Source organism: Tyto alba, unplaced genomic scaffold (genome assembly GCF_018691265.1).
Source record: "Tyto alba isolate M040663 unplaced genomic scaffold, T.alba_DEE_v4.0 Super-Scaffold_26, whole genome shotgun sequence".
NCBI classification, from domain to species: domain Eukaryota; kingdom Metazoa; phylum Chordata; class Aves; order Strigiformes; family Tytonidae; genus Tyto; species Tyto alba.
The window spans coordinates 8715309-8859487 of record NW_024881300.1 but is presented as its reverse complement, the minus strand read 5'-3'; the positions used below and the strand labels follow the sequence as shown (position 1 = coordinate 8859487).

The 144179-nt window shown below is 37.1% G+C and overlaps 2 protein-coding genes across 8 annotated transcripts; one reads left to right on the top strand and one right to left on the bottom strand.

The window, feature by feature from the left end:
* Positions 1–51361: 51361 nt before the first annotated feature.
* LONP2 (lon peptidase 2, peroxisomal) lies at positions 51362–98060 on the top strand. Its single transcript, XM_032997982.2, has 15 exons — positions 51362–51637; positions 52586–52820; positions 53694–53825; positions 55144–55266; positions 56194–56357; positions 57069–57163; positions 59201–59459; positions 67517–67658; positions 73642–73792; positions 74325–74451; positions 75512–75645; positions 85403–85545; positions 92899–93106; positions 94429–94619; positions 96427–98060. Exons 1-15 carry the CDS (start codon positions 51405–51407, stop codon positions 96646–96648), a joined length of 2559 nt encoding a protein of 852 aa, XP_032853873.2. The 5' UTR covers positions 51362–51404; the 3' UTR covers positions 96649–98060.
* A 2416-nt stretch (positions 98061–100476) lies between these two features.
* On the bottom strand, positions 100477–121553 carry SIAH1 (siah E3 ubiquitin protein ligase 1). 7 transcript variants are annotated; one of them, XM_042797451.1, is made up of 2 exons: positions 121461–121553; positions 100477–102853 (listed from the first exon to the last, which is right to left on the bottom strand). In XM_042797451.1, exon 2 carries the CDS (start codon positions 102849–102851, stop codon positions 102003–102005), a length of 849 nt encoding a protein of 282 aa, XP_042653385.1. In that variant the 5' UTR covers positions 102852–102853; positions 121461–121553; the 3' UTR covers positions 100477–102002. The 7 variants fall into 7 exon arrangements, with proteins under 7 accessions (XP_042653385.1, XP_032853891.1, XP_032853916.1 ...); XM_032998000.2 differs by lacking the exon at positions 121461–121553 and adding an exon at positions 121074–121325; XM_032998025.2 differs by lacking the exon at positions 121461–121553 and adding an exon at positions 120350–120374.
* Positions 121554–144179: the final 22626 nt, after the last annotated feature.

Genomic DNA, 144179 nt, shown 5'->3' with positions numbered 1-144179 from the left:
TCCCATGAAGACAATCCCTAAAATATAAAACATTTAAAATTAACAGGTCTGCCTGTTGTTAAGAATCTACAGGAGTTTTGTCCTAGGTCAGAGTAGAATTCAGGCTAGACTTTGGAGAACATCAACCCATCCTAATTTAACTGGAGACCTAACCATGATGCATTATGTTAATCAAAACGTGTGTGTGTACCTGGTGTTTGAAAGCAGATGCTAGTTGCTCTGTCTGACCTTCAGGCTTTCCAGGTACAAATTTGAACTATGCAGCCATGCTTAAGATAATGCTGGTCCTAAGTTTTATGGGAAGCCTTGCTGATCTGGGGCTTAGCACTTGACTGAACTGGAAACACCATTTCTAGGTCATGCGGCATCTGGGTGAAAGTGCTGCATTCTGTTCTCTGATCTACTCTCACTGTAGTGTAGGCTTGAATATTGTTAGAATGGGGTCCTTCTATTATTGTCTTACAACTCATTAGTTTTCTTGTGAATTATAAACAGTTACCAGTTTTGTTTTCAGCACAGCCATGTTGGACCTACTGACAGTCATTTGGGTTTTGTCCTCCTCCTATTTATGTGCCTTGTATCTGAAACAGTTCACTATTACAAAGACAAAACATGTTTTTAAGTACCATACAAAATTTTATTTGCTTTCAATTCTGTTCCAATCATATGTGATTGACTTGACTTTCATGGAGCTTTTGTTCTCTGAACATGAACAGAAGCATATGCATTCAGTGGGGTTTTGTTTTGTTTTGTTTTGTTTTTTTTTAATTGCAACTTGTTCATTGCATTTATAGTGACTGAAAAACTGGCAGAATATTGTCCTGTATTTCCAGTGTTTTACAGAAATTTCTGGTTGGTTCTTAAAATGGCACAACTCATTTTCAAAAATCTTAGCCCCAAAATATACCTGCAATCTAAATTGAAGGATATTATTGTGTACTCTATACGGTAAAATCAAATGCGGTTGGTGTTGCATAAATTTCCATTATTGGCTGCATTAAAAATATTGCCAATAGCTGATAAAACATTCGCTAGTTTTCTATCTTTTTGTTGCTTGTGAAATGTACATTTTCCTCTCAGACTAGTATGCTTTATTGCAAAGAAGTTTATGCACACTCAGAGTTTTTATTTGATCTCAGCTACTCTTACAGAAAAATCACAGCTTTTGAGACTTCAGCATTTTGTGTGTTCATTGGTTATTCAGTTGCACTCTGTCCAGCTTGAGAACAGCTTGAAAAGCTACAAAAGGATTTCACTAGGTAGTAGGATTTCACTAGGTATTAAAATTTCACTTTGTATTTTACTACCTCACATATATTTCTTGGTGTCTTACTTATGATCTTTAGTATCACACTAAATATTATTATTGCACTTAAAAAAATATTAGATATGACCTGCCATGTCATATTAAATCAAATATTCTTGTTTGGTTTACTTAATGGTTTCAGTTGGACCTTTAAAGGTAATCTAGTTCCAAGCCCCCCTGCTGTGGGCAAGGACATGTTCAGTCCCATCATGAAGGAAAGAAAAATATCAGAGCTTCTAATAAAAGCCATTGTTAAGAATGTATAAAAATGAAAGAAATGTACATGTGAAATAGTGTTTACTAAATTCACAATTTTTTCTGATGCATCCTTCTTCACTTCCATAAAGGCGAATAATAGTAGCTTTTAAAGGGAGAAATCTCAAGAGCTAGTAAAGATCTTTAGAAGATAAAACAGTAAAATCTCCCTCTTTAAAAGGTACATGAATATACCATGCAATTCTAGAAACTGGAGTTATTAAGGTCTAAAAGGATTAAATTATCCTCAATTTACATTGCTCAGAATGTAGAAAATGTTCTCCTTTCTACTGTAAAAGAATCATATAGATTATTTTATTTTTTTCTTTTTACCTTTTTTTTTTTGACTGCCTATATTAAGACATATGCACAATATTTTTTCTTTATCTATGATAAGGGATGTGTGTATTATATATTTGGGACAAAATATTATTAATATTGTGGGCAGCAGTGGTGTTAACACACTGGGCTACCACACAGGAGTTGTGGATCTTGTGAGAAGGGGTAGATAAACTGAAACAAGATGAAGGAAAGATAAGTACTAAACAAACTGATGGGGAATGGGTGGAGGTAAAGAGAATAAATGGTAGATGCTGACAAACACCAGGAGATGCAAAGAATGGGTAGAAAAATAAAAAATAAAGAGCAGTATAGGCAAAAATACAAGTAATGAAACAAATTTTGAGTTGAGATCTTTATATCATCATTAAATTGATATTTGATGTCAAACATTTCATTAAAAGGTTAAGAAACCTTATACAATTTCTTTGCTGCTGTTAAATTGAAAGCTTTAGGAAAAAGAACTCTGTAATGGTACTTCTGAATGTTAGATCACTCTTGTTCTTTAAAGCAGAACATTATTTCCATAAGTAACATGTGTTTTCCAATTCTGACCTTGCTACCTTAATTCCTACAAAAAACTTAGAAATGTCAGTTTTACATGATTGGAAGTTGGGAATGACTCTTTTTATTGATACAATCAGTAAAGCTTGTGTCGCGTATTTTCCAGAAGTGTTTGCTTCAGTGACTATTTCAATTGAGTGAATATATTTTTCTTAATTTAAGAAGGGCAACTGATTTCATTTAACAGAAGAATAGCTACGCTAAGTATTTCAGACCTTCCTCGAAAAGAAAGCCTTAGTTCTTTCTTTCAGTTAATAATGTGGTAGCTGAAATCTGAACTGATACTACTGTCACAGTAAAATTTTTTATTAAATTACTGTTTCAGTTAAGAAAATAATTTAGCTACAAGTTTGACACTAATGCTGTAATGCTGTGCATCCTTTGGATAGATTCGATTTATTGTTGTAAGAATAAATGAAAATGGATGTGATCTAGTAATATTCAGTAGAATTCCACGGCCTTTTTTCACATGCCAGCTGATAAGGTGAAAATAAGCATCTTCCCAGAAAAAATAAGTTGCAGTATTCCACTAAGCAAACCATTTATTTAAAATCATAATGATTCAGAGCATTTAGAAAAGTATCAAAACATTCCTTAATAGATGTACATGATGCAAAAGAATATTCAGATGGTTTATAACTAATGCTGGGTTAGCATGTTGGTGCATGTCGTGAATTTACACTGCATTTTTAAATAGTGTGTGTATTCTGTTCACCGTATGTACAGTTCAAACCAGTAACTGTTTTCTAAACAAAATCTATGTGCCCTTAGATTTGCTAGCATAAAACTGTTTTAGTTTCTGTATCATAGTGATAATTACAAATATTTCAGATTTTCTTCCCTCTCCCCTTTTTTCAAAGAAACACAGTGACTAAATTGTTGCAGTTACTTTTGCCAGAAATGCAGTTACAGAATTGAGTTGGGAAATGTTCCAGGAGTCTAGTTCAGTTTCTACTTTGATTCTGTGGGCCTGAGTTTGTCAAGTGAATGATTCCATTGACCTGGTTTTTATTTACTTTTCATAATTTACTTGTGTTTGGGAAAACAAGCAAACAAACAAACTACAAATTGAAAATTTCCAAGTGACATATATGAAGAATAGATCTCATGTCCTTTTAGGAAGGATACCATCCCATCTAACATGCTTATGTTTCCAAACCCCGTTTTTGTTTAAAGTTTAGCTTTTGGATGTGTTCAGTGAAGGACTCCTGAAGTACTTGCATGTACCTTTCTTGCAGTAAAAGTCAGTATGACTTGAGAGTGTGGAAGGAATAGCAGGGTAAGTTTGTCCCTCCACTGCCGGTGGGTGTTAAATCTAAATTATGGCATATTGCCACTGCTTATTAAGAGGCAGATGGTAAGCTCTGGTCCTGCTCAGATACAGCAGACTATTGAAAATTCAATTTAGCTGCCACTCAGTCTCCAGCAACAGAGGTAGTTTTGAAATAGTTGGATATGATGCTAAAGAAGTTAACCTCTTTATCAATGATTTTTAAATAATTCCATTGAAAAATAAAAAAATTTAGATCATGAACAAATTCTTCACTTGTTAACACTCTTGTCTTCTGTTTAGTGAGCTATTTTAAGAAGTTATCTGAAAACTATTTTTTTCCTACTTTTTGTTTTGAAATGGTTTTGATGCTTAAGCTAACTTTTTATAATTCATCTTAAGCATTTCAGAAATATGATTGAACACAATATTGTGACTCCAGCTACTGTTCCTATTATCTTCTTCAACTTTTCTAAAAAGGTATTTTTTGAAAAAGTCCATTTCCTGGAACTGCATTTTGAATCAAATTATGTTGGCCTCCAGTTTATACTGTCTTTGTAGTGGATATGTAGAAATAATTGTTAACGGTTTCATTGCTTTCATGCATCTCCTTGTCAAGAACACAGGAAAAAACTGTTTCTGGACCTGTGGCTGTCACTGTAGGATCCTATTTTGATTGTGATTCATTCTCTCCCTTCTTTTTTTCTTCATGTGGGAAATATATCTTATTTTTAGAGTACATCTGTTATTCTTCTTTTTGAACACAGAACTGAAGAAATAATTATGTATCTGGCAGTGTGGTAAAATATACATATGCAGATATAGCAAAAATTTACTGCAGATGAACACAAAATCCAGTCAGGCGTTTGTTTTGCAAACAAACTTGGATTCAATTTTATCCTTTACAGCTTTCAGATTCACACAAATAGTATTTTGTGTCTTGTCCCCCATGCCCCCCCCCAATAGAAATATATTTAAAAGTGAAGACTAGTGGGAAAGGGCCATGTTTTCCTTGTAAACTGTGTAGATGCCTAGAATCCTTTCTCCACCAAATTGCTGTCCTTGTCCTTGATCTGACCAGCTCTTTGCATTTTTCAAATTGTCCAGCCTTTTTCTATGGCTTTAGTAGACTGTACAGTTTTCAGAGCATGGGCCATTTAGTTTCCTGTGCCTTGTATGCTTGTGTTGCTAGATAAGGAGTATACTGCTATGACTAGCTACCTTTTTGGAGGACAAGACAGGGATAGAGTAGGAAGACAGAAATTTCTGGCACAGGATCTAGCAGATAAGGTGATGGAAATGAAAGAAGTACAGTCTACCCAAGGCTCTCTATTTTCAGAGCCATAAAAGCCCCCCCCATACTACAAGTCATTTAAATACAAAGATCTCAATCTCAGCTTTTTATTTCACTCTCTAGATTGTCTGTGTACATGTAAAAAGGTTGGTTGAAATAGTGTGGTTGGTGTGGGTTTTTAAATTTATTCTATCCTATGTAGTGGCTCTGGATGGGAAAGGATACTGCATCAATGGTGGAGTGATTAGTGTGCCCTGGTCGGTAGCTCTGTGATTCTGCCCATTACTCAAGACGATGCTTCAGTGATACAAAATAGAATATGAATTCTTAATTATTATTTCTCTTGCTGGCACTATTTTTAGTGCAGTGATTAAGTTATTCATGAAGAACCTTGAATCCCAGTAGACAACGGATTTTCTTCAGGTTGTGCTGTTTATGAATGGAAGGCAATAATGTTGTGTGTGTTTGTTTTAAAGGTGCCTAGATATTTTACGGAAATATATAAAAGACTGGTAAATTCTCAATAACCAAGCTGGTTAATTATTGCCTCATGTCTTTCTGTTAGACATAGGTTGTTTCTGCCTGCTTGCCTCTAACATTTAATGGCTTTATGGAAATTTTGTGCACGCACTTGAAGGCAAAATCTGGACCTGTTATGTTTTCCTCATTCCTTCAGTGCATTTCATGAATGTTGCCAATGAATGGTTCTGTTCTGGGAGTATGCTGCTATTTCTACCTCTTGGGTTTGTGTTCCCAAAAGACTAAGCAAGCTGTTAAAGTAGTGTATGAAATATGTAAATAGCAGCCTGATGTCAATTAAAGCCAGTAAGTATTTATGATATATTCTAGGAAACTATCTCTGCTAGGTAGTTGCTTTTATGGTTAAGTCTAATTTGGGACCTGAATTGAAGAGAGAGCTAAGCTACTCTTTTTGTCCTAAAAATTCTGGATTCTAGTACTACATACCAGTGCAGCTACTAAAGGATGCAGATTTTGAGTAGTGGATAGTGAATTCATCTGGCTGTTGCAGGTGTCAGAAATCTCTATAGCTGCAAGTTAGTCCAGCTACACTTTCAGGCAGCTTGTAGGGGGATAGTTAATTGTACATTTGTACTTAATGTGGAACTCTTTGTACTAGGTTGGGACAGTTTGTATAAATAATCCTGGAAAAACATGCTTTTCTTTTTCCTTTGTTGTGTTGCTGTGCTTGTTGTCATTGTAAGTCCAACAGGAAGCCCATACAATACAGTATTCTTGTTCAATGAAGTGTTTTGAATAATTTTTCATTGATACTATATATGTAAGCTATAAAGTAACATCAGGAAAAATAGAAATACAAATATTTTTCCCTTTAGTTCTGTCCCTCAAAGAGAAGCAGAAAAAAGCATTCAACAATGTTGATATGATCTTTCAGCGTATGTCCATATCTGGTGGTCAAAAGGTTAATGTGTTTGAGGGAAAAATAATCAGTGTGGATGATTCAGTTGTAGTTGTTTTAAAACAGTGCACTTCAAAGGCAAAGCTTTGTGCCCTTAACAGAACTTTCCACAGAGTAGAAAAATTAATTTGATGGTATGTGTTCTAGCTGAAGCTTACAACATTTCAAAAGTTAATAATTTCTGTTTTAAAAGGTGCCTTTTTCTTCATTCTTCCACACACTAAACTTTTAACTGAAATGGTCAGATTTCTATAGACTATTTACACACACATAAATATTTTTGCCTGCAAATTTCGTAGGCAGGTTTACAAATGGGAATTCTGTTCCTGCTTTACCCATTGCAGCATCTGAAAAAGCCTGGGAAAATGAACATGTATACAAGTAAATGTTGTACTTAGCAACACAGACTGATTCTTATTACATTTGTCATGCTTTAAAAAAAAATCTTGAGGAAGAAGAGATATCCTACTTGTCATAGTTTGCCATCCTAGAAATGTAAAGTTGGAGGAGATCTTACATGGTCTTTTGCTTCGAGTCAGTTTGTGTGTGCCCATACTACCTCTGACAGATGTTTAATCAAGGTATCTTTAACAATCCAACAGTGAAAAGGAAGGAGGAAGCTTTGAACAAATCAGTCAATTTGACCAGTGCCTTAATTTATCCATCTGCAGTATCTGTCTGCCTTTATGTATTTAATAAATTATTAGAGTGAATGCAGTAATGCTTGAAAAGAGGCATTGTTGTACAGGGTCCTAGCCACTGGTCTCACATTCAACTTTACAGAGGAAAGTATTTTGTAACAACTAGGTCATAGTGCTACATTTCTCTTTCAAATCATAGGAAGCTACAGTAAACCGTGCTGTTTCTAACCAATATGAATCTTGGGCACCTTTTGTTCCTTCTGTCATCATTCATTCTTTTACCACTCCAGACAGTTGTAAAGCATTTATGGCTTCTTCCAACTCAACAGCCGTACTGTAACCTGTCTCAAATATTGACACTGTTTCCCTATTTGTTTTTGGATACACTTCAAAATTATACTTCTTGTGATTGGAACTCTGTTGTTTTATTCTAGTTCAATTTACAGATTCCCTCACTTTCTTTCTGTAATTCTCTCTGAGCTTTCTCTCCTATTCTATCATTACACCCTCTTTGTGCCTATCATTTCCCAACTGTACTGTAAAAGTGAAGGTAAGCCTTTATACACTTCTGTATCACAAGTCTTCACATTTTTTATTATCTCATCTGAAAACTTAATGCTGTAGGATCATGACTTGATGCAAGGAAGTTCTTAGAATTTGTTCTTTATTTCAGAGCATGCTTCTGTCTGATACTTTGGACATATTATTTTTTACCTTGCCCAGAAGGATATAGAACGGATCATGATGTCTCATTACTTTGTGATGACTGCTTTAAAAATGAAGCACTATGTAGTTCAGGTTATCACAAACGATTCTACTATACATTCTACCACTAAGCAGAGCTTTGCCTTCCAGATAATCACTTAAGCAGACTTCTGTGTAATATGGCTTGGCATACAGACTAAGGACAAGAGATTCAGAAGCAAATTGTAAAGCTCAAGATCTAGCTTTACTATACCTAGTATCGAAGTACCTGATTCTTAAATAGAATTCTCCAGCAGTATTTTAATAAAATATTTTCAACATTAGGTAGAATTTTAAAAATGGATTGTTTAGTTATATCCAAAAATGTAATGAGCTATGTGTTAAGTTAATGAGTTTTGTTTGGTTAGAGTTTTGTTTTGGTGAGGAAAGTCTGGAGGGATTTGTATTTTCTTGGTGTGATTAAAAACAGTAACCAAGCAATTCCATTGTCAACAATGATGTGAGACATCACTTGAAACTAACCTCAGGCTGTTACTTATTGGATCTTTTCAATAGAAAATGGGAGATTAGGGGAAACGGCTCCTTTAAATTGCTTGCCTTTTTACCTTTTCCAAATGATCCTATTGCTACTGCCTCCAGCTAGGCAGCTCCCTGAGATGTGCACATACTTTATGGAGGTCAAAATAGTTTAAAAGGAAGAAGTAATTTTAACAAGAGAGTTGGCTCTGAGTATGTAATTTAACTTGAACTAAAACCAGCATTCTGAAGTACAGAAGAATTGTCCCTTCTGATCTGAAATGAACAGCATTAGGGTTGACAGAACATTTTGAGTTGTCCCGTTGCATCATTAATTCACTTGGAATACACTGTGCTTCACTGACATAACAGTGATCATAATAAATTAATCTAGTAATAATCTGCAGGGCATAGAGGTTCTCATATCCACACCCTCTGCACCTCACCACCCCAAATGTAGGCTAAGTATTTGTGGAAGTACTAGCTGCTAAACAAAGCTCAATGGCTGACAATCTTCATTTTATATATTCTTTTACCTAAGGGTACTAAACATGAGTTCATGTTCTGTTTGTGTGCTTGTCTTCTATGCAAGAAAGAAGTGTAAAACACCTTTCTTCCTCTTTGCCTGACCTTTTCTTTTGCCAGTGGAGCATAAGAAAACTACCTTTTTTATGTTTCATGGAGTGTTACAGACACAATGTGACTGAAGGACTAATACTACGTTTAATGGATATAAAATGAATGCCTGAAGCCCTAAATGTTTCCTAGTTCTTATAATTTTCACAATTTAGATTATCTGATCAAAGGAGCAGAGTAAAAAAGTTCTGAAATTGTAGGATTTGTGGATCTCAGGTCTACAAACATTAATTTGTTATATTATTAATTAGGAAGTCTTTATAATAGTATGTAACTTTAATTTGAAAATCTGAGCCAACTGAGTTGGATGAAATGACTTCTCACATGTCTATGAATGGTGTCACTGTTTAAAAAAAAAAAGAAAAAAGTCTTCTCCCGTGTCTCTGCTACCTGCTCTCTTCCATACTTTTTTGTGTGCTCATTACGGGCTTGAAGGCAAATGTCGGAAGAGTTGGATAGATGAGGTGAAAATCTTGAGTTACATGTTGCAGTCAGCAGTTGCAGATCACTTCCAGTGATGTTTCTAGGCTTTCTTATTTGTTGATGAGCCTTTGAAGAGTGTCCAGTTAGTTTCCAAATCAGCTCATTGTTGCTCCATTTTCTTCATCATGTTCTTGCACTCAAAAGCAGCAACAACAACCAAAAAAACCCCAATGAATAACAGCTAAAATCAAAATAAAACTTATTTTTTTAAAAAAAGCTCATAAACCTCAGGTAATAGTACATGGTGACTGGGAAATACAGTAAAACTGATAAGGCCAGTCATGACAAAAGCTCCATTTTGTAGATGTGATTTTTGTTATTTTATAGAAGGGGATCCTGGAAGCAGCAAATGGTTCTTTCAGAGATTTGGAGTAGAATGAACTGCTTCAAATAAGACAGATATAGGTGCTTGAGGGTAGAGTGCGAGAGATGTAAGACAGCCACCCTTCTCAAGTTCTAGTGTATTTGAAACAAACGAACAAAAGCCCCAAAGAGGTGATGAGATTAAATCTCAAACCCCACATTTTTCTGTATTTTGGTGAAGCATCCAGGAGAAGATTGAGGCTTTTTCCCAATAGGGCTTTGACAGGATCATTTTATTTTATTACCGTGCTCTCAAATGCACTTAATACTGTATGGATATGAGAGCAGGACAGATCCCTCTGAGGAGTCCCTCGCAGAGCAGAATGTAGAGGCTAGGAAAGGAAGCATTTCAAGGAGTCCCAAACAGCTCTTTCCAGTTTTCCTCTCCAAATGGGGTAGAGCTGCCAGTTCAACATAATGAACAAGGATAAATAAAGTAATAAAACTGTCTGAATCCACAGCCGTATGGTTCTTATTCCCATAGGCTCAGCAACATCAATCAAAAGTGAATTAGAGAGACGTGTTATACTTCTGTTGCATATCAGATAGCTGTTCAAGCATAAATTCATTTTAGAAGCTTGAAACGAGGCAAAATCTTGGTAACAGCGTATCTGAAAACTGTTTGCCGTGTCCTGGATTAAATGAGTGTAATGTGAGAAATGTGCCACAGTTCTTCCTCTTGCAGTGAAAGCCAGTGAGGGATGAGGGGTGCTTCAGGGGTGATTGAAAGACAAGTATCAATAGTCAAATTATTTGAGAAGTTATTCACGGTCCTCTAGCTTCAGCATTCAGTATGACATTCTCATGCATCTCTGGTGGACAAAGCTCTCTTAGTAGTGATTTATTTAGCTGACCATGAGGTAATTTTCCTTCTGGAAGGTTGTGCAGACACTGCACAGGTGTGTACACTTCTGCTTCTAGTTTACTCAAGACTGATGGTAGTCTGGATTCAGGTGAGGGATTGAAGCAGCTGCCTTGGATATCATGAAATGCTCTAAAATGCTTTTGCCTAGTAAGGGTTTGGTTCTTCTTGGGAGAGAAGCACACAGAATTAAATTGATTCAAATCTTGTTTGGAATGTTACTTGAGGTCTGGCTTCCAGAAGGAAACGCTCCAGGTAATTTATATGATGAAAAAAACATTTACAGCTTTCTAGTATTTAATCACGACTTGTTAATCTAAAACTGTATGTATGCTACTGGGTTACTGGTGTACTAAATCCCATAGAACCTCTTATGTGGATTCAGCATAACAGCAAGGTTGCAATTTATACTGATACAGTGAAACAGATCGGTGAAAGCTCACTTTTATTAATGCATAAATGTATGAGCATTAGGGGCTTCTGCTAGCACAGATATGCATTGCAGGAAAATATCTAACTGGCACAGTACAGGTTTTTGATGGCTTTGATATGATTTGGTGATGGTGTTGCTTAGAGGCTCTAGCCAGGTTTCGTGGATGCTAACTCCAAAGCATTCAGTTCACATGTTTCAGCTTACCATATAGGTGTACAGTTACTGTAACTATCAATTCTGGTAGAATATAGCTCCCAGGCATAGCATTATTATTTGTTTGTCCACCTTTATAAAATGAAATGTTGTTCTCCATTTTGGAAGATATTACGCATTTCAAGTGATTAAATGAAATACCTTTGATTCTTTTCTGCACTGTGCTCCCCTTATTTCCATGAAGTAGCAAGGATGGAACTGAATGCAGTTTCCATACAAAAAGAATTACACTGTGTCCTCATTTAATACTCTTCCTGTTGATGTTATTTCTACTTACTCCTGATGCTTGACTGGTTAAAATCTGACATTTTCTTCTCCTGAGCCCAAGATACAGTCTTAAAATAAACTGGTGACATGTATGAGCTCTTCTGGAGCTAACAAACTGTAATATATTTTTAGACAGAGTAGCAGTGGACAGAGTTATTTTATCTACAACTCTGTTATCCTAAAATATTACAGTGGGGTTATATTGGGATAATATAAAAAAATATCTGGATTTTAATTCCCATGAAAATGCAAGATCAGGCAATAACCAGTGAAAAAACGCTCAAATAATACATGGCAAATAGAATTTGGTTGCTAATCTGTAAGATGATTTTTGGGCAGTTACTTCACCTCTGTTTTTTCTTTCATTTCTTACTCTTTATCTGTTTGGTTTATCCTGTAGTTCTTTGGTCAAGAACAGTCCCCTTTTTAATGTCAAACACTGCCATACTGTGTCACCTCAGTTAAGAACTAGGTGCTTCCATTTTGTACAAATTATAGTAGATTTAGAGGAGCTAGCACAGACCAGAGGTGATTCTGGGTTGTGATCTGGATTCAGAGTGCTATTTACCAAACAGTAATAGGAATTTTCTCATTTTATGGTGTATTTTGTTTTGTTTTTCCACACACTAAATGTATACATAGTAAGATGCAGTTTGAGCCCAGAGGAACATTTACTCTAAATGCAGAGACTGAAATTTGACTTCCAATCTTAGTTCATATACCTGATATGTCTATTCTGATACATATGATCTAGCTATTTATATATATATATATATATACACACATTATTATATGGGCCTATGTGCATATATATATGTGTATATAGAGATGCACGTAGGTCCATATTTGTGTCTCAGATTTAAATTATGGCCACTAATGTAAAACTTTAATGGTAGAATTTAGTTTTGTATATGAACAGGAGAAGTCTCCCAAATCTAGAGAAACGCAGAGGTATGGTGTTATTGGTGCTTATAAACAAAGCAGAAATAGTGAATTTTGGTTCCAGGACAGAGTCCCATTTTTATTTTATGTGGTTTACATTACAAAAATATATTTGGTTTTTGTTTTTGTAGAGATAAATGCTTTCTCTGAGGTGATTATTATGACAGGTGATTTTGTTCTCAGTGCCAAACATGGAGCTTAATTTTTGAGATAGGAGTGCTGATAACTGCATATGGAATAAAAATCCCTTATCTAGCTTTTTATTGTACAGTTTGGATTGGACAAGTGTGTCAAGACTCTTTTTCAGAAGAAAGAATTCATTGTTATTTGACCATATCAGGAAGACAGCAGGAGACCCTTGTCTGCTCCTTTTTTAGTTGTATGGTGGTTTTATCTCAGAACAAAATGTTGCATTACCTATGCTCTTTGTCAGTTATTAAATCTGTCATTTTTCTGTACATTCCTTAAGCAAGCCTTCTGATTAAGCAAGGAAACAATTCTTTTTATGTCTACTGAATTCTAACAGTGAAGATTTTGTGATGAGGAGGTGAAAAAGCTAGAAGGACATTACAGGACTTCTGTTGAATTTACATAAAAATTGAAACTGGCAAGAGATAAGACTTTAGACTACTTTTTACATAAATTTATATAATCTCTGAAAATGTTGATCAGAAAATTTTTTTTTGCTTAAAAACTCAGCACATACAAAATTGCTAAGTCCTGTAAAATGTGGGAATTCAATATAAAGATACAGATTTTCAGGATAGTTTTACGTGTTGCAATGCAAACAAGCAAGTATTAGATCACAGTCAGGTTTCATGTCATCATTCTTAGCCTCATGAGAGATCGGTTACAACCCAGACTAAAAGAAACCAGTGGAGACAATCTTCATGCTAAACCTGGGTTAAAGTTTTAAAAGAAGCTGTTTTACAAAGGAAATAGCAGAGTAGATAGTGAATATTGGAACTACACATTCATGTCATGAAATGGTCACCAAGTTTTCTTTTTCATGGTTCTGAACATTCTGTTTCCACTACTGAAAGCAGCACCCAGTGGCTGAGGAACACCTAGCCCTGGAAACGGAGCAAGGTCCTGGTAGTTGTCGAGCAGGAGGAGAGACTGCCTGATCATACATGGAATAATTCCATAGCCATGACTGGAAGATTACTGTGGCTCCGTTAAATGCTATAGTAATTTATATAATATTTTTTCTGCTGAAGTAGCTTAAATGTTTTTGATTGCAAACACCAAAATAAGTCTCACAGAATCTTCGGCTCAGAATCTCTAAACATGTTGGGATATACCTGATGCAGTTGACTCTGTGTAAAAAAAAAAAAAAAAAAAAGTGATGTTTAATTAATAAATATTATTTCATGTTTGTATGCTGCCTTTGACCTTGGTAAAAAATATACAAAAGCTAATTTTATAACTTGAAACCAGTATTCACTTTGGTCCTAGAACACCTTCCTTCTCTCAGTTAAGATGACATTAAAATACAAGTGTTTATCTGTTTATCTAGGTATTATGTTTGTTAAAGAGAAACATTTTGTAAACTGTTGGGCATCATTTCTGCACTGGGATGCCGACACTACGTATCTCCCACAAAGTCAGGATGATTTAGTTATAGTGGGGGAAGAGTCAGAAAATGTCATTCATATCCTATTCCTTTATTTGCTGCTTTGATCTGATGGAACGTTTATCTGCTTGAGGTTGTAGAGTCCTACAGATTTTAGTGTAACAAATTACAAGTGTACAAAGCAAGACCATTTAATTTGTTTTTATCTTGGAAGCTTCTGGCACTTTAGCAAGATAGAGGGCTAACAATAGATTTTTTTCAAAAGAACTTGGACAAATCATATTCTGCACTCTTAAAAACCTGGCATTGACTGTCACAGTGGTAGTTTTAAATGTATAAAGTTAGAACTGAGGGTTTCTCCTCTCCTAATTTATTCCAGTTGTATATACACATAGATGTCAGTGATTTTGAAAATCTGGCCATGTATGAAAAACTAGAATCAAGACAGGATTTTGTGGCTGCATGAGTTTCCTTTTTGAAATGATTTGTTAATGAAGTGTAGTCTACTGTAATGACTATGAATAGGGAGAAAATGAGCATATCTATATTTACTTCCTTCTTTAACCCAACTGTGATTTGTTAAAGGCTCTTTGACATTGGGTCTTTGATTCTGAAGGTTTACCCAATTACAATTTTGTGTAGTGTAAAGCAGTAAGAATTTACAATTCTTTTCAAGGGAAATTAACGTTTTGAGTAGTGGAACAGTAGCTCTTGATCTACATTTAATTAACACTGACATTGTTCACATTTATTGAGATAGAGCGAAACACAGAGATGTGTAATTTTTATGCCAATTAGTCTGGTCAAGTAAGGCTAGCTAATGAAACACTATTTAACTCATAAAGGAATTGCATGTTTGTTTATTAAAAAAAAAAAAAAAAGTTTCACACTCTTCCAGCCCCTTGCATCATTACAATACTCATTACAAACATGGGAAGGTGGTAAATAGTGGCGAAGTTTTACATATCTGGAATCTTGGGGGAAACAGGGTTAAGGCAACAAACCTGCTTTCTAGATTAATGGGAGCAAGACTTCTTAATGGCTAGTGGCTAGCCAGCCTTGTATTACTGTTGGTTCTAGCTGAGGAGAGGTCTGGTAATCTCTGTAAAAGCCTGGGAATATGGAAGAGGTGTAGTTGTCAATTTTGATTGTAAACAGAGGAAAACTAAAAAACAGTGTCTGCTTGTTAAAACAGTGGGAGAGGTTTGGATGTTCAGAGTAGCTGTGTTTAGTGTTTTGTCATGAGATATTGCTTCAAATTTAACTTTGAGAATCTCTGCCCAGAGGACTTGCTTAGAAAAACTGAAATGTGGAGAATGATCATCCATGGGAAAGCAAAGGACTCAGTATTCTGGATGTTTGGAGCTGAGGTTAAGTAAATCTGGTCTGTGCTATTTGTCAGACTCTAGATGTGCAGAAACTAAGGAGGAGACCTGGTCTAATCACTATTACATAAACTGGAAATCATTCTCTTTGTGTGAGTGGGACTCAAACCTATAAATGCCAGATCCTGCCAGTAATATTTTTACATGTTATCTGTGTGCAGTCAGGTCATATCAGTCTGTATATATGCAGTAGGTTTCTAGCATTTATATTCGCCTTCTTGAGGGGTTGATTTGTAATTGAAGAATGTTCATTTTGTTGAAGTTGGACTTTTCTTCCATAGCTGCTAATGGATTGATAAAAAAAGTTACATTATTAATATGAGTAGAAAACCAAAAATAAAACTACAGTGTTAAACAGAAATGCATTAAAACAGTATTGATGGCTTTTGAGATTTAAAAGATACATTGTACATCTAAAACGGCTTCCTCCATGGCCTCATTCTAGTTCAGAGGCAAAATTAGAAAAGGATATAACTTAACTTAAAAAAAAAAAAAAATCTCTATTCCTTGCGCACCATCCTCTGTTTCAACAGTATCTGTACCAGACTAGAAATGGTGCTGCCTTAATGAACATATGAGTAATCTGCTGTTTCGTGGAGATAGTTACACTGTGCACTGTGTGCCAGCCAACCCCATAGGGGTATTGCTCTGTTTTGGACTCAAGTACTAAATGTCAGGAGAAGTTTTCAGATTGTCAGTGGAGAGGGCCTCCCTGATCTGAAGCAGGCTGTTCCAGCTATGTCTGCTGAGGCTCAAAACTTGAAAAGGGCCTGAGTATCCCTGAGGGAGGATAAGCAAAAGTCAGAAGAAAAAAAATGTAATAATGGTTCTGTTTGCATGGCGTTTACAGGCTGCACAGCTGCATGAAGGGAATATGGTTGGAGGCTTTGCTGGGCTGTGTGTCAATTTGATTAACAAATGTCCTGTAAATAAATGAGAAACCCTAGAGAGCCTTTGCTAAACCTGGTCCTCCTGTGAGCTCTCCTGCTAGCTGCTCAGAGCATGGTTGTTACTGTCTGTGCAGCTGGTGGGGACTTGGCTGGTAATCCATGTATCCCTGCCATAAAGGAAACATGGCAAATTTGGCATCTGGAAGCATTAAGTGGATTTGGAGCAATCAGCGGTGAATTTCAGTTTGATTAAACAATTTCTATATTTAAGCAGCTCATGCTGTATAATTTTGATCCAACATAATTCATGCAGTTTAAGAAAAAAACTATACATGAGGTTAGGACCAGTACTGCAACACTGCACACCTTTCAGTGTGATGAAACTGTGTAATTATATGCAACAATGACTGGGAATTTGATTTGAACCTTCAGATATTTACAGTGGTCAAATTTCTTACTCAACTAGATTCACTTCAATTACTTTTTGAGTTTTGAGGTGGTGGTCTTGCCATGAAAAGTAGCTGCCATGCCTCTCCATTCTAAACATCTGCTTGTAGGTTTCCTGGAAGTTTTAACATCTAGAGTGTGGGGGTTTTTTTTGTTTTTGTTTTTTTTTTTTTTTTTGTTTTTGTTTTTGTTTTTTTGTTTTTTTTTTTTTGTTGTTGTTTTGTTTTTTTTTTTTTAAAAAAAAAAAAAAGAAAAAACCCAAAAACTTACCATCTTTATACTGGTTGTGCTCCTGTGCTCCACTGCACATTTGTTTTGATTTTATAATTAGTTGTATCATGTGTCTCTAGCTAGGTTGTACCACATAAAAATGAATGGAGGAAAGCACATTTTAGTTGTAGTACACTCACACTAGTGAAGATACTCATTCAGTATTATTGTTATAACCTTAAGGAATAATTATATGCCGTAAACAAGATTAGTACTTTTTTTCAGAAAATAAACCAGTTGAAACCCCAAAATACATACGGTATCTTTCATAAAAGTTCTTTCAAGTGCATGCCAGATCTGATCATCTGTACAGTTGCTGAACGGTTCTAAATTGTTGCTGAAAGAGGAAGAGATAGTGTTTTAAAAAGGCAAAATGCAAGACAGTGGAGCCAGATTACTACCATTTATCTTTAAATATTTGTTGGAGTGGTCAAATAAACATGCATTTTAACTTTTATAATACAGTATTTTCATTAACATCTTTCTACTTCAAATTTTTCTGTACTCCAGTACTTACAGAACCCAATGGTGAGGAAAAAGTCCTGTTTTCCCAGTGTCTACATAGTAACTTTCTGGGAATTGTTACTCTTCTGAAGAAAAAGCTATATTTTTATAAAGTATACTATCTTCTTATAAGCATTCCGACATGATTTATCATTGCCTCACTTCTAAGAGTGGCTGCATTTGTCTTTCCATTTAATTATTTTTCCTAAAAAGGTGGCATATTATGAAGGTAGATTAAGAAAGGTCATAATGGTAACTGTCAACAAATTGAGCAAGGTATTCTAAGATTACATAGCAGTATGAAAGATGACATGATTGTCTTGTGGAAATGAAGCAGGTACTGAGAGTAGGTGGAGAAGACTTTAAGGGTTAAAAAAAGTAATGGAGACCAGGCATTCGTTATTTCATTATGTATTCAGATGCAATTACTTGATGTTCTGAGGGGAGGTTCAAGAACAGTTGTGCACACCCACTGGAAAGAATGGCTGGAGATTATGCGGGAGTAACATTTTGGATAGGCTAGTACACTAGAAGAGTGAGCTGCTAGAGAAGATTTAAGAACTCAGTTTGAAATAACAGCTATTTAACCCAATTTTTTTGTAGTACATGGTAATACATTTCCTTCCAAAGATAGAATTTTTTAAAATGGTTCACTCATCCATAATTAAAAAATAATTTTACTATAAAAAGGTGGATTTTCACAACTCAAAGAGTTTAGAAATGTCCATGAAAATGCACAAGTTCTTAAACATTTTTTATTAACTGAAGATAATAAACTAGATTTAACCTGTGATGATGTTCCACTGTAAATGGACAAAGAAATACCAATGTGCTAGGATAATCTTTTCACTACTTATTTAATAGGCAACATTCTTTATGGTTTGAGAGTAATTAAAGATGAAGCTTCTAGACTGCCCTCCCTCTGGATATATTTACATGGTGTAATGAAATGTTGCATATCGATAGCAAAGTTGGATCTAATTGTGTGAACTGAGATATTAAGAGTAATGCTGCCATATTTACATACTGTTTCATATACATTGATCCCTGTTTCTCAGCCTCATTTATTAATGTGTATAGAGTATACTAGACTTAACACATTGCTTTTATTTTTTTTTCTTTTTTCCTTTAAGGTAATTAATTTTGAATTGTCTTAGGATGTCATTTTATAGCCCCGCAATATGTAGTGTGGATCCTTACACTGTTAAAAGAAATATAATTTACAGATGAATCTACTTAGAAATGTAGAACTGTGAGAAATATGCCATTGGGTGGCATAAGAAAAAGCATACCCAACAAAAAAGAAGGTGTGTATCTTATCAAAACATGTTCTTCGGGCAATACCAATAGTTTCTTGAACATTATATTTAGTATTTAGGCCTGTGAGAACCATAGAACCGTTCTATCTGTATTTCATTTGACAATTGTTAAATATAGTTTCTCCTTGACTTGGCCAGCTCTTGGGAGATTTCAGTGACTCAGTGTTTTGGGGTCTCGGGTTTATGTCTTAGAAATTGGGGGGAAAGTATATTATTTAATGCATGCACAGTGTCTTTAATAATACTATCATTTTTCAACAGAATTTAAAATACCTGTATAAACTGTACTCTTAATGCCATGTTTACGGGTAGGTGTTACCAAGGCATACTCCATTATATCTTCAAGTGAAGTAAATTTTGAGTCTGTCTTAGTTCCTGTTCTCACACACATCTGGAAAAGCCCACTCAGCTATAATTTAACAAAAAAAAAAAATCTGATATAATTATTAGAAAATCACCTTTTATTCATTTTTATCTGTAATAGCTCTGTTGAGGAAAGAAAATTGACTAATCAAAGTAAAAAGCTTCTTAAGAATGAAGCAATATAAAAGCTCATCAACAAAAGAATTCAGTGATAGACCCCAAGGCAATTTCCAAGCTATTAGAACTGCCTGTGGAGATTGCCAAGCAGCAGTAGCTAGAAAAATATCTTTCACAGTTTGATGTGAAGTCCTGTGTTTTCCTGGCCTCTCTTACTTTAAGGAGGCATTGTGTAGTTATTAAAAGGCAATAAACAGTATATTTAGTGTGAAATTTTTAACAACATATATGTATGTTGTAACAGCACTATCAATCAAGCAGTAATGCTACTATAGTGTGTTCATTTCTCTGCGCTAATATTCAGTAAATGTTTGAGTTTTAAACATAAATGAAAGTAAGACTAAGGTGAAAAAAGGCTAAGATGGAAAAGAATGCTTATTGTGTATCAGGGTTTTATTATGATTTGAAATACTTGCAGACTGAAAAATTATTTTAAAGAAAACCCAAACAAACAAACAAAAAACTGGAAAACCCCAACTAAAGCACTTAAGCTGAGATTGTACAGAGATGATGATTGAGACAAAAATAACATGCTTCTATTTATTATGCAGGATGCAATTCTAATTCCTTTTATGCAATGAAACAAAGTGAGATGCATTTTTTCTCATGCATTCAAAGAATGACTTAATGTTTACATATTCTAAACACACATGTTTAGAACAGTTACCTTTTTTTTTTTTTTAACAGTACACAAAGTAATCATATTTGGGGCATACTGTCCTAAATGTAATACAGATTCAAAAAGAGAACAGTCTCTGCTTTGCCCTTAGTGAAATATTTCCAATTTAATTTTAAGATATTACAAGCGAGTTTAATAAGCTATAGAAGGGCATTAATGTGAATGAAAAAGATATTTAGTAACAATGGCATATAGATTAGCTACATGTATAACCTCGTGTTGTACAAGAGCTCTTTGCAAAGTACAGACTTCCACCTCTCTTCTTCTTGTTGCTGTACTGTGGCATGCCCGCAAAATGCTGTCTGAATATAGGTAGGGTAGAATGTGGCCCAAGAGAATTCATGTCTTCAGCTGTGTGGTGTAAACAAGGGCTAGAATAAGAAAATTACATGTTAACAACATAGTTAACCTGTGAATAACCTGTTTTACCTGGGTCATGTAAGGTAATGTCAAATATTTTGATGGAGCACTTGTGGAAGGAGAGCTCAGAACATCAAATAATGCCGCAATTGAAATCACAAAGCTCACAAGGATATCTGTCCTAACTGCAAACCAGAGTAACACATCGTTGTGTGACAGCATAAATGTGGCATTTTCGTTAGTTAACTTTTTAAGCCTGAAATGAAAGCAATAAGGAACATTCCGTTTTATATACAATTTTTTAACATAATTGGAAGTTTCATGTCAACTGTTCAGGTGCTGATTTTTAAACATAAGCTTCATGGATGTTTTCACTCAAAATACTGTGCAAGCAGCATTTACTGAAGCAGGCGTGTTGATTACGAACTTATGAAGAATCAGTTTAGGTTGCCACATTTTTTAAGGGAAGTACTAAATTCTGAAGATAATCTGGCAGGTCAGGTATTCTTACTACTATGCCACCATATGATGGAGATACTTGGATCGGTATATACTGCTTGGGGAATATATTTTCTAAAAGATGCTCTGTGTTTCCAGATAAACCCTATCAGTTTGAGAAGCATTCTTCTTGGACATACTTGATCTTAAATTCATATGAGAAATTACTAATATTTAATAAGGTAATAAACCCATTGTTTACTAAGTCTGGTAGATTGATAGGTAAACTTTACTTCAGCACACATACTGAAAGGTAAATTCTATGCAGGCATGGTAATTGAAGCTGAACTCTGTTCAAATGTAGAAAAGAGAATTGTGTATGTAACTTATTTCTCTCTCTGTATGCAGATTAGACAAGAGGTTAGCCAAGGAACTCTGGAGATAAGTTTGAGAACTACCTTGTCTTGCTGAAATTGTGATAGGCATCTATACATTTCACTTATATAAGTGCATGTGATATCATCACTATACATGGATAGGATCTACAGTCCTCAAAGGGACAAAGTATGTACAAAATTGAGATTTTACAAGTATAGATGGACTACAACTAAATATAATCATGCCCTTTCATTGCTCCTGAGAATCAGACCTCACTGTGGATGTGAACTATCCTATTTAACATTCGTTCAGACAATGAGAGCACCCCTGTTCTGCACAGCATACCTTGACTATATTGATATCTCACTGTTTAGAATCCTATTAGATTGGTGTGTTTTAATTAGCCTAATGGATCACTGATTACTAGTTTAAACAAGTACCATGCAATGCATTCTCTACTCCCTTACGTGCTGGGTTCTAGACAAACCTTACTCTCTTTGAGACAGCTTTCCTGAGGATACATACAGCAATATCTGTTGCTTTAAGAACCCACTAATGACAGTCATTGAACCTTATCTCTTTAAAAGGGTTCTAGACATTGCTTAAAACTCAGAGGTAGGAGTATGTGCTATGTTTAAAAATTGGCACACTGAGATTGGATTTAATGGTGTTTGTTAAATTCTTTTGAGGGTCTGTGGTGGAAACTGGTAGCATTCCTGTGGCTGCTCATTTTCTAAATACAAAAAGCTCCGGGATCTTTGCTGCTTGTGCAGTGTAGTGACTTTGATGGAAACATTCTTTTATCACCTTGTTGAGGTTTCATCAAAGCGGGAATATCAGCCTATGGTGTCCACAACCAGCTGAATTTTAAGGCAGCATTACCTATCTAAATTAGAGCAAAAATGAAACAAAGAATGTTCAATTGTATTTGTCTTACTGGTTGACAGAGTCATCTTTTCTGCCATAAGCATGGATTACACTGAGACCTTGCACAGAGGAGGCTATATGAGACAACAGTGGTGACCTGCTGATTTTCATTCTTTTTAGTTCTTGGATAGTTCACAGAAAAAACCTGCAACACAATAGAAACACAAGGTATTAATTCTATGTGGCAGTAAAACCCCTGGCTGTAAGCCACAGCTGATAATTTGGTAATGATACTGCCTCATGCAGGTGATTGGAACTCAAACTTTGCACTGTGTTTACAGTGACGGTTCTCTTGATTAGTGCTGTATACTTTTGCATGAATGTCCCAAGAATGCAGAACTCTATATAGAGTTCCACCTTCTGCTTTGCTTTTTCTTATCAGTTGAGTTCTGCTTTCAATTTATAGAAAATTGAGACTATGGCCTTATGTCTTACTTTTAAAATTTTTTGCACCCTCAGAAACCTGCAAGAAAGTAGACCCTATATTTCCTGAGCAGAGTGACATTAATATTATCTTGGTTTGCCATAGTAATAGAAAGGTAGGACAGCCTTTTTCCTCACAATTTCAACAAATACCCATTTTAGGAGTCTAGCTTAAGACACCTTTAAAAGCCTGTTTGAGGGAGCAGCTACCAGTACTTGATTTGATTCCCTTCAGGTTATCTCAGGTCACTAGTCAGTTGAAAATTCTGTCCACACTTGCTATTTCTGTACCTACTTTCTCCTCAGGTCCTCCCTGAAGTTTTTAGCATAGAAAAATATTACTAATATATTTTTTGTCCTCAGAATCTCCTGTCATGTTTCAGTACTCACAATTCATTGGAAACAAAATAATGCAAGATCCTCGCCATCGTAAAGCCTCTCTTACGTTACTTTAAGACCTTTCATTACTGAGGTATTATGAATATCGAAGTATGACAAAACATATGAGAAAAACAATGTAAATGCTTTAACTGATACTGTCAGAAGGGGAGAGAAGCTTGAAGAATAGCAACACATCTAATCAAGCTTATGCCCTTCAAAAAAACCCCTGGGTTCTTTGGAATAGTGCTTGAATGTGAGAAAGTATTTTTGAATTTTTTAAATTCCTGCATTACTGGATGCTCTCTATCATGTGCTATAGCAGTGAATTTCCAGTCTTCAATTTGCCACCCCTGCTAACCTGGCCTATTTCTGGATCTTTGTTGCTAGCTGTAGGACTCTGGGTGAACAGGCAGTAGTCGTTGACATGTACCTCTGTAATCATGCTCAGCACAGATGAAGAGGCTTGGCTACATACAGAAAAAAGTTTAGCCAAAGCCTGAATGCAGCCCTTTGTACAAAAAGCAGAGAATAATTGACAGCTTGCCATGCTGGATGTGCTTGCTGTTTAAGATACTTGGTTCTGCAGTTCTCAGCTTCTGATAAACCTTTACAAAAGAAGCTGCAGAATTTAAATTAAGAATAAAATACAAAAGCACGCATCATAAATTTCTGTAGGCCAAACAAAAAGGGTAATTCAAATCACTTAAAGTATCTTGAAGGAATAGTACATCAACTTACTTAAAAAGAAAAAACAAAACAATAGCTATGATAGCAACTGCAATTAGCAGAAAAGGAAAAACAAGAGCTATTTTGACTAGAATAAAAAAGACTTGAAACTGCTGCAAAAAATTCTCAGCGTGAAATGGAAGGCTCATATCCAATTCATCCATATTATTAGAAAAAAAAGTTCATTAGCCTGCCAGTGGGAGTTGTATCAAAGAAACTCGTTGGACTCTGTAAGATCTGTGGATAAAGGGAAAGAGCAGAAACAGATGGCAGTCTTTGTCTTTCACTGTAGTTAGAGTTTATGTAGTAATGCATACAATAGCTTTAATCTTGGCTAAGATTAAAATTATAGGAGTAGCAAACAGTTTTATTAAAACTTTTACAACATCATCATTTATAAAGCAGCTTTTGAAAGTAATGCTTTTGAAAGTAAAATAAATTTCTTAAAGTCTTTCTGTTGTTTTCATAAGTAAAGCAAAAACCAAAATAAATTAACGAGAGCCAGGATATCAAGCATTTGATGATTTCATAGCAAAACCTCCTACCTCCACTCTGACCTGTATACAAATAATAGCAACTTAATTTAAAGCAGATTAGAGGTGCTGCTAAAGATTTAGATTACACAGAATGATAGTTTTTACTTAGAGACCTTGTCAGAGGGTTTTAGATGCTTTATGAAGATTAACTGATTACAAAGTTTTTATAGGTAGTACTTTTTGTAATATAATAGAAAACCTCATGCAAAAGACTGAGATTCCCATAATCTGCTTCAGGTACCTGTACTGTAGATGTCTGCATCCAAGCTTGTTATCGAAGTTCTCTTTACAATCACTGGAAATAAGTGCACAATTCTAGAGGACTGTTCATCTGACATGTTTCAGGCATTTTATCTCAGGACAGGGTGAATCTCACTTAAGTTGCTTGTTTTCTCCTTCGATCATTAAGGAAGTCTAGATAAACGTTAAGTAAGTATTCTCTACTAACTGTAAAGAGCAATGTAGTTGCTTTACCTTATAAAATAAATTGTCAAGTAACATAGAATGAGCCTTTAACATTGCCTTTGTAAAAAGTAAACCCTTTAATGATGCTTAGTATGATCATAGCACCATATTGATTCTATAGACAGATAAAAGTATGTTCTAGGGTTATTTGAGACACTTTCCAGCACAACAGTTTTTGAGTTCTTATCCAAAATGTAGTTCTGTACAGAAACAGAACCACTGATCTTCACTGATACAATGATAGCTAGGAGTGAACAGAGACAGGACAGCTGAAATAGAAGACACCTCTTCTACACATCTTTATCCTTTTTTTCCCCCTCCACCTTCTTTTTTATTTTTTGTTAATTGGAAAATCTGTCTGAGGAAGACTGATGTATAAAGCAATTTTAGGATATCTCATGCATAGTATATCCTTCTACTTTAAGTAGCAAATGCCTTAGTCCTATAGGCTTTATACATGGCACTCTAGTTTCACACAGATACCACATTTTTATTGTATTGAGGTATGAAACATTTGTAATAATTTTACTGATCTATTAGTTAAGTAATCTCTATAAATTTTTACAGTGTTTAGTTTCACCATCTATAAACTGCATTTTGACCCAAATCAAGCTCGCTTCTTTTAATACCTCATTTTCCATTTGATATAACTGTCAACTTTCCTTTGTTTATGCTTTCAAACTTTTGTTTTAGGATCCTGGATAGCTTGGAAATTTGTAGCATTTCCTCTACTAAAAGTGAAGTTTTTTCACAGGCAGTATAAAGTTAAGTTACAGAAGATAATTGTTGAGGTTTTTAAAGTTATGTCTGTTCTCCATGTTATTTGTAACCAGATTCAAATGGCTGTGTTGTATTTATTGTTGCTAAATCTCTTCCTCTAGAAGTAATATATTTAAAGTTCCATGTGCCCCCTATGCATATGTCAAGTTATATAAAGTCATAGGATGGTTTGGGTTGGAAAGGACCTTTAAAGTTCATCTAGTCCCAACCCCCCTGCCACAGGCAGGGACACCCCCCATTAGACCAGGTTGCTCCAATCCCCTTCCAACCTGGCCTTGAACCCTTCCAGGGAGGGGGCAGCCACAGCTTCTCTGGGCAACCTGTGTTAGTGCCTCACCACCCTCACAGTGAAGAATTTCTTCCTTATATTTAGTCTGAATCTACCCTCTTTTAGCTTAAAACCATTACCCCTTGTCCTATCACAACAGGCCCTAACAAAAAATCTGTCCCCACATGTCTTGTAAGTGCCCTTTAAGTAGTGCAAGGCCACTGTAAGGTCTCCCCGGAGCCTTCTCTTCTCCAGGCTGAACACCCCCAACTCTCTCAGCCTGGTCTCACAGGGGAGCTGCTCCAGCCCCTCATCATCTTTGTGGCCTCCTCTGGACCCACTCGAGAAAGTCCATGTCCTTGTGTTGGGGGCCCCAGAGCTGGACACAGCACTGCAGGGGGTTCTCATGAGAGTGGAGTAGAGGGGGAGAATCCCCTCCCTCGACCTGCTGGCCACACTTCTCTTGATGCAGCCCAGGATACAATATAAATACATTGAGTTAAGAATTTTGCATAGATAAAGCTGTAGGTGTTTTCTAAATCCCACGCTTGTTCAATTAAAAATATTTACAGTTGAGGTAAAAGTCATAATTCTTATTTGGATTCTTTGGAAAAAGGGGTGAAAACGTTGCAAAGTGCATGAAATATTTCTTAAAACTAGTGTTTTGTAATTCTAATTTTGGTTTGATCAATGTAGTGACTATAGTAACAACACTGGTTATTATGAAAGTAGGTTGATGAGGACAATAGAAAAGGGATGTGCAATTACTGAGATGGAGATAAGATGAATAAAATGTTAATCCACAGTAGGATTTGAGCAGAGCAACAGGGTTGCTTGTCCTAATTGTCTAATAGCCAATATATTATAAATATCCTAAATTGGTGCTTTATTACTCATATACTTCAGACATATCTACAACTATTCCTCTAAGAATCAGAAGTTAAGTAGAATATTATTGATATACTTGTGTACATACCTCTGAGTCTTGCTCTACCTGGGAACTCAGCCACCAGTTACTGAAGGCTGAAGAGTCCATTGTCAAGATACAAAAGCAGTACTGTGAAACATAAAGTGAAACCTAGAAATGGAACATAAGACAACATCGAGGAAGTAGAAGTAATTTGGCACATGACATTTATTTAATGTGCTGGGTAGCTCCTCAAAAAAGACATTACTACTTAAACTTTACTTGGTTTTCATTCTTAATACATGGAGAGCTTCTGTTTACAAAAATGGGAATGGAGAGTATAATTGTTATTTATTTAGTGACAGTAATGTAAATTCTGCCCAAATAAAATTTGAATAAGAACATCAAAGCTTAGTTCATATACAGGTGAATATCTAGCTTGATATTTATCAGAAGCACGCCAAAGGGGCAGATTCATATTAAACAAAATTATTCTGGTGTGTATACATCTCATGCATGATCTGTGAGTGATTTTGCATTAAATTAATGACTGAGAGATGTTCTATGTGTTTATAAAGATGAATGACTGGACACTGTATAAAGGATCTGAACCTTTTGAAAAGAACCAGCATTCGGTCAGCAATGCACACTGGGCACAAATCCAGCAAGGCTTCTAAGAATTTGTAATACATGTATAAAAATTTCAGTCTCAGTCCTTTTTTAGGGAGTGATCAACAGAAAAAAAATGTATTAATAAAGGTATAAAAGAAAAACCAAAGAAATCTAATAATTCTAGATTGCAATTGCCAATAAACCTAATCCTTTCTTTAAAAAGCCTGGAAATGTCTCCACCATATGTAAGCTCAGCTGCTGATTTCTTATGACAATGCTCTTATTAAAGACTAAGATGTTCCAGATTGTTCTAAGTGTTAGCTTCACTCTGGCTATATACTGTTTCAGTTTCTTTAGATTTCTTTCAATGATTTTTATCTACTAAAACATATCTTTTTAAGAGGAAAATAAATAAACATTCTGCATTTTTAGCTTATAAATATTTTGAAAATTTATTAAGCTTTATTTTTTTAAAAAATACATTATTTAATGTAGCCCTTTTGTCACATTTCAGTAAAGTTAAAGCAGGGATATTTAGCTGAAACAAAGAATAGCTCAGTTTGATACTGTGCACCTTGGCTTTGAATGAAGGGGGAACTCTTGTTTCTCCCCTTTTTGAACAATGCAGTTATAGGAGCTGCGACACAAATTTCTTTGTAGGACTGGATGTGGTAATTTTTGTGCTAGTGTCAGCCAATATTAAGCATGTTTTAGCACAATAACCAGACCAAATAACTTTTGTGTTAGTTATTTCATAAGAATATTTTGTCAGATATACTTATCCATATGTAGAATCCTTGCTTTTGCTAAATGCTGCTGTATGGCAAGTGCTCCTTCCAGTTTTGTAGCAGCTATTGTAGCAGCTAACAAATTGTGATAAATTATATGTACTTACTAAGAATGATGAGTAGCATTTAGGTCTGCATACAAAAGTGTATTGATATTCAATTTTTTCCTTCTCATCCTTGACAAAACAAAATGTCAATAAAAAGAAATGAAAACCCCAAATTTTGTTCCATGAAAAAGTAGCTATAAACCCATTCAGTTCTCCCCCCCGGCCTTTTTTTCCTGAATTGAACTAGGAGGGCAGAATTTTTTTATAGATTAAAAAGTGATTTGTCATCTGTGAAATGAACCTTCAAGCTAAAAAGAAAATTACTATGGGGTGATGTAATAGAGATCTGCAAATATGAGAGTGAAATTAAGAGGATGGGTAGGAATTAAGTGGTCAGTGTCTAATATGATAACCAGATTGGTCAAGATGAAGCAAACTAAGCCAAGGGTGATGGTTCTTCATACCATATGCAGTAAATCTGTAGAAATTACTCTGGATCTTTTACATGCTTTCAGAGGTAGACTGGAGAAGCTCATGAGGAGGAAATCTATTGAGGATTACTAAATATCCAGAAAATACAATTAGTTTAGGAATTATGTAACATGGCATTTAAATAGTTAAACTCAATCCCACTGTCTGTGTCACTAATGGAAATATTAAGATAATATTGGTCCCAGATAAAGATTTGTAGGATTTTTTTGCCATGGGAGAAGTGAAGTAGATTAAATCGAAGTCTGGTTCTACCTGTTCATTGAGTCTGTAGGCATTTCAGTCCAGGACTGTGTAGGGGGCAATGGAGGAATCCGGTCATGCTAGTATACAGTTCAAAAGAAAACAGCCCTCAGTGAAGACAGTTAGCTTAAGCCTTTGCTTAAATTGTTCTGAAATAAGAATCGCAGTTAACTGTTTAACCACAATGTACACCTGAAGAAATTAGTATATGAACTTCAATGGGGAGGGGTATAAATTTGTAAAACTTCTGTTCAAATATATATTCTGACAGCTACCTCTCTAGCCAAGGAAAAGGAAAAAGACCTTTCTCAGAACAGCTCAGGTCAGTGAATAACTGATCTATTATAAACTGGCATAGAGATATCTCCACTTCAGAAGTTTGGAAGTGGGTCATACTCATTCCAAGACTTCTGAAAGAGGTGGATGAAATCTTAAGGGGAACAAAGTGTCTATGTAATAGAGTGCTCTGATCGCACCACTTTTTTGACTGATGACATTAGTATTTGTTCTGATTATTAGGAACAACTATATAATTTGAAATGCATGCCTCTGGATTAGTTGAATTAGCTTAATCAGTTATAGTGTAATTTTCTACAGTAAAAATTTTCATCTGCATTTTGAATCCCTAAATGCAGATCAGGGATTAGTCACTTTAAACAAAAAAATATGACTAACCTAAAACCATTTGAGAATGTTTGTTCTTACATTCAGAAAAAAGACAAAATTCAGTAGTAGATTCAGATTTGGAAATAACTGACTTAAACATTCAGTAACAGATGCTTAGCAGTTATTATATAGTACAGCTTCATTCAATTCAGTTCACCCCTGCTGAGACACTGGCCTTTGTTAATGGACTATAAATGACTCACAGACAGTAACCACACTGAAATGGCAGAAGAGAATACCATCGTTCTCCTGAGTCTGCTAACGAGAGTTTCTTGTTACACACTCAGTGAACCTCTCCACATTTAATTGTTTTACCATCCTGATTTCTTAATCTGATAGGATATAATGCAACTTTATTGACAAGAGTGTAAGAAAAATATTAAAAGATGGCAAAACTTGCAGCTTTTTCTATGCAGTATTACCTCCAAAAGGCATAGACACTGAGTAGTGTATTTGAGGCTCTTGGAGGCAAACACACCAATACAAGGAAAATATATCACAAAGATGATGTGCAGTTAGGAGAATACCTGCAAACACACAAATGGCATGTTGAACCCTAAGGCCTACCACCGTAGCTGGATGCCTGCCCAGCTAGAGTCAGTTATGTCTGAAACACACTTTGGTGCAACTGAACATGTGCTGCGATGAAGAATTTTTGAGAAACTTAAGTTGTGTAAAAAAAATCCTTGGATACAAAATGAGTGACGATATTTAAAGCCTTTTCTTCTAGGTAACACTTCTCAGGGTTAATTGTATTAATAAACTTGCCATAGTAAGATTGCTCCTACAATACGGTTTTGGGATTTCTTCACTTAAAAAACTACAAGCATTTTAAAATCTAGTTTTTCTCTTTTATTCTTTCTCCCTTTTCCTTAAACTGCAGTATAATTGCTTACATTATAGTATGAATTGTAATACTTCAGTCGTATCTTCATGAGGAACAATTTCCATAACTGACTCCAGGCTGCATACATTGACTGCATAATTGTATCTGAAAGTAAGAGTTCAGCATTTCTTATTTTTCGTAGTCTGAGTAAAATCTCATTCATTTTTATTAATTGTGGCATCTGTGCTCTGAAACAGTGCTTTGAACCGTACAGATATATGACTAAAATTCGGTCCTTCATCTAGCTCTCATGTTTTCTCTCTGTAAAATTGCAGATGTTTCATGCTGAGACACCTGTGTTATTCTCTTTAGTTCTTATACGATTTATTTCTTTTATGAGAAGACATAAATTGTTGCACTTTCTACCTTGCATTTCAGACAGGAAGCACTGGATGTATTTGAAATTTTGAACACTTACAAACCAACAAGTTATGAACTTGACATAAGATTTTATTGAGGATGTACAATGCACAGGACTTTCTCCTGTAATAGGCCAGTTTGCTTTAACAGTCAGGGTACAAGTTTAACAGGTTGCTTATCTGCCTCTTCCACTGTATTTTTACAGACACTGTTAACTCTGCTAGTTATCTTAAGTCAATATGGGTATGGTAGCATATTCTACAAATTCCCCTTTATTTTGCTGCCTATGTCATGCTCAATTTTTATTACAAAATCAATCCCTCTCCACTACTTTATGTTTTTAACTTTTTGAATACATGTATATGAATATTCTGTTCTCTCTGTATATACTAGTTCTGCTTTATGAATGAATAACTTAAAAAATTAGAAATGTTAATACCATTCATTCCTGCATATTCCCCATTATATATAATTTTTTATCATCCCGCTGAGTATTTGGCACTCCATCCTATTTCAGTGTAAGTCTTCACATTTAGAAGTGAATACAGATTAATACAGACTGATCTTCTGACCAAAATTTTGAGGCATCGTATCTACTCATTAAAAACCATACATTCAATACTTGCTGTCTTCCTATAATTTATGAGAAGTCAGTTCCAACGGACTGAGTTGCTCCTTATCTATCAACATTTCAGGATTGATGCTTATTAGGGAAATTGGAGTGAGCGTAGAAAACTGCAGGAAAAGTTATTTGGAGAGTAAGGAAATAATTTATGAGAAAATATTAAGTGAGTTAAATATGCATGCCCCGGTTAAAGAAATGTAATTTGTAAAGGTCTACAGATATAAACAGCAAAGAGAGTGTGAGTAGAATTATTGTGGGACTGTCAGTCATCTGACTAGAATAAGGAAATGAAGCAGGCTTTTTTCAAATGTAATCTGAAAATCAGAGGAAAATTAATGATATAAAAAATTAAATCTTTGGGCCAGCACAGGTAACCTTTAGCATTCCCTGAGATAAGGTTCATGAAATGCAAATAAGTTTCTGAAGAATCATGGCAGTTTGAGACTGTTATCACATTTCATTATCTATCATGGTTTTTAAGACACAGTTTTGATTTTAAAATAGTTGGAATTATGAGTATAATTAGGTTTAAGTGCTTCAAATATTTGAATTGGATGTGACTCAAGTACTAGATAACATATGTTAGGAAAATCATGCATGGGGAAGGCATTAGCATGAGTTTGGGGTGGTTTGTTTTTTGTTTTGTTTTGTTTTTTTATCTTTCTTTTTACTCTAGGAGTAAAATTGTAAACTCTTCCAGTGATTTAGGAAGCTAAATTCAGAGGAATGGAACTGTGAAGAGAAATCTGTAGTACCTGAATCTCCAGATCTATTAGTACTGTTTTTTTCAGATAATTTCTGGTATTATGTTCTCTTTGCCTCTCATTAGGAGAGAGAACTCAGAAGAGGAACATACAAAGATCCTTCCAGATAAAATGTTTTAGAACCTTCAATAATATATATTGTTTCTGTGAACTCCTGATATTGGAAAGAAAACCACAGTTACAATTGTGTTTACTACTTTGAAATTGCAATTTTCTATACCTTAGGTGATTGTTGCAAGAGCTATTTCCCAATAGTACATTGTAGTCAATTTAATGCATGTTTAAATGTCGCTCTTTATTTGCATATGCTTATTAGTTACTGAAATTGCTGCTTGTTGAAATTCAGTTGTGGATTTGACCATCTTCATCTGTAATCAAGCTGTAAAAATCTTGTTAAAACATTTCCTTAATACTAAAATATCTGACAAAAATTTAACATAAGCACAGATAATTGAACATGAGTGTTATAAAGCAAAAATGTTACAAACCATGTGCCACACTTTTAAAAGTGATATTTGTTATCTGGTTTTATATTTATTTTTTCAGACACATGTGCTTCCATGTTCCCCACTGAGCATTCATTTATTCCTGTGACTTCTAATACATTTTATTTCTTACTAGAGTATTCTGTTGCTCACTAAAAACATTAGTCAAGGTTCCTTTGTTATACTCATTGCTGTATGCTAGCAAATGAACATGGGGAAAAAAGCTTTAAAAAAAAAAAAAAAAGCTTGTTTAACAAAAGAGCTCCTTGTTAATAGCTGATTGATTAGTAATATATATAAGATACATTAGATATAGAGAGATATATGCTCTTCAAACATACAGAAAAAGTAGAACTTCTGAAATATTAACTGATTCTTCGAACATTAAGTTCTTCTATGCATCCCAGAAATTTCTTAGTATTTTACCCTGCATCTTAGTTTTAACTGAAGGGACTGTCTAGATAATTGGTGTAACTGGCTACAACAGCTTTTACGACCCAGATGGCATTGTGTTGCCCAGAACCTCATCGACATCATCTTTGTTGTCATCCTAAGAAGGGCTGACATGGGATTAATTGGTTTGACAGATATGTGGGCATTTAATAAATAGCCTGGCAAATAATTGTATTCAAATCATATGATACAACCTGTCTTTTAATACTGTGCAGTTTTGAGTCATAGAATAGGATTCCTTTAGTTTAGCCGGTGCAGTCATGTATCAAGTGGAAGCTTTAGAAATGCTGCAAAGCACATGCAAATGCTTAGGTGAGCAAAAGAATGTTAGATTAACAAAACCTGTTAGTGCCTCCTTTCTTAGTAAAAAATAAAGAAGATGTATTAATATTAAAAACCAGAGAAGATCTGTTCTACTGCAACCTTTATAAACTATTAATAAATCAAATGTGTTCTTTAAATTAAAAAAGTGTAAGTGTTGGAGTATAGCTTAATATATCTTAAGAAATTTTTTTTGCTCCTACATAAAACTTTTGCAGTGATGTGAAGCTGAAGAATTATTTTCCTCTGACCATTGTACTTGAGATCTGGCCCACATCTTTTCTTCAAATTACCCACTCCAAAGTGGATACAAAGAAGTGGATGTAAGCGGAAATCTGTTGGTTTACTCTTTACAGAATTGTCCCTAGTTGCAGTAGCTGAGTATTAAACATTGTTTACTTTAGTATGAAAAAGCCCTTTATTTCTCGGAAAGACATTTTTGTTTAGATTCTTTCAGACATTGTGGGGAGGAATAGATCCATGAAAGGACTGGGAAGGAGAGCAATCACTGAACTCTGGGAAATGCAGGTACTGAAATTTTGTTCCTGGCAGAGGAGACATGCCATGGCTTTGCCTTTTCTTCCTCATTAATCAGTGACACTGGCTGATGGTATCAAGCTTCTACGTCATGTTTGATGCACACATTCTCTTTACAACACCAGGCAGTTATCCCTATGAACGATGCATATATTTTTATGTGGTGCTTTTGCCTGGTTGTAAATTGGTGCTAAGTACAATCATTCTTCTAAAACCAGTAATGTCCAGTCATTAGGAGCAAATTTGTTATTCTTACTTGGTGAAATAGTTGTAGACAAAAAGCATTAATTTTCAAGTAGAAGTACTAGAGGCAAGTTTAAAGAAGGGTTCCTGTGGCACCATAAACAACTAGTTGAACAGGAGTTATTCCTGATTTCACTATTACTATGCATACAGAGTGTCAAAACAGAGATGATGCAGAGACAAAGATACTCTCAGCATCTGCTTTCCACCATTCAATGTAAACTTAAGGAAACACTGAGGTTAAGTGAGTTAGAGATTGAACAGTAGGGCCTTTGCATCCATTTAAATACACTGCGGTTTTTTGTTTCTATTTAGTTATAGTGACATGATGCAATGTGAAGCAGGCAACCTGAGTGATGCACTGTTTCTTTGTGGAGCACAAGTATTTTGTGTTCATATAGTTGAGGAAATTGGAGTCTAAATAATCTTCTGTAGTCTTTGTACTGTGGTTTCTGTTCATGCATGAGAGGAAAATAGGCATATGGATAAGAGAAACTTCTGTAGAACAAATGATTTTGTATTTGGTGGTTTGAAGTTATGTTAATTGATCAGATTCTAAGAGCATGAAAATACAGAATATTAACTCTTTTTTTGTGAGGTTCACAGTTTCTTATAACAGTTCTGCAAATATATCTGTGGAAAAAATTAAGGCAAATGTTTAAAAAAACGAACAGACACTGGAGGACATATTGGGACAGCATTTCCCATTGTGCTGTTACTTACCCATCGCAGGTGTGATATATTCATCTCCTCTGTTGTTTGTCTCATCGTGGCATAAACAAACCCTGTATTTTGTAGCTGAGGATAACATTCTTCTACTTACAAAAAAGGATTGATAATATATTAATATTCATTCCTAGATCATATAGTTTACCTTTCCAAAAACAGACTGTATTTTAAATGTTTAAAATATTTTCATTTTAAGTATTTATGTGGTAATAAAGTATAAGAAGAATATTAGTAAAATCGTTCATAAATATGAAGTAGAACTTACAGGTATTAAAGCAGCAAATATCATGCTAGCTAAATGTGCTATGATATCCACCAAAAGTCTTCTTCTTGGGAATTTCCATACTATTTTGCCCAAGGAAGTCATTTTCAGGCTTAACACTTGCAAGCTGTATTTTATTGTTGAAATATGTAAATAAATAAGTAAATATCTCTGATTTAAAATGTGAAATATTTGATGGAATTTTTCCAGTCTCCCAAATCTGTAAGACACTTGTGTAGGAAACTTCTTAAGTAATAAAATTAATCTTCTTGCACTGTCAGTTGGTTTATTTGAAGACATGGTTAGAAGTAACATACAGAGCATATTTCCACAGAGTAACACCTCCTGAAACAAATTTATTATGCAAGATGATTCCTCTAGGAAATTATTAAAATGAAGCATTAGTTGAGAATTTGTTTCATGAGGACAGAAGTCTTAGTTTTTGAGCTAAATGTAAACCACAGGGGAATAGGATTAAATCACTGGTTTTTTGAACCCCTGGAGTGAAGTCACAGAGTGCTAATGTTAAGTTAAAATGAATATCAGCTTCAGGCACTAGAAACTGAAGTTTCATGGGGTTGTTAATACCAAATCTAAAACTCACTCATTTGTTTTCACAGAGCTTTGGACTTGATACTGTAAAATTCTGAGTGTTCTGACCCCATCCCATGGTGCTATGAACATGAATTTAAAGTTATAATTACAGTATTGTTAAGTATTGATGGCAGTCATGAGCAGGACATTTGGATCAGATTCAATTTTCACAAAAACGATTTGCAGCTTCTGCTGGTTTTTGGTTAGGACCATACTCTAATTTGACTGGAGAGGCATGCACACTGAAGAATTTTGAGATTAATTTTTCAGAGGCTTTTTCATTTTATGGGGAGAGACTAGATCTTCTTGCATAATGTTTAAGGAGGGATGCAGCAAACTATTTTATTTTTGATTTTATGTTTGTTTTTCTGTACTGCCCTTTTCTTTTATATGTTAAATATGTTATGTTCCTCCCACTTTATTATTTTCTGAGAATCATGTACTAAATTAAACAATGGGAACAGCAGAAAACTTTCTTCAGCTAAGAGGTATGTCTATATCCTTTCATCATTAAGGATGAAAGCCAAGAATATGTAGCAAATGAGAACAGCCTTGCCTCATCTGTTGGATTACAGCCAACCCATGGGAAAACAGAAGATATTGTTATGTATTCACCAAGTTCATTTTATGGTTGTCTGTCTGACCTTACAAATGTTACCTGTAGAAAATTGTGTTCTGAAGTGTATAAAGATCTTTTGACACTTCTAGACAGAGATTACTGTGTGTTTTTTAGGAGCATGAAAGGCAACCTGAATGCACCACTTAGTAATTAATGATAAGGTAAGGTCGCATTCATGGGCTAAGAACGAAGCCCTTCTTCCCAGTGAATGCTATCTGCTGTTTCTGAGCCAAAGCAGACTTCCCTTCTTGAAGAAAACTGGCATTTGCTACATGTAACCAGTATCCTCCTCATACTGCTACTGGGCATGCATGTGTTCACATCACCTTTCAACAATGCTGAAATGTCGTATTCTGAGTTTAACTTGGGTCAGATTGGGGCTAAAAATTATCTTGACATGTATTGACCCAGTTAAAAAACCTAACTAAAGTAAAACATTATTTCATAATAATGTAGCTAGTGAAATTTCAACTGCCTTGTATGTTTATGCATTTATTATTTTTAGTTACAAACAGATGTGACTTACTTTGCTTTGATTGTGGATAGAAATCATTGTTTTAAAACTTGATTTGTATTTCTGAAGAACAAAGCTTTTGTTTGCTTGTCCATCTGCCTCAGGTGGTGCTGAACTAGTCATTATGCCAATATTCCATTTCCAGAGTTTTTTATCCCTGTTCTGATTTTTGTTTGGAGCAAAAATTTGAGAAGCTTATAATTAGTTTCAAAAATTTTTAAGTAACTATTTAAACCTGGTGGCAAACTCCCTGGGATTTTTCCAGTCATGACAGAATGCTATTGTTGGCAATAAACATGAAAAGTGTTCCAACTGAATATATGCATATGTGCATATATACATTACATCTGTGTATCTTTGCGTGTATGGGGGCATTAGAAATCACATTAATGGGAACATTTTTAAAGGGCCAAAAAATAAGGCCAGCTTCAGAGCAGCATTTTATTGATTGATATTCAGTAACAGTACACATTGCCAAAGGTTAGTTCTTAATCACTGTTGACCATTATCAACATACGTTCAAAGTATTACTCCTTTACAATCTTGTAAAGCAGCTGAGTTCAGAGAAGGCCAGGGACCTGGTACTGTGTGGTTAGCACTGATAGCTACAGTCCTTGGTGGTCTTAGTCACAGAAATCACAGAAATCACAGTGATTTGAGTTGAGAGCTCTTCAACAAGGAAAGCTGGAACTGAAGGAGGCTTTTTTTTTTTTTTTTCCCCTGCAGCCTTTCCTCTGTCCTTAGTGTTTTATGCTTCTCACGCCATCCTGTCATAGTTCTTTTTATTTTGGGTTCCTGGAATTTTGGCTTTTGCCAGGCATGTTTCTTGCTTATTCGGCAGGATTACTCTGGTTTTATGAGACACTTTCTGCTTTTTCTGCAGGATAATTTTGGTTTCCCTGGACATCTTTCCTGTCTGCTCTATGTGCTTTGTCTTTCATGCAGATTTTACTGCTTACAGATGGTTTTCTCTACCCCATTAGAGTAGCTGTACCACAAATCTCTGTATGCCCTTCTGCAGTAGGTATACATGTACATACAAATATACATATATATGCTTAGCTATGTTACAGAAATGCTTTTTGCTTGGTTTTGTTACTCATATTGTTAAAATGTTACTAAATCCTTATCTACGCTCAGTGGTTAGGCTGTTTTAGTGTTCTTAGGTGTAGGTTTAAGACAAATATTAATTATGCCTTAGTTAGTCTGCTTCTGCTCTAAGAATGCATCAGGCCTCTGCCTTGTCTACAGAAGTCTCTCCTTGATAGCTTTTGTTTTCTCCCTACTTAGAATATGCCGTTATGACAGCATCACAGTGATAAAAAATTAGAAAAGTGTGTAAAGAAGTATAAAGTGTGAGCTTTCCCTTTGCATTTTGATCTTCAGTATAATTACTTTTTTTTTTTTTAACTCAGTTGTAATATACTTCTCATTACCATCACAGTTTTTCTTAAAAACGTGCCACTTATGATGTCCAACTGAGGATAGAGGAACATCATCTCAGTGTCTGAAGTGTGTAGACATTAATTGGAATTGGTGGGATTTTTTCCCCACTAGTGCTTCAGAATTATGTCCCCAGTCTTTTCATTGGGGTTACATTATCTCATTTATTTATGTGGATTTCTTCGTGTGATTTTTTTTCTGCTCAAGAGTCTTCAAACTGTAAGTAGAGTCAGATGGTGCCAAAGCTGTATTTTAACAGCTAAAGCATGTATGCATATAGGTATGTGGGTGTGTACATATGTGTATATATATATGCACACAGAGTTCATATTTTTATAATATATCTACATGTACACACATATATTTACAAACACTGCAGAATTTCTGTTGTTTCCTACTTGGTTCCTAGTGTTTCTCTGTCACTATGATTCTGTTGTATCAAGTGCCATATCTTTTTCCTCTACAGAGTTTTAGATCATCTGCATATTTGATCAAGGCACAATACAGCTCTTTCCAGTCTTCATAAATATTAATTATGTTAATTAAATATTAAATCAGATAGTAAATTGTAATTAAAATTAAAATATTAAATATTTATTGAAAGAGATCTAGTGTTGGTGACTCTCATAACAGATATCCAGAAATTATCTCCTAGTTAATGTTGTGCCATTTATAATTGTTATGATAATGGTCCAGAAGCCAATTATGTATTTCAGACTGTTATGTTCAAGTCACATCATTCTTTCTCCTTAAAATAGATTTGTTGGGCTATATTGAAACCACTGATAAAATTTTAGCAGTAAATTTCCCATTTGGGGATGATGAATATAGTACAAGACCTGAGAAGTATTCTGATCAAAGTTGACATTTGCTCCTCAGTTGAAAAGCTGCTGGTCTTGTAACTTGATCTTTGAGTAGTTTAGAACATAGTGAAGGAATGCTCTACTTTAAACCAAATCACTGCTGGGTAAGAGGCAGGGCGGGAATGGCTATGTCTTTACACCTTTTCCTTATGATGCTTTCTACTCTTGGAATTCTCATGATGGAAAAGCCAATTTGTGCTGAGCATTTGTCATCTTATTTGACTAGTGGGTATTATGGTTTTAGCATATCTGGCTTACAACTCTAACCTGTGTTCAGTGTTGTAAAAAGGACTGCTAGTCTTTCTCTGTTTTCTACTGAAAAAATCCAGTAAGTGTATCACCTGGTCTTGTATGTTCAGTTACACTGCTAGTATCTTGACAGTTCTGTTATCTTACTGAATCATCATTAAAGCTAAACTTGTAGTGTCTATTAAAATGAATTTAAAATACAACTTCATAAGTTAAAAAAATTTAAAATAGTGATATGCTACAGCTAGGTTCGTTGCATTTTGCTGCATGTTCTCTTTAATGGTATTTTCTGTATCTTTTCTATGAAAGGTTGATTACTGGGGGAATTTAAGCTGTAAACCAGCTGGGGCAGAAGAAATTCCTGTTTCCAAGCTGTTTCCAAGTTCCAGCCTCCCACCCTGTCATAACTGTCAGTCTCTTTTGTCTGTGGGGATCTCTCCTTCATCATTTCAGTAAGGGAAAATAGCTGCTAACTGGGAGGAGAGCATTCCATACTCCAAAGATTTTAATGTTCCTCACCTTGATTTTGTACTATAGTAAGTTTGCATTAGGAAGACTAAGCTCCAATAGGAATAGAGTTGCAATCAGATCAAGGGAGATGATCCTTCTTTCCCCTCTACTTGTCACTGGTGAGAGCACATCTGGAGTTCGGTGTCCTAGTTCTGGGCTCACCAGTAGAAGACAGACAGACATTCTGGATTAAGTCTAGCAAATGGACACAAAGATTATTAAGGGTTTGGAGCATCTGACATGAGGAGAGGTGCTGACATTGTTGAACATGGAGAAGTCTTGGTTGTTATCAATATGTATAAATACTTTATGGGAGGATAAAAAGATGGAGCCAGACTCTTCATGGTGATATCATGTGAAAGGAGCAGACGCAGTAGGCAAAACTGAAATAACAGAGATTCTTTTTAATCAGAAGGATAAAAGAAAAAAAAAAAAATTACTGTGAGGTTGCCCAAACAGTGGAACAGGTTGCATAGAGAAGTTGCAGATTCTTCGTCCTTGGAGGTATTCAAAAGCCAAATGGACATTGCAACCTCCTCTAGCTGACCCTACTCTGAGCTGGAGGTTTGGACTAGATGGTCTCCAGGAATCCCTTCCAACCTCAACTGTTCTGTGATTATATGTTTCATACCACGTATATCACAGGACTTGGTATATTTAGTGCAAAATTGACACTAATTTAGTAGAACATGTGAATGATGATAGCATGGAAAAAATCAGGTTATTACTGCCTATATTTTTTGCTTTTTCCTCTGTTTATGCTTCTTAATTTGGTTTGAACTGTTTGTAATTTTCACATATTTAACCAATTTTCAAATATTCAAGAAACCTACCTTAGGTTATTTTCACCAAAACAGCATTTCAAAGAAAAGTACAAAGAACTTGCATAGTTCTAGGAAGCATTAGAAGTACAGTGTCTGATACCAAATTCTGCCTTTTTTTTTTTTTTTTCTCCAAGGTTAAAGTGATAAACTGTACCTGAAACCTAGAAATCCAGCACATCTGAAACAATTTATTTTTCATGGGACAGACTAGATGTCACAGGCAAATTTGAACAAAGCACTTGATACAACAGGCTGAATACTGAATATGCAATAAATAAATGTGAGCTCTTTTTTAGTGAACCATGTCTAAGACTTTCAAATATCAAAAGATATTTAAATATCCTATCCTGAATAAGGCATATCTTAAAAGAAATAGGGCAATTCTGCTTTTTTTCTGTGTTAATCTTCGTAGGACCTAGTTTTATTAGCTTTTATTTGTGGCCACATTTTTGTTCCCATATGAAAATTCTATTCCATTTGAAATTGTGGAAGCTGGTAGAATAATAATCAGCCTAGCACAGTTACCTATTTGAAATAGCTGATCTAACAAAAAATGAGATTTAAAAGAATCAGAATATGTAAGTTTCTGTTAATTTTTAAATGGTGCTTTTGTAATTTATCTGCTGTCATCATGTTTTGTCAGCTAATTTTCTATAGCCTAATATTTCCTGAAAAGCTAGCTTATTGTTTCTTCCCTTCTTTTTTAATGTAGCAATTAAGAATTAAAAATAATTATCCCTTTAAATTATGTCAAGATATTTGCTTCTCAACAATTGTACTGTAAATGGTTTTAAAACTACTAGAGAATTATATCTGAAAAAAAGGTGGTGAAATACTCATACTGCAAATAATACATGCGCCACCTACTGTTGAACATTTTGATTTATATTAAAACTATAGTAAACTATATTGTGTAGGCTCAACCTGTATTAATCTAGTATAGGTATTATTTATAAATATATATGTTGAAACAGATGAGACTAAAGGAGAATACTCCCTACATTTGGAGCAGAGCAGTCAGGCTTTCCATATGTTTCTACATGGAAACTACTTTTAAAAAAATTAAATATAAATTGCACATGTTTTATGAAAAAACAAGATAGGTAGTAAAAAGAGATCTTAATTAATGTCCAAATTAAAAGAAAAATAAGCAGAAGTCTGTTATTACGCTTTTTGCTTAGCAACAGACTCTTGGCTATCAGTAGCCGAATAGTTTGCACATAACTGCAGACCAAGCAAAGCGCTCAGTGAGACTGTTCTCCTCACTGGGCTACCTCTTAGAGCTACGCTCACAGATTACTCCAGAATGTGGAAGTGCACAGCAATTTAATCTTCCCTAGATTTAATTAATGGGTAAGGACAAAAGCACTGCTGTCATTAATACTTGCATGCCAGAATCAAACCTAATGGGCTTTTTCTAATGCAATTGACAGGGAAATATAGTCCTCCCTTCTTAAATAAACATTGGAAAAAAAACAGGTTCTTTCTTCTCCTGTTCTACATTTCTATAATTTAGGAGAAAATAGTTTATGTGAAAAAGAACCTATATTACATGTTTTTACTATTTCAACTTTAATGTTTTCCAGAGATAACTAGATACATCAGTATTGTTTGCCTCTCTGGTAAAACAGGGCATAAAAGCAAAGGAATGCAAGGAGATTGAAGTGGAGTAAAATTTCAACAATTACGCAGATATGTGTGGGAAATCAAGCTTGCTTTTGCTTCTATTAATTTGCAGTCCATTTTGGCACTGGTTCAAGATTGTGTTTTTTCTTTCCAGTCTGAAGAATTAATCCCAAAATGAGTGACTGAATTATAGATAGAAGTAATTTTGGTAACATGATTTGCTGTCTTGGATGTTATCAGAGAAGCTACTAGCTGAATGGAAGACTCTTTTCTCAGCACCGTTCTGGTAAGCGTACTGTACCCTTCATGTTTAATCGGGAAGCTGAATGGTGCAATGTGTGTCCAATTTGAAATTGATGCATATCACAGTGACTTGGTTAATCTCATATTTGTAAATCACAGAAAATTCTCAGCTACTTAATGCATGATTTATAATGTCTAATGGTACTCCCTCTCTTTTCTACATGTCCTTATTTACAGCAGTTTTTTGCAAGACTCCCAGGAATTTTTGAACACTGATAAGCATTTTTATTTTTTATAATAGACTCTGAAAAAAAGTTTGTACACACAGAAGTTTTACAAAGAGGCAATAGGTAAAAACAAATGTACCTATATCTGCCATGTTTTATATATTCTCTAACATAATATTCTATCAGAGGGCCAACTGGATAAAAATGTAAACGTGTAGGTGCTGTTGTGCTTGACTGATACAATCATTTCTATGAAAAACAAGGTGGATTTAATTTATATATGTTAGAGAAATCAGCAAAAAGTAGCAGTGTTGTTGCTTGTACACGTGATGTGTTTCTGCTATGGAGATTTCAGAATTTCAGACGACGAGGTCAGTGGCTACCTGACCTGAATTTAGACAACCATATTAGAGGGGAAATTGGTTCTAGTGTATAATTTTCTGAACCATCCTCAGGGAGCATGCAGTTATTATTACTTAGTGTCATTAAATCAATGCAGCTGGAACAATATTTGTAATATTTGGCAGTTTAAAAATATTTTTAAACATGAAATTATGGATAACATTTTGGCTAATGACTCCATTCAGTTTGTATCATGATCAAAACCAGTAATGAAGAGCTGCATGTTTATGTAGCACAGATTCTGCCAAATGGCAGTGTGCAGATACAATAACAAAGAATGACCAGTGTGAAAAGGATTATTTTGTTAATTCAGAGATAGGTAACTGCTTCTGTTCAACTTTATTTTTGAAGGGTTTTGCCTCTGTAAAATTCAATAATGTAGATAAAACTTGGCTGAATAACTGAAAGCAGAGTAGGTCATGCTTCATGTAGGGAATCATTATCCTGAAGATTTGAAAAGGATCAGGTAGGAAAACATTCTTGAGTTGATTGACCTACAGTGTGCAGTTAACATGCTATCAAACTGTTGAAAACAGAGAAGAATGACTAAATCCAGACCAGGCAGTCTGTTCAGAGTTCTTGTCTGAATGGATATGATAGAAAGTATATTAGGTTGCAAAATGAAGAAAAGCAAATGCAGATGGAGAAAGAGCAAAAATACAATGTGAGCCAAAGAGAAGTAAATGATCAAGGCAAAATACAAGGAAGGTCTGAACAAGTCTTAAATAAGGACTGCTAAACTTCTTCCTTGGAAGTTGTAGGTGTTCAGCAGTACCTCTGCAACCAAATGATTAGGGTAAAAGAAAATCTAGGCAATAAATGTGAGTGGAGTAATACTTGAAAAAAATACTGCAAGAGAGGCTTAAGGAGTAATAGTTACTAAAGTTTAAAAAGATTTTATACTGAAATAAGGATGCAAATCAAGAAAATACTACACTAGTAGTTTATTACAGTGAATTTCATGTAAACACCAAGTTAACATTGCTTTAGTATTGATGTGATATCACACTGAATTAAGTTAATGAAATGGACTATGTACAAATAGTAGCAATCAAAAATGTTTTTGTTATGTGACTTGATTTTTAAAATGTGCTTAGATTGTGAACTTGGGAGCATTAGTAAAACAATAACAGGCAAGTGTAACATGTAAAGTCAAGGCTGCCTTACTCTGTACTGCTACCATGAAGACCCAAACCAAGTTGTCCATCAGTAGCATAGAGCATTATTTCCCTGCTTCCTATGAACAATTAAATATCCCTTGGTTCATATATAATCCCAAATTTTTAGAACAGTGCTTTGTGATTGTAACTATTGAGTAATAGTAATGTTACAATTAAGAGGGCTGTGATCTCATTTTTTATGATGTTCTTTAAAAGGAACATGATTGCAAGGTTTATAGAATCTCTAGGAACCTACCCCACAGCCAGTGGGGCCTGCTTTAGATTTATCATCAAATGAGACTAGAGAAATTGTGCATTAATAGTTTCTTTTTATTCTAGCATCTATCTTTAATCACAGTCTTTTTACTCACTTTCTGGTATCATCAAAATTAGAAGTTTCACTTTTTTTTTTTTTTATTAAAAATATATTTTTTTGGGGGGTTAATCTTAAATCAGTTAAAAGGGAACAGTTCCATTCTCATTATAGACATATCAAAATAAAATACTTAGGCCTCAGAACTGCTGCATACCCCTACTCTGAGTCGGTGGAATAATCAGGTGCTCAGAAAACCGCAGCAGAATTTGACAGTCTGTAAGAAGTGCAACACAAGATACTTCTGTTTCTTATTGTTTTTTCTCCTTTAATCATGTCTTTTCATTCTTGACTTAGTATTTACTATCTCTCTGCTTATTTCTCCTGATGATCATTTCCGCTATTGTCTGCCACGTTCCATTCTTTTTTCCTTTTTTTTTTTTTGGTGTGGATTATACTGTCCTATTGCTCTCCAGCAGCCTAGTCAACTGCCGCTTTCAACCTGCAGGGAACTTGCAATGGTGTTCCCTTCTTTCCTGTTAAAGGAGCACTATCCCAATTACTGGAAGCCAAAGCCATAGAGAACTGGGTATTTATGCTGAAAAAGCCAATTAGCTATGACACAGCCAAATATCCTCTTTTGTGGTATGACACATCAAATTGGGAAGATACAGTTCCTCAATCTATACTGAACTCCAGAGACAACACATGCAAAAAATACAGAAAGACAACTTTGTTAGTAGCATTCTAAATCAACAGCATGAGATTGATTCATTGCATCTTATAAGAGAAGGTAGCAAACTACCCTGAGATCATGTCTTTTAGCTGCTGTCCTGTGAGCCAGGGAGATGCTCAGGTCTTCTTCCATAGCACAGTCCTAAGTAGTTGCTAAGAAAGCAAGTTTTGCTAAGGCAAAACTCCCAAAAGTTTTGCTTTTGCTAAGGCAAAAGTCCTATTCATCCCAAAATGTAACTGCAATTTTGCCTATGTAATCATTTTGAAAACAGGCCTGAGGACTGTGTTCCACAGACTGTGTGGACTTTCTTTAAGGTCAAACCCCAGAATTACTCCAGAACATTAACATACCATTTTTAGGTTACAGTCAGCAAATTTGCTTTGAACTATGGAAAAGAAAATGGTCCCTCCATTAAAGGGAACATAAAAATGTGATTCAACAGCTCCTTCAAACTGTTGCTTTGTTAAAACATGGACTACGAATATGATTGAGTTTGACTCAGGAGAGTATTTACTTCAATAAGCTGTGGCAGTAACTCCATCATTTTCCATGTTTCTCTTCTTTGGTGGCTATATTGGTTTCAGGAGAAAATTTACTCTTCTTAGTTACAAGCCCAATTTTTTCCCCTTTATGAGGTTAAAAAAAAGGGCAAAGCTTGCAAAAACATAGCAAAGATATATGAGCCTCAAATCTGGCCCATTCAGCTCTTTCATTCAGTTATATTGTACTAAGGAAACATATTTTTATCTCTTACTAGCAGTTCCCATAAAAAGGCTGATTTGGCAGTATGTAGATTAAAGAGAGAAAAAAGCTCACATATTCCAGGTAGTATGACATTGTATGCAGCAAAACTAAGTTTGAGTGAGTTTCTCTTTCAATTCCTTACAGCTGTATCCTCATCTGAGCATTAATCAGCACAGCTCTCCTGATGGTATTTATTTAATTTCCCATGGATATTTCCTGTCGTTCAGAAGTTCCTCTGAATCATTATTTTTGTGGTATGCATCTGGTGTGAAAATCCTGTCTGGCTAGGCAAGACAGGCAAGAACTCTCTGTGCCCCATGCTATTCTAGATGCATTTTAGAAATGCCATGAAAGTATCCTTCACACAGCTTTAGAAATTTCTGACAGGTCTTGCACTCTTAGTCAGCCATGTGCTGCCAGTAATTCTGGGCGTGTGTTCCATGTGCTGTGCTTACATAACCCACTGGTAGCTTTTTAATCAAGCTGGATGTGAAAAAAACAGATATTCTTTTGTGTGAAGAAAAAATGATTGAGGATATGTAACACAAAGCCTACATTAAAAACCAGATTTAAGAATTTCTACTGCAACCTTACAGTGAGTGGAAAAAGTAGACATTAAACTAAATGAACTTTAAAATGTAGTTCAGTTATATTATTGCATCCTTTGAATAGCTTTACATAAGCTTTCTGCCTAGTCATGTTATTTTAAAGATTTTTTTGAGGTATTCATGATGAACACCGAGATGGTAGGAAGGAAGAGTACATTTCAGCACTTGGGGAAGAGGAAATATTATTGAGGAAAATAATCTAAGGAACAGACAATTTATGTAGTCCTTCTTGTGCCCAGGGGGTTGACCATGCCTCCATATAATCTCTCACCTCAGAAGACTAGAAAATATGTTTTATCATTGCACATATTGCAAAATCCTGACAGTAAGTCCTACACCAGTCTTGCATATTCTTTATTGAATGTCTCATATTAACTGATGTATAGAAATATACCTTGAATCAATTCAAAGCATCTTTTCATAGCATCTGTAAGCATAAGTGCTTCATTGGATTTGGAGCCAGATGATGTGTTTGTTAAGAGAGTCTCTTCTTAAATTTTTCACACAGCAGAGAGAAAATTTGAAAAGAAAATGGGCAAACTTGTTTTTCTCTTTCATTTACAGACATAGCAGTTGAGACTGGAGAGAAATAGTCCCCAATGAACACCTTTGCATCAAACAATCTGTAAGTATAAAATAGAACCAGTATGAAAAAGAGAAAGTCTGATGACAGATTGAGTTTCTTGTTTTATAAAATAGCTGCAGGAGGTGGAGCGAGGGCTTGAGAACTCTGGGGAGTGCCAGTGAGGGGGCAGAAGACAAGTGTCTGTACATTTTACTTAGATGAGAACTGAGTTTAGAGAGGCAAATGAAACATTAGAGGCTAGGAGTTTGTATTGCATGGAAACTTCAGAGAATGTTCTTGGTCTAGAACAGTGTTTTTCATATTCAAAACGTCCCACTCTGTAGGCGCTATGAAGCTGTACCATTTCACAACTGTTTTGCAGATGAGTTCAAATGGGTGCTGGGATTAACCTCTATAGAACTTTTTATAGGTTTGAAACTTCTGTTTCAACCCCCCTGAGAAAGAAATGTATCTTCAGTATATGTAGACTGGCAGTTGTAAATATGATTTAAACCTTTTTTATTAAGTTTAAAAAAGACAGAATCACTTCGGTCTGCCCTCAGATCATGAGCCCCCTGGACAGGCTAATTCCACATAAATAAAGCCTTCATTTTTTTGTAGCCAGAGTCAAAACATTTGTATTAGGGGAACTTCAAGGTCATAAAACTATGATCTGGAATAGAAAGACTGAAAAAAAAAAATAGTAATCATTGACATTTAGGAGGTAAACAAAATAAATCTATCCCATTGGGATTAATGAGATCTAGTTAAGGACCTAGCAATTCTAAAGCCTGTAGCACATATCAAAGGTGCACATTCTTAGTTAAACTAATCAAAATACAAAATGTTTCAAAATTTCTGTGCACCTGTAAGACTAATATTTGCTTCAATTGTGCACCTTCAGGTTCCTTAGATGGTCTTGAACCTGATATTCTCCTTCAGTGGGTGGTTCTCCTTCCTCCCAGTCCCCACCTTAGCATTCTGTGACTTGAGCAGTGTGGCTGGAGCCCTTGCTGGTGAAGACTGAGGCAGAAAAGTCATTGAGTACTTCAGCCTTCTCCATATCCCGGGTGACCGATTCTCCCTTTTCCTTCCAGAAAGGTCTCACATTTTCCCTAGTCTTCCATTTATCACTGATGTATCTGTAAAAGCTTTTTCTGCTGCCCTTGATGTCCATGGTCAGATTTAATTCTATCACAGTTTTGGCCTTTCTAAGCTGATCCCTGGCCACCCAGACAGTTTCTCTGTATTCCTTGCAGGCTACCCATCCTTGCTTCCACGCTTTGTAGGCTTCCTTTTTATGTTTGAGCTTGTCCAGGAGCATCTTGTTCATCCATGCAGCCTCCTGGTGTTACCTGACTTCCTCTCTGTTGGGATGCATTGTTCCTGAGCTTGGAGGAGGTGACCCTTAAATATTAACCAGTGGTCTTGAGCCTCTCTTCCCTCCAGGACTCTATCCCTTGCTACTCTTCCAAGCAGATCCCTGAAGAGGCCAAAGTCAAAGTGATATCATAAGAAAGGAATGTTAAATGGAGACTCAAAGAGGGTATTACCCCCTTTATATGACATTTGCAAGACTAGTGCTGGTATACTAGTTATAGACTACCCACATTTTTAGGAGGGTGATATTTTATTTAAAAAATTAGAAATACGGCTAATAGAGAAGCTAAAAGTTAAGCCATGACTTGATCATGGAGTGTTGGTCATGTTCACAGAGATTCTTATCATAGTTGTCAACCCTCTAATCCATTAGATACAACAGAAGCCAGTCTCTGGAAATGGAGATTACAAGCAAGGTGCAAATTTTAACAATTTAATCAGCTATCAAGAAACATATGTGTAAAGGTGGTAGATTCTCTGTTGCAGTCGGACTTTAAATCGAGACTGAATGCTTTTAAGAGATACAGTGTAACTCAGATATTATGGACTTGGTGTAGAAGTTGCTGGTGAGAGTCAGAGGAGGTCAGACCATGTAGCTGTTGTCCCTTCTGATCTTAAATCCTCTGAGTTGGAGACACAAAATTCTCTTAATACTTAATGCTAGACTGTTTCTCTGTATATCAATCAACGTTCAGATAGTTCAGAAACAAGTTCTGAAAGTCTGTTGCTCAAGTATGATCTGGTTGTATATAAGCAAAAAATAATTTAGGGGATCAAGTACTATCTAGACATCGTAATCAGGATGCGACCCTATTGTATTTGACACTTGGTGCATGCAGTAATATATAGCCCTGGGTATTAAGAGCTGTTCAGTAGAAATTGAATTTTAAAGCAATCATTGAGATTTTTGGTGCAACTCCAGAATGAATTAGGAAACTATTTTTAATGACCACAGGGATTAGTCATCGCTGAGGGAGGGAAAAAATGGTAGCCTGGAGAATAAACATGATGAGATCGTTAGATTCTCTTCAATGAAAAGACTCAGATTGAGAAAGTTAATCAATAAATGTGATGAGCAAATGTTTAACCTTTAGGTTTGGTTTGTGTTCACATTCCAAACTAATATAGCTAGAGAAGCTTAAACATTTGTGAGTGTTGAACATATGTTTACAGGGTAATTATATTTAACATCAGGAAGTTCACAAAATCCTTTCCATATTCCTGCGTTATGTGCCTTTCTGTATTAATGCTTTCTAAATGTCATGTTGAATGCTATATTCAATTCCAGCTTCTTTCTAATGTACTTGAGGTGGATGCTTTAAAAGATATTTTTCTCAGCTGTAATAACTTCTTGCATTTAAATATATTGTTACTATTTCCATATATCCTATTACCTTGCATTTTCTAGTAGGCTAACGGATTAAGGTATCCTTGAACTGCATGATTGAGCAAGTTTTATTTACTGTAGCTATACTTATGCATTTGAAATTGTTGCTGTGAAATTTCCCCTCTGTACAGGATTACCTTTGTTCAAAACATATTGTGCAAGTCAGTGATTAACCAAGGGCTGGCTAATGTAGTTCATTACATTACGCAATTTTGATATTGCACCTCTCTTCACCGGTGGAGGGAAGAGGGAAGTGTCTAAAACCCACTTGTTCACCTGAACTCTCCATGAGGCCTGAGTGCTCAGAGCCCTTTCAGCCTGGGCAGGCTTTTGCAGGACTGGGCAAAGGGTCATGACTGATCCTAGTGAGCCATGACCTTGGCTGATACCTCCAAGTGTGCTGAAAACAACTGTATTGCAGTAACACTCCCACAGCATTCGCAAGGCCCCAGAGCCTGTCTCGGCAGGCAGCCTGTGGGGTTTGGGCTGGGGAGCGGGGGCACCGCGGGGTGTTTTGCCCTGGGGAAGGCGCGGACTTTGGCCCCCCGCCCCGCAGAGGAGATGCTGTACCCTCAGTCCTCCGGTTCCGCGCTGCCTGCAGCGCTTCAGAGAGCACCTGCGCTAACCTGCGCTGGAAGGAGCAGGGCCATGAGCGCCGAGGCAGGAGAGAGAGTTTTTGGAAAAATAAACAAAATCTTAGTAACCATCTCATTTAACAACCGGTAACTTTGTGACATGAACCCTCTCCTACGTCAGGCCCCGAGGCGCTTTTCTTTCCCCAGTTGCAGCTCGCGCAGGCCCCGGCTGCAGAGCCAGCCTGACACCTGGCGGCTGAGGCCGCCGGGGCGGCGCTTGGGGGAACTGCGCGGCGGGATTTGGCCTGTAAAAGACAAAAAAAAAAAACAAAACCAAAAACAAAACAACCCGGGAAGATTAAAAATAAGCCAGACGTGACTTCTTCATTGCCCGAGGCTCGGGAGCCGGTGAGGCCGCCCGCAGGGCGGGGCGGAGGTGTGCCACCCTCGGGCAGGGCAGGGCAGGGCGGCGCACGGCGGCAGCGCGGCCTGGCCCTTCCGGGCGCCCGTAGCGGGGCGGAGCCGCGCGCCGAGGCCGCCCCGTCGCGCCGGTGGGAGGGGGGGCGGGCGAGCGGAGCGGGCGGCCATGGCGGCGGGCAGCGCCATTCAGATCCCCAGCCGCCTCCCGCTGCTGCTCACCCACGAGGGCGTCCTGTTGCCCGGCTCGACCATGCGGACGAGCGTGGACTCGCCGCGCAACATGCAGCTGGTGCGCAGCCGGCTCCTGAAGGGCACCTCGCTGAGGAGCACCATCATCGGCGTCATCCCCAACACCAGCGACCCCACCTCCGACTGCGACGACCTGCCCTCCCTGCACAGGTGCCGCCCGGCCCGGCTCTCCCCCGCGACCTCGGGCGCCGCGCCCTGGCGCGCTGCTCCGAGCTGCCGCCGCCCCGAGCCGAGCTCGCCATCTTGTCACGGCCGCGAGTGGGGCCCGGCCGCGGGGACGGGTGTTTGGGGCACCGCCGCCCCGTGGGAAGCGCTTCTCCCTTCGGAGGGACTTTTCACGCTGCACCGGACGAGCGGCCATTGCGGGGGGGGAACATGGTGTGGGGGACTGTCCGACTGACGGCTAGAAAAAAGTTTGAAAAAGGAGACCAAGGTGGGAGAAGAAAATACGGCCAACGAACGGGAGCGTCAAGGCTGTGGCAGTTGTTAAGGATAACCTTTTTCACCTGTTAAGTAGCATGGCTAGTGACCTAGTTCATATAAAATGAAAGCGAATTGTGATTCTGTGGGATAAAGCACGAGTAAAACTAACGCGCTGTAACCCTTACTCTCAAAACTTTATCACATCAGTGGCCTTAGTAAGATTTTGCAAGGAAATATCTTCTGTTTGAAATCTGCTTAAGCGGGTGCATGTGATCTAAAATGTTTGTTCAGAATGAGCCTGACAGTTTCACAGAAGAATTGTAAATTGCAAACACTCAATTTCCCATTGCTTATACTTTAAGCAGGAATGTCAGCGTTCCTGTTGGCAGCAAGATCCATTAAATTGTTTATGAAAAAATTACATATGTTTCTAAATCGGGTGACTGTATTACATCATCTTAGTTTGTTTTTCAGTTAAATCAGTCATTTTCAAGTTTTAGGGTTTTGTTTTGTAATCTGTGCTACAAAGAAAATTGTACAATTTGATTGCCTTTCATGATAAGGAGCTATGACCCAGAAGGTTCTTGCAACCTGTAGCTTGATTGCTTCATGATAAGGGGCACACAGTGTTCTGTGGAAGGTGACAAATAATATGCAGATTTGATCTCTTTTTAGGATTGGCACTGCTGCCTTGGCAGTTCAGGTGGTTGGCAGCAACTGGCCCAAGCCGCATTACACACTGCTGGTTACAGGCCTCTGCCGCTTCCAGATTCTGCAGTTGCTGAAAGAGAAACCGTATCCTGTGGCTGAAGTTGAACAGTTAGATCGACTCGAGCAGTTTACTAATCAGCACAAGTCTGAGGAGGAACTTGGAGAGTTGTCAGAACAATTCTACAAGTATGCAGTGCAGGTATATTGTTTTAATCCTGTGTATTATATATCAGTGTATTTATCTGTATATTTGGGGGTTTTTGTTTGTTTCCTATCTGCCCTTCTCTTCCTGTGGTTCTTATATTTTTCAGTGACTAGTAGAGTTTCAGTACTTCTGCTACAAAATAAATGTTTTTGTTAGAGCTTAAGGTTTCTGTGTTGAGTTGTAGGGTATTTATACAGTTTATTGTAGGATGAGTCTAACTGCGTATGTTAGTGCTGTGAAAAGTTGGTATTATTTTGCATGTAGCAATAATATAAATATGCTCTAGTAAAATCAATAGTTTTGGTTATTTTTCTTACAGAATTATATATGTATAAAAATATATACAATAGCTTCCTTTTTTGTGAGGTGGTTGTTTTTGTTTGTGGGTGTTGTGTTTGGTGTTTTTGGTTTTAGTTGTTTTTTTTTTTTTTTTGTTGTTTGTTTTTTTTTTTAATTATTAAAGGGATAAAGCCTCTCTAGAGCCTTGATTATAAACAGATGTCCCCAGGTATCATGAATTTGAGCTTAAAGGATGTGTAGAAAAAGTCATTGTAGCGTTAAGATAACTGGGAAAGTTTTTAATCAGGGTTTGTGGGGGAAATAAGATATATAGGCATTGAAAAAAGTAGTGATAATAGTGATATTTTTGAACTTCCTTGAAGAAGCACAGAGCCTAAAGTCTTGCTTGCCCTATGCTGATTTAGTGCCTCTCCTGTGAACTGTTTTATATTTATTTCAGTAGCTTTTTGGCAAAGTACCTTGACATCTTTCATACTGAAAGATGCAATCTTTTTTAGGTCAGATACTCAAATAATTTAAAAAGAAACATAACAGCCATGAGTGTTGTTCATTGTGTGTTCCTTACAGTTGGTTGAGATGCTGGATATGTCCGTTCCTGCAGTCGCAAAGCTGAGACGTCTTTTGGACAATCTGCCTAGAGAAGCTTTGCCAGATATACTGACTTCTATAATCCGTACATCCAACCAAGAGAAGCTTCAGGTATTGTGTTCTTAGACTTTTTTAAGGGGAGTTAGGTGTTTGCTATTTTTTTTATGGTTAATCACTTTTAGATAATTTTGAAATTGGTTATGTTTGAGACTGTACAGTGATAGTATTGTGCCAAAAGGTATTTGTGTTACAACTGATCATGAATACTTCTAAAAAGTTTTTATACTGTTGTTTAAAGTGTTTATATATCTGTATGTCAAAACTCACCTAATAGGTAAATTAATGTAGTTAGCACTGGAAACCATAACAAATACAACACAGACTACCCCTTCCCATGGTAAAGATGATAAGTCTTTCTTCAAATTGTGTTGAAATCTTGCTTACCTATTACAATTGACAGATCACGATACATCTCTTAGTAACAACAGCTTCGGAATCATTTTATGTAATCTTTTTTAAAAATTCCCGAAGTGTGGTGTTTTTAAAATACTGAGATACTGGTTAAATTTGCATCATATGTCAAAATAGCTTTATGCAGAAGTTATGCTTATGGCTTGATGCTTGCTGGTCTGATTTCTGTATTTGCTTGCTGTGTTTGGGAGTTTTGTTGTTCCTTATCTTTTGTCACTGCCAGTGCTGCAGGTTCAACCTTGAATTGAAAATATGTTAGGTTCTTTCAAAGCAACACAAATAGAAATTAATACAGTAATTTGAAGTAAAGGTGTGTACTGTGGTTGAATATCCTGCTGAAGGATGGTACATTAGTCATTGAATTTACCATTTTGGTGGGGTTTTTTTGTTCAAAGTTCTAAAGAAAAGAGCTGCCAGTGGAGACTGTGGAAATACAGAAGAGCCAAATTCTACCCATTGCCACGTATCAACTTCATTAAATATGAAAATGGAATAGCGTATAAGATTTTAAAAAGACAAACCAAATAAACAAAAAACCCCAAACCAAAACATAAAAAAACCTTAAGGCATAAGGTGATTTTTTTCTGGGTTAACCAAGGAGATCATGCTGTAACGTTCTTAGAGGGCTAGGTCTTCCTCGAGGCCCAATAATTGAAAAATAGAATGCTGATGTTTGTCACAGAAAATACGACTGAAATATTCAGACGCATTAAAAACAGACAGGATAAAAGACTTTTTTTTTCTATTTTGGAGTGCTTTGTAGTTTTGGCATCCAGACCCTTGAGGCTAGGTTTTGTGTGCTGTAGTCTTATTGCATTTCTTGCTACATTTTTCTCCTAAACCATCTATTCTGTAACTCTGATCAAATGACAGTAGCATCACCCTCTGTGTCCTTCTCCCCCAAACTGATGATCCATCAGTATGAATTTGCTGGCTACTTATAACTCCTTGTTCTTAGATTTTAGATGCTGTTAGGCTGGAAGAACGGTTCAAGATGACTATACCATTGCTTGTTAGACAGATTGAAGGCCTGAAGCTGCTTCAGAAAACAAGAAAGCCCAAACAGGATGATGATAAAAGGGTATGGACCTTTATATGTTGGGATATTTAACTATCCTAAATAAGTATAAAGATGCACTTTTAAACAAGGTAATGAATGTGCATGATTTTAATCTGTGCAAAGTTTTAATCTATAGCCGTAACGCTTCTTGATCAGTCTGGAGCTGCAGAGAACTGGCAACTTTAGCTGTTTAGATACCTAAAAGAGAAAATATTATTTTAAAACTGCCTAGATTTTTTTTATGTTTTGTTTTTCTGTTGTTTTTTAGTTTTTGTTTTTGTTTTTTTTTTTTTTTTAATTATTATTAATCTGAGCACTTTCTGACGTTAAATTAATGCTCAGGTTCCTTTAAAGAGTCATTTGATGACCATTTTACTTGCGTGGTGTGCACATACTGAATTTTGGCCTGTGCAGTGAAAGCTGCACCTTTTACTAATTGCATTGCAGATGAATGATAGCTTTTGAAATACAGATAAAGAATACGTGTTGTAAAATGTAGCTTGCTAAACTAGGGCAGCTCAGACTTTTGTTGCATCTATCTGTACTTACGTGGTTTAGTAAACAGGAAGTAATTGAGAAATTTAAAAAGTTAAGAGAGAACTCAGCTTACCTGTTTTGTAAAGATCATGCTTATTCTGCTTAATATGATGGGCAATGCCCCAAAAAATCACAAGTAACTCTTTTCAGTTTGTTTTTATCTTCTGTTGTCCACTAGTTTAGGATAGATGATAAATGCTCTTATGAAATACATACAGTAAAATAAGAACTGTACCAGTAACACTTTGTGAAGTTATTTATTGGATTAAAATTTTCTGAATTTATCTATGAAGGATGTTCTCCCAGGACCTGGCATGTTTTTGTTGTGGTTTCCATTCAAAGCCAAAGTACATAACTTATTTAAAAAACCTCTACCTGAAAGCTATTGTCTTTCTGTTTTCTATTTCATAGGTTGTAGCTATTCGTCCTAATAGAAGAATCAGTCACATTCCAAGCACTACAGAAGATGAGGAGGAGGAAGAAGATCATGATGACGTGGTCATGCTGGAAAAAAAGATTAGAACATCCAGTATGTCAGAACAAGCTCTTAAAGTTTGTCTTAAGGAAATAAAGAGGTAGGAGACTTTCAAATGGTGGTTTCCTCTCTTATTTTATTTTTAAAAACAAATCTTGCATTAACCTTTTCTTATTTGTTGATATGCTTATGTTGGTTGTGTTTTGGAAATAATTTTTAAAAATTTAGTAGAGTGATGCTTTTTGCTTGTAAGTTTCATTATTTCCTCTTTTTGGAATATCAGAGGTGATGACAAAAAAATACAAAGTCTTCTAGACAGCAGTTTAGACATTAATACAGCATTAAACTCTAAGCTCTGAGCCTTTATGTTGTGAAGAGATTAAAAAAAAACCCCACAAGACTAGATAACACCGCAGTTGTTAATAATTAATGACTAAACTGACCCAGTTATTGAGTCTTTTTTCCTCTGTTTTTCTTTGGTGAGAGGATAACTGTGCTATCCACGGTGATATGATGGTTAACAACCTCTTTTTCAGTGAGGATGCATATATAGTGGTACATGCATTGTGTATGTATAGGGAACTGACTCTTTGTTCTTTTCTGTTTGTATCCTAGGTAACCTATTATTACACAATGCCAATCTTCTAGCTGATGGAGTAGTAACTTGCTTTTTTTATATTATGGTTATCAGAAAGTAAGAGGGTATGCTGATGTCCTTGAGTTTGTTAGATATCTATCTTGTGGTGCAGGGGAGTCTTACTTCACAGCTAATTCCTTGTTAGCCTTGTGAATTCTATGCATATGTTTCCAGATTAAAGAAGATGCCTCAGTCAATGCCAGAATATGCATTGACAAGAAATTACTTGGAACTGATGGTAGAATTGCCATGGAACAAGAGTACAAAAGGTAAACCCTTCTATTATTTTTGACTGTCTCTTGCACAGACATTTTAGGACAAGTAACCATCGTGTAAACAGTACATACTTAGTTCTGTCTTGCAAATGTTTGTCTCATTGTCTGACCATAAAAATGTCATTAATATGTTACTGAAGTCTTATGGCTTAAAGTAAGATCTATATCCTGAATAGCTTGTGTAGCTCAGCTATACATCTAAGAATATGAATTTAAAAAGTATTAGGAATATCTACACAGAAGAATGAAGGTGTTATTACTTAAAATCTGTGCTAGCAAATATATAAAATAATGAAGAAAAGAACAACTAATTGCTTTTTATATATCAGACAAAAAAGATTTTGTACATTTCTGTAGCATTGATCTTCCTGAAGAAGGTTCTGGTATGTCTTAAGTTAATCAAGTTTGGTAAGAAACAAAAGGATGAAAAAGCACAAATGTAGTTAACTTTATTAATTGCAACTTTAGGTGCAATAGAAAAACTGAGTATCATGTTAGCTTTGTGCCATAGTTTTCAAAAGTTGTGAGTAGAGTGATACTATTAGCATGGGAACAGAATGAGAAAATGGAGAGGAAAGAGTAGAAAACCAAACATGACTTTTCCTACTGACCAACACAAGTAGATTAAGTGGGCAAAAGGACTTTCCAGAAGGTACATTGCTGGAGAGAAGGATTTAACTTCCTTCTAGCAGCTACTGAAGAATGAGGCTTTTGAATGGCATTTACAACAATCTGATTTTAAAAGGAAATTTAACATACCACACCAGCAGAAACATCTGTCTATCTTTTGCCTTCTTGGTATGTGTGGTGATGAATTTTGGCTCTTTTGAAATACAGCCTTGACTATTTACAAATCTTCTTTTAAATATTTTCTTTAATCATTACATTGTAAAAGATCTGCCTACAGATCTTTTCAGATCTCTATGGTCTCATTCAAAGAATCCCAAAATGAGTAAAGTATTTGACACTCATGTCCTAGCAGAATGTTTTTTTGGTGAAAGTTGCACTTTACTCCTGTAAAATTATGCTATGTCATATGTAGTTTGAAGTTTTTATTTTAATCAGAGTTGCAAAGTTTGTATTCACGTTCATGTGAGTGATGCTTTGGACTCCATAGCTACAGTGAATAAAAATATACGTGAATATAAAAACAGAAAATCCAATAGAAAATTATGATCATTAGTGAATTTTTTGTTCAGTAGTTCATTATAAAAATGTACACAGTTGCTGATGATAATTTAATTACAATTGTCTCTATGTGAAATATGCACACTTACCAGTATGAGGGATCTGCTTCTGGAATGCACTGAGTTTGAAAGGTGAGTGTGTGCAGGGTTGATAGACTTCAGTGCTTCCTGCCTGCTCTCTTTACGTTGTAGAGCAAAGGAGAAGACAGCTGCTTTGTGCCAGAAATTCCTGCTCTGTGTAAAGCATTAGATAATGTCCATTGGTGAGGCCAAACCATTTATTTTAAATTATGGCAACTGCAAGAAACTATTTTTTCCAGTCCTAGTATCACATGTATATTTTTTACAGTGCTAAATCACTTAAAGTGCTGGATAGCAAGTAAAGCCTGCCGTTCAAACCAGTAAGATCTTGCTCTGTTCATGATATAGACTCTTCTCTCAGGTAGATAATGAAGACATAGAAATTAATTTGTCTTTTAAGAAGACCTTACAGGATCAGACTTATTTCTGTGAGAAAGCAAATGCTGAAAAATTTGCTTATCATTGAATCGCTGTTGTAGAATAGACACGAAGTTTATTTGAACTGGATTTCAATCTGTGACACAATGAAAATGTGGGGGTTCTTAAATTTCATTATCAGTTCTATGATCTGCCTAGTTTATGTCTAATTTCCTTGTTACAGGAGAATTATAATACCTTTGTTTTAGGAAAACATTGAAATATGTGTGTCGGGGGTTGCATCGATGAACATGTCTGTGTGTGTTTCTATTGTGTTGTAGAATGAATTGTGTCCGTTTTTAAAGGTAAATGTGCTAATGTATTTTCTGTTGTCAATGATTGACAGATCGCCTTGAAATTCGTGCAGCTCGAATTCTTTTGGATAATGATCATTATGCTATGGAGAAGTTGAAGAAGAGAGTTTTGGAGTACTTAGCTGTCCGACAGCTTAAAAACAACCTCAAGGGACCCATTCTTTGTTTTGTGGGGCCCCCAGGAGTTGGAAAAACTAGTGTTGGAAGATCAATTGCAAAGACTTTGGGTCGAGAATTCCACAGAATTGCTTTAGGAGGAGTCTGCGATCAGTCTGATATTCGAGGCCACAGGTAACTACTTTTTCCTTTCCTAATTGCAATTTTTTCTTTTGTTTATTACAGAATGTATTGATTATTTTCATTGTTTAGCCAATACTGAGAAATTTTGCTTATTTCAAACAATGAAATTTCAATCAATTTAATTGATTTTTTTTTTCTTGGTATACAATGGTATTATTTGGAGAAAATTTTAATGAGAAGGGATGTTTAGTGTTGAGATACCGCCTTTATTCTCCCTTCTGCTGGTGACCTTTATTGTCATAGGGGAGAATGGAATTTCATCTTCTGTCATTTTGGCACTTTGAAGGAAAATTCAGTAGAAAGTCTAATGCAAACTCTTAAATGTTGGCTCTGATTTTTCTACTTTCTAAGAGGGATGTGAAGATTTAGTTATACAAAGTAGCCTATGAATAGCAATGCATTACTTTGTAACCATGCTTGTTGCTAAAACAGGAGGAGAAACTGAGAGTGATACTTAAAAGTTGCTAGAGGATAGCCATTGACTTATTTAGTATCTCAAACTTGTTACTGTGCTATTTTCCCATTTCAAAAGGATGTTTATACGAGGACACCTAAACTGGAAGATTTCAAAGGAGATTTTTTTGGGTGACGTTCCTTAGGACTTTTTTTTTTTTTTTGATCTTGCATCTCTTTATGTATCAGCTTCTTAGTTTTTTAAATCATTTGTTTAAATTAGTCCATTCCCCATTCCTTGCAACTGGAAGCATAATGAATGGATAATGTAGATAAGTAACCACTAAACATAATTGCAGAATTTTGGATTCAATTTAAACATATTTTATTCTTATTGCATGCAGTGTAGGAAATTTGGAATAATTAATCTGTTAGTGTCCTGAAGATCTGTAAAACCATGTGGGTTTTTTTAAAGTTATGTTATTGAAGAAAATTTCTCCTTATAACAGTAAGTTTTTGTTTTGTTTTTGTTTTTTTGTTGGTTTGGTTTGGTTTTTTGTTTTGTTTTGTTTTTTTGGGGGGGGTGTGTGTGGGGTTTTTTTGTTTGTTTGTTTGGGCTTTTTTATTGTTAATTAAAGCTATCAGTTATTTCTTTGATGTCAGGTAGCACTTAATTTTGCCCAGTGGCTATGCTGCTACTTTCAATCATCAGAATACACCATCATTTTTTTCTTCAATTCCAGGTTATTCTGTAATTTCTTTTTGTTTCCAAGGCATAAAAAGGACCTTGGTATTTTTATCATTTCCCTATGTCATTTTAATGAAAGCTTAAAAGAAATGCCCTAATAAAAGTTCATTTTGTGGCATCAGTCTTCAGACTTCTGACTTTATAAGCTAGTTGCATGTGTGAATACATTAGAGTGATAGAAGCTCACAGTCCCAGCTGGAAGGAATGTGGGAGACTCACTGGGAAATTTTGTGCTGAACATATGCATAAACTTCTAGAAGTCTGGAATATAATGTATTTCCAGGAATCTAGAGCATAATATACTACTGATCACTTTTTAGACCAGAACATGAAAAAGTGACAAAATGGTGATTTTGTACTTGATGACAACTTGAAAATTCAGAGTTGTTTCATAAACCGTTAGTTCAGCACCCTTGATAAAATGAGCAACATGCATTTATTCCTGTGCACATTCTTCTGTGGCAGATTTGCAGGAGTTTTGTTTTTCAGGGTGTTTGACACTTAGAGTTTGTAGCTTGAAAGAATCATCTGTAAGGTTTTTCTTAGTGTAGGTTTGGTCAACATACTGAGCCACTGAGGGTTTGTAGATACATTTGTTTTAATACATTGGTTTTCACTGCATAACAGCACTCTGTGCATGTGTGTGTGATTTGTAAAGCTTTGTAACAGCTGTCCTGTTTACCCATTTACTTACACACTAATGAAAAAAGAAGTGAAACTCTATTGTTCTCCTTCACTGTGTATTATTCCTGTCGTTGTAACTGTATTGTTAGTCACTGTTTAATAAGTTAGAATTCCAATAAATCAGTTTATTTATGGTATGGATCCCCAAAACAATTTAAAGTATGATTCAACAACATGTTGCTATTCGAACTGAAACCACTAGAGGCTGTTGAATACTAAGCGTTATAGCACTAAAGTAACTTCCAGGGCAGAGCAGGACCAAAGCCTTTGTAACAGGGAAACGAGGTCATTGAAACTGGCCTTATGCATAAAAGTAAACCTCTCCTTAACTATTACTCTGTTGCCAGTAATTCCTTGCTGTTTTCCTTTTACTTTGGTTTTGTTTTGTTTGGCTCCTATCTTGTGCTTTAGACCTAATAAAGACAGCTAGTGTTATGCGGTTACAAGGCTTTTAAAAACTTTTAAATTCAAGTGTTTGTGGCGCTCACTGTAGTATTTTTGAAGACATTATCAAATTATTAATTCCTGTTAGAAACTAGCCATTATAAATTTCATATTAAAAATTTGCTTGAAAATAGCTGATGGGAAGTATTTGATAAAAGTTTATTTTTCACCAGCAAAGGAAAATACTATCTAGAGTTAGCAAGAGTATCATATGGTTACTCTCCAACAAACAAGTGTATAGTTTAAAAACAAACTTTAGAGCAGTTAGTAGGAGTCCCTTGTAACTGACTCCTTTTGCAAGTTTTATTTAGGTAAAATTAAAACCAACTGTTGCATATAGTTTTGTAAGTTCTGCTTCATTTTTTTTCCTGCTTTTCTGCTTCTCAGAAAATTATTTATTCAAATTAAAACTACAGATTTTCTGTAGACCTCTCTCTGTAACGTCCTTTTGCATTAATAAATCCTTCAAGTTATTCCCAGTCAAGTGAATTCATATTGTGCATGTGGTGGCAGTCATAGAGAGGAATTACAGACATAGTTTAAAAGTGGAGGAGACATAAGCTGCTGTTCTCCGAGTTTTACTTTTAAGTAGGCTGATTTTCTAATATTACATGGTAGGAGTCATTCTTTTTCTCCTAAAAGCCCCTTATTAGGCTTTAAGTTTTAAGTTAAGGATCCCATTAACATTGCAAAAGAATGATACCACATGTACCTACTAATGTACTAAACATTTTTTAAAATGTACTAAACGTACTAGAACATTTAAAAAGGAACTGTGGTTCGGTTTCCCTTGCAAGCAAATACTGCCGGAAATAGCATTCACTCTGGCTGCTTACACTGTTGTACGTGACAGATGCAGACTGATAGATTCAGCAAGCAAAATAAAATATATTAGACAGCAGCAGGGTGGAGAGTGGTGTGTCAGTAGGTGTGCTGTTCCCTGTGATGTGTAACTAGGGCAGTCGGAAACGCCCAGTTTTTGCCATTTCAGTGTGGCTTATGTGCCTGCAGCTGGTGTTTGTGAATCCTTTTTTGATTGGGTGAGGAGTAACAACTACTGTTCTGCATTCCCAAAGTGAAATCATCATCTTGGTACAAAACCAGAACTGCTTTATCAGACATCCTCCAGCTGTTGTTTGCATTTACCACTCATCTATACCATATGTTTGCTGGTTTACATTTATTGTTAACTTGTATTTAAAAAAAAAAAATGAAAAAAACCTCCCAAACCACCCCAAAGCATGACTTTGAACTTTTTTTCCAAGCTCACTGAATTTAAGATCTTCTCAGTACTGATATTTTGTTTTATACAGGAATTACATGATCATCTCTGTGGCATGTATGTGTGATTTTCTATTTTTAAAAAGGAGATATGTAATTGCACCGTTTATTTATAGTGGTGCTGGTGGGATCACTGTGAAGCCCTTTTTTCTCTCTCACCTCTGTGTGAAGCACTATTTCTTATATTACTATTGCTCTTCAGTTTCTAGAAGTTTGGATGGTTTACTTCTGGCTTAGGCCTGTGCTGAAGACTTGTTCTGGTGCATCTGTGTGAGAAAAGGTGTGATTCCTCACCAGTACTGCTATGCTAGCAGATGTTCACAGCACAGGCCTTGTTGCACTAGGAAAAAACAGTTTCACCTGTGAGAGGAATAGCTTTGTTATACAGGTGCAAAGCACAGATACATTTGTAAAGCACTTGACTAGACACAACTTTTGTTCTTGGAAAAAAAATAAGCTGTGACCTTGTGCAGCTAAATTCAGAATTAGATTCTTTGGTGGCATTAACTTTGTTATCTTTTATTACCTCTGCATTTTGAAATCCACTGTAGTTAAAAACAATTTAAAACTTTTTGTCTTTAGAACAGTATTAAGATAGTGAGTCATGTTTTTATCAATAATACTAGTACTGCTTTAAAGGTTCTGATTCATACACATCCCCAGTTTGCACTGGGAGAGCTGACAAGGGCAGATTCCCCAGCTTTCTTGCATTTTCTAGGATACATAGCTCTTAATGATATATCGTACAACTCTAGCGTTTTTTTTTTTAAAGGTAGCTTTTAACTGATTTAAAAATTTAGTAAGAAAATTACTAAATTACAGGCCTTCTGTGGCATGAGCTCTTAAGGCTTTTTTTTTTTTTTTTTTTTTTGTTACTATACAAGTGAGATAACCAGGAAACTTGATCTGTACTTCATGTTTTGAATGGAAAGCAGCTGACTCTCTTTCTAGGTTTAATGCATGAAGAGAAACAGTACATCAAAAAATGAGCAAAGCCACATTATATCATCCAAAATGTTAATGTAGAATATTGGTTTTCCTCCTTTCAACCCTAGCTGAAATAATGAAAATAAAGAATGACATCACATTCAGTGGCTACTGTTCACAAGTTACAAGGCAAATGTTAATGTTCAAATAGAGAAATAGCTATATCTGCTTGTAATTTTAATATATAAATATAATAGCGGTTTATATGTAAATATCTGCAGGATCTGTCTCACTGAGGACTCTTGTGTTGAGATGTGTTCCATAATAACCATTTAGAAATGAAAACAGGCTACCTATGTTTGTATTTTCAAGGTAAAATACTACATTACTGTTCTTTGTTATCCTACACATAATGTTTGCATTAACATTCTTTACTTGCCTTGGAGACCTTGAGTCTTTGATTAAGAGTATAGTAAAATAGGTATTGGTCCCTCTCTAATAAATGAAGATGTATCACAGATTTAGATTGTTACACATGGGAAGAGTGATTTGATACCTAGGTGTTTGTTATCCTAAAATTTATAGTCTGATTTTCTATTTCATGATACGTGATCACATTATGTAAATAAATTCAAGCATGCCTTTATTTGAAATGTAGTGCATCAATTAAACATTTACATTGGAGTAAGTTGTTTGGATTTACCATGTCTAGAAGTGATTGAAAATACAAATGAGAAGGCATTATGAGAGAGGAAGTGAGAATAGTCAGTTGTTGGGTAGTGAAAGGAAGAGCAGAATGTTTCTAGCCACTGTGCACTTTTCTCATCTGTTAACCCTAATTTTGTGGGGACTGAATATTTTGCAGAACTGCTGCCTATTTCTAACCAATAGTTCCTTTAATTTTGACCTTTGACTTGAAGAACTCTTGGGCTGTATAGGGAACCATTTCATCCTTTTTGTAACATTGGATCCATTTCAGTTGGACTGTGGTTTCTATTTAAGTTTTTTATATGGTAGCTCATGACCCAAGGCTTTGGACAGGGTGCATAAATAAAAAAAAAAAAAATGAAATTAATGATTTTCTGTCACTGTCAGAATGTTTTTCTTATTGCTTGCTTTAGAAGCCCCTTCTTTTTTATACTCTTAAAATTGTATTTCTCCAAGGTATTGATCTCACTTGACTTGTCATAAGTTGTCTTGAGTATATTTGCTTTTTTCTGCTCTTTCTTCACCACAGATTGCGATACATTGTGCTTCAGCCTACCTACTGTATGGTTTATTTTCAAATGTTAAGAAACTTGATTGTGCACAACAGTCAAGTCTTACTGAAAGATACTGTGTCTGTGAGAATCTTCCACAACTCTAAATATACCATTAAATACCCAAATCTACTTGAATCTAAAATGACCATGACTTGAAGTCTATTTTCAGGGTTGAGTGGGGGAAAAGTATTTAAATCTATTAATAACAACAGCTTTTTTATATGCCAAGAAAGAAAAATCAATTCCTGTTTTGTTTTGTTTTTTTAAAGTGCTTCTATTTGGAAAAACTCCAAAAAAGTTTTTAAAAGTGCTATGTGTGTTCATGGGTATAAACAAACAGATTTATTATTCAGGAAACCCTTTGGTACCTAACACTTATTATCCTTTGACCTATGCTGTTGTAATTGGATGGTGCAGGGAGAGAAAGAGCAATTATTCACAGTGCTTTCCCTTGACTAGAGAAACCCAGTTTATCTTCATTTAGTTTATAAACCAAAGCTGTTTCTTAAAACTAGATGAAACATGGATATCTCAGTTATAGAACTTAAAAGGATCAGCTAAAACTTCATGTATATAAAACACAAACATGCATTTAAAAAGTGTGATGTCTTTAAGCATGTACTTGAGAATAATGTACCAAGCAAGAAAAAAGAATGTTTAATGTTTACCTAATTATGTTATCCTATTACTGGCATAAATAGAATATTAAAAAGTCAGGCTGCATTGTCTCTGAAGCATATAAAATTATTTACTAGTGCAGTAAGTAGCTTTTGTTAAAAAACAAAACAACAACAAACCCTCCACCAGCAAATAACTAACCAAACAAAATCCAAACCCACAAACAAACAAAAAAAATAACGACAAAAAACCCCAAAGAAACTCCCAGATTGCTACAATGATTAATTTGGTTGCACTGCTAAATGATTCACTTCTGTGAACTTCAGTTCTGCTTCAGTCTTGTAATTTTCTGATTGCATTTTATAGAATCCTGTCATTCTTTTGGCAAGGTTGGCTGTGTGCAGATGGAGAATGAAGTGGCATGCTAGTGTAATAGTTCCCCCATGCAGATTCTTGATCTGTAATAAATGTTATAGAGTGCAATCCTCAGTGGAGAGAACCTACTCCCTTGCTGCGGATTAAGACTCTGCACAAAAGCAGTGAGGTGATAAACCATTGCGTACTGGCTCCTGCAGCCTTTAGCAGCTGTCTCATGAAGGTGGTAATAGGCAAACTGAAATTCTGCTGCATTTCAGGCTATTTAGAACATCTTAAAAACTTTTATTTTTACTCAGATCTAGAATTAAATATAGTAACTGCAATTTGTACCCAGTGGTATTACATATGTACAAAATATTACATGGAACATTGTGTGGTTTGAGTTGTTGTTTTTTTTTTACATTTAAAGTGTTCTCTATTATCTTTTGAAATTACTCCCATGGTATTTTTGGTTTTGTCTTTCTAAATGTCATCCTGTTCATTTTGGACTGTATTAAAACAGATCATATGGCAAAACAGGCCTGTTCTGCATATCTGCTTTGTTAGGGTCATGAGATAGGTACTATAATTCAGCACTTCAGGTATCTCTCTCTTGTTGAGTGACCAGCATTTCATACGCATAATTATTGTATTTTGTTTAGTTATGGCACAAGCAGAAAAGGCTGTGATAAATGCAGCAAACAAGGGATATGTATTCACGTAAAATGTAGTTGCTCTGTGCATTGTGAAAAAAACTTTTACTACCTTTACTGAATAAATTCAGACCTGTAACTTTTTTGTTCCACTGCACTGTTCTGTTTTTTTATTTCATGTTGAAATGACACAGTAAATACTGTTAATTTTCACGAGTATTAATTAAAGCATGCTGTATATAGAGGGAACATTGACAGTTCAGCATATTTGGAGTTTTGTCCTAATTTGTAACATGCTGTGTGAACTCTGTTGTGATGAAAAAACCCAGTATCACTATTAAAATGTTAGTATTAATGAGGTTCCCAAATCTGCATGTCCTTGTACTGAACCATGTCAAATGCCTGCAAGCCATAAAGTATGGATATACTTCAATATATGCGTTTATCTTTCCAGACCAACTAGTGCACTATGGAACTGGAATTTTTATCTACCGATGCAATCACTTATATTGGTCTGAATGCATATTTCGTATTTTTATCAATTAGTTCCAAAAAGTTTTTCAAAAAAGCAAGAATTGTTACAATGCTGCTTATATTTTCCTTTGAGTTATATTTTTGATGTTGCTACCGCTGTTACATGTGTTTGGCCCCTCTTTCTTCACATACATGTATTTCTCACAGGCGCACCTATGTTGGCAGTATGCCTGGCAGAATTATCAATGGACTGAAGACTGTTGGGGTTAACAATCCAGTGTTCCTGTTAGATGAGGTTGATAAACTGGGGAAGAGCTTGCAGGGGGATCCTGCAGCAGCCTTGCTTGAGGTAAGAGATGTTGTTTCATTTGTAATTAAAATACTGGACTCAGAGAGGAATATTCACTTGACAAAAGATAGCATGACAGTGTCTGAATTTTTATTCAAATACCAGCTACTATGCTTTGACATTGTTGGATTTCTGTCAATTACTTGTGCACAATGCAGATACTGTTATATAATATGCTAAATAAGGTATCTTTCATCTCGGTGATCTGTACTTAAACACAAGGGTGTATTTTGTGTGAAGTGTTTTGTATATTTAAGGACTGTTCAAGCCTTAAACATTATTTATTTAGGGAACTTCAAGACATAATTTTTTTTAATGACCAAATGCTGTTAGCTCTAAGAGCAGGCAGATGGTAGCTGGATTTTTTCAAGTTTTCTCTTTTTTTCTTGGAACAATTTCAATATATTTTTGAAGTTTTTGATGGTACAGACTTATATTGGAGCTAAGCATTTTGCCTAGCATGTAATATGGACTAGTTACATGTTCTTTTAGCAGTGTTTCTTTAATTAGTGTTGTAATTAACTTTCTCAACTGAAGCGTTTCTTTTAAGTCAGGATCACCACACCTTGACTGATTATGATGTGGTGAGTGCTTGATTTCCATGAGAGTCAGCTATTAAGTGTGTTTTTTCTGAAATTCTGGTAAGATATAAATGAATCCAGTTTCGTTATTACCTGCATTGTTTGAGTTAACTCAAACAATGAGCTTAGGAGTGTTAAAGTTGACCCACAAGTAAAATCTAGGAGATACAAGTAAGGACTTTGGTGAATGAGATACTGTTGGAATATTTTGTAAATCCATCAACTGTTGAGATGTTATTAATTAGGTTAGTTGTTGGGATTTCAGGAGGCTAAAACTTCAGTGATTATGGAGAAGATGAATTGAGACCTATGCTTTGAAGACTGCAAGTATCAGAGGAGTCTGTAGCAGAGAGCAGTAATGAGTTGCCAGAACCTTATTTCTGCCATCTTTCTCCCTGGACATGATATCCCAGCACAATTTCTTCTTCCACTGACTTGCATGTTCATTGGTTTTGTTCTAGCAGTTTGCTGGAGAGAAAAAGGAGTGTCTCCTCAGGTATGGGGAAGAGGCAAGGAGTGTTGCCCTTCCCCCAACATCTTAGTGCAGAAGGCTGTGTACGTCTTCCTCTGCTAGCAGTGATGATGAGGAAAGGAAGGAATGAGGAAGGTAATGGCACAGCAAGGCTGGGTTAGGCTGAAACACTTGAGGCTGTCCAGAGCAGATGTAGCATTAGTACACTTAATGGTTTTGGTATTGTGCACATTTAGAATTTACTTATACTACTGTATTTTCACACTGTGCCTCTCTTTTATGTTCTCTCTGGCTGTAAGGGCTACCGTCCTATCACTGTTTCATCTGAACTGCTTCTGTGATTGTTCTTTACCTGTTTCAGTCAAAAGGAGTTGGGTTAGTAAAAGATACTTATCCAAATTTTTTGAGCTAGCATGGCTCACTTTCACTGAAATGATTTAGGGCATAATCCTATAAGTGTCATGTGGTAACTTCTGTAGCTGGGCGATTGTAGGTGGGAATGAAAGTGGTTCTGGTAATATTTGCCTACAGAGTCATTCCAATGACTCTTTTTGACTGACAGTGCTTAATACAGTGATTTAAATATGAAAAATGCTGCTTAAATTAAGGTGTCATGAGCTCATCTGTATGCTGTATGACTTTCTGCAAATGAAATATCAATTGACATTCTACAAATGTCATTATTTTCTTCCTGCTAGATAGTGTAAAATTACTGTTTTGACAAGGCCAACTAGTTCTTTGAAAATCAGGGTATGAGCAGGCTATGGTTTGAGAGCTCTGTTTTGATCTTTGCATGTTAACATGAACTAGTAACAATTTAAATGTGCTAGAAAATACCATGGCTTCACTTTTTAGAAGCTAAAAATGACAGTTATGGTCCTTTACCTGTGTTTTTCTCAGGTGTGTAGTATGCATTTCTAGGATGCATGAAAAGCCTCTAAGCACAAGGAAAACAAGCAGGAGAGAGTAACAAATATTCAAATACATTTTCTTTGTACTGTTAACCTGTGGGATTTTATTTACTCTTTGCTGTTAATGGTAATGAGATCTGTTTCTGAGTTTGCTTATAGTTCTTCGGTCATTTCTCCTTTAGATCTTGAACTAAACTGGCCTAAATGTAGTCAATGCATGGATAAAAAATAGCTCAAAATCAAATTTTGTTAGCTAGCTGATGGTTGTTTGCTAGGCAGTCAAAATCAGTAATGAAGTAATGGTTTGGCATTTCTTGGAAAGAGAATAACTTTTTCTGGAAGTGTTCCAATCATTAATCCAGTTCTGTGCATTAATATTGTTAATTTTATTCAACCTTTGCTGTTTCTTTTAATTTATTTTTAATTTCCTGTCTTGCAATAGAGAATTAGCATTTCTGTTCTTCTGACATGTCAAGTGTGTGAGGGCAACTTAATTAATTTTTTTAAATTATTTGTATTTGAATTTTTGATACTTTGTTGCTGCTTTGGGATGTTTCTGGTTTCCGTATTTTAAGCTCACATTCTCAGTGATAATCAGTTTGGCTCCTGGCATGGATTATTTCAGTTGAGGCTCCTCAGGTTAGCTTCCAACTGCCTGCTTGGGCTGCAGTCTTTATGTAAGTCATTGCTAATTGACCATTAGTTGCATCTGGAGAAGTAATTGCTCTATTAACCATGTCTGGGCTGCTCCCATGTGAGATGTGTATATCCCTCTACTGCTGTCTAAACATCCTGAAGCAGGTGCTTTACCACTTCTAATGGAGAACTCATGCCTGGACATAACAGCTTAATTTTCATCTGCTTTTTGTGGTTTACACTGTTGGAAAGTCCATCTGGAATGAGCAAAGGTGGCTATTATGTAGGAGAACAAACGATAGTAAGTGGTCACCTAACCGGCACGTTTTTTTCAGACTGCTGCTTCTTGTTTGATAAGTGCCATCATTAAGCATAAATGGCACATCCTTTTTTCCTTAATGTGTAGGTGTGTTAAATTCTCACTGACTGTCTACAATGGGATATATTCAAGAAGAAAATTGCTGTACCCTGTAACCTTGGAAGCAAAGCTTGATGTTTTGTAATTGCCGGATATGTGTTCAGTTCTAGTGCTTCTGCAGAGTTGTTGCTTAAGCAAAACAGAATGTCTTCCCATTTCCAGTTACTGTTCATCAACAAGGGAATGTTTTAGTCTAAATTTAGATGACCTCTGTTTAAAACAGAAGAAAACAGAAATGGATCCAAGTGCCTGATAGTGAGTATTTGTATGCAGGGAAATTAGACCAGGAGCATAGCCAGGCAATTAAATGTTCATGGAACTTATTCTGGATTTTGTGGTCATAAAAAGCTGGTACAGAGAAACCTTTGTGTGCCTGTGAGCTGTCGGCCATAAATTAACCAAGATGTTTTGTTCACTGAATGTTCTTTTTGTACTTAATATTTCTGTGTTAGTTCAATATCTTTGAAAACTTTTGAACTTGAACTTTAGCATAGATACCTAGCTGAAGAACAGTTCTATTTGCTTTGGAAAATCTATTTCAAATACATAGGAGTGATATTGTTTCATGTCTTGTTCTAAGAAATAGTTACCATGACAAAGAATTATTAGTCCAGAGAAACTCTATCCCTTGTAGAAAATCTCAGATGTTTCACATCTTTAAATACAGTCTTGAGGGGTTTTGACTACAGTTTTGTTCACCTTTATTGTTATTGTTTGTACATGAGCACAGCATCAATATTTTGTATATATTTGTAGATAATATAATCACCAGCTTAGCCCTTAGCAGGATTCATAAGGATTTCTAGTTGCAGACTGGAAGGAGAGATAGAACACAGATGAAAGGTAAAAAAAACGACTTGGTCTGTCAGAATACGTTGTATTTCAACATCTTTGGAAGTAGTTGCAAATGCTTCAGCTAATAGACTGGAATTTTGTGGAAATACTGTATTATCAGTGTAAAAAAAAAAAAAAAAAGGTAAATTGAATTAGAATTTGCTGTTTAGTTTTGAAAACTTTTCAAGAATAGAATTTGAATGAGAAACTAGTATTTGGTATAGAACTACTTTCTTTGAAGACAGTTTGTAGATGCTGTGCTTGGATACACTGCCTACTGTTGTGTCTCCCTACCTTTTAAGGCTAGATTGTAAGACTATTTGAGGTAAGATGTCTATAACTGACCAAATTATGCATCAGTGTACTTAGCTAGTCAGGATACTTCCAAGGCCTTTGCCTTTATCAGTAAAGAAAGGGAGTAGATGATAGCAGCTGCCTGCTGAAGGGCGTAAGAAAAGAACCTTTTGAATAGCTTATAGCCAATGAACAATAGCATTCACTGAGTTCCAACCTTAGTTTTAGAATTTAGGCATATGCTTCAGTATGTTTTAAGATTTCACTATTAAGGGGAACATATAACTTGTCTTTTATTACAGTTGCAATACATTTGCAAATATTAGTCTTAAATCTGTCCAGTACTTCAAGATGAAAGCAGAAATTGTTCTGTTTTTAAAAATGTTCTGCTGTGTTTCTGGCATTCTGTAAAAAAAAAAAAAGTATTTTACTGCTTTGTTGTTATCATAAAGAATCTCTGTTGTAAAGATTTTTAACTTTTCAGACTGAACAGAAATTAGGAGTAATGAAAATTCAGAATAATTTCTTTCATAAACAGCTAAGTAGTGCTCAAATTCAGATTTTTAGAATTACCAGCACTGTTCTTGGCTGTAATTCAAATTGCTAAGACAAGGGGTGCATTCATTTGGGTATAGGCAGATAAATTATTTTGACAGCAGTGTGCTGTTTCTCAGGAGATGCATAGGTCCCATTATTTGTAACATGAGAATTATTCATGTCGGTGTAGCATTGATAATTCATCATTTGGGAAGGAAAAGTGTGGCAGTACTTTAAAGGGAGCTGAAATGAAGGTGGTTTATACGTGGTGATATAGAAGCTAAGTGTAGATTGCTATGTACAATGAACTTCCAGTTTTCAGTATTGTTAAAAAAATTACAAGACAGCACCTTAGTATACTTGTGATGCACATACATAGAATATTTATCACCTAATTCAGAAAAACATCTTCTTCAAGTAATAGCTTAAATATATGCAAGTGTTGCATTAGCACACATAAGTAATACTAAGAGCAATAGGAAGGCAACACTCTTAAACCATAGTTGTACTTGAGTGGTAAAATTTTTAGGTTGGTCAGACTGTGTGTTGTTATTCTTCAGTGCTTGTTTAATTTTGTCTCCATTTTTTTGTCAAAAATTTGGGGGGAAAAAAAAAAAAAAAACAAAACAAACCAAAAATGTAGAGATTGTCTTAAGAAAGGCAGAGCTCATGTAAGAGTCAAGACTTGCATGGGATGTCATGGGCAATGAGAAGAGTTTCTGCTACTGTATTAGCAGTAAAAGCGTGGACAAATCTGTATGAGTGGGGCAAGTGATTTAGTGACAGCAGGTAAGGCCGAGATAATCTAATCTTCCCTTTGGTCCTCACACTGAGGTCTCTCAGGTTGGTGTGCTTAGAGTAAGAAGTTACCAATGGCAGATGAGGATTGGAGTCAAGGATTACCTGAGAGAACTCTACTTATGCAAGTCCATGGGACCACATGGGCTGCTTTTGCAAGGGTGCTGAGAATCCTTGAAAGGCAACTCTCCACCATCTGTGAAAGGTCATGGAGATAGATTACAGGAGGTGCTTGATGATTGGAGAAATGCTGCAGCCATCTCTCGAAAAGGGTTAAAAAAAAAAACTAATGGGGAAACAACTTTTTTTTTTTTTTTTGCATGTGGTGTGGAATGTACTTATAGAGTAATCAGAGCAATGCGGGATACTGAGGGTCAGGCATCAATAATATATTTTATGAATGAAGAGTCAGATTTGACAGATCCATATGGAATGTAATAAAAATGTGCATATTTTATTTACTTCTAATTGAAAAACTGCTTTTGTGTTCATTCTTGTTAAGGTGTTGGATCCAGAACAAAATCACAGTTTCACCGATCACTACTTAAATGTAGCCTTTGATCTGTCCCAAGTCCTTTTTATAGCTACAGCCAACACTACAGCTACTATCCCACCGGCTCTGCTGGACAGAATGGAAATTATTCAAGTTCCAGGTAACACTACAGTGTTTTCATTAAAGTGGTTATTGCAAGTCCTTAAACAATGTTGGGGTGTTTTTCCTGAAATGAAAAGCAGTTTCTTAAGGTAAGCCTGCCAGGAATCTAGACTGAATGGCCAGAATCATTAAAAGAGACTAGTTGAGATGTCTGCATTATGGCCTCTGTCACGAGAATGAAATTTACCTTTGCACTTAGGAAAATTCAGTTCCAGGTATAAGGAGATACATTGATACATTCTGTAACAATATTTTCACTGATTGATGTGCTTGTATTGTAACTGGCTGTTGGCTGATGCATCTGTTTAAGATTCCAATGAAGAAAGGGGATCTCTGAAACACTAAAATTCTATTGTTCTTGTTCATGTGAGGTTATGAATAACCACAAAGTATCATACCAACAGACTTTTAAATTATAGCTGGGTTGGTTTGTTAAATTCAGTCAGGTACAATTATAAGTAGTAAGAAAGTTGATTATATTGTAGTGTATAAGCAAAAAGATTAGGAAACATATGCTTTTTCTTTTGAAGGATACACACAAGAAGAAAAAATTGAAATTGCACATAGACACTTGATTCCTAAACAGCTTGAACAACATGGCCTGACTCCACAGCAAATACAGATTCCACAAGTAACCACTTTGGACATAATTACCAGGTAAATTTGCTATTCATTGCTTTAAGTTTAAATTACTTATTTTTCTGGTAACTAGTAGATAATTTATAAAGTGATAACACAAAACATTTCTTAAGATCTGTTATCCTGAATAACTTCAGAAGTTTAACAATTGGTAAGTTATGGAATTGCTCTTTCCTGAGCTCTGTCTTCTAAAAGGAAGGAATCGTCCTTCCTTCTCTAGATAATTCCTTGCTCTGACTCTGAGTGTGGCTCACAATCAGTTGTGTTGATGCAATTGGCAAGGCACTGTGAATGAACAGAAACACTTGAAGCTAGTATTGCTGCAGTGTTCAGTGTGTGAAGCCATGGTCCTGGAAGGAGGCAACCTTTATTTTAAGGAATGAAGTTTTGTTTCTGTCATTTACATAGAAAAAGTGGAAATTACCAATTTGTTTCTTGTGACTTGATGGGCCACATACATCTAAAAATTGGAATTAGGTTAAATTTTTTTTTAATAGTTTTTATTAATTATAAATATTTTTTGTTGGATGTGAGAGCAAAGATATTGATAAGAACATCTTTTGGACTTGAAACTAGCTCATTTCCCATGGAAAAAGTGTATCAATATTCAATGAATTTGAAGTGTTTGATGACCAGGGCCAGCATTTTGACATTTAGTGAATGTACTTTAATTCATAGACTAAAAGAAAATATTCTTTTACAGTCAGTTCCTCAACTTCCAGTGAACTATATTTTGAATTTTAAAATAGCTCTTCTCTTTAATTTTTATGCATCTGAGAAGAGCTCAGTGCTATTGGAGCATTGTTTAGTATTCCATTAAAGTTTGACACCAGGTGTTGGTCATGTCTTCTTCTCACTCAATAGTTTGTCCGTCTTTCCAATTTTATCAGCAAACCACAATTATTTTGATAAAAGCACGTGACATTTTTTTCCTATTTATTAGAGTAGCCCAAGGTCTCGCTGCCTTTCCTGTCTCATTTTATTTGGATGCATTGTTTTAAAAGAAAGTGTGTTTGCATTCAAAGGAAATCTCTCTTACAAAGAATATGTACCAATAAAGCAATTGTCTCTATGGTAGGTACACTAGAGAAGCAGGAGTCCGCTCTCTGGATCGGAAGCTGGGAGCTATTTGCCGAGCAGTGGCAGTGAAAGTGGCCGAAGGACAGCACAAGGAAACAAAGCCAGATCGTGCTGAAGTGGGTGAAGGAGAAGGTATGTGTCTTTTGCATGTTTTATTAAAAAGGAAACTCCTAATGTAGCCACTAGGAATCTGATTTATCAACATTTTTCCTTTTTTATGCTTCTTTAAGGGCTCTTTTTTAAAAGCTTTGCAAATAGAGTGGCATTCTTATTATGCATGGTTCAAGTAGTGCTGAATTATGGCTTGGGACATAGAGTAATTTCAGCCTGCCAGGTTGGTAATTGAGAAATACAATGGATCTGTTTCATATCTCAGGTATGCAATTATGATTTGTGTATGGTTTTATATCTTCCTAGGCTTTTTTACACAAATCTTTTTTTCCTTTAATAAAAGACTAAGAATGGCTTTAGTTAATGTATTTAACGAGGTTCTTTAACTGTGCTGTGTGTGTTCTACCAGCTCGGAGCTCGACTCGGTTATTTTGTTGTACTCTAAAACGAATGTCTGCTTGAAGAGCTTCGAAAATAGAAAGGTTTAGGGGTTCTTTTTATGTGCCATTTAAGGCTGCACTTATTCTAAGTTTCTTGGAGCTTTGGTAACTTGTCAACTTCAGTGTGTTCTTGTTTCCCATGTATAGAGATAATATTGATTTATCATTCCCAGTCATCCAACAGACAGAATGAAAGCTAAACATAAAATTTGCAAACAGCAAAAATACTCAGGTAACCGCTTCACCAGTAAAGGTGGATGGACTTCTTTCTAGTCTTGAAATAGCCCATAATCCAGTTCATATGCAGCATGCAACCGGTCACTGCTCCGTTTTTCATCCCCAAATGAATGTTTTCTTAAATAAAAAGGAGCATCCATACTGTGCTTGGTGAAACGTACCATGCAGAGCACAGACGGTTGTGCTTTTATTCCAGCCAGTTGCTGATGGATGATCTCGCTGTACACAACAGGTTTCAGTTGAAGGCCTCAGAGTCCTCACTGCAGCACTAGATGTCTGCAGGAGCCCTCAGGTCAAGGTAGATGAGAAATGTGAAAGGACATAATCCGAACCTGCAGTTGAACTTCTAAAATGTGGATAATCCTTAGTCTCAATAAAATCTAGCAAGCAGCGTGTTGGGTGATTTGTTTGTTTGTTTTTTAAAGACTGCAGTGAGTCCAGTTGATGCTTTCTGACAAGAAATACTGCCAGTCTGTCAGAACCAACTGTGTGCCAGAGGACACAGGAAAGCAAAAACTGCAGAATGGTTGCTTACTTTTGCTCCAGAACACTCACAAACTTAAAATACTAAACAGACCCCTGTTGATTTGATGTTGTGGAAGATTCCACAACTTAGCCAATGTGGAGAAACCTTGAAGATTTAACATCTGTACAACTATAATAGTTATGGACTGGTTCAGAGCAGGACAAATAAGGGGACTCATTATCTGTTCTTTTAAAACAAGGCTGCTTACAAGTCTGAATGGTGCCCCCTCCTTTCAGACTAAATCCTGGGGGAGAAAATAAAACTGATATTTATACAAACAGTGGTATTAATTAGAAGAGTATATGAAGAAGGGTTTTACCCATACTAAAAACTTCTGTAATTTGTCTCTGGAAATCTGTTTATTGATGGTCTTTCCGCTTTACCTTGCCTTTTCTCTCTAACTCAGTATTTACCTTATGAAAATTAAATCTTCTTTTACCTTGTTAAGTTTTCAGAGATCATCATAATGTGTGTAGAAACTGTAATATCAGAAGACTGAATTTGTTCTACAAATCGGTCTTTGCTTAAGTTGGTTCAGCCTAGTTTTGTCTGAATGCTTGGCTTAAAGAAAGTGAACTGTCACAGTAGGAATGGCTGTGCATGCGTGAATGACTGTGCAGTTTAAATTGTCCCATCTACATTAAAACAAAGAGCTTTTAAGAAATATTTATTAATGCCTTCCATTTGTACTACATGTATTTTGTCTACCTTCTCTCCCCTGTGCTGGATTTTTCTGAAGTCAAACACTGAGTTTGTTGATACTTCTGATACCTGAACTTGCTTTTGAACCAGAACGCTGAGATGTTGGGCTGTGATGGCCAGCCTTACTAGTATCCAGCCATATCAGGCGTCTTTGCTATTGTCACTTTACTGATAGTAATTTTGACAAGTCGTATTTCTGAAGTATTACTTTGCACTGAAGAATTGATGTGTCTAAAACGTGCTTAAAAGGTCTAATGCAGTTGCTGAATAAAAAAAAAGTGTCATTCTGCTCTTTGAGCCTTCTGATAAAATAAATGAAAAGCAGGTTCAGAGCACAACTCCTGATACTGTAAGAAGAAACATTTTACTGTTAAAGCAAAGAACAAAAAGGAACTGTATTAGACATCTCCATTCAGTGAGAGAGGTATTTACAATGTTAAAATTAGTGCTGTACTTGCAACATAGGTATTTACACTGTTAAAATTATACACTATTAAAATTAGTACTGGACTTGCAACTTACCAAATCTAAGTGAAAACAGCAAACTAAGTGCTTCAAAAGAGGGCAAAATGCTAGCATTTTTGGTTGACACAGAATTTGGAGTAAGCCCAGGAGAAATGAGCTGTGAAGAGTTGCCTTTGTACTTCTGGAACTGAAACTGTCCATAGGAAAAAGCTTTATTAATAAAAGGGAGTCCAAGGGACAGGTGACTCTATAGTTAAACTTTGGTATTACAGAGACATGTATAGAATGGTGCAGTCTGCAAAACATGGTTTATTTTGTACTAATAATGCGCTTATACCCTGCTGTATTTTTAGCAGAATATGTTGCTTGCTGGGAGTGTATGAGAGTAGGACACATTTTAAAAATATTTTTGTTTAGTTTTCATTCAGTCTGTTGAAAACAACCAAGTATTTAAAACAAAATTTGGAAATATCCCCAAGAGCTTGCAAGTTGATGCAAATAATGGGATTTATAGCCTAAATCTATTTATTTGGATTTTTTTTTTCCTGTTAATTAGTGGACATTTGTGCATATGTGCATATTATGCATAGCGATGATGAATTTTTATTTCATATAATGAATGACTCTGGAAGAATAGTTAATCAAGTTGTCTCTTAATAGTTTAATTTAGAATTATTTCTTGACTTTTTTTTTAACTTTATCTGTATCAAAAGACTGTTAATTCATTTTTGCTTTACACATTTGTCAGTTACCAATGTGGGATTGAGACTCTACAGTTAGTGCATCCATATGTCGTGAGTTGTGAATATGAGAGAGCAAGCTACAGGCCTGCCTTGTAGTTTCTAACTTGCTAAAGCATAATTTGTAGCATATCAGAGTAGTAACATGGTGCCTATTGTGTTTATTCAGCTGAGTGCCTTCTGGCTTACAGGTTTGTAATAAAAGCTGAAACACATTAATTGGTAGAACCACAAAATTTCCACCATTATATTGATTAAATCAGATTATTAACTCAAAGTGGAGTGTCTGTTTTCAAGGCTTTGTAAACATCAGGCTTTTGACATTGTTTGATAATAAGCTCTAAAAATGGAGGATACCTGCCATAGCAGAACTGATGCTAGGGGATATGCTGTCAAGCTGTGTTTAGCACTTTCCAGAAATGCATGACTGAAATACACTGGCAGCTTTGTATTGCCTTCCTTGCTCCTTTGACTCCTGAGCTTTATGAAGTTGGCAAGTGGAGGAGTGTTAGTTTGCGTCAGTCGTTGACTTTGTACTGTGAACTTCAGCAAAAGCAAATGGAGTCATTTTTCAGGCCTCTCCAGGGAGTCATCCTTGTGTACAGTAACGCTATCTGATATTTCACTGAAATGCTATCTAAGATTTATGAGACACTCATCTAGTCTTTGACACTAGAAGAAACTCTAGGAGTCACAAAAATATGTGAAACTCTCCTTCCTATTTTAGTGCAACTGCCTTGAGAATACAATGCAGCAACTGTGCGCTGAGGCATAATATCATGATACAACAGTTGAAACCCAGAGTGAAAAATGATTTGTCTAATTCAGACTTGAAAGGAGGTTTAGGACAGGTAATATTTAATTAATAGAAGTGATTAAATGAGGATATATTGAAACCAAGGCTTTGAAAAACTTTAATATTTTCATAACCCAGTAATACAGTATGCTTTGTTCTACTCCTTGTGGATGAAACAACAATTGGGTTTGAGTTTAAATACAAGCATGACTGAAGTGGTCAATGTGAACTGAAACATGTAGTCTTTACTCTCCCTCCTTCAACTTGGGCATAATGCATTTTATTCATAAAACGTTGTTATGCATGACTGTGGAGGGGAGTGTTCTTGTTTTTAGAGTCTTAAAACACCTGGGCTAACATCACTGCTCTTGCAAAAAGTGACCTGTTCTATGTTCTAGCCAAAACTCGGCACTTCCAAGAGCACAGCATCTTCCATAGCACTGGGAAATGAGTTTATGAAATTTGATCAGCAAAAATCCCACAGTGGTATGACTGAAGGCATTCAAGTTTGAGCTCAGCTGTACTGGCATTAGTATACTTGTCAGCTCTGCAGACTGTCATATGTGTTTCTTTCTAAAAATTGCTTGGAATGTCTTTTTTCTTTTAGGCCAAAGAGGCATAAATGTTATGAAAAGTTGGGTTTTCAAACAAAACTATTTTTTTACCATGCTAATTTATCTAAATATTTCTGCATGAAAACTTCAAATTCAAGTGCTCCAAGTACATGTTGTTATGCTAGATCAGAATTGATGGAATGTAATTATTTTGTAAAAAGATACATTTTCTGATCCTGTGGGGAAAAAGGCACATAACATGAAATTTAAGTATACAAGTAAGTGTTAGTAGGATTGGGGTCCCAGGAAGGAGTTCCTTTCCAAAGGAAAATCTTTTGGAAGTAACACTTCCCAAGTATGTAGTGTATAAGATTTATGTTGGACAATGGAAGGTTGCTTTTAAGATGTAGTTTCATGTTATGCCTGACTTTGTGGACTGTTGTTAACAAGGGGAATCCCATCCTTTCCTACCTAAATATAGTTTTGTGGACTTTGTTAATTAGTTTGGAGGGGCTAAAAGAATTCTGGGTCAGTCTGTTGTGTGCTGAAGCATCTGCTAGTAAATCAGCTGAGGAAAAAAAAACATGCTATTTTCCATTTACTTGTCCACAAACTTAAAATCTTTTCTTTCATGCTTATGTTCTTTCTTATACAACTTCACAGAAATTCAGCAAATCAGAATATGTTATGTTAAAAGCTGTTTAAAAATTTTATGATTCTATTATATCTTGGCCAGTAAATATGGCTAGAAATCTTTGGGTTCAAGAGTTCTGTATTACTAGTGTTCAATTTAAATATGTTTTATGAGGAGCTGAGAAATTGCTACATGTTGAGGAAGTTTTAGGTTTTTCTGTTCACTCATTTCCATTATATGTCTAGAAGAAAGTAGCACTCTTAAATTTTAAAATCTTTGTCTTTGTGCCATGGAATTCCTTTTTAGATTAAATCCTGAATTATATATAGTAGTTTGTTGTCAGTACATTTTCTTAGGAGTCCATTTTCTTACAAATTCAGTATTTACGTGCAGGATTTTGTTTTGTTTTGGGAACTTGCAAAGGCAGATTCCTAAGGAACATTGTCATCATTTTTGCTGGCCAGCTGCAGATTCTGCTTTAAAAATTTTACCAATGTAATTTTTTTTTTTTTCGGTTGGTCGGTTGGTTTTTGATTTTGGGGGGGAGGAGGAAAGGTGTTATTTGGTTTATTGTTGTGTTGTTGTTGTTTGGGGTTGTTTTATTTGTTTTTCAAATTTTTATGTTAAAACAACGCAGTACCATACTGCTTTTGTTTAAGCAGTAATGTAAGAGTAGATCAGCAAGTGATTCCTCTAGTGTGGTGTGGAGCTCTGTTAAGGGCACTTCTTTGACTTCTTAGCTTATTTCTCCAACTTAACTCAAAATGTAAAATGATTAAGCTGTTGTCCTAACCAAAATTTCTGTTTCTGGAAACTTGAATTTAGCTGTCTTGTTTTGGATAAATGTGTTATTTAACTTTTATTGTGGTTTATGGCTATTCATCTAGGATAGGTAGGTAACATGTATTTGTCATCATTAATGGAAATTCTCATCTTTATAGACTCTTCATAGTCAACACGTTTATACAGGTGATGAAAGAAGATGATTTTTCTTTCAAACAAAAAGTGCTTGTACTTGTATGTTGGAACATCACTGTATGCTTTTATGAAAAATTAGATAATGTCAGAATTTAGGTTAATATTTTAGAAAAAGTCTGGAGTTTGTTATTGTTACAGATTATAAAGTGGGGTCTACTAATTAGATTATATAAACTCAAACAAAGAGTTTCTGATTCTTTTAATAGGGCAAGTGGCCTCAAAAATTACTTACTGATTTGTTTACAAGAAGTCTGTCTCCAGCTCTACACGTAGAACTAGGTGAAATAAGAGCAAGCAGAAATGGAAAATTGTGTTTGTTAGGTAGTAAAATATTGGTATAGAACAAAAGCTGCTTTTAAACTCAGTTTTGTTTTAAAATATGGATTGTTGTATCAAATTACTCAAGTTTTGAAGATTCATAGTGTTGAAATTGCAGTCTGAGTTGCAAGAATAGCATGCAGCGTTACATTTCCTAGACTTGGTAGTATTTATGTATTTGAATTTAATATGTACAGGAGTAGTAGTTAAACAAAAATAGAGACATGCTGGAACAACAGGAGGGCTGTCTGACTAAGGCAGTGTTTACAACAAAGGAATGGAATTTATGCATGGAACAATGAGTTGTACAATGGAAACATTAGTGTCTGTTGGATAATAACTATTGGATTTGAGTCCTGAATGAAAGCTGAGTTGGTGTTATTATGGAAATATTGATGTAGAGTGTTTTGCTTGATACTGCATGAAGGCATTAGTGAGAATTACACTGCAACAAAATTGACTGTATACAGGCCTTTCTATATCAGGATTAATAAAATGATAGTTTGTATCTTGTGAAAGGAGACATTCTCTCTTCATCCATTCCACAAATTACTTTTGGAGCACAGAAATGCCCCTTACTGTTTTATAAAACAGATAGGTCAGTGATTTGTGTTTTTCTATAATTGCTTAAATTCCTGGATCTTCAATTATTATGCACGCATTAATATACAAAGGAAGACAGTTTCTTTGTAAAAAACAACTCAAGAAAAGGAAGCAACAGCAGGTAATTTCCCCAAATATGGTGCAGAAGTCTTGAAGCTCAGTATACGTTCCTGCGTAATACAGACCATCACTTTAAATGCATCTTAGGTTTGTGGTTTTGGGGTGGGAAGAAACATCTTCACTATATGTATGTGTATAGTGCTTTTCTTAATGTCAGCCTCAGGGCAGGGAGGAACTACTATAAAACTGCCACAGAACCTTAGAAACATCTGGATTGTTCAAGTGTTTTTCATTTCTCTGATACATGTTTCACTAAAATATTGCTTAGGGCTCTTGAGAAAATGGTAATGAGCCTTTTGCATCTGGATCAAATTCTGTGGGGAAATGACTCCCTGCTTACATTCATTCTCCTTCTGTATACAGTTGCGTAAGTAAATGTGCAGTGTGGGCCTAGTACAAATGATGTTTAAGTTATTGAGCTTATTCATGCAAACAACCAGCTGTGTAGTCTGGTTTAAAACAGTTTTGAGGCTTTGATATTTATATGGTCCCCATTACAATTCACTTTTGTATAGAACACACATTTGTAGAGAAAAAATAAATTTTAAGGAAATTCTGCTAAGGAAACAATTGTATAGGTAAGAAATAGAATCATACTATAAATGGAGGAAAGAAGGAGCACACTTTTGAATCCATAACTACTGCTTTAATTATGTAATCCCTTTTTGATGATGGCTGAGTAGATTGCATTCAAAAGTGTCAGGCTAATTGGCTTTTATAGCCCTTCCTGAAGAGTATATTACACCTGTCAGTATTTCTGAAAACATCTAATAATTTGGTCTTTGAGGAATTATGTGCAGCGAGTGGTTTTTGGCCAAGACACCTTATAAATATCTCATCCAACAAAGAAAAGAGCAGAGCCTTGTGTGTCAAGACAAAAGCTATAGATGAAGTTGTTATACTGAAATTGTTTGAGGTTGCCACCCAGAGGGATCTGGACAGGCTGAAGAGGTGGGCCTGTGCAAACCTCATGAAGTTCAACAAGGCCAAGTGCAAGGTCCTGCCCATGGGTCAGGGCAATCCCAAACACAGATACAGGCTGGGCGAGGAGTGGGTTGAGAGCAGCCCTGAGGAGATGGACTTGGGGGTGTTGGTGGGTGGAAACCTGACTGTGAGCCAGCAATGTGCGCTCACAGCCCAGAAAGCCAACCGTGTCCTGGGCTGCATCAAGAGCAGTGTGGCCAGCAGGACCAGGGAGGGGATTCTCCTCCTCTACTCTGCTCTCATGAGACCCTCCTGCAGTGCTGTGTCCAGCTCTGGGGCCCTCACTATAGGGACACAGACCTACTCGAGTGGGTCCAGAGGAGGCCATGAAAATGATGAAGGGCTGGAGCACCTCCCCTGTGAGACCAGGCTGAGAGAGTTGGGGGTGTTCAGCCTGGAGAAGAGAATGATCCAGGGAGACCTTACAGTGGCCTTGCACTACTTAAAGGGCACTTACAAGACATGTGGGGACAGATTTTTTGTTAGGGCCTGTTGTGATAGGACAAGGGATAATGGTTTTAAGCTAAAAGAGGGTAGATTCAGACTAAATATAAGAAAGAAATTCTTCACTGTGAGGGTGGTGAGGCACTGACACAGGGTGCCCAGAGCAGCTGTGGCTGCCCCCTCCCTGGAAGGGTTCAAGGCCAGGTTGGACGGGGCTGGGAGCAACCTGGGCTGGAGGAAGGGGGCCCTGCCCGTGGCTGGGGGGTTGGGACTAGGTGATCTTTAAGGTCCCTCCCAACACAAACCATTCTATGATTGAGTAAAGCCACAGTAGTCATAAGAGTCAAAAATCTAAGAAGTGTAATGTCAGAATATGTGCTCCATAGGGTGCAATAAAGGTGGGCTGTGCTATGTTGGGCTAGTAGTTCCATCTGACAGCCTGGGAAGAGGTGGCACACCAGGGCTAGTTGAGTTAAGCTTCCAGTGATGCTGGTTTCCCTGTGATGTACATGTACCTGCTTCTCCTGTACCTGGTCAGCTGGTGTTGAGGGTATGTGTGCGGGGTTTGGGGTGTGAAGACAGGAAGGCAGAGTTACAGAGCAGTAAGTTACGTTGTCCTTGTTGGGTACTGTGCAAAGAGATGTTGGAAGTAATGCAGGCTAGCTACAGTTAATGCAGCCATGTGGCAAAGCAATATATGTAAATCTGGCCTGGTTCATTTGACAGAACTTAATTATTAGTGTCAGAAGTTAGGCATTTATGTCCTTGCAGAGAGAGACCACAGTTGTAAACATACGTAAAAAGGACACTAGTTACTGAACTTCTAGTATTTCCACATTCAGCTCCATATTCTAGATTACATTAAACATGATCATCTCCTATAAATACTGGTTTTATGCACAAATCTGATGAAAAGTGCAAAGTCCTAAATGAACTTATTGTGCTTTGCTATTTGACGTCGTTTAAAATGCATTTAAGCAAGTGAATTTCATCTGTCAGTGCTCTAGATTTAATATTATCTTTGCTGAACGGTTAGAACATGTTTAGTCTTAATAATTAAATTTGATGCCATATTATCTTTAATTTGACAAGATTTTTGTGGAAGATGGTTTAAGCACACTTTCATGAACTTTCTGAGCATTTCTCTGAATATTTTATTTTTCTCTGTCACAATTTTTAAAAATTCCTGTGTCAAGAAAGACTGCTACAAATCCTGAACTAGATTTTCTTCCCTTAGATTGCAAGGAACATGTCACAGAAGATGCAAAACCAGAATCCATCAGTGACACAGCTGACCTGGCTCTGCCACCTGAAATGCCAATTTTAATTGATTTCCATGCTTTAAAAGATATCCTGGGGCCACCCATGTATGAAATGGAGGTAACATCCTCATTTGTTTCTGCTTGACTGCTGTTTCAGTCTGGTTTGACTAGTCTATTTTATAGCTATTGACTGAGTTTATACAATATCATCTTTTTAAAAAATGTATTAGTAACAGAACTTGTGTTTCTTTGTGTTCCACCAAGTGTTTTTTCACCTAAAGAAGTTTTTGTTTTATTTTGATTGAATTCATGGTATATAAATAACGTAATGGCATGACTTTCTGTTAGCAAAGATGCCTGCAGCAGTGCTTAGGAATCTGATGGTGTTTTTTCAGTTTATAACAACTTCACTTTTGTTTGGGGGATGTTTGGTGGTCTTGGGAAAGAAGCCAAAAGTAGAACCCAGGAATTCTGTCTCTGAGGCAGCTGTGTTAAGGACTGTCCCACACACCTCCTTAAAGCCGGTCAGCATTTTTGGGTGTTAAAACCACTTCAGTTTGCACCAGAACCTCTCAGACATTCTTTAGGCTAATGTGACTCCTAGCTATTAAAAATGTTTTATGATCAGTCAGGCACCTCCAGCTTCCTAGTACCAGCTGTGTTCCTCAGTAGGCATATTCTAGAATTTTTTTCTTTCCCCTATCTGTATTTTGCTACATTTTATGAAAATGCCATCAATTAAAGTAGCTTGTTAATTTGGGATTCTCTTTTCACCATTTACATTGCAGTTATTCTCTGCTTTACTTCAGGTCCAGGTGAACTGACCGAGTGTAAGTAGTATATATAACACTATGACAGGAAACCAGTTGCTGATGGAACACTAAATTTTTCTGTCTTTATCCTGGAGAAAAGATCAGTAAACCAGTAAGTTATGGAGAAAATAGAAATGAAGGGCAAACTTTCAGAAGAGAAAAATATCAAACTTCTCAGAACTTTCCTGTGATAATTCTTCCCTCCTGGATGAGAGAACCAGACTCCAGTGGGATCTGGAGGACAAAAAGGGGACAGAATATGTAGAAGTGGGAGGAAATTAATGATTGTTAAGGATTGAGTCAGTTTTTAGACCTGAACTGAGGTTTTTGGATATTAAGATTTTATCATGGAAGAGATTCTTAATGAAGAGACAAAAATGAGGAGACGAGTTGAAGGAAGACAACACTATTGATTGTGTTAGAGGATGATGATGGTAGCAGTGGAAGCTGGGGGGACTAAGGGGCCAGGAAGATCAAGTGATCAATAGACAAATACCTTATGACTCTTGGTTGAGTTTTGTCACATTGGTCATTTGTGTTCTGACTGACTTCTTTTTACTTTCAGAAATTAAAAGAGTTTGCTTTTTGGGCAAATGACTATTGTAAGCAACTTACTTGCTTTTCATCCCTCAGAAACCACTGTACCGAATAAGAAAATCACACAAGAGAGTTCAAGGCCATTTTAATTAAGAAAGTAGTGTGGATGTACTTTAGCTTGATTTGGAATGACTGTAGCCAGCAGACCATTTGTAATACTCTTATGGAAATTTTTACTAGTCTCTATCTTTTTCTCACTACCTGACTTTTAGAAACAATTACTGAAAAATAACGTGGATTTTTTTTCAGAGAAATAACATTCTATCTGAATTTTCATTTTGAAGTATGTTATACACTTCAGTCATGTGGTCTTTGGAGCTACGGTGCTGCAGGATCGTTTGGCTTTTTAGTGCTTGAATTGCAGATGCACATAAAGCCATTTGTAGTAAATTGAACATAATATTCAAGCCAATACGCTGATTTCTACAACTGATGTTTATTAGTTTCATAAAGGTGCTTAAAAAAAAAATACTGAATTTTGTAAATTTGTACAAAAGTTCTGGTCACTTGCAGAACTCCTAGTTCCCAGCTGAGATTAGAATTAATTCAAATAAATATGAATTTATCACACTTTTTTAAAATTAGATTGTAGGCCAAGAAATATGCTAATATATGACTTGACTTAGATGTTCTACCCAGTTCTGAACTTTTTCTGGAGTTGATTATTCATTTAAATTTGGTGGTGTGACTGTGTTGGCAAATAATTTCTGCTATTTTGTCCTTTTTCTACAGAAAATAAGTAGTGCAAGTAAAATTTTTAAAGTGTGATTCTTAATTCCAAATATACAAATACATGAGTGCTGGGTTGGGGTTTTTTTTGCAGGAACAGTTGCCATGAATATACATATAAACATTTCATAGATCTGCGGGCCTATATAAGCTGAAATAAGACTGTCTGAAGCTTTTGACCTGTGTATCAAAGGTTTTTTAAACTATTTTTCTATTTAGCAGGCAAATTAAGTAGCACATAAATAGAACTAGAGATGAACCCACAGATCATCAATTCCCTGAGCAGCTCAGGATTTATTTTCATGTACTGCTTGCTGTATTTATTAATGAGTAAATATTTTTCAGTATACACTTTATGATTTTTTCAATATAAATTGCTCAGCCACATAACTCCCGTTTTAATGAACTTTCCCAACTAACCTATTGTTCCTTTGGATTTTCTCAAGTGTCCCCAAGATTCTTTCAAATGAAGGGTATAGCTTCTGCCTCAATGCCAGCTATTTCAGATTGGCTACTGGTGTTTTTTCTGGTTTTGTAGTCTGCAGTGTGTCTCTCTCTGTATCTGGCCTTTAAAGCTTCACCTGTGACCTACATTTTGCCATTTATAATTAGCTGAAATGAAGATACAGTGGAGGCAGCCACCATGTCAGTACTTGGATGAGACTGAGCAAATAGAACTGAAAACATGACATGACTTAATTGATCTGTTGTCTTTCAGGGAATACGTTAAAATAAGTGATTCATCTTTCACCTTTTCAGTGCATTGCTTGTTTATTTTCTGTAGAGGTCTCCCAGCAGAAAGGCATGACAGAATGCTCAGCTCATACTTGTAGGATTAATTCATTTATCACAAATAAGTAATCATATGTGTCACCCTACAGAACAAATGTTGGAATAAATCACACAATAAGGCTTTGGAAGAATAATCTTGACAGTAGTTTAAAGTATAAAAGATTTAATGAAATGTTTCAGCACAGCATGCTCTTGGGGAAAAGGGTTTATAACAAATCCAGAGTGTTTATGATGAAGTATTTCTCTTCTGACTTGGATTTTAGCTTTCTTTTTTTCTTTCTTTCTTTCAACCTTTAATTCTTCTCAGTTAACAAAGCATTGTTAGCACCACAGGAAGGCCTATCAGAATGAGGCTGTATCCTCATAATGTGAGTGAAGTTGAACTGACAGAAGCTCTAGGTCAGTGAAATTACCTATTCTAGGAAATGAAAGTGCAGATGCCATGAAAGAATAGCTCTCTTTCATGGGACATACGCAATTCTAATTAGGGAACAAATGAGGTTATCTTTTAGAAGCAAAATCTGTGCAAAGCATGGGTTTAAATAGTCATTTTTATCTAAGAAATATCAGTCCTGTGGTGATAATCCGGGAAATCCTCCTCCCTTAAAGGGAAGCTGCTGTTACCTATTTTGCCTGTAGTGGTTTGCTAGGGAATGGATCAGAAGAGTAGACTAGAAAAAAGGTTCGTACAGTCAGGTTGGGAGAACCTGTGGAAGGATAATAAAGATGCTAAAGGCCATCAAGTAGCTTAGGACTGGTTCTCATCTTCCCATTACGAATCAGTGACTTAATAGCTTTTTGTGAATTATGCTGACTTAAAGAGCAACTCCAAAACCGCAGACTTGTGGATGACGTCTCTTTTTCTTGGAGTAACCTTAAATATTTTAAAATAAATGACTGCGCTAAATGTTAAGACTTTAATTTTGCAGTGTCCAGGGAGCTAAAATGTATCTGACAATATATTTGTCTACTCGGATTACAGCTAAATTGTAGCTGAGTTGGTCTCATCTATAAAAATTTACAGAAAACAAGACTGTTTATGTAGGTCAGTGACCTCTTCTTCCATCATCGGACAGACATGACCAGTCATCATCTGATTCTAATGGTCGTCTTTAATTGAAGTTTTTTAAAAAGTAAAAGTAAGGATTTCTTCTAATTTAAATTATTCTGACTTTTTGTGAGAAGTTGTTACTCAGAGCTGCCAGGAGTGATTGAGTCTTGTGGAGCTCACTGTAACACCTCATAGGTATGTTTAACGTAATACAGTGTACTTCCCTCTAAGTATTGTACGGTTGTATGGGCGTTTGTGTGTGTCTGTGCTTTTAGGGATTTTCAAGGGTCTTTTCTGAAGACAGCTACCAAAGCTGCCGGGGCGTGTTCTCTACACATAAGCCCGTCAACACGCATCAGTTAATGTTCAGGCGAGGAGGTTGCAGTCTCTAGTAGTGCAGCAGGAGAAGTTGCTGGCCTCCTGAGTCTACCAGTTACTGTGAAGAATGATGAAGGTTAATCACATGAAAGGTGATTAATACTTACTACACACCTAGTTTCTCTTACCAGATCTCAACTTACTTGTGAAAGTAGGAGGAGGTGCCTACCTAGTCTAGGGTAGAGGAAGGAGTTTGTACTGAGGTGAGATAATGATGAGTCTTTAGAACCATTTGGGTTTTGATCTTTAGTCGTGTTTGCCATTTTCTGCTGCTGAGCTCTCAGACAATGGAATTAGTCTGTAAACTGTTTTGAATTGATACACAGTTAGAGCCAGTGCTAACATCCAGTCCAAAAAAAAAGAAAAGAAGACAAAAACTCTCAAACAAACAAACCTTGTTGATGGGTACTTTTGTTCATTATACCTGAAATGTTTGAAACCATGACAGGTTGACAAAACATGATTGTCTCAAGTGTAAAGGAGAATATTTCAATGTTGTTGAATTTCAGTATAACCAGGTTGAAATGATTTTGTTAACCTGAGTTAATAAGCAATTACTAAGCTGATCAGTGACTGTAAATAATAAAATATAGGGAACGGATATAGAAACTTATGTTAGCAAAAATGGAAATTCTTGATGAGGTGTTGTGATACCATACAAGTGAAACACTCTATTATGTACAATTTTCTTAAATGCTAGAAAAAGAAACAGCCATTCTAGCTAAATTATGCTAGGAAAAGCAAATGGCATGATGCCGTTCAAGATACATAGGTAACAGAGAGCCTCAAGAGAACCAAGGAGAGGGGCTGTGCGGCTTCCTTTGCTTTAGTGTGCAGGAAGTATAGTTCCTACCTTACCTGGCTGTCGGCTAGATGCCGGAGCGTAACACCAGTCCCACGGGCCTCTGCTGCTTGTCTCTCCTGGCAGCTGGAGTCGCGTTTGCGCCAGGACTCCTGTGGCAGCGCAGCTTTGCTGTAGGCAGGGTTGGCACAGCTTGCGCTGTGCCTCGGCGGTGCGCTGATTTCCCTCAAACCAAGAAACAGTGATCCTGAGCCAGGGTCACATTTCAATCTTAGTCATCAAACTTAGAAGACGACCGTGTTTGATAGCTCACTATAGCGTCTGGCAAAGCATGTAATACAAAATCAGAAATTGTAACAAGCATGTTATATATGTTATTTCATTTTGTAAGACCTCAAATGCTTTCTTTTTTTGCTTCACCAATTCTCTGGTATGAGCAAAGTTGTTCCTCTCATATATGTGAGTTAGCTACATCTACAAGTAGCACAACTTGTGTGTTTGTAAATGAGTTGGTTTGTTTTTTTTTTTTTAAATGTGCATCTCTGGCCAGTAACCAGAGGTACCAGCTGTAGAGTGAGTAGTTGGTCACTCTTACTGCATAAAGGAAGCCCTTTGCTATTTGTGAAACAGGAAAGAGAAACTGAGTATTAAGAATTTTATGGTCTTAATTTTTATTGTATTTTTATGATGGGGATGGAATTTAGCCTAATACTCAAGTGTCCACCTTTGGTTCCTATTTTGAAAGAGTTCTTGTTCTGATCATCTCGTGGAAGGCTATATTGTTCAGCTTAGGTAACCCACTGCTGCTGTTTGACTTACAAAACTTCAGACCCCTGTACTATTTGGGGACTTGCAGAAGCATTTCTAGTGGGCTGACAGAGAGGCATTTTAGTAAGGGACTAGAATACTTAATAACTTACTATCTTTGGAGCTCACAAATCAACGTATTTCTTATCCAGCCAGCTCACAGCAGGGCCATACAAGACCTAAGGTACGCGGCTGTACGGGCTTCCATAGATTTCTCTGATCTTGCAGCTGGGCTGATGGTTAAAAGCAAGTCAACTTTGTGTATACAGAGCTTTGCCTTTTCAGTGTCTGTGCAAAGTCTGATTAGTTTATTTCTCTGTGAACTCTTGGAAGGAAGCAAAATGGAAGCATTAAGATTATGGGAAATTGTGCAGTGCAGAATGAGTTTATGCTAGAGAAAAAAAACTGGTCTATTGCTCTGGGTTTGCAAGTTGTATAAAATGGAGTGGTAAATGTGCTTAGAAGGGACAAAAATCATTTGAGAAATGTTAATGTAACTAGAAATGCAGATTTCAGAATTGGAATTCTTTTACTGTTCTGTTGTAAGGCTCCTTTGACTTCTATCCAAGAAATGAAAGATTTCTTTCAATTCTATTAACAGTTTAATGAAGAATTCATCCCTTTCAGGAATGAATCAAATTAACTTTCCATTCTGCATTTCAGTAAGAGACAAAATTATTTTGAAGTGGACCTATCACTTTATTCTACAAAGGAGTATTTGTCTTTTGCTTTATCGCCGCCTGACACAGTAAAAATTCATCCAGTTTCTTTTCTACTTTGTAATAGATCCGTAACTTAGTAGTTCAGAACATGCTGAATGGCTGTATGGTCTTTCATCAGGGTTTCTTCTGATTGTAATCATTGGGAAAAATTTCTTTTCTGTCCAGCCGGAATCTCTCCAGGAGTAACTTGTACCCATTACCCCTTGTCTTTTCCACGCAATGCTCTGTAGAAAGGGAGTCTTAATTTTCTTTGCAGCCACCCTTTAAATACTGGAACGTGGTGATAAGGTCTCCCCTAAGCCTTCTCTTCTCAAGGCTGAACAAACCCAGCTCTCAGCCTTTCCTCATACAGCAGGCTGCCCAGTCCCTTGATCATCTTCGCGGGCCTTCTCTGGCCCCTCTCCAGCCTGCCCCAGCTTTTCTGTGTAGTGTCTGTATACAGCATATAAGCATTCAGGCAGGATTGACTAAATACTTGGAAGTCCTTTGAAGAGAAAGGTTCTCACTGAACTTCTGGGGGTGGAGAAGGTTTTGAGAATGATCTACCCAGATGTCTGCCCTTGCCTTAAGCTAAGCAGCCACATACAGCTCCAATTCTGTAATTAATGTTTACACATAAGGCAGAATTACTGCTGCATTTTAAAAAAAAAAAAAAAAAAAAAAGAGATCAGGCACTTGGGCTTAACTTTTGTGTTTGAATGGATACAGTTGTTTTGAATGCAACTATCGAATTGGTTTTGCAATATTTGTTTTGACTGTTTCCTGTGTTATTTTCCTTCAGGTGTCTGAACGCTTAAGTCAGCCCGGAGTAGCTATAGGCTTGGCTTGGACTCCATTAGGGGGGGAGATCATGTTTGTAGAAGCTAGTCGCATGGACGGAGAAGGTCAGCTTACTCTGACTGGTCAGCTCGGAGATGTCATGAAGGAGTCGGCGCATCTTGCAATTAGCTGGCTGCGCAGCAATGCGAAGAGGTATCAGCTAACCAACGGTAGGTTGGGAAAAAATGACAGCAAGGCATAGCTATATTGCATCACAGAGATCTCTTACTGCAGGGCTGCACGTAAAGGAAGTATTAATACTGCATGGAAATGACACGTCCTAAAACTCGGTATTTTTCAGTAATTCAGCAGATTGTGACATTGCTGAGTAACAGTGGGAGTTACTCACACTCATTGTGGAAATGGATTAAAATGTTGCCTTAATAGAGAAAGGGGTTTCCAGCAATCAGTGCTACACTGAAGATGAAATCAGCTCTAGAGTTCCTTTTGGTAGTTCTCCTCCTGATTCCTGCCAAACTGAGGCGGTGGTGGCCAACACGTCAGTCCAGGCAGAACAGGAGTTGGCGCTGTGAATTCTCCCACCCTGGCAGGTCCCTCCCCCCAACAACCTGGAGGGCTGGGGGCAGCCTCTCTGCCAAAATGCTGCCGCCTAGCTGTGGCAGACACTGCCTCTTACTCACTTTTACATTCAAGCTTTCCAGCAGTACTTCCGCGATATAGATGCAGATATGGGAATATTAATTTCCTCTAAAATTAAGACACTGTTTCTGTTAAAAGTAAGTTTTTCTAGTCTAAGTTGTAACATTTTCAGAATTAGCTGGGTTTGCATGGCCGCTGTTGGAACTGCAGTGCAATGGGGCTTCAGCAAATAAACTTTTAACTCTTTTGGTTTTTATTTGGACCTCCCAAGAGGCCTGGAAATGTGTTTTCTAGTTTAATCAGCTGCTGAACAGTCAAATAATTATCCAGTGTCTGTCGTTATTTTTGGAAGTTTAGATAGGTTAAAAAACTCAATTGAATTAATGTATGAAATGCTGCTGGCATTAACTGTATACGCGTCCACCTCTCTAGTTTACAGTTATGTCCTACAGGTTAAGTACAGTGAAAAGGTATAAATGAGAGATTTACCTTATAATACTGGTTAATGCTGGGTTTCTGGGGAGTGCCAATTGTGTTGTAAGTTGTCTGAAAATTGACATTTATGGTTTGGGACATAAAAACACCTAAAAAAAAATCTATGTAGGAATTCCTTGGTTTCTACATTAATTCCTGCTCTGAATTTCCCAACACATGCAAATGCCAAGCTTATTGCTTTACTTGTTATGGTTTTCTCTAGGGATGTGGATGTAGGGAAGCTTGTTGGGTTTTCTTTTTGTTTGTTTTTCTAGGGCCTCTGCAATATAGTGGATTTTTTTCAGCGGTTAAAAAATAGTGCTAGGACTTTTAGTTCTCTGGTGGGCTTTTAGAATAAAGACCAGGAACAAAATGGGTTTAGATTTTTCACATGCAAACCATTCTTTTTTTCCTTAAGCTTCTGGAAGTTTTGATCTCCTTGACAACACTGACATCCATCTGCACTTCCCAGCTGGAGCTGTCACAAAAGATGGACCATCTGCTGGTGTTACCATAGTAACCTGTCTTGCTTCACTCTTCAGTGGGCGGCTGGTGTGTTCAGATGTAGCCATGACAGGAGAAATTACACTAAGAGGCCTTGTTCTTCCAGTAAGCATCATTTGAGAAAAGAGCTAAATTGTATTAATTCTCCCTATTCTGGATATACAATCTGTTTATAGCCACTTACAAAAGCAAAGTCTTGCTGGATCGTTCCTTCGCTGCAATCTCGTCTCTTCAGGCTGATGGAAGCCAGCCTGCTGTAGCACTGCACCTCCTCTGTCTGCTTTGCATTTTGTGTTAAAGCTAGCCTTGATGCTGTTTTCAGGGAAAGCATGTTAAAACGTCTAGTTAGAAAGGAAGCCTAGAAATCTTAAAAATCAGGATGGCTCCAAAATATGTATTACTGCGCCCTCTAAACATGCTTCTTCTAACTCTGACCATGGAAGTATCTGCAGTTTCTTAAAGCTCGTGCAGTAATTGCACACGGGTTACTCTTGAAACCATGTCTGTACCTCTGTTTTTAGATTTTTCTTAAATTTTGTTCCTTATATACAGTTCAGCTGAATGGTGTCCCCATAAAGCTTTTTCAAAGCATGAGGGCAAAGGAAAATTTTCAAACAAATACAGTTTTAATTTTAAGTAACAGTCGGAGTGTGGCCTAAATGATGAAGCAGATATGGGAGTTATCTCCTACCCAACACTGGCCAAAGGAAGGATGAAGTCGGAACACAGTATTGTGTTTCACACAGTAGAGAGTAAACCAGAGATAATGTGATAAGGCAGCAGACTAGAAGGATCTCTGAAATAACATTCTGGTGGCAGTCAGACTGACAGGATAGCCTGTTGCTCAGGGCTCTAGTGAAAAATAAACACTGCACTAACTCTGGTCTGGAGCGAGTGTGCTTAGCTTTCCAAATAAATTGCCTTTATTACACCAGTGACCACATTTTCCCTACTGTTTAAGGTGGGTGCAAGAATTAGGTATCTGTAAATACTAAACCAGGTTTATATTCTTTCTGAATGTTGCCTAGAGTCTTACTGTTATTAGTAACTTAATTCAAATGAGCATGCCATCAACTGCATCTGCTGCCTGGAAGCAAGCAATGTGGTACGTAGCATTGTCTAGACTGGAGTGATCAGCGTGAGGACTTACGCTTCACTACGACCTTGTTTTATAGCAGCCTCAATTTTGCCCTTTGTGCTATCATACAAGGCTTTCCTTTCCTCTAAAGCATCATAAAATTACAAGTTTCTTCTGTAAGATGGTCTTTAAATGGGATTAGAAAAGAATTCAAGGGGAAGAAGCTACAGCTGTGACGAAAAGAAAAACTAATTTAACCCCCCTCTCTACATCTCATTACAAAAAAACCCAGGTGGCTTATTGAAATGGTGCCTGTTTTTCTAGCACAAAGCCATTATTGCAGTTTTGGAGCACAGGTTTGCTTTTCCATGCAATTTCTGTTGCACAACTCATGTTATTTCTTGTGTAGCATTGCATCCTCAAGACTATTTTCCCCCTCAACCTAATGCTGCCTTTATATTGAAAATCTTCTGTTCTAATGTAGGTGCAGAATTTCAGCATTGTCATATGAAAAAATTGAGTTAAGGCCATCTTAAGAAAAAAAAATACTGAAAAGTAATGACTTTTCTACTCTGGATGTACCTGCATTCCTAGATTTTTAATTTTCTTTCCTCTTAACTGTTACAGATGGGGTACTGTAGCACTGTTGATGTATTTCCCTCATTAAGCATATAATGAGCTAAAACTAGTGCTACATTTTTAATTGCTTTCCTAAATGACTGGGAGAGGGAGAACCTTTCATTAAAATTTAACTCCTGATGTGATTTGTTACAATAATTACTGTATTAGATTAGTGTCATGGATTTTTTCGTATGTATTTCTTCTCCCTGTTAGGTTGGGGGAATTAAAGACAAAGTCCTGGCAGCACACCGAGCTGGACTGAAGAGAATTATCATTCCTCGAAGAAATGAAAAAGATCTTGAAGAAATTGCAGTGAATGTACGGCAAGATTTGACTTTTGTCATGGCAAGCTGTCTAGATGAAGTTCTTAATGCAGCTTTTGATGGAGGATTTGCAGTTAAGCCCAGAATTGAGCGTTTGAATAGTAAACTTTAAGCAGACAGGCCAAGATTACTTCTGTATCAAATTTAACAGAGATCAATAACTATCAGCTATATATGTATCAAGTATAACTATGAGCTAAACTTGATTGTTTAAATGGGGGTGTACATGCAATCAAAATTAAAATAATACTTCAGCAATTGACAACCTAAACCCACATTTTATGGGCATTTCCTGCTCTTTACTGTCATCAACAAAGAATCATGAAAAAAAAAAACAAAACAAAACACACACCAACTAATTTCCTGATAGAATCAAGCATGAGAAAGCTGAAGCTGTTGAGAAAGAATTCCTTAGCTTATCTGGCATATGTGTGTATAAATGTCAGCAGCTGATTACCTCTTTAAGGACACACCCACAAACAAGGAATAATATGCAATTCTGTGAGCAATATTCAGAAGACACAAATTGCAGCACAGCACAGTAACAGATGGGGTTGTTACCGAAAAGCAATCTGATTTAGGGCAAGAGTTTACTTATTTAGGAAATAACATTCAGTATGCTAAGGAGCAGTAGCATCACAGGAAATACAGGGTTTTCAAAATCTACAGAATATGCTTAATGGATCTGAACAGCAGCAAAAGATGGTTTAAGTTAGTAAGTCCTTTCAGCACTCAGTTCCAGTTTGTAGCAAGGTCAAGGCAGACATCATTTTTCAAACCTAAACCCAGGAAGCAACTCCAGGAGAACTGAAATGTACTTCCTGGGTAGGAAGGGAGATAGTGCACTAAAGGTCACGTGCCCACAGCTGTCCTTGCAGCACCAGAAGTAGGTGGAGCACACTTGAAGACTTACTTTATGAAAAAGCCTGGTAACATTTTGGAGGGTCAAAGTACATGTCCTTCATTCTTACCTGATACAAATCAACCTGATTCTGGGATGCCCACATTCAGAGTTTAACCTATAAAAATTAAATCCATTTAAACAATGCCAAGAAAATACTGTACCGTTACGGCATTAGGTACTGTCTACTGTGAATAATTTAAGGTTTAAGTCTGTCAGTGCGCCATCTCAGCTGCTACCTTTGTCTCTTCCCTTGAATGTTAGTGAAGATAGAAATTTAAACTTATGTAAGATCCTTGGGTTTTACATTGTTTTATGCTAGAGTCAACCACAAGAGAAAACCCAGTATGTTACATTTGCTTCTTGCTCATTAATTCTGCAACAAACTCAGGTGCTTATGACATGCAAATTCTATCAGTGACAAAAGCCTATTACAGAAGCAGCCTATAAATCAAGCATAATAGTTTGTTTTGCTGTAATTTCCACAGACAGAAAGTTGATTTACCCGGAACATAACAGCACGGATAGTAATAAATTCAGCGGGTATTTCTGCACCTCATTTACAAAAGATTTACAACTTGCACAGAAGACTTCATCTACTAATAAAATGATAAAAATAAAAATCTCTTTTGTTTCACTATTTTAATAATTCTGCTTTTAGCCATTCACTAGCCACGTTTCAAGGACAAGAGGCAAAACCCACAAGTCTCAGAATACTTCCTGCCTTGCAAACTCCTTGAACACAAAAAGTGCAAAGAAACTAGACAATCAGTGAAATGCCAGAAAGGACGGGTAACTAATGTGCACCTTTGCCTTTAATCAAATCTGGGAGGAGGGGCAATGGAATTTTTACCAAGCTTAATGCAGATCGAGTAACAATCCTGCACTACTTTGCACTAGTGAGAAAACAGACATGCATGGAATTCCAGGGCAGTCTCTTTATACACACGAAAAACTTTTTTTTTTTTCTGAAAGATAGCAAGTACTGCAAAAAAGAGCTTCCACAGCAGTTTCACTACAGAAGAAGAGGGAATTGCTCCCAATAAAAGTTAAGCAACAACTTCGCATACCACAGCACTCCACTGCATAAGTCTTGTCCACATGGACTTTATCTGAAAGGTGAGAGTTTTAATACTGCTCTGAAGATACTGAGGCATTTACTTACACCTTTTCATGTTCCTGCTTACAGAGCTGACTTAGTTATGTTACCTTGTTGAGATTTGTAAAATAAAACTTAAGCATCATTCATTATGTTAGATACCAAAGATACATTTTGGTGCCTTTTCTTTTGCTTTCACTGAACACTGTCAAGAATAACAACAGTCTGTGCAGCAGCAAGCCAGAACAGTAAAGAACTTTTTACAGTAATTTCAATACACTGGGGATTATTCTTCTGCTTTGCAACTGACAGCTAAATGGTCCTGATATTAAACGTGTCCCTCAAAATATACCATAAGATGGCTAAAGCTCATCAAAGTTAAGAAGAAAAGCAGTGGTAGCTCCTTTCCTCTAGCTACACTGTAAACTGCTACAGCTGGTAATTACCCATTAGTGCAATTTGTGCTTTAACCACAATAGCTTTGAAAAGATACTGGATAATACAACAGTATAGGCAGCAATACAAACCAGTTCACCTGCTTTAATTTTAAAGCACTACTGAAAACAAGAACTAGCAAGAAATGTCAAAACAGAACCCAAATATTAACATCCATACTTGTCAAACATTTTCCTTTTAAGGCTTTTTTTTTTTTTTAAAGGGCACTGAAAAACAGTGGAGGTAGTGCTAGGAGATAAATGCAAGGTCTACTGTATTCCATGTCATGTGTTAAAGACAAATTTCAATACTCTTTCCCAACACAGCCAAGTGAAATAGTACTTTCTAAAATAAACAGGTAATGTTAAGACAATGCCAGGCTTTAATACACCATTTATTTTAGATAAGGTAGTAAACTGTACAGATTTCTAATATGTTTTATCTTTTCATATGTAACAGAGTATAGTTGACTTACCAGATCCTCAAACTTTCAAGGAGATCCAGCAAATTAGGCTTCTATTACTTTTGAGGATCTGGGCCTAAGAATAATTTGTTTCAGTCATTCCATCTGATGGTATACACCAAATGTTTTACACAGATTTATTTTTTTTTTAACACCAAATGGAGTAGTAATAGTTTACATTACAGTAAGTCAGCATAGTTATGTCATCTGTAAAACATGGAAAAAAACTGACCGTACCCATTAGCTTCTAGAGCTCAATGCAAAGGCCATTTTTTAAGTCCCCTTCAGAAGCACAGTCCTGATCTTCAGCCCATTCCAGCCTAAATAAAATCACTGCACATCAGTGCAACGAGGTTTTATGGTTCACAGTTCTTTTGGGGACACAATATAAGTTGAACTATTCCAAGTACAGGCAGCAGCAGAGAGCAGTCTTACACAACTTGTGTGCTTACGCAGCTCTGTTACTCTCTAATCGTAAGTATCCGCCTGTGGAAGGTTCTTAGCTAGATTTTCTTGGCAAACCTGGAGAGCTGAAAATCAGATAACCTTGGCAGGGAAACTTCAGTCCAAGCCAGCCAGTCACGAGTGAGCAAGTGAGATGGTGAGTCAGTGTATTCCTCTAAAAATATTTGAAGTATTTAGCCAAGTTTCTGTCAAAGACCAGAAGACAAACCTGAGGTAAATGTAGACAGGCTTAATTAGGTGAGAATAACTACTGAATTTAGAAGACTGCAAACAAGTAGTTGTATACTCATAATGAAAAAACCTGCTAGTTTGCAGGGTTTTCTGAAGCTTTTATCTACTGTCACAAGGTACCAGTACATCTCTTAAATGAAATCTGTGCACAGTTGGAAAAGCCTAAACACCAAATTTCAAGAAGTGAAACTTTTACTACATGAAGCCAACTATTCCTGTAGTCTTTTCTTAATCCAGCCTGGATTTTACGTTCCTTACCTGTAGAACTACTTACCTCATCATGCATCAAAACAGTAAGAACAAGAGTTGTCTTAATGGAACTTCTGATAAGAAAGTTAAGACAGTGCAGAGTAAATAAACTGTATTTTAATGTGTTACCAACGTAGTTAAAAGCCAGACTACCTCCCCGAACAGACATCCACTACTACTAGGTTTGACAAAGATTTCTCTCAAATAGCTTGAAATGGAACAACTTTTCACCTTACTCTTTTTTTCTGTCTCTATGCCCATGTTTTGTAACACAAATACCATTTACATTCATGGTTAAATTTTTCACATATTGGTAGTCTGGATAAAGCCCAACATCCTTCCAAAGCCTTTATGGCTGGTGAATCACACCTGTTAGAGATTATTTGCATTGTGATGTGTATCATGTCACTAAAATTATATACAAAAATCGGTTCAACACAGTTCCTTTAGTAACAACCAAAACACGTGAAGACAAGAAACAGAGCAAGAGTATCAATGTGTCAAACTTTGAGCTAAAGCAAAAAGCAAAAGTTGGGGTTTTTTAATTTGCCAGGTATTCTTTTAATGACAAATATAAAAAGACCGAAAACATCTCATTCTGACTGCCTTTTTTTCCTTTTTTTTTAAAACAAATGGCGGTTTTATAATTACAAATACTGTGTAAGACAATACCTTCTCTGTACTGCAAAACCAACAAACACAAGGAGGCAATCAAGTTTCTAAGCATCTCTAAATTTGAAAAGTGAATGATTTTTTTTTTAAGTTCAAAAATTCTTAGTAATTGTTCATTTTTGTTAGAAGATAACTCAAAGTACAACAACATCTAGATCTGTTTTTAAAGGAGCTTTCTTTCCTGATACATCTTTGAACATAAGTACTCCTTTCTTTCGAGTTCAGTACATTCACAAAATAGCTCAATTAAGAACAGTATCACCAATGAATTGACTACTGGAAAGAGACAAAATTTACCAAACATACAGAAATATAAGTTTTACCATAGCAATTATGCATATCAAAAGATGACACCTGTAATTAATTTTAAAAAGATACAAAAAAGAGAAAAACCTGAATTACAGAAAAGAAAGTCATATTTATTTAATGAAAAACTAGAAGTTAATAAAAATTAGCAAATACACAAAAAATATACACAAACAGCAGCAATACTATGTAATGACTTACAAAGGGGGGGTTGGGGGAGGAGGAGGGGAAGCAGCGGCCAGAGACCAGACCACTCAACATGGCTTGTCAGTCAAAGGGGGAGGAAAAAAACACAAACAAAAACACGAAACAGTATCCTTTTCAACAGTACAATCAATCTACAAACAAGTTTTTAGAATTATTTTACAACATATCCTGTAGAATCAATTCTTAATACAAAAGATGCCCGTTTTGGGGGTATATATATTTTCAGTGGTTTACTGTTGACTTCTTTTAAATATATTAAGTGTTACTACATGCAACTGCTTCCTGTAATTTAACAGCCTTTCCTTTTCTTTACCTTCATATATGTCTACCCTCCATCTACCACATAATTTGTCTGACAGTCAAAGATGGTTACCCTAGCTTCTGCTAAATTAAACACAACGGTTTTAAACACTGGCCTGAAGAGGTTTGATTGCCATTTCAACACATGGATATAGTTACATTGATGCCTAGATTGCCATTTTCTGCAAAGAGCTGTGCAATGCTGGTGTCAAAGACTAGACAGTCACTATTCATAATGGCTGTTGCAATTCCCTCATGAATAGATCGAGGAGTTGCTTCCCAAGTCAATCGCCGCCTATGACCATTTAACTCAAGTCGATAAGCAAAGTTTTCTGCTTGCTTGCGTGTTCCTATCAGCTGTACAATTGCAAAGAACTGCTGGTGACCATCATATTTTTCCTGTTTCTCCAACACTAACATGAAATGAAAGCCAAAACAAGACTGCATCATAACCCAGTCAACAGCACCAGGAAGATTAATGTCTGTAGCAAGGAACACTATATCTTCTCCCTGAAGTGTTGTAATTGACTTATGTTGATGCATCAGATGTGGCATTACAGCATCCAGAGAGCCTTGCCATTTACATGAAGCACCGGGACATGGACAGGAATAAGGCCTAAACTCACACAGCTCCTCATGGTCTGCTTTTTCTGTGTGTGGCAAAGTTATCTCACATCCGGAAGAGGCATATTTACAGGGGAATAGTACAGAATTGGCAACTTTCTCCATCGCCAGGTTACGAATGGAGCCCAGCGGGCCTCGGCAAGTTGGACAGCACGTAAGCTTGGGGCGACAGTTGCTACAAACAAGATGGCCACTCTGACACTGAAGAATTGGTGGCAGCACATAGTCAAAACACACAGGACACTCAAAGAGACTAGCCAAGTCATTATTGGAAGCTGTAGTGCCAGTCAGTGCAGGCACCCTCTGCGATGGCGTGCACTTTGAAGTACCTGTAGGTAGTGCTGTAGCAGTCTGACGGCTCATTTCTGTAACACAAGAGAGAAAAAAGAATGAGTATCTAAGCACATTTTGTTTTCCTCTGCCTGCAGTATTTCTTGATTTACAAAGAAGCTACAAGAGAAAACAGACACAAATGAAAGGAAAAAAATACCATGTAATGCAAACTGTAGGTACGTTACACGTAGAGTATCTGTTGTGCTGCATACACTACAGACACTTGCACGACATCCAAATTTATCAAATGGAGAAGTTCTACTAATTATTCTGAAGTGGAATTTACCTATTGGAAGCTGCAAGGGAAATGAGTAAAGATACACTAAAAAAAGCAACTGAAATACTCAAAAGTAGTCTGTTGTTTTTCCGCGGGTTTTTAAATATTGCATCTGTGAAATATTCCACCCAGATCACTTATGTGTAGCAACAACTAGAGGCACTATGGAACAATCCTAAGGCTGAATTTTAAGTTGCTGCGTATTTAGTAAGACAAGAAACTAGCCATTTTTAATGAAAAAATGAACTTCCGGATATGACCTTCTCAGTAATCATGTTTACTGTATAATTTATTTGAAAAAATTAAAAAACAGTATGAAGCAAATACATAGCTAAGATTACTACACTGCTTTTTTCCCAGGATAGGATAGTAACTCTTCACCTTCATTACTCCGTTACTAAGGTCTATAGCTTGTAAAGTGTATCCATTGCTTCAGCTCCCTGAACTAAACCATTTGTGAAGACACCAGAAAAGAAAAACAGTTATTTTATTGAATTTCCCAAATGAGACAATAAATTAGAAAGATTAAATTTGACAATTAATTTTAACATGTAAGTACTCAAATATTTCCCGTTGATGAAGTTTTACGTTCAGTGGAGTTTACACTGAAGTTCTACTCTTTCAAATGTCCCCAGACAAAAGTTAACAGCCATCTGACCAGGCAGCCTACTCAAGCATTCAACAGAAGCGGTAAAAATACCGTATTTCTTAACATTTTATGGATGCGACACTTCTTCCTGCACCCCCCAACTCTCCTCCTTCTTGTGCAAAAGGAATTACTAGTGCTACCAGAAAAAATAAACACTCCAGTTTGAAAAAATAAACCTTACCTTCGTAGGTTAAGGAAAGCTAAGTAAAATGCTGTCCAAAATTGGCTTCTGTTACATGGTAAAATTCTCAACCACCTTAAGCGCTCCTCTGCAAGTACTCCAGCTCTGCATCTGTCACGTGTGTATAAAGCTCTCAAAATAAACCTCCTTGCTATCCGACATGGGAATATTAGGCAATAGGCAAGCTTCCCGTATTTAGAATCATTTCACCCACAAACTTACTCATACTTGGACTGGATACCTCAAAGCAGCATACTGTGCATGCTTTTGCAAGATATGCACTGTTCAGGGCACGAAGCAAAGGAACTAAGAGATTCTAACATGCAAAATAACTTATCCCTTGACATTCAAAAAGTAGTCGTAGACAAGCAACTTCAAATTCTTCTACAGAAGCACCTCTCCCCAGTCCAGAGCTAGAAAAACGTGAGTGTCTAAGATCTGGTATTCAGTCACTGTTTTTATAAGTCTCACATGCCCATCAACAGCATCATCTCATCCCCCCAAAGCCCCTTCCTTCATCTCAGGCTTGCTGGACTAGAAATGCCCAGTTCCCATCTTCAGAAAAAAAACATACAGTGGTTTTCAATGCTAGGCCTTAACTGATACTGTAGAGATATGAGAGGAATGTTTGTATCTTTTGGCCTTATTTTCCTACTGTAAGGCACTATCTTAGATGAAAAGTTATCTGTGACAAATCAAATATTATGTTCTGGGGAAGTGATGCCACACCAGCTTGTTGTGAGGGGATTCAAACAATAAGGCCTCTGTGACAACCGAGCGCTGCTGCTATTTTTCCCCAACACCCGTAGGTGGGAGACCCATGATGGCACACCACAGTTTTACGCTCTAGAAAAAATTATACAGAGAGTAACTGTACACAGGAGAACACATTCTCATCACTCTGTTCGCTTGGAAAGAGCTTAGAAATCACATGCATAGTCATGTGTAAAATTCTAGAAGTGTTTCCCTTCAAATATTGTAAACACACACGTTCCAGCAAAGTCTGTGTGTGCTTCATCTTACCTGAACCGATACGTCCTGATCGAGGGATGCCCAGTAACCCACAGATAACACTGTTGAAAACCACCACGTTCAACCAGTTCCCTGGGCAGTCTGACGAGCTGGGTGAGCCCTGGTTTCTTTAATTACACCTCTCAGAGCCCATTCGACAGTTAAATTAAGCAACCTACAAACTTTGCAAAGGCCCTTATGCACAGATGTATTTCCCGCTTAAGCTTTCTAAGCTACGGAAGTGCCAGAGAAGAGAACCCTACGGCCCCGGTTTATCACCGTTTCTTTATGTGACCGGCCTTCACACACACCTTCCACAACCGAGGACCATCCAAACGAGCAGGAATCTAGGAATCTGTGAACCAGACCACTGAGATTAGCACGCAAGGAGGAAACTGGATAAAGCTATAAACTGCAATTTACCAAGACTAAACCTGCCCAAACCCTGGATTTTCATCACTCGTGTTAGCACAAAGATGAATAATACATCGTGATGGAAAAGTCAGAGAAGTTCATTTTTTATAGCTATCTTAAAAACTATGAGCTAATCACAAGTCAAAGTGTTAACAGTGCAATACGTTTAACCCACCAAACTATCAAAACCATACAATTACAAACCAATTAAAAACAACTACGGAACTGGAAGTAAAGTTTAAAGGTATTTTTAGTTACAAAACTTTACTATGGGTAAAAACCCCAGTATGCAGTATCTGTTATTATGTTATTTTTGTTCACACACACTAGGAATAAGCCTCTAAGCAACAGTGACAAACTAAAGTACAACAGGTGTCATTTTCAGAAGTACTAGTTCCTACAACGCAAATTATTCAAAAAATTAGATAAACTCGAAAAAGTTTAACCACCAGAAAGAAAAGAGTGAAAAGAAAAACGTGTGTTTTAAGATTTCCTAATTCTAGATGAAGAAAAACCCTGTCCTTGAGGACATCAGAACACAGCAACCTGTTGATGAAACTATTCTCCACACCGTTCTGGGGAAGGGTGAAACACACCCGCTACCGAGATCTCCCGAAGGACACGACCTGGCAAAACCCACTCAAAACACCGCGCACACCGCGACAGAGGAGGCACTACCTTTCCCCTCGCTGGGTTTACTTCCCGGCCAGCACGCACACCAGACTCCCTTCCACGCAGACGGAGAGCTGGCGGCAGATCTCCCCGTCATAGGGCGTGAGGCCGCTCATGGCGGTGCCGCGCAGCAGAGGGGCGCGGGCCGGGCGCTGCCCCTGGCGAACGCCCCCGCGATCCCCGGCGGGACACCGCGCGTCGCCGTTACCGCGCCGGGCCCGGCCCCCGCCATTTACGGCCGCGCACGCTTCGCATCTCCCGGCTCCCTGCACGCTCCGGCCCGGCGCCCCAAAATGGTTCCCCAAACTTGCCGGGCCGGGCCGGCTCCTCCCCTCTCGCGCTGCCCCGCGCCCGGCGGCCGGCCAGCGGCTGCGGTGGCGCGGCCATTGGCTGCCCCGGGCTGGGCCCCGCCCCCGCCCCGGCCATTGGCTGCCCCGGGGCCGGGCCCCGCCCCGCCGCTGCCCGGGGCCGCGCAGGGGAGGGCGCGGGGGCGCGCAGGGGAGGGCGCGGCAGCCACGCTCGGGCGGCCCCGCGCACTCGAGGGGCGGGGAGGGGTGGGGTGGTGTGGGCCCCGCCCCGGCCGCAGAACCGGAACCCCGGCCCCCGCCTGAGAGCGCCTCTGCCCCCCGAGCAGCGCAGCGCGGGCTCGGGCGGAGGCGGGCGTAGCGCCGCGAACCGCTCCCTCCCTGCACGTGTCACCGCGCGGTCACGGGGAACAACAACAGTACGTGCTCTACACGTGTCACACCCAGCTCTCTTCCGGGTACTTACAGATTGACGGATCTGACCATCTTCCCTAAGTAACTGTTTTTAAAAGCTATAGGGTCCATTAAAACCTCTTCTAACACATGAGCTTCATTTCCTGCTCCTGCTACTGCATGCATACTGCTCAAATCAGCATTTTCCACGGTGCATCTATAAAATACCCATTCAAGAGGAATTTTCTTCATTTGTATAAAGATTATTCAATTATGCAAAAGTAGTAACCTCAAGGAAAAGACGTGACCAACAGATCTAGAACGATGTGGCATATTCGAATATCCAGGTGGACTATTAAAAAAAATTAGTATAGTTTAAAGGTAAATGAGTTGAAGACCACGTCAACATGCTTGCATGATGCACACACTGGGCTCAGAAAAGCTTAGGTGTTACAGAATACAGACGTAATGATGATAAGATCATGGAAGTGCAAGTTTCAGGGGAGGCAACAGAAGAGTTCACTGTAATAAACTGTTCTGGTTGCATAAAAAGGCTACAGTATCTCAGTAAAGGAAATTATCTTAAAAAATGCTTTCCTGATATTTGAAATTCAAGTCCTGTTCAAGGAAGACAGTGGAAGCTTCTATCAGCACTAAAACGTGCAAATAATACCCAACTACAATTAACAAAAACTACTAACTCGATACAAGGTATGCTTCAGCTTTGCTCCCAAATGTGCAATATCCAACATCCACACCAGTTAAGAAAGTTTCCAAGCAAAACATAAAAGCTGAAGAAAACCAGCACAGAAATGACTTTCGAGAACTTAAAGGCGTGTTCTGAGCTTCTGAAACCGGCCCTAGGCCTCCCCTCCCGCAGCAAAGCAGCTGTCCCCAAAACAAAACCACAAGCCCTTCCATAGGTCAGCTAAAGCTGTATGCTCTTTGCTACCCTGCGGTACAATGTGCAATGCCTGAAGAGTGAAAAAGCCTTTGAAACCCCAGATGGGTTAAAAACAAAACAAAACAAAACGGGTGAGAATAGGAAGATGCAATCAGTTCACTGTTTAACCAGCTCAGCTGAGGGGCAGACATGAGGGAAGTGCTTGCAAGAGAAGTTCAAAAAGCTGATGTACCCCACATGCCATGGAATTAACAGTATGTAGAATTGATTGCTACCCTTCTCAGCTTCTCATCTTTCAAAGGTGTCAGCTTCACACACCATTCTAGAAATCACATCTCCTGTATTTCACTGAAATACGGGGCACCTTTGACAAATTCAAGTTAATGCCATCCACTTCTCCAAAATCTTTCCTCATACCACATAGTAAGACTTGGGTTTAACATTTGATTTGTTTTTGAGAGAGTAACTTAATATTAGTTTTGGAAAAAACACCCACAAAACTTCTGTACAGTCATCTTAATGGCTAGAAGGGGAAAAGAATCTCATTATATAAAGCCGAAGAGTGATGCAAGGACAGAAAAAAGTGCCTTATCACAAATCTCTCTCTGTGATGCAATAATGTATTTTTTCAATCACATTTCAGAACTAATTGAATTCAGAGACTTCCATTCAAAATACATTCTTAATGCACTACAGCCAAAGTAATACAAAATATTTCAACTTTTTCAACTGTGCAATCATATTTGAAAATTAGACTTTTTTAAAAATAATACCCTGTTACAGAGCACTAGAAATTAGAACATTTCATGATAGTGTTTGATGTTGTGAAAAACACTGACCAGTTACTTTTTTTCAAGATGCGATATAAGCCAGATTCTGAAAACCCAAAAGCTAAATGATTTGTTGAAAATACTCATTAAACAGGTGTAAATACAAACTTAGAAGAATATACAGTAAGATTAGCCAGTATCATATTTGTACAATTCAGTACTGATAACTTCTGTAAAATATTTTAAACAATAAATATTTTGTAAAATATTATAAACAATACATTGAATATATTAAAGTCTCCAATGTGTTTTGGCAGCAGAAGGAAGGTTTCATGAATGCAACAGAAAAAATAAGTGTGTGTATATTTAGAAACAAGAATGGGGGGGGGGGGTGTACACATATACAAGTGTACACAAAGTACATAATATCATACCCAAGAAACTGCAGTGTTACTGATACCGAGGTCCCAAGTGGATATTATCTTGAGAATGAAGGTAATTAAAAAGCACATTTTGTTCTGATTAAAAAGAGGTACCAGTGTATTTTAAGTATGGAGCTTTCTTGCAATTTTTAAAATATTATTAGGTTAATTTTATAATAAAAATTCTTAGGATACCATATTTTTGTACCATAGCTGCAGCTGCTCAATCACAAAAAGTCTTAAACTGCTGAGGACATCTATAGCACTACAGAAAAGCCAGCTTTTCAGTTACATGTACTTACTATTTCTGAAAGTAATTTTCCAAGGAATCTACCTTTCGTCTGTCCCCTCTTGCACTCATAATTGTCAATGTGCAGCAAAATAGAATGGAAAAAGGTTTTAGCAGGCTTTAGTGAAAATATTGTATATTGCCCTCACCAGTACCAAAACCAGACCTCAGCAAACACACGTAACATTAAGAGTATTATGTACAAGCGTCTCAGAGAATAGCTTGTGAATATTTTTTTTATTTATAGTTTTAATATTTATTTACATTTTACAAGACATTTATAGGGCCCAAGGTTTTTCCATTTTGAAGTCTATCAATTTACGTCTCAGCTCCTGAGAGATGTTAGATCACAAAGGCCTGGCACGGCTAATCTCAAATGCATGCCTACTCCTGCAAATCTGACAACAGTGGGCACAGAAATGTACAGCCCTGCTTATACACAGTGTCTGTGCCTACTGGCCTACTTCAAAACTTTTAGAAGATAGTTCATGACATAAATTATTAATCAACTACATAACACAATTTAGTCTCTATACAGTCTGGTTTTGGTTAATGAATTACTATTTTATTTTCAACCCTTCCAGACACTGTTTTCTTTAAAGCCCTTAACTATGGGTTATTTGTTATTTTAGACACCTCAGGGCTTCTCTTTTTCTGCATAATAACCAAAAGCAGGAGCAATCTAACGTATCAGAATATTATAAAACAAGACAAAAAATTTTACAAAATTGAGGCAAGTGTCATGATGATTTCCCGTTCCAAAACGTCACCTGTCCAGTCCATCTCCTTTTCACACAAAATTACAACAATTTCCACCTCGTAGTCACCCAGCCTGCCTGAAATTGCAGGCAGATTTTTTTTCTTGCACCTTAAGACATTCCATACCAACCCCTCTTTCCAATCATCAGGAAAGGAAATCCCAATGGATTTATATACTCATGGAATCAGTCATCATCTTCATGGCTACCCCTCTAGTGAACCACCAGACCTTAACACTCAGTGTTTCTGATGCTATCCTGTACGTTCCCTTGTACACAATATGATCATCAACTGAGTCACTGCTAGTGGGCAATCCAGATCTCCAAATTCAACACATGCTATGTGGCAGATGCAGATACAAACAGCACTATGGAAACACAAACAGTATTATTACACCCATCAAATTATAGTGACCTGTTTCTACTCCAATACAAAAACTGGAGCCTTGGCTGGTGCTGTTTGACTTCGGCTTCCTCGCTATCATTAATTATTTCTCCTGCCTATCTATGCCAGAACATCAAACATCAACCCAGGAGGTGCATTTTTGTAGCTATCAAAGAATTTCTTTCCAACAACTTTGTAATGTAAATTAAGAAGGACCAGCGTCCTATAGAAGATATACAGCAACCACATAAAAAACATACTAGCAAGCAGCTACTGCCATGACTACAGCATTCATTTTTAAATCCTACAAAGAACTTCATCAATTTAAAAAAGTGAATAACCTGTACCCTAGCCAACCAGAATTTTCCATATTCTAGAGAATCAAGACCCAAGTTAGCATAGAATATCAGAGACTATACTGCTATGATACTCTAGTCTTGCAAAGAAAGGCAAGCTGAGGAACAAAGCTCAGAGAAAAAATGACTAACTGGTAAAACCCCAAATTTCATTCTAGAATGAAAACTAGAGATGTCTGACCAGTAGCAAAAACCTGAATTTGGACCACTATGTTCCATATAATGATATAACCAGCTTTCACACTTCTTCTAATTATACATAGCATTAGATAAGACAATTCAGACCAACAAATTACAAAGCAAAATAGAAGGTTTATCTTCCCCATAGTTTGAGCTTGGAAAAAAAAAAAAAAAAAGGAAGCAGGACAGGAAGCAAATGCTAATGGAACTATACAGGAAATTTCTGAAAATTCAAGCTACACTATAAACAAGTTATCAAATGCCCTCACTAAAAAAGGAAAATGCAGCAACACATTAAACTGGTATAAGCAACAATAGGAAAATATATTGATATTTGGTAATCTACTGTAATAAAAGAAAGTTAAGCTGCAAACTTGCTAGTGAAACAACCGTCTCCATTATATAACTGAAAATACAGATAAAAATAATAATTCTTTAAATACAAATCAAAACCAAACACTTGCATTAAAATGACCATGGGCCACTTCCAAATTGGACTTTATCATATTTTTCCCTTACAAAAACAAGCAAATAACTCGCTGCCACTGCCAAATCTCACCTACTACAGAGGCATGAGGATGACGATACAGAAATACTGCTCAAAGCCGTATACTGCACACTCTTGCACCATACCTGAAGCAATGCTGTGACAAAAGCTGCCTCTTTTCTCCGTTCACTAGCTCAGTATCCTCAGTGCCAGTATCAGCAGTCAGTCAATGGCCAGAGCCGCCCTTGACACAGGACACCTGAACCTCTAGCATGGCCACACACAGAACCCACAGCACGACAAACTATGGTATGAACTCCAAACAGCAGCTGTCCTACACTAGCCTTCTCAGATACCAAACTGAACGTGCCCTTCTGCAGCCTGCCATACTTGGAGCACAGTAAAGCTAAATGAGATAAAGCAGAAGTACAGGTTTCAAAATAAAGATGGCAGAAACCACAGAATCTAACAGAATAAAAACTTCATACGAAAATACAGACAACTCTATGCAAACAATAAATAATGGGAAAAACAGGTTTTATTTTATTTTTTAGTAATATCTAATTTCCTTTCATTGTGCACAGAGCACACGGAACCAAGCTGCATCAGGTTCATCTTCCAACAATAATTCAGCCCAGTGATTTGTATAAACACAGGTAAACAGTTACCTCTTAAAAAGCTCCAGACACAGGATGCTACAATAAAAAGGCAGACAGGCATACAGGAGGATCAGCTACAACGTGAATTATTAACAGCACCAGAAAAAAAAAAAAAAGTTCTTTTTCATGCTGCAACATATACCACCATTCAGAAGTATCTAAAGCAGGAAGCACTTAATTCTGTTCTACAAGATACCATAGATGGGCTCTGTACACAATTACATTCATTTAAAAAAAAAAAAAAAAAAAAAGGAAAAAAACCCCAACCCTCTGTAAATGTTAACAGCAAATCCTACCGAGTGTGACAATTTGGGGACTGTGTTTCTTTCCTCAGTCTGATTTTGCAAAAACTATATTCTTCACTGCATACTGCAATTGCCATGCAATATTGCATCACCACTCCTGGGCCTGTGGCAGAGACCAGGAGGAGGGTGTGGCATGGAAGTGCCTACCTTAATTCAGTAAGGCTAAACTAAAAGAAGTACCTGTACTTTGATGTGTCTTCAGATGCAAAGTCTTTCTGAGATAACTATCCCAATTCAAATTCAAGACTTCTTTTATGCTCAATATTTTTCCTGCATAATTAAACAGCACTAGGGAGCAGACCATCCAAATAATCCAACCTGATCAAGGAGGACCTGACCTATAAAAGAGACTGATCATGACACAGAAAGCCATTCTGTAGGAGTCAGGACAGCATTTACATACGTTGACTATTTTTATAAAAGATCTCACAATCTTGTGCATTGCTTAGGATCATACATGTTTCCATCTTAAATAATAATTTATTCCTGTGATCCTTAATTTGTCCTGTATTTCTCTATGCAGTCCTGATGACAGTGGAGCCCTGTGATGAATGGCAATCTGACCTGTGGAGGACAAACACGTAGAAGAGGGCTTGGAGAACTGAGATACTGATTTCAGTGTACAGGTCCTGGTGCCCCAAGGTATGTCAAACATGAACTCTATCCATAAATACATCCAGGATCCCAGAGCACTAGGTAGTGGAAGGGTAACTTTTAACTCATCAGAAATTACTAACTTTTCAGAATTTTTAGTACTCATCTACAGAGAATCTCTAGTAATTTTGAGTAACAGTTTTTACAAGTTTGTTGGGTTTGTGTTTTTTTTTTTTAAAATCCAGGTATTTGATCTTCGAGAACAAGAGCATTTGTAAAAATGTCAGATAAAGATGATGTCTTTATCACATACACACACGCACACCACGATGACAATAAAACACATTTTAAATGTAAAGGATTAAGTCTGTATTTTTGAAATGGATGTTTCTACATTATGGAAGTAAGATTTTCCTACTATGGACACCTAATTCAAATGGAAAGCTATGGAAATGTAAGACGATACACAGGTTTTTGTATTTTGTTGATACACTGAGGGTAGAAAATAAAGAGCACAGAAATTATTTACATTGTAACAAATACAAGACCTTAGTAAAAGAAATGCAAAATCCGTGGCATTTTCACATTTCTGATGGTTCAAAACTTTTCAGTACTTCATTTCTTTAAACACCCGTCTTCTACATGTGTTTCTAGCATCCATTCTCTGACGTACACATGCCTCCACATTAAACCCAATATGGTTTACTTAGGTGACTCTTCTCCACTGATCAGTTCTGAACTAAGTGTTTCTGTAGTACTGTTGCACAAGGATTCAACTGCCACCATTATTTGGTGGGTTTTTTTAATCACTACCACAATGTTACTCAAATTCTCGAACTTGGCTACTGACAAGTCTACCGTGGCCATGCTCCTGCACAAAAAAACAGCTGTACTGCTTTTCATTAAAACACTAGTTTTAGAATATGGATTTATCTCTCAAATAAGAGCACCCTTCCAACAAGTATTATCAACCTGAGGCATAGCAAACAGAAATGGGTTGAACTATTGACTCCACGGACCAACATGTTACATGAAAAGACTGAGCACTTCTTGAAGCCTTAAATAAAAAGATTAGTGGTCCTAGAGCAGTAGGCTGTGGCATGGGAGACCTGGGTGTAGTTCCTGCTCTGTCACAAGTTTCTGAGTCACCACAAGCAAGTACTCCGCCTCTGACAAGTTTTAAAATACCATGAAAGTAGCTGTGAGTCTCAGACATTAATGCAAGAGAGAATTAATTAACTTGATAAGGATACTAAATTAACTCTGTAGACCCTATTCAAATTTACTTCAGGTTAGTAATGACTAAATATCACTATACACTAAAGGATACTATGTTAAATAATTTCACATCTTAGCTTTTACAGTCAGCAACAGCCAAACTTCAATCACTGTTTACTTTCCAACTCCTGCTCCCATATGGATAACTGCCCTCTATTAATTCCAATACTTTGTATATCAAAGAGATAAATTAGGGGGACATTAGCAACAGTCTTCTAACTAATTGTATTGTACCTTAATCTGAAGGCCTCCTTCTGAGACATCAACTCCATACTGGCATTTTATGGAAAGCAAACAAAGTAACCTTTCTTAATATTGTATTACCAAAAAATTCCCTCAGCTTTCTTTGTAAAGATTCAACTACCCATCTTTTGAAGCAAGTGATTCAAATTCAGCAGAAAAAGAGGTCTCAGGCAAAAGAATTCTATACTGTTTTATTGCCATTAAATTCTGATCAGGTTCATCTGAAATGCTAAGTAAAATGCACTCACTATTTCACTTATATGTATTGCTTGGGAAATGCTTCCTGGCATACAAAATTAAAATTCTACTATAATGACTCTGAAGTCAGGCCTGAGTCTGCATCAGAAAACAAAGCACAAGATACTATAAAGGGTTTGGAAACGACAGGAGTAGATGTATGTTTCTGCTACTTCATGCTCGTTATCAGCACTTTCTAAATTCAACACCCATCACTCCTTCTCCACAAAATACTGTCCCCTCTTCTGGTACATAGTTAAATCAAAAATCTGAGTTTATGTTGGAGTGCTGAATTTCAAACATCAAATCCTAACAATGACTCCCTATCTAGACTGTAACTGTAAACTTCAGTACTTTTTAGTGTTTTTCTTTTACAGGAGTGTTACAAAAATATATTAGGTTGGAAGATCAAGCATTCAAAAATTAGCAAACAAAAAAGTTCAAGTTTCATAGGCAACTCTAAGTCTATCTCCTCCTATGCATATTAAGGAACAGCCTTCATGAAATAGTACTTTTCCCCACACTCAGCTCCTCTAGTAGATGAACACTTGTACATCCATTGAAGAATTACGATGGTACAAGGCACAAAAACTTTTCCTTAAATGGAACACCTGATTTTCAAATAAAGTTGTTTAGGGCAGCAGCTGGTTTTAATATGCATAGAAGTGCTCTTAAAATTATTGCTTTACAGGTGCTGTTTTAGAAGAACGTCCATCTCAACTTCTATTATGGAATGCATACTTTTTATTTGTAAAATTTCCTTTCTAATGACTACTTGACCTAGCACAAAGCCAGTCTAAAATTCTGTAGTACATCATCAACATCTGCCAGCCAAATTATTCCCATGTCACACCTGTACAACCAGTCTTCAAATTACATCCTTAATGTACTTGTGTAATCACATAGATATTGGCCACACAGAGATGAACCCTACGCAAATCAACTCTCAACTGCATTGACACCTTCATGCACAAAAAAGGGGGAAAAATTCCTGTAAGTGAAAGTACTTTTATGACCCTAATGACTTGGTGTATTTATATTTCAAAAGAAACAGCCATTTGGAAATCAAAATATTAGTGGAAGTTGTGAAAATGCTCTGCTCAACAAGACAACAACTGCACATGCATATAAGAAGAAAGAAAGAAACAAGACTTAAGGCTCACATACAGGCAAAAGTGAACAAGCTTACATGGATTTAAAAACTAGCATTAGTGAAACATGAGCAGTCTATCTTGTACACGTTAAAGTGGGGTTAGATATGTGTCAACACACAAATGCATACCAAGGCATGCCTCAAATATGATTTCCAGAACAACATTACGTAATTTAAGAAGATCAAAATACCTTATCATAAGACTGTAGCAAATTCTGAGTCTTATGTCTGGTCAAAAAAATGACAGGAGATAGTGAGGTTTGAAAGATTGGAAGAAAAAAAAAATAAAATCACAGAGTCCATTTTTCACAGATCAGAGGACAGGATTAAGGTCTTGGTTCTAAACTTGATACACTCGTTACCTTTCAAAAAGAAATTAGCAACATTACATGTTGTAAAGGTTCTTAAAATATTTTAATAGCACTTTTATGAACTGCTCAGTTACACTGTTTCTTAAGAGTGTTCAGATACCATTACAATCAATTGAAGAAAATGGTTCACCTATAGCACAAAGAACAATCCACCAGATAACAGGTGTCATGTCTCCAGGCAGGCACACACAGTACGTCAGAGTGCAATTCCACCATTTCTACAACAAACAAAAGCATGCTGCCACCAAAATGAATAGTTGTGCTGCCTGTCTTTTACCCATTATTTTTCTTTCTCTTTAAGGTAATGCTTTCAGCAAGATCAGTCTTGCACAACTACATGAGTGCATACACTGGCACACCAGGAAGATACCGAAACCAAGTTGGCAATGGAGGGTGAGACCATTCTTTCTTAGCTGTAAGCCTGCACTTACACTGATCCCACACGCACCCACAGTGACAGGGGGTGACATCTCTTGCAGCAGCACTGGCTCTTACGTTACCATGCAACAAGCTGCTCTGGGAAGTGAACCTGCTAATAGTGACCCATTCCTCACAGGCAAATAGTTTTCAGCTAAACTTGCGACTGAAACTGGACTTCACATTCACACTGGTGACAGCGACACTGCAAGCTATCACTGGCAGCCTTGTTAGCTGTTAACAGCAACCAACCACGTATTTTAGAAATAATGCTAACTGACTTTTAGAAAAATCATAGGGAAAACTAACCTTTAAAACCCACTTCAAACTAGTACCTACATCACATTTCAGCATGAAACATCATGTACTAAGATTTACAAACCAGAATTTAGAAACCTCATATTTCAGTTGTCAAAACACAAAAGACATAGAACCTTCCCTCATGAAAGATCTGTAATAGAGTAACAGAAACAACAAAGATAAGCCTTTTAATACACCTACATTTTTAAGCCTGACACCAGCTCTAGCAATTTTTATGTAAAGGAATTTATTTTCAAGCTTTCCCCCCTCTAATTTAACACTAAATTGTTTTAAAATACGCCTACACCAGTTAAAACCTTTTCAACCTTTTGACAATCTGTACGTTAGCAAAATTTAACACACAATTTTCCTTTGACATATTTCACGTGAACACGTATTTGAAAATAACTCTTAAAAATTGTGGCATTCTAAATGCTCCTCCTTGACAGCATTCAAAAAACAAACACAAACATGGAAAAACCACTGTGGTCTTTCATTAAAGACTAAGTGAATTTTTGCTCCATTTAGTACTATATGCAAGAACTGTAGGAAATAACTTTAAAATATTAAAGAATTCATGCCACACAAACCGAAGTTGGAAGAACTGCTGTTTCACTTTAAAGGAGCTGATGACTAATTCTTTAAGCAGCAAAAGTTATCACTACCCTCTCCTTGTTTTTCTTCATGTCTCAGCAAGGTCATCAATTGTTACAAGAAAAGATACAAACCTGTTTCTAGATAAGGCAAACAGAAAAGGAAACCGTCAACAACTGTCTGTAGATTAATTTGCTACTCTTTTTACGTCAATTCCCCTGTAGGAATATCTCCACAGTAATTTTTTAAAATGTATTTCCAGATGCAAAAGGACAAATAGAGTCTTCACCACTCAAATAGTATTTTACCTCCCCACTGAACACACAACCAACCCCAGCTTCTGTATGCAGCTTCTACAAAAAGAAACAAGTCAAAATCAGAAGTGCATCATTTGGTTAACTGCAATTATCTAGCACTTTATCTGATTAAAGTACTGTGGAATTAGTAACCAAATCTCTCATTATTACCGTGACAACACAAAGAATCACCATTTTATAGATTAAGTCAAACAGGCATACTGAGCATTACAGAAATACAGTATGCAGTCTGGATTAGAACTAGAAAGTATATATGAAGTGTGGCATAAAACTTAACAGTGTTAATGGGGCATTAATGCTAGTTTCTGTCTTCTTTACCTAGTATAGTTAACAGCTAAACACACTACAGCATGATATAAACAACCCCTAATCAATGATTTGGGAAGGTTTTTGTTACATGCAATTAAGCACTAATAGGAAAAACTCAGGTAAACCTGCAGTAACGTCTCATAGTAACAACACAGTGTTTATGAAGATCTCATTTCTAGTCCATGATGTGACACTGTACACAGAAGACACACCAAAATTACATTTTTATCATGACACTGTACATTTACTACATGAACGGTATTTACACATTGAAAGAGCAAATTGTTTACTACAGATTTACTTATTAATGAAACAAAATATTTTATTAAGATAGCAATATGTCTCCACCTGTCGTGCACTTCTGTTAGTCAAAAGGGATATCTCTTACTATTCTTTTCTAATCACAACTTGTTTTCACTTTTCTTAATGCTGATTTTCCTTCAAAAAACAAAGCAACAAAAAAGAAAAAACCCGGTAAAAAATGGTCTCCTGCATCTGTGATGTTCATGATGTTTAAGACTGTAAACTTCAGAGAAGAGATCCTCAGCTTTAGGCCCTAAGCAATGGTTGAGGTGAACTAGAGCTTGCCAGCGTCCTTACTTCACTGCTACTGTTCTCTGCAGCAGGTAGCACTTAACAGCACAAAGCAGGGATTCAGGTAACTACAGTCAGCAGCTGGAAACACAATTTTCACTGGCTCTATGCAGACGGGGTATATGCATCACAACCACAGAACTGAGTTCCTTATATGTGTCCAGAATTTCAGAAACCATTGATTTACCTTCACTATTTTGGTTCAGCTTAGTTCCTGAAAATGAGACAACCGTTAAAGCGAAACACACACTGATAATCCATTTGGCAAAACTCAGTCCAACTTTCAAAGCTGACACAGGACTGCAAACACTATTACAAGCAGACAAATAAAGCAAAGCGATTCTAACTTAAAGAACATCATCATGTTTCTCATAAGATGTGAATGTGTAGTCTTCCAGACTGTATCATGTGAAGACCAGAATTCATAGAACTGTCCTAACTTGATTTATTTTAGTTTTCAGACCAAAAAAAGTTGCTTCTTATGTGAACACGCTCATGCTCCCCCCTCTTATGCATTAAAGGCAGGTGTGTGACATCTGAGCAGAACCTCTTTCTCAATTCAGACTAAGCAGACAGCAGTAACTATACTCAAACCTAAATATGGAAACTACTTGTGTTATTTAAGATATTTTCTTTCCTTAGTTCACACCTATTTAGCTGGAGCCACTGAATTACTGACCTAACCCCTCTAGTACAGTCTAATTAGACCATAGCATTTACCAACAGAAATGGTAGATTAACGGACAGGACACTGTCATGACACACACTTTTAGGACCAAAATACTCATCATTTTACCAGTTTCAGAATTCTGGGGTCACAACAGATTCCCAAAACTACACCACTGATGGATGACTCTTACCCTTAAGTACAACTTCTCACTGCTGTGAAAAGTGCTATTTAAGAACATTAGTTTCCATTGAAGTTAGTGCAATTATCCTTCCTAGCACTCCATTTCTATATCAATGTTACAGTATAAAACAAATGATAAAAGTAGAACTAATTGATTTATTCTTTAGGTATACTCCCTGAAGTTATTTTCTGCAACAGATGACTAGTCCAGAGATCCAAGTTTTAGTCTAAAAGCCTCTGTAGTAGTCTGCTTGTATTGCAGTACCTCAAATCTTGCTGAAGACCAGTTTGAATAACTCAGGGTTGAGAAGAGTCCTTTCCATTTTTCTTCCCTCTCTGGAATGCACTGTGCTAGCCTCAGAGTTCAGAAGGGAGATAAACAGACAACTGAAACTCTGTCCCGCGCGTGGCAGATTCCATGTCCTTCATGACCTAGTCCAATTACCTATGAGCTTCCTAATATCCACTCATCTGCCACGTTAAACAAATTAAGTCACTTTATCTACTTATTGAGCACATGAACAAACTGTTTACTACAGAGAAAAGGTAGCATTCACCCAGACTGACTGAAATAGAGACTGAAGAGAGAATAGTGGAGAAATACTGTATGTTTACAGTTACAAATGAAACACGAGTTTATAATGAAAATGCCACTAGTTCACCATCAGAAAAGAAACTTGGTTGTTCTTCTCCTGAAAAAACACTTAGGGTGCTTTGCCTTTTGCTACAAACGCTATTGTTTCCTATCCTTTCAAGACCGCGGAGAAGGGGAAAGAACGAAGGTCTCCAGCCTTTTTAATTTAGCAAGGGAGCCCGGGAGATGAGCACGAGTCTCCCCCGCTCTTCGCTCTCACCGGCCTAGGAAGACGGAGACGACAGCCTTCCCGGGAAATGTCACAGAGCGGCACGCAGCGGCCCATCTACGCCGGTAACCTGCTTCCCGCGGCGGCTGGGCCCGCCAGGGCGCGGGCAGCGGGGCGCCGCCGGGGCCCGGAGCGTGAGGCCGCCCCCGCCTCGCCCCGCCGCCGCGGCCTGCCTGACCTTCGCCGGGCCCCGCTCCGCTCCCCCGAGCACAAAGCGCAGCGCACCGCGCGGCGAGGCCGCGGCCGAGCCCACAAAGGGGCAGCCCCGCGGCGGCGCAGGCCCCAGCTCGGCGGGCCCTCTGCAGCCGCCGGGCCGGGCCGCCGCCTCAGCCTGGCGCACAATGGCCCAGCAGAAGGGCTCGGAGCCGCCCGCCGCCGCTGCTCCCTCCTCCCCTCAGGACCCGCGGGCCTGGCGGGGGGCCGAAGGGGCTCCGCCGCGCCTCGCCCCCTCGGGCTGGGCTGCCTCAGCCCCCCGGCCCGGGGCCCGGCCGCCAGCAGGAAACCGGACGCCCGAGCTTGCACTTAGGCCGCGGCGGGGCCTTGTCCCGACTCGCCTCTGCAGCCGACGCGCCGGCACCGCGACCGCGCCGGGGCCTTCCGCGGGCGCGGGGCGGGGAGAAGGACCCCCCAACACCTACCCCCACCCCCACCCCCCCGGGGCGAGCCGCTTCTCGCCCCTCCGAGGCCGCTCGGCCGCCCTCCGCGGCGCGCTTACCTGTGGGCGCTGGGCTGGGCGGGACCCCGCTGAGGCGGCCTGGCTCCCCCGATCGCGCGGGCTGGCGGGGCGGGCTGGCTGCGCCGCTCTGGCCGCGAGGCTGGGCGCCGGGTCCGACCGCCCGAACCGACCGCGCGCTTGCTCGCTGCCGGCCGAGGAGACACGGCCACGGGGGCGCGCCGGCTGCGGCGGAGCTCTCCTGCCTCTGCCTGCCAGGCGCGCTCCCGAGGCGGGCGGGCGGGCGGCAGCACGCGGCCGGCAGCGCCCCCGCGCACGCGCACCCGCCAGCGGCTCGCGGGCCGCCCCGCTCCCGGCCCGGCGAACAAAGCGCGGCCCCTCCGCGCTGCCCCCCCCGCGTCCCGGCACCGAGGGGAGGCCGCCCCTTACCTGTGCCGCCGCCCTGCCAGGGTCGCCCGGCGCTCCCGAGCGAGCGAGCCGGCCCCCAGCGGCGCCGCGCCCCGGCCGTCGCCCTCCTGCGCCCGGCGGGCCGCGGCGGCGGCCCCTGCCCGCGCAGCGGGAGCGGTCCTTCGGGCAAAGGCGGATTTTTGGCACGCCGGCATTGGTAGGGTCCGGGCCGCAAAGGCCCAACTGGAGGCTGGCACAAGCGCGATCGATGCACCTTTTTAAAAAATGAAAGAGCCCTGGAAAGGGGCCTTTCTTACACAGGCAGGTAACGTCCAGCACAGGAACGTTCTAGTGCTTTTAAGGGACTGCTAACACCAAACCCCTCCTCCAGTCTCTTCCTCTTCAAAGACTTGCATAATTCAGGTTAGGCCCCTGTCCAGCAATGCCCTAAAATACATACGTAACTTTCAGCACATGAACTGGATGAAATGAATGTAACTACTAGTGTGGTTACATGCGCTTTGTTGGATTAGGACCCTGTTCATCTGCTGAAGCTATTCAGAGGTTTGCCAGAGGAAAGCCACCATTTATTTTTTCAGTAAAATATTTTAAAATACCTATTTGCTATCTTACTTCCATTTTTTAATGACTAAAGCATTTTCTTGGCTAGTTTAATTGATTATCTAGATGGTTCTCAACATCCTCCTCATTCCTTTTGATGACCAGAAAGCACTTCTTTTTGTATAACATTCTTACATTGAATCTGCCAAGTTTGTGCTTATTCAGAGATTTTGGGGATTAGTTTTAAGGCAGCTTCTTGAAAATACATCCCCTGTAGTGATACAGTACAATGTGTAGCAAACCCACTATTTAAGAATCCTCCCAAGTATAGATAATATCAATTATTTATCGTCAAAGGATGACAACTATAGGAGTGCAACTTCTTTACACATGATTTTTCCCCACACACCTTATAGCTATGCAGTGGTTATTGAGCCTTTTCCTCCTCTAAGTATTCATGAGGAGTGATACATATGGCAATGACTGCCAACCCATAGCTGGGTTGACTTATTGAATACTTAAGGAAATATGTCATGATTAAGTATTATTTTTGTCCTGGATAGGAAGGACACAATCCCAAAGCAACATGTTGTCAAAATTAGGGAGAGTGTGGGTTTTTCCACCTTTGATTTTAGTTCAGAGTAGGGCCAATCATTTGATGTATTTTTAAACATATGGAACACATTCCATTCAGTAGTGGAAACTTCAAAAAAGGTAGTTTCCTATAGACAACAAGGAAAAATGTGTCTATAATAGTAGCAGTTAGTATTTTTAGATATGAGAACCAGAATGCTTATCAGTTCCAGTAGCCTGTGTGGTTTCATACAAAGGATCTCTGTGGTTAAGGCTTTGATCCTGCAAATATACACTAACTTTTTGCTAAAAACAGGTAAGTTGACAGAGACTTACAGCCCTGTAGCAGATCACTCCGTTGTCAGTATTAAGCATTTGCCTTTCACTGAATAGAAACTAGTTCCTTGAGCAGTGAAAGTAATTAAGCCTAGTTTCTAAAGGATTTTTCTCCTCACCACAGGAACCTCCCACTTCATTCCCAAGTACCTGCTAACCTCACCTCTGAAATGCCTCCAGGTTGCCCACATGACTTAACCCTTTGTAGCACCCCAGCATGCTCATGCCTGTAACAGACAGCAGCCCAGGAGGGAGCACCCAACACAGCTGCTTCCCAGCCATGTGCATGCACCCACAGCTCCATCACCCAGTTCACATCTTCCTTCAAGCTCTCCAGCTGGCAGACCAGAGAGTTCACGTTTCTCTCCTTCCCTCAGTAGGACCATTTATTTCAATTTTTCTCCATTATGAAAGTTATAGGAACTTCAGTGTCTTTGAGACTCATTACTCCCTCAAATGGGTGAAATTAACCCGCAGGATAGAAAGTTAGTGGAGAGGGCTGACTGGAATGGACCCCGTAGAAGATTGCACAAGCTTCATTACTGTAGGAAATGAGGATTAAAAGGTCTCAAAGATGCGTTAAGAGACCATTCTAATCCATCTTCCTGCTCCAAGATAGAATCAGCTATGCCCTTATTATTCTTGACAGATGTTTGTCTAAACAGCTCATAAAAATCTTCCTGCAGAAGAAATGTTTAAACCACCCTCCAAAGCCCATTTCAGTGCTTGTCTGTCCTTACTGTTACACTGTTTCTCCCCATAATATACAACCTAAACATCCCAGTATAATTTTAGCACAATCTTGAAACACTTCACTGAACGCAGAAACATTTTCCCTTCTCTGTTTTGAGGACTTTAATCTGCAGTAAACTACATCAGTTCCTTTCCATCTATAGGTCACTACTGCAAGGCCTCTCATCATTCTTGTCTTTTCTCTCTGCATACTCTGCAACTGCTCCTTTTATTCTTTTTCACCTATAGTTCTGGAAACAGCACTCCAACTGAGGCCCTTTTAAATGCTGAGTAATAAAGGCTGACTCTGTGGGGATGCCATTAAAGGAGCAGTATCCGTCAATATAGTAATTGCAAACTGAAGTTAGTCCTTTTAACGTCAAATTTTACTAAATTTACTGACATTACTTTTGTATGCATTGTTTAGTAGGAAAAGTACCTACTATAACTATGGAAATGTATTATACCACTGTGGTTGATAAAGTTGTATCTGCATATAGGCCTGTAGTTTAATGGGATTACTGTGTTTCCTTACTAGACAATAATGTCTGTAAGTCTTCAATTTCATATTAAGATGTAATAAAATACTTTTTTCTCCTCTAAACTTTAGACAGCATTCTCATTCTTAAAAGTACTAGTTCACACTATTTATGAGTTGCTGTAATATTTTACGAAGTTCATATATATTATTATAGTATACATGAGATTTTAAGTGAAAAGTCATTAGTGATATTTTATGTTTCTGTAAAACACATTCTTCATATGCAAAATTACACATTCTATTTACAAAAATACAAATAAAAATATTTTTATTCTTAGTTTTTCTATCTGGTTAATATCTTTCCCATATATATTAGCACTTTGGACGCATTACTAATGATTTTTGCTGTCCACCATTTCCCAGTATCACAGAAAGGAAGGTGACAAACTTTCAAAGTTTGTCTCAAACATCCAGGAGGGCTCTTACGGACAACGATATTGATTAAGATGGAAGATCAGTTGTTGATCTCTACTGATTTCTTCAGCTTGCTATAGGAAGAGTTTGGTTTTTCTAATTTATATTCTTTACCGACTAGACTGCTAAACAATTCTATTCCCAAACAGTTTATTTAGGGACTTTGTGATAGCAAGAAAGTAAGACAATAGCACAACTACTTAAAGCAGTTCATTAAAAACAATCTTACTTTTTCAGGTAAACATTGATAGGTGTTTCGTATGTTTGGACCATATATTTTGTATAGTAACAAAATTCTGAACTAACAAGAACTCCACAAAAAAGCAATTTTGAGATACACTGAAGACCTTCTTATATAACCTGTTGAACTAAACCTAGTTTCTAAGACAGTAATAAGATTCTCATTACTGAAAAATATACCAAATTATTTTTAAAAAGTTATTCTGGGTAGGAAAAGGTGCCCTGTTACCCTTTAAATCACTTAAACATATTAAAGTATATTACAGAAGCATTTTCAGAACTGGAGATTTTAGGCAATACCAAATCTATTAACCCTTCAGAGGCACTATAAAAGTTAATATGACTTGCCTTCTTCCCTCCTGATAACAGCCAGTATTTTGACATTTTGTAGATATTCTAACATACAGGAATCATCTTGACATTTTGTAGATATTCTAACACACAGGAATCATAGGATTATGTTGCACATATTTTTTCTTTATGTAGCAATTATTTAGAAAATATCTGTCAACCAGTTGTAGGCTATCTAGCAAATCTGATAGGTTATGGAGTTCCACATAAATATTTATGATCAGTGTATTTCTAGTCAATTATTACCTTGCAGTTTTAGGAGGAAAGCAAGTGGCTGTCTGCCAATATGGGTGAAATAATTAATCTAAATTCTCTTTTAGAGCAAGCTCTGATTTTTAAGACAGATGTAGTACACTATTAGCAACAGAAAGAACCAGCACAAGCACTGTTCTCCTGAGGATCGGTATGAATACAAGAGGCTTAAGACTACAAGTTATTTTGCAAGAATCCATAACTAGTCATTGGACAAAATACAATTCCAGTCAGCCCTGACCTTTTAGATTCCAACTAACTAAATTTAAAAACCTTTAAAACCAATTAATTCTATTGAATCATCCAGTCCTTACTATGTAAATATGTGGTCTTCATTTATCTACTTCTCAGTAAAAAATTAGATGCGTAATTATATACCATTTAAGATAGTATCATTTTGCGGACATGTAGCATATAATACCATACAGAAATAAATTCATAACTACTTGCCAATTCAGTAAATCAATTACAAGATGAATAACTGATTTAAAAATACTATGAAACATACATAATAACTTTTCCAGTTTTGAAATTTGCACGTCTGTAAGGTTGAACAAGATAAGACGATGTTTTTGACAGTTTTCTTTTGGCTAGATTTTTGGGAGGTTATGCCTGAGTGGAATAAATTAGTCTTACACCATGCCCTGAAGAACAACACAACTGGCCAGTGACAGGTAATTAGAAACAATACCAAGTAATAAGTTATCCATCAAACATTTTTTTCTCTATTTTCTTTTTTTTTTTTTTTTAATGTCAGAGACTATTAACCAGATTTGATTTAGTCTGACAGATAAACTGTATACACAAATAATCAGATGCCAGCTAAAACCTAATCATTATACAAAAGGTTCTGAACCAAATTCAACACATCTTCAGTTTCATATAGAAACAAACATGCAAATACCTGTAGCTGGCACAAATAAATTAGTTTTCCAAGAGGTATGCATAGTCCCAGAGCAAGTACATTACAGGTAGTTCCTATCAAAATTCTTACAGTCCTTTTCATTATTTTGTTACTTGTGGTTCAGGCAAGCAGCCAACATTTCGAGCCTTCCTAAAATGTTTCAATCAGGAGGAGACCCGTATAGGATTTAGGTATGTCTTTGGCATAAGCCTATTTATTTATGAAATAGTTGCCTTGGGCATATTGTAGGGAAAAAGAGAGCGGCATCACTTTCCTTGATGACAAATCCCTTTTTTTTTGCTTTTGTGAAATACCTCTGACAGAGGCTCATGGCTGCTCTTCAAGTTTTCTGATGAGAAAACGCACACTAATCCCCATTTCTATACTTGCAACCAATCTCCCAAGGCACATGATTAACACCTTGCTCAGATCATGCCACGTATACCAGTTCCTACTGTTCTAGCTCTCAGTACACATGAATGTTTCATTGTTCCCCTGTTCAGCCTTTACTTACTGGCTGTACTCAGGACCGTGACTGAGCAGTCACAAACATTCGCCATAAAAAGAGCATTTTGAGAACATCTCCGAAGAAAATGGTCATGCTTCCACCCTTTCTTTCCTCTCTTCTTCCTCTGTCTGTACAAACAGGGACAAGAAGTCTCCTGGTTTTCATTTTCTGCATGAATCAATAAGAATGAGAGTGCTACTGTAGGGAAGCTTGGACAAAGAAGCAAGGTTTACATTCACCTTCAAATGAAGGGCGATAGAGGAGTTTTGATTTTTTGTTGTTAGTAATTTTTCAGCAGAGTTCTGTTGGTCACCAAGACATAAATTTAGCAAGATCATACAGTACAGTAAGGGCCCACTTTATTCATGTACTTCTTTATGTTTAAAAAGCATTTAAAAATTATCATTGTTAACAGAGTCTTGTCACCAGAATTATATCAGCAAATCATGTACTGGCTAAACATAACACCTTACATTAGGTGTTCTGGAAACAGTACAAAGTAAGGATATTTACTATCAGGTATCCTTTGTCATGCAACATGCCTGTTAATTTTACTGGGAGTTCATCTGAGTAAACACCACAGAGTGTAATGAGGATTATAGAATTGGTGGGGGCACCTCATGGAAGAAGCTGTCAGCCACAAAGAAATCTGATTACATGCATTATCACTGACACTTCTGATTTACCAGAGAAGAGGGAAAAGTACAAAAGACAACATTCTGTTTTTCACACCTGAGTACAGAGAAAGCTTGAGGCATTATAATGTTCTTTGATACAAATGCCTATTTCATACTGCACGTCTTTTTTCATCCCTACTGTAATATCATTTACCATTGTATCACCTCTTGTTTCCATCCCTCCCCCTAGATCAGTGGTGCTGCACAGGAAAGCTTTTGAGTCACAGGCTTCCTTTTATTCACTGAGGTCATTATAACGGTGTTATCCCTGGTCTCAAGAGAAAAAAAAAAAAAAAAAAAGAATTAAAATACAGCCTGGTTTGCAACAGGATAATTCAAAGAATGTAATATGACAAGAATAGGTTCGCCACCTCAATTCACATGGTGACACTGACCACCAGTAATGTCACCATAATCTTCCCTGCTAAAGATGTTGGGGTTTTAATTCCTGTTATTGTTTACTGGTTTATTTTGAGGGGTTGAGGTGGTTTGTTTTTTGTTTGGTTGGATGTTGTTGGTTTCTTTTTTTTTTTTTTCATTTCTCTCAGTTGTATCCAGACAGCTCCATGGCTAAGGTGTCTCTCTTTTTTAAAATTATGAGACTTGATTCATTAAAGATTAAGCATGTACACCAAGGTGAGCCCAAAATTAAATTTAAAATCTCTTAGGTAGTTATAAAAAAATCCATACTTGTTTTGAATATTTTAGGTATTTGCTTAAAATGAAAAGCTCTTGGGAAGATCACACATTTACAGAACTGCCTGAGAAAAAATTTATAGCTTGTCAGCTGCATAAAGATATCATCTTCCAAAGTATTTTGGTGTGACATGGTAACAACATTCAGTAAGATGTTAAACAAAAATCCTTTGCAAGCTGTGCCTGTGATACTGTTAAAAAGTTTGTTTCTCTCTAAATGAAAGAAAGCAAGCACATCATTGGAACATCTGCACAGTGAAATACGCATCCTTTTTTGTAATTACGGAGCAAATCCTGCCCTGGCTGGCCCAGTGGGGACAAGGAGAAGCGTTGCATAGTGCATCTGTTACCACAGGGATCCTGTGAAAAGGATTGGATTCCAACAGGCACACCCCAGGGAGGCACTTCAAGACATGATAAAATACTAAAACTCTGCCTGCCTGCATGGCCTTATATAGAGGATTAGGGAAACCTGCAATATCACCATCTTCTTATTTTAAATAATATGCAGCTGAAGTTATATCATAGCAAGCAGAGGCCTGCCACAGTCTCAATCTTGCTATTTCTTAATATATTATTGTAGCACATGCTTCCTTAAAAATTTATGAAAAGAGCGATAATGGAAAAAGTCCCTAGTTTGTTCAGAAGAACATAAACTCTAGAACATGGGAATTTCTTGCTGCAGAACTATTCTTGCTATTTGGTATCCCACACATTTAGAAGGTTTGGATGGGTGGTAGGGAAAGACTACTGCCATAGCAATAAAAATCAATCATTTCTGTATGTATCCTAAACTACACTATTTGGGGATCCATTTCAAATAAATTGACTCCAATAGTTTCAACAAACATGTCTGTCCCATTAGTCATTACATTACAGAAAATAATTTTCACAATCAATAAATTTCATCCATGAGCTTCCAATAAATGGTCGTCAGACAGACATATATTACAATGGGAAGCAGCCCTGGAATGTGACCTATCCTGGTAACAAAAAAAGCAGAATCTTCCCCAGCTGCACATCAAAGCAGCTGTTAAACTGCTTTTAGCAAGGATCTAGAGTTCATTCAAAAAATCCAACTAATTTACCCTATCAAAATTCTCCTCATTGTTGACTGTAGAGTTCCTATAGTGCTGCATCTAAAGTTTTGGGTTTCTGTTGTGGAGGTTTTTTTGAGGCAGAGATAGATTTCAGTGACTTCCTAGAAACAGGAAATAATGTCTTGCTTCCAGCTACTAAATCTGCCACACCTCCTTATTTCCAATGTCATTTTGACAGTTTATCTTCCTTTTACAATGACTGGTCTCTCTTGAAAACTTTTATTCCACTATTCAGGTTCCACTTTTCAAACTGTGCATTGGGTTTTCAGGGTTGCATATCTTCCTTTGTTTCCTTTGGAAGTCCATCAAGAAACTACTGTAAGCCATGGCCACTTTAACTTTTTTCTCCTTCTTTAACTGGTGTTTACCATAAGCTCCCAATTTTATTGTCACCTTCCTGATTGCTGTCTAACAATTAGACACTGAAAAGCAAAAGGGTATCTGGAGTTTCTGTCAATGTGAAAGTACCCTTTGGGAATGAAAACCAACCCACGGCTACTGCATCTGCTGAATCCTAATGGAAATTAATTTAATCTAGTTAGAGGATAGACACTGGGGCTTATTAGTGCCAGAGGTCTTCTGAAGTGTATACATGTTTATCATAAATCCACACAAACTATTTGAAATTTCATTTGTCTTCATAGCTTTCTAGTATTGTAACTTTGTTATAAAACGTGGTGCTTAATGAAACCATAAGAGAACCCTTTTACTATGCAAAACTTTTTTCAACATGATTTTATACAGTACAAACTGACAAGCAACACAAATAAGAACTGGGTGGTAGGGAGTACTGACATACTGTTTATGTCAGTACTACTAAATACATGGTCTCAGCAGCCTAAGTGTATGTGTTTCAAACCTGTAACTATATTTAAAATACCATCCCCAAAACCTGTTTACCCCAAAGAAGATGGTGAAAAGACTACCTTAGAAAGGAGATAGATCTCTAGAGATTATCAATACCAATTAAGCAGGGAGGTTATAAATTTCAGTGTCTTGTGCTAACAGATTAAAAAAGCAAGCAAAAAGTTAATCTTGCCCCTAAAATTCTTGGTCCAAGTGAGGCAGTTCTATAAGCCATTTCCAGCTTATCATGTTTTTACTTTGAGTTTTGAACTGCAGTTGCAACGACACCAAGATGTAAATATTGTGATCTGACTTAAGAATGTTAAAACACTACACAACTAATTTCAGTCAGTAGGCTAAGAAATGCTGGTTTCTCTGCCTTTCAGATTAGTTGCTGTATGCTTTTTTTTTTTTTTTTTGGTGCACCAGCAGAGATTACCTTAGACCAAGTACTATAACTACACACTATTATCCATACAGACAAGTTTCAAGGCTAATGGAAGAATACCATTTACTGTTTTGGACATCTGACAGATGTTATTTCCTATATCAAGAGGATTATATTATCTACAACATAAACTATGAACAATGTATGCATTATACTGTTTTAATAATCTACCAAGATTCATCTAGAGAAGCATAATCTGAGAATACCCTTTCAAATATGTCTCCTTTTGTACATATTTAATACAAACAGTGCCAATCTCCCATATTCTAGGATACCCTGAATTCAGACAATTATCAAGAAATGCAAAATAGGACCCAAAATCCTGTGTCTGTATTCCCAAGAGTAGATTCTGTGTGTCCTGGGGCAAGACGGAATAGTCACTGCACCTCCTCAATTGCAATTTTTCTTTGTCTTCATGTGTGCATAAGAAGATGACTGATATGTTTCATTCACTATCCTCATACTACCAATGAGAGGACCAGGAAAAAATCCAATTCTTTGTGACTGTAACTCATGGAGTAACCCTCCTGAACAACCAGGACATTAGAATGCTGATGGACAACTTCTCATCCTTTTAATGTCACAAAAGTTTCCTTCAAGCAAGCCCCCTGGCTAGGGCATACATACACTGTCCACATGCAGTTGGCTCAGTTTCTGTGATGGAAGAATAAATTTAGTTTTCTTCTATACACACTGCAGGTGACCACCTCTTCAGGTTACATGACACTAAAGTAAAAATATGTCCACTGGATTTTCAGTTTCAGAGATCTTTCTCTGATCGTAGGTCCCTTTACATAGTCTTAATAGTATCAAGTCCAGTTTTGTACCACCCTGTTACACGGGTAATGCTTCTTTTATTAAATGCACCCATGCCTATAAGTGCTAATCACACGACAGGGCTTCAATATGCTGGTTGTTCAATGAACATAAAAAGTTAGAAGGACACTTCCTGCTCTATAGAGACTTTTGTATTAGATGGGAGAGAGAAAAGAGAATACAGACAAAAGAAAGTGGGAAGACAATAAAATCTAGCAATATAGGAAGTAGTTACAGTATGTTGACATCCTGACATTTATCCTATGTTTTGTACATGTGACTAAAGAAAAAAAGGGGGGGGGTGGAAGAGCAAAAATTTTACTGGGATTTAAATGAAAATAATAGTTTTGCAGGTGTGCAAAAACCTTCTTCTGAAGCATAAGGAGTGGCATAGAAAAATAAGAATATTTGAATTGAGTTATTAACTAAAAAGACACAGATCCTACTGTGTTGAGTTTATTGGAGGAAGGATTTAACTATTCAGTACCATTCAGGGGTGACAGACAGTAACAGAGTGGCTCTGAATGGATCTAAGGAGGAGGATGGTTGGTTTACTTGATGCAGTACACAAACCAGAAGCATACGACCCCAGAAAGGGATCTTATTCTCAAAGTCTCTGTCTAGAAAAAAGAAAGTTTTAGCAAGATAGACATCAGCAGAGAGACATACCAGAATACATTCATTTACTGTGAAGCACAGATACACATTGTTAGAAATATCATCTAGATAATATTTTTTTAGATGTATTTTTTTTTTTTATCCTTCTCCTGGCTGACACAGTGTATTTGTTGAGTAGTAGCGAATTATGGTACTGAGAATCAATCCTCACAATGTGGTTTTGGAAAGCATTTCACATTCGCCAGCTACATGTTTAAACAGAAGAATCCCCTGGCATCACCACTGGCTTACACACAGATTCACTTATACACACTCCATTTTTCATGAGGTACCCACACCAGTCATATAACATTACTTACAGAGAAGCCTTGCTGATTTTTTCTCCACTGTTTTTCAGCAAGGCAAGGCTTCTGTTTCCTCTGGGTCCTACCATTTCATCTTCGTTACTTTATATCCTGAGGCACAGAAGAGCATCTGCTGCCTTTCATTGTACTCCTCTGCTGGCTGAGGAGCAATTTTCATGATTGGTGTGTGTAAGACTTTCATTAGGAGAGACCCGTTTTAGCCAGAAAACCTCTCTAGTTTGGGAAAAAATTAGGTTATTCCTTCTGTTATATCTCTGGCTTCATGAAGAAACTGTGCTAAGGCCTCCCCCATTTGCTGGAAGTCTAGAATGAGTTTCATCTTCCAAAGAAGCAGATCTTCATATGCCTATGCTCCCATATAAACAGATTTACATATATGAACTTACACAGGACTGATTCCAGATTATAAGAGGCCTTGGAATTCCCATGATATCAGAATTGTGTGAATGGCAGGAAACATTCATACCCCATTCATGCTGTGGGAGCAGAGCCCTTTACTGTCTATGCAGCAGACATGAAGAAAGATTTGGCGGCCAAGCGTGAATAGCTGAGCCACAGCTAAATGGATCTCCCAAGCTAATCCATACACTACATTTAAAACTAACATTTCTATTTCTCTGATGGTGGTGCAGTGGTGAAGAAAAAGCTGTATGGATACTCTGCATCCTGCTTCCAGTTTCATGGAGAGAATGGAAACCCTATCATAATTCTTCTGTACATATCTGCCAACATTCTGAGCTAAATTTCATGGATAATCTGCCACAGGTTTCAGTAGTTGGTAGAGAAAGGCTGAAAGTGTTAAGCTATTTTACAATTTTCATCAATAGAACATTAACCCTGTTTGATCTCCATCAACACAGATGCAATTTTTCAGGCATCAGATCTTCAGGGAGTTCCTCTGGCACTTGTTGATAGTATTCAGGAAAAGTTCTGTTTTATTGTATTCCCTTACTGAAGCATCAGCAAGAGAACCACTTTAAACCTTTTTCATTTTCAGGAGAATTTCTAACAAAGCATGTGTTAGAGCCTCCATGGCTTTAGTGATTTGAACCTAACAGGCAGACTAATAATTGCTCAAGTCTTTGAGTCTCTCAACTGGAAAGAGATTGCTACCTGTAATTTAACTTACTAAGTGTGCATGTACCCTTAATTCTCTACAGGAATGAAGTAAAGGATAAGGGGAATAATACATCTTAAAGCCATACATTTAAGTGGCTATGAATTAGCTCCCTCAGTTGCAGCATAATTCATGTTGTTTTGCTTCTCTTCTCCTCTACATGTTGCTGAAAGGCCTGACTAGATAAAAGGAAAACAAGGAGAACCTGTGAAGAAACAGAAAGGATGACTGACATGTACATCTGGATATGCACAGCAGGGAATTAAAATAATTGTCAACATGCAGGTTTTCACTTTACCCTACTAACCTTTATATGGGGATTTTGCTGCTAAATTCCAATTTGGAGGATAGCATATTAGAGTCTATGCAGTGAGAAGGAACTTTCTAAGATAGAGCAAGACATTGTATCAGATAGAATGTACAGAGAGCATATATGGTGTAAGACCTCCATTCAAGGTGGTGCAAATTGCATTAGGTTCATTACTTGAGAAATAGAGAACAGTGGTAGCATCTGCACCTCTTGCCTGGAGCATAATTTAAATAAGAAAGTAATACTGTTTTTAAAGATACAATTGAAGAACTTACAAATTAGTAAATAATAAGGTTTTGGACTTCATACAAACTGAATGTGGTCTCCTTTCCAGTGACCACAATCTAATTTCATGCACAGTAAGATCTGAAATAATTTCATTACTAGAGAGGTAAAATATACTGCACATATGTAAATTAATCATGAGGGATGGAGGGAATGTTTTCATAAAGCTCACACAGGAGGATGAGATTATGATAAATGTAATCACTTCCCAATCTATTGAATAGTGATGTCCAGTTTAACAGATCTAGTTTTCTGGCTACATTGCACTTATGGCCCCTACAAATGGAACAGCTCACAATACAAATTAGTAACTTCCTGGGTAACAACTCAGTGATGTTTCAAAGAACATGTTTGTAATACTAAAAAATTCCTCCCCCCCCCAAATGGCCATAAAGCAAATCTTCAAATGTAAATCAGAGTTTGAACATACAGGAACAAAAGACATACATACCCTCTTAAGCTTTCAAGGGAAAGTGAAGGCAGTATCCATCAAGACAAATGCTTTGTGAGCATTCTACTACTTGCTATCATCTTATTTTTACTGTCTGTGTTGATTTGTTATAATCATAATCCTTCTCTCTCTGTCATCAGTCAAGTTACAAGTGAACATGTTCATACCCTGTAATTAATATATTGCTCTATAGTGGAAATTTATGAGATTGCCAATGTTTGTATTACAATTTCTAGCACAAGGAAAATGCCTACAAGTGAACTTTATCTGCCCATCTGTCATCAAAATCTCTGAATCACATCTCCTAATTCTGATTTTTCCCAAAAGTACAACTTGTATTTCTTCTGTATTTTTCCAGAATTCTTTTTACAAGGGGGAGTGGGTGTCAAAGGTTCAAAATGTAAACCAGGATAGATTCAAGTATGCCATGTAAGAACACCTAATCTCACAGCATCATACAAAGCAGAAATATTCAGCTGTGTTATGATACAGATAACCTTTCCCATTATTTCCCACAGAAAGTATGAGTGTTTATTTAAACTAAATATAACCATATCAAATGCATATTTCTTCATTTTATATGTCAGACTGAATAATATTTAAAGCATTTTTAATTGTTATTATTAAGATAAAAGGTATTTTCCTTTTAACATGTATTTCATGTACTTTGACATGATCTGGGAAACTAACCAGAATACAAGAACTAAATAGATTTGTTTACACAGTGATATGCTGCCAACAAGCGTTGGATATGAAGGCCAGAAGTCAAGTTCCAATCTTCTGAGTCAAATCCACAATAGAAAACAATGTCACCACTTCACATTTTCTGGAAATATTGTCTGCCTTTTTTGCTACCCATTTGTCAGCACTCCCTCAAGCTTCTGTTACACCAAAATGAACTGTTAGCTACCTCAGATTATTCACCGTTATTAATGTAAGATATTGTACTATTTGGCTAGATATTTTTGAAGCCCCATTAGCAAAGTTTACAACATTAGCGAAGATTTAGTCCTGGCAAGTCTTAGTCCGTTAGACAGAAAGGCTGAGCTGTTACACAATATAGTGATTTTGCAAGTTATATTAGCTATATTTCCACACTTAGTACAACTGTGTTTATATTACATATTTTGTCAGTATAAGAAGAAAGGATAGTTACTAACAAACATGCACTTTGCGAGCAGTGAAACTAATCAAGTCTAGCCTCTGGACTTGTCTGGAATTTGAGCACTTGTAGCATCTGATCACTTACTGTTAGAAAAAAACTCTGCCTTCATCAGTTTGGTAGAAACTGGACAGTGGTGTGAAAGCTGACAACTTGAAAAGCAGCTGAAAGAGGGCAGAATCTCATAAAACTCATTTAACTAGAAATCCAAGCAGAATAAATATCGGGTCCTAATCTAGATTATTACACCATCAAGATATTGTAGTGTGAATCAGGATTTAAGAAGAGCAATGATGTTTAGAAGTCTGTATATTAAATTAGTATTAAATGCTTTCTAACAAGTATGAAAACAATATAAATTAAAAGTTAGTGATGAGCTAGAATATGTTAACATAAAATGCTTCTGAAGAAAATATACTCAATATATTCTGCTCATACGGCCAACTGCAGACATCTGTATAACGTGATACACATAGGATAAAATAAGAGAGAACTATGAAAATGCCTGCTATCTTTAACACACTACGCTTCTACAGTCCACTGCAGAGAAAGCTTAAAGTTTACTTTGATTTACTTTTCGGAGGTCCTAGGAGTTCCTCAGAGGACCTCTAGATGCTGTCAGAACATCCTTAATTGAACTTGAAATGCATAAACCAACTGTGCTTCGGTTGCTGCTGCTTGTTTCCCACCATTCTTCCCCTGCTGGCATTACACTCCCTCTACAGAATCTGAGCGTGGCATGCTGCAGCCATTAAACTTATCTTGACTCATGCAAGGGGCCAGAAGAACTGAATACACAGGTTATTTTAATTTCTTTATAGTCAGCTTGTGAAAAAGGTCAGTATGCAGAGTATGGGTAGGTCAAAGCCCATTGACACAGCAATGTTACGTAGGTGCATGGGGATGGAAGTTTGCACAAGAAGTTGTGATTCCAGTTTATGTATCAGATAAAGGTCACACACAGTGCAAGTCCCTGCCATTAGTTTGGTTAATCTTAAGAAATAAATTGATTAAAAAATGGTGGCACTATATCTACTTTCTTCCTCCACATCGCTTTCAAGAGCAACACAGTGTAATAACAGAAATAATCTGAGCATTAGGATCACTCTTATGTGAGCATGGCCGCATACCTCAAGCTGCATCCTGCTTTAAGATAAATTCTATCCCAAGTTACAGCAAAAGCTCTCTCCATCCCATTTACCATCTTGTCTGAATAGATACTTCTCTGTACATTTTACCTTTAGAAGCTTAAAATTGTTATTTCAGCCACATCCTTTCTCCTTGACATATGTTTCAAGAAATATCAATAAAGTTTGCTTAAAAGAAGGGTTATTATATGATGCCTAATAAATGGTATATAACATTGCATAGAGTTGCATACCATGATTAGCCTCTGTAGTAGCATATGCTTTCTAAAGCACACATATGTAATTTTGACAAGGTATCTAGAATTCATCTTTATATCCCAGTATGTGCAGAAATAAAAACATGAAAAATTAATCTCCAAAAATATGCTTTCTCAGCAATTGGTAGATCTCCCTTTATTTCACATTTTGCGGAACAGCAGCACATGCCCTGCCTATACGCATTTATTAATATTTCCTCTTGACTCCCATACTCAGGAGGGAGTTTCCCAAAGGAAGGCCTTCCTAACAGTGTTCTGTGTCAACCTGTGACCCCGAAGCAAACCAGCTGGCATGCCAGCTCCCAAGGGTGACATATCTATTCCCCTGATATATGAGCACCTTGAACTCAATGTTATGTAGCCCGAATTGTAGGGATGACTAGATCATGATGCAATTCTGCTGATTTAGTAGGATTGCATAGAGGTGTATTTGGTTTATGGAATTCAGCAATGTTTTCGTCTCTATTTGGAAAGTGTACTGGAGAAAGACAGTCCCATCCCTCCTCCAACTGCCTAATTAGCTCTATTTCTTTCCACCCCCCCACTGCTAGTACTCTGGCAGACGTCAGTTTTAAAAAACTGAAAACTGAAGCACGCCACGTGGATCCTTCAGAGGCACACATTCTGCTCTGTTTCTTGCACTTTGATTTTTATACTGTTACCATCTTCTAAATACCTGCTATACTCTGAAATGATGACCCTTTCCTCCTTTCTATTCTATCCCCATACTGACTTCTTAACTTACATAGATAAGGACAGAGTATAATCACAGCACAGATGTTAGAATCTAGCCTTTTATATATACAGCACTTATGGATAACATCAATATAACAATAAAATCATCTCCTGAGGAATTTGGTAGTTCTCTTGCAGTCCCACCAAGGTCAATGAACATGTAGGAAAACAGCATTTGTCCCATAATAAAAATGTCCCCACTTATGCATAAAGAAACATTTTTCCAAGAACCACTCAGTTTTCTTCAAATAAACTTTTTTTTTTTTTTTAAGTTAAATTTAGGCTGCCAGTTACTTAGTTCTTATTTCCATATTTAATATCCTGTGTTAGTGAAGCAGTCTTGAAAATGTTATCCCAATCTAATAAAAAAATTTAGAAAAAAATATATTTTCAGTTGAAAATTCACCTTCAAATGTAGCACTGATACCTTTTTTTTTTTTTTTTTGGCATTTTTAGATACATGGTAATTATGTATATGTTTTTGTGGGTGATCCTTAGAAGTTCATTGCATATTTTATACTTTCAGCTTCCAGTAAAAACATTTTTGTAGGATTTGCTGATTCTTCAGAAGGTTTGCAGATACTGTAGAAAAATTTCCCTACCACTGAATGGCAGAAAAGGTGAAGAAAATTATTATACTGGAAAAGAGTTAAAAGGAGTGATTTATAGGAAGAAAGTAAGAGCCATTAATCTTTCATTTCATAAAGCAATAGCTATAATGGTATAGACTCTTACGAAACTTTTTCCCTCTAGCATGAGTTGTAAACATATTAAGAACTTCAGTCAAGAAGGGAGGACTACCATTAACCCATCTTTGCTTCTCACAGCAGTAGTGAGGGGTCACTGATTTTGACTGGACAGTGGATAAAACTAGGAGCACAGGGATCGGAATGTAGAATTTTATTTCTTTTGTATTCACTTACATTTTTTTAATGAAGTCTCTGCTGTAGCAGCAACAGCTAAAAACATTGTGAGGATTAAATTTAGGAACAAAGTGTGTATGTGCATATTTGTATTTGTGAGATATTTTCATTAGGTAATATGAAACAGCTGAAAGTAGGAATTTATGTGAGGCACACATTTCTACCATCAGTAGTTAAAAACTCCAATCTCATCAGGGCTTTCCTCTGCTGAATTCAAAGCACTGCCATTGATGACCCCACTGTTCCTCATCATGGACCAGAAGTCACACATAAACAGGGTTTTAACATGCTCTGTTGGCCAGGTCAAACCCTTTGCAAAAGCATTACGGTATTAGCCTGTCATTTGTTCCTGTATTAGTTGTCCAATTTCTATTAATGCTGCGTGAATACAAAGAAGAAGGGAGAGGACAAAGTGTGATCCATAGCTGGTACATCTGGAGTATCCCATTTTCAGAGAAACTATAAAATTAATTAAGCTTTTTATATGAAAGACATACTGCCCTGTTCTTGTGGCAAAATCAGCATCAAATGTAGTAGCTTTGCTCAAAGAAACACAAAACAACTTAGGTCCAATCCCCTGCTCAAAGCAGGTGCAAGTAGATCTGGTGGAACAGAGCTTTGCCCTGTCCAGTTATCCAGTCATCTGTTCCCGTGTTTGACCACCCTTACAGTGAAAACATTTCTCTTCACGTGTAATTTCCTGTGTTCCAGCTTGCATCCATTGTCTCTCATCTGATAGTTGTACATCCCCTGGGAAGTCACCCTCTTTCTTTTCCATACCTTCCCATTAAACTGATGTAGAGAGCAATAAGATTTCCCCTTCCCCGGCTTCAAACAACCCACTTCCCTCAGCATCTCCTTGACTTCAACACCCTGGTTTAGTGGCCTTTTGCTGAATTAACTCAAATATGTCAATGTCTGTCTGGTACTGGAGGGCTGCTAAGAGGTTTCTAGTGCTCATGTACCAGATGGATGCCTCTCAGTTAAATGACTGTGAAAGGTTTGAAATTCTTTCAAAACTAGCAGTAGAATATTTTACAAGTGGATCATAAACTGTCATACTTTTACATTTTATCTCCTCCATCTTGCACAAAGATTTTACACACTACAATATACATTATTTAATATATATCAGTACAAGAAGCTGTCAAACTTTCATTTTCTAAAGTCTTTCTGCTGGAATTAGGAACTGGAAACTAGGACACTTGCCACATAAGCTTTACCTTCACTCACAGTAAAAAGAAATATTAACAAGGACATCAGGACTTTGAAAAGTGTCATAGCTTTCCTGTCCTAGATTTAAAAAGGAAATAGCAATGCAGTGTCTGCTACATTGAGACTGACTCCTGGGAGCCAGAGGGAAAGCAGATGAAAAGCAATTTTTTTTTTTTTTAAATGACAGCACAGGTTTCTAAATTTAAACCTCCAAATAGAGAAAACTTGCACAGATCTTAAAGTGATACCTTATCCCACTTTTAGAAAAAATGATTTTTTAAAAATGCTATTCATGTATAGAAAAATAACAGCATAGGGATTACATCACCTCAAAAATACGTAAGAGTATAGTCAAGGATTCTGTGCTTCAAAAAGAAAGTTGCTGCAAACATCAGCATTTTCTTGGTTAATATTGACAAAAGCCAAATGAAACAAACTTGCTCACAGTATACCTCACAAAGCATGGTTCCAATGGAGCATGTGCTAATGGAGGGAGCAAGGTCAAGACAACAGCCTCACAGAGGCTAGTGTGCTGGAGCAGACACTACTCACTTCTAGGAAAACACTGCATAGATCTCTGCCTAATACTGTACTTGTGTCTGTCTAATACTAGCAGAATGCCTCACATTTTCTCTAGTTGGTTTCCTGAAACACATAGAGGATCTCCATAGCTCCAACAGACAGCCAGGTCACAGAAAATAAATAAATCAATAGCCTGCTAAAATGTGCACTCATCCAGTAATATAGATTTCTAACAGTTCTGGGGTTTTGGTCTGTGTTTGTTTTGTTTGTCTTTTTTGTTTGTTTGCTTGGTTTTTTTTTTTTAAGTCAATGGACACCTGGAGGAAAATGGGGATTGAAGACCCCTAAATCGCATATTAAATTACTGACTACATTACTTGGATACATCAGCCTGCACTGTAGGCACAAAATCTTTGACCTCATTTAAGCTACTGCAAAAACAGACACACAAAGATGGCAGTGACAAACATATTTAAAATTAGACACTGCGATATTCAGACATCGTGTGCTAAATGCTGTTTTATTCACTGTCAGGGAGGGAGTGCTGGAATCAGGAAGTTCCATAAAAAAATGAAAATGACAGTGGCTTGTGTAGTGAGAAGGAAGTGAGAACTAATCCAGCTAGCTCCTCAGCCTGTCTATAGTCAACAAAATTCTTTATTTTCTTTTTGTATGATTCTCTAGAGTTTAACCTCAGATAGCTAAGGCTACTCATTAACAGTGACAAGAGTTAGAGACTTCCAGCAAACTTCTTGCATAAAAAGCTACAGCTTGTATGGAAGCATCTGACCTTTGTTGAAAGTCATATCAGTGTAAACAGAAGTGTTCTCTTTCCATAACAAGTTCTTGCATAACTAGGGCAATCCCCTGAATAGATGAATTCAAGTACCTTTAAAAAAATACAAGGAAGCAAGACCATAGCTGGAAATGACCTGAGTCTCAAAGAATCTGTCCATTTATTTTGCCTTCATTTATACTTAAGGAAATAATCAGAAAGGTTGTCACTTCCACTGTCATGTGTAATGGTTCAAGAACATCAACCAGCTTGCCTGATTTTCTTTCTCACCAAAAGAGGATTTTTTTTTTTTTTAAATTGTGGTATTGCCAGTCAGCCTGTCACATTCAGATCTCACTTATTTTAGCAGTTGGTGTTGTTTTCTTCAGATCATAGTTGGTGCCTTTTTGCATTCTCATTTTCTACCCTTAACTTTTGGAAAATAAGATGTTGCTGGCATATCTAGTATTTCAGACTTTTGCTATGGATGCTGATTGATACAACTGGTGGAGTTCTTACATAACATAATCATGGGAGAACTATTGAACAAAGGGCTTTCATCTGAAACTTTAAGATATCTTGGTGTGAAAAATACACTCTGAAATTCAATAAGAAAAAAAAAATACAACCTATGCATAAAATTTGAAAAGAAATTACTTTTATCTCTGAAATATTGACAGTGCCAATATTAAGTTTTCTGAACGACAATGTAAAACCTGAAACTCCATCATGACCCAACTAGTAAAAACAACTAAAATGAGAGCACAGAAAGGGGGATTTTTGGTTGGTTTGTTTGCTTTTAAGAGTTACTAATAGAGAAAGAATGCACCATTTTGAACTGTCCTGTTCTTATTTTTTAACTAAATATCCAATGTGTGCACAGGTATCTGCCTTCTTGAGACAATACTATCAAAAAGGATCTCTGGTCTTGCCCAGCTCACCATACCTCTTTGGAATCTTAATTCATTATACCGCTGAACAACCTAAGAAAGACTTGGAAATAAAAATACTGAAATGAATTAAAGAGTCAAAAGAGGAAGCGGGCAGGGAAGAATCTGTTCCTTTTCAGTACAACATTTCAGAAGAGACAAAGTAAATACAGCACAATCTCAATCATTTAGATGCCAAGAAAAAGGATCAACTATGTTTGAAACAAGTGATTTATTATGGTTTATATAGTCCATGTCTGCACCCACATCCCCCCTACAGGAATCTGGAGACCAATGTCACATGGACCTTCACCTACTACAGACTGGGAAGGAGGCCAAGGACAACCTTTGCACTGACCTTTGATGGCTGTGTTTTCTATCAAACCAAGGAAATTTGCAGAGGGACATTCAAAAAGTGAATGTATTTCTATGCCTCAAAAATCTGAGCTGACTTTTTTTGTAAACAAAATCTGAAAACACCTCCCCTCATAAGATCTGTGACAAACAATATTCAAATAGTTGATGCACACAGAATGGATCCTGTACCCATGTTCAGCACACCCATATTGCTATACCATAGGTTTTTTACAATAGCTTTAAAAACTGTAATACGGAGCCCTTCACATTAATATTTACTATTTGATTTCTGAGCATTATTATTATATTTTCTCTTTCCTGCCAGTCAGTAAATATTCTACAGTTTCCCCTAACACTGGAACTTTAAGTGAAACTGAGACAGCACATCTGAGCAAATGTCAGAAGTTGGCTTGATTCAGCAGCTGGTTCTGAAGAATCCCTCTGTCCTACTGGGATAGAGTGTAGGGTCTTAGATCACACCTATAGCATTTAATATTTGGAATGATTGTGAAACACATACTGCTTCAAATTATTTTTAAAAAATATTTAGATATAACAGAGAACATAAAGGATATCTGCTCCCTTATGAATGGGAAGCCACAGGAAAGTGAAAAATCTTAGATCATCATGATGGAAATGGACATTTAGGTTTTGGAAACTGATTCATGCCCCAAAAATTAAGTCCCAAGAACTAGGAGAGGTAGGATAGAGCATTCAGGATTTGTGCCCAATCTGCTGTGAGTAAGGGTAAGCATATCTTATGAGGATGTAACAGCGATTAATGAAACCTTAAATAATACCTTCCACAATAAGAAAACCTTACAGAATTAATCTTTATAACCTGCAAGATGTTAGCATATCATAATTTTACAAATTGAAATGCAATCATTTGATTTCCTTGGCACAAAGTACTAAAAATCTTGCAAGGAATCAGGATAGAAAACTGACTATGGTGGCTTACGCTCAAAGCCAGAGAAGCTTAATACAGACTGGAGTACATATGTTCAGCTAGATCTCTCCCCACCTCCTTACTCCCCCCCAAAAAGGTTTTTATTACTTACGGGAAGAGCTTCCCATGTTTACAAATTGTAAAATAAACATGACTTGACCATGCAACTTAAATTCAATCAAGAAGGCCCATCACTTTGAAGTTACAGTTACATTTAAGGAATTAAATCTGTTCACTAAGTCATCAACAATATTGATGTCCTTCATGGCTACTAATGCTCATAGACAAAAACATAAATATCATGATCATCAATGGATATGTTCTTCATGGATTCATGACAGTGTTGTTGTTTCACATAGTATTCAGTACCTCAAAGGGAGATGCCTGGTACCTCTCAGATTTAGTCATAAGGGTCCAAAATTCACTTACTCTTGATGGAAATAAACTGGAAGTTTGCCAAAGGCTAGCGAAGCAGCTTATCATATTTCTGTTATGACATCAAATGTGAAAAAACAAAAATCAATTCAGAATGAACAATTCCACTACCCAGGATTATAAATTATGCTATATCTTTGCAAAGTGATTCCTGAAATATTTTTGTACACCTCTATTACAAATCCTATGATTATTGCACTGCAGCAGCATTCT

Bases quoted from the DNA above. Each gene is read 5' to 3' on its own strand.
- LONP2 (XM_032997982.2), top strand. From the start codon at position 51,405: ATGGCGGCGGGCAGCGCCATTCAGATCCCCAGCCGCCTCCCGCTGCTG. The intron at 85,546-92,898 runs GTAACATCCTCA...ATTTTCCTTCAG, and splicing joins CACCCATGTATGAAATGGAG to GTGTCTGAACGCTTAAGTCA. The intron at 93,107-94,428 runs GTAGGTTGGGAA...TTTTTCCTTAAG, and splicing joins GAGGTATCAGCTAACCAACG to CTTCTGGAAGTTTTGATCTC.
- SIAH1 (XM_032997993.2), bottom strand. From the start codon at position 106,122: ATGACGGGGAGATCTGCCGCCAGCTCTCCGTCTGCGTGGAAGGGAGTC. The intron at 102,854-106,031 runs GTAGTGCCTCCT...CTTGTGTTACAG, and splicing joins TAAACCCAGCGAGGGGAAAG to AAATGAGCCGTCAGACTGCT.